This window comes from Podarcis filfolensis (genome assembly GCF_964270895.1).
Source record: "Podarcis filfolensis genome assembly, chromosome: 1".
NCBI classification, from domain to species: Eukaryota; Metazoa; Chordata; class Lepidosauria; order Squamata; family Lacertidae; genus Podarcis; species Podarcis filfolensis.
In genome coordinates this window covers 20,671,776-20,789,869 of record NC_139604.1, presented here as the reverse complement: position 1 = coordinate 20,789,869, position 118,094 = coordinate 20,671,776, and the positions used below count along the sequence as shown (strand labels likewise).

General features: G+C 41.8%; 2 protein-coding genes across 8 annotated transcripts; both read right to left on the bottom strand.

The window, feature by feature from the left end:
- Positions 1 to 9,122: 9,122 nt before the first annotated feature.
- Positions 9,123 to 24,388, bottom strand: LOC310742810 (mitogen-activated protein kinase kinase kinase 20-like). 2 transcript variants are annotated; one of them, XM_083572420.1, is made up of 5 exons: positions 24,271 to 24,388; positions 16,474 to 16,590; positions 14,068 to 14,142; positions 12,830 to 12,980; positions 9,123 to 10,691 (listed from the first exon to the last, which is right to left on the bottom strand). In XM_083572420.1, the coding sequence occupies exons 2-5, from the start codon at positions 16,573 to 16,575 to the stop codon at positions 10,009 to 10,011; spliced, it is 1,011 nt and encodes a 336-aa protein (XP_083428546.1). In that variant the 5' UTR covers positions 16,576 to 16,590; positions 24,271 to 24,388; the 3' UTR covers positions 9,123 to 10,008. The 2 variants fall into 2 exon arrangements, with proteins under 2 accessions (XP_083428546.1, XP_083428547.1); XM_083572421.1 differs by lacking the exon at positions 24,271 to 24,388 and adding an exon at positions 21,208 to 21,427.
- Positions 24,389 to 37,736: 13,348 nt separating this feature from the next.
- On the bottom strand, positions 37,737 to 117,813 carry MAP3K20 (mitogen-activated protein kinase kinase kinase 20). 6 transcript variants are annotated; one of them, XM_083631134.1, is made up of 14 exons: positions 117,433 to 117,813; positions 104,187 to 104,375; positions 86,075 to 86,162; positions 83,168 to 83,269; positions 81,071 to 81,136; positions 78,359 to 78,387; positions 78,099 to 78,236; positions 73,917 to 74,003; positions 65,914 to 65,988; positions 60,842 to 60,948; positions 51,978 to 52,113; positions 50,365 to 50,406; positions 41,418 to 43,121; positions 37,737 to 39,982 (listed from the first exon to the last, which is right to left on the bottom strand). In XM_083631134.1, exons 2-13 carry the CDS (start codon positions 104,343 to 104,345, stop codon positions 42,747 to 42,749), a joined length of 1,404 nt encoding a protein of 467 aa, XP_083487260.1. In that variant the 5' UTR covers positions 104,346 to 104,375; positions 117,433 to 117,813; the 3' UTR covers positions 37,737 to 39,982; positions 41,418 to 42,746. The 6 variants fall into 6 exon arrangements, with proteins under 6 accessions (XP_083487260.1, XP_083487257.1, XP_083487262.1 ...); XM_083631131.1 differs by lacking the exon at positions 117,433 to 117,813 and adding an exon at positions 104,517 to 104,863; XM_083631136.1 differs by lacking the exon at positions 50,365 to 50,406 and having other exon boundaries at positions 117,433 to 117,812.
- Between the last annotated feature and the right edge of the window lie 281 nt (positions 117,814 to 118,094).

Genomic DNA, 118,094 nt, shown 5'->3' with positions numbered 1-118,094 from the left:
TAGCCTTATTCCCCATGAAGTTCTCTAATCCTCTTAATGCCATCCAAGATTCTTGCATTGCAGGGGATTGGACTGAACGGCCCTCGTCGTCCCTTCCAAGTCAACATTTCTACAGTTCTAAGATGGCTGCCATCACTATACGTTGTGGGAGCGCTTTCTTTTGTCTGACCCAAATGCTCCAGTCTTCAGCTTCATTGGATGACACCAGTTCTCTCATACCTGTAAGAAAGGGAATCATAGAATTGTAGAGTTGGAAGGGACCACAGGGGTCATCTAAGTCCAATCTCCTGCAGTGCAGGAAACTTTTGCCCAGTGTGGGGCTCAAACCCACGACTCCGAGATCAAGAGTCTCATGCTCTTACCAACTGAGCTATCCCAGGATCTACTTTCTTCACACCACGTGTAACTTAATTTTGTACACCTCTGTCATGTTATCCCTTTACTCACTATTTTCTAAACTAAAACCCCCCAAATATTGTAGCCTTTCTAAAATTGGGAAGTTGTTCCAGCACCTTGATCACTTGGGTTGCCCTTTTGTGCAGCTTTTCCAGCTCTACAGTATCCTTTTTGAGGTGAGGCAATCAGAACTATACACAGTATAGTTTTGCCACAGATTTGTATAACTGCATTGTGTTATTGCATGGTGACAGCAGTCACGAAATTAAAAGACGCCTGCTTCTTGGGAGGAAAGCAATGACAAACCTAGACAGCATCTTAAAAAGCAGAAACATCACCTTGCCAACAAAGGTCCATATAGTTAAAGCTATGGTTTTCCCAGTAGTGATGTATAGAATTGAGAGCTGGACCATAAAGAAGGCTGATCGCTGAAGAATTGATGCTTTTGAATTATGGTGCTGGAGGAGACTCTTGAGAGTCCCATGGACTGCAAGAAGAACAAACCTATCCATTCTGAAGGAAATCAGCCCTGAGTGCTCACTGGAAGGACAGATCCTGAAGCTGAGGCTCCAATACTTTGGCCGCCTCATGAGAAGAGAAGACTCCCTGGAAAAGACCCTGATGTTGGGAAAGATGGAGGGCACAAGGAGAAGGGGACGACAGAGGACGAGATGGTTGGACAGTGTTCTCGAAGCTACAAACATGAGTTTGACCAGTGGAAGACAGGAGTGCCTGGCGTGCTCTGGTCCATGGGGTCACAAAGAGTCGGACACGACTAAACAACATTGTGTTATTGGCACTTTTGCTTTCTATCTGTTTCCTAATAACCCCAAGCATGGAGTTTACCTTTTGCACCGAGTCAGCATCTTGATAAAGCTATTCAATGTCTCATTCCTGGCCGGTCACCATCAAGTCAGACCACATGTGAAATTATATGTGAAATTAGGGTCCGTCCCCGCCATGTGCATCACTTTGTACTTTCTTACATGAAGCTGCATTGATGTTAAAGATGCACTAGTGGAACATGATTGTCATGAAATATATTATTAGCAATTTAAAATATATTTTAGTAGGATGTGGGCTAACATTTTTGGTGCACGAGAACAACACATTACAGTTCAGCACCTCTTGGGCTGCAGAAGACATTTACCCATTCCATTCTGTGCCTTTATGGATATGATATTCTGGGTTATTGTCATCCCCTGGTTAGTTACGCGAGTTATACACTAAGGTAAAGGTAAAGGACCTCTGAATGGTTAAGTCCAGTCAAAGGCGACTATGGGGTGCAGCATTCATCTCGCTTTTCAGGCCAAGGGAGCCAGCGTTTGTCCACAGACAGCTTTCCAGGTCATGTGGCCAGCATGACTAAACCGCTTCTGGAGCAACAGAACACCGGGACAGAAGCCAGAGCGCATGGAAACGCTGTTTACCTTCACGCCACAGTGGTACATATTTATCTACTTGCACTGGTATGCTTTCAAACTGCTAAGTTGGCAGAAGCTGGGACAGAGCAACGGGAGCTCACTCTGTCATGAGGATTTGAACCGCCAACCTTCTGATTTGCAATCTCAAGAGGCTCAGTGGTTTAGACCACAGCCACACACTTCCCTGCAGTTATATACTAGTCCATGCCCACAAGTAATTTCTTGAAATGCTGTGCCAAATAACCCACCCAGTTATGAGAATCTCCAGCTATATGTTATGTATTCCAGTCCCCTTGAATTAGAGAGGTTGTATGTCAGTTTTGAAATATTTTTTACTTTACTGTTCTTTATTTGTTTTCCTGCCATAAATAAGTCCTGCACCACTCTGGGGTGGCTTGACAAATTGTTTTGAGCCGTCCACTCAGAAAAAGGAAAGATGCAGACCTTAAACATACAAAACTATTTTAGATTTCTGGAGACATCTTCATTATGCTGCGTTTTACTTGTGAAAAATATCTAAAGACTTAGAGGTTTTTAAACCACTGCTCCCCCCCGGTGCAGGTAAAGAAGAAAAGGTTGCTTACTTACCTGGAAAAGTGTAACAATTAGGGTAAAGATAATCACAAGTAGACTTTTAAAAAGATATTAAAATGCCTGTCTTTTGAAGCCCAAACTCAATGTTCTTGAAAGCAGGGTGTTCGAAGGCTGAGGTTTCATTCTCTCAAGCATCAATGGAGTTAGAAAGGGGAATTGTTCTAAGCAGAGCAACATACAGAGGTCATTGTTTTGAGGGATTTCTCACAGGAGGAAAGGGAAGAACAAAGTATGTTTGAGCAACTTCACCTCATTAAATCAGCTCAGCAAGTTGCTGGATAATGGTCAGTGGATGGTGGTTTTGATGTCTGCCCACATTGAGTACCTACTAGCACTGCTGCCAGTGATTGTCATACATGGTGAGTTGTACTAGAGAGAGGCACTAGGAATGGGTCACGAGGAGATAAAATTAAAGCAATTCACTTTCCTGTGGGCAGGAAGGAGTGATGGACATAATATGCCGACTATGAATCACAGACAGACAGAATAGTGGGAGAGAATAGTGAGAAAAACTCAGGTCATAAATAGTTGGGGTTTTATAGTGACCAGGGCTGTTGCTCAGCTGAAGAAATCCATGTTCATTAATTATAGTAGCAGACTAATTGACCTGATTTGCATACAGTTGTATATAAGTAAAAGCAGTAGTTTGGAAACAGGAAAAAAAGAAAGAATAGTGAACACTTTAGGTTACTATTATTTAACTAAAGGGAAAGCATTAAAATTAAGGGCATGGTGGTTTTCTTTAGAAAATGTAAGGGCACCAGCATATCTAGTTAGTTTGTTAGAAACTAAAATGGTTTATATCTGTAGTATCTAAATTTCTGCCCCCTGACCACTTGAAAATTGGTGAGGGACCACTTAATGATTTTCCCCCCTGCCTGTTGCAGCGATTGTAATGTGCTGTGCTGCATGCTGTATGGCTTTTAATTGTGTTTTTATTGCTTCTTGGTAACCCCAGGTTTACAGGCGTTAGTTATTCTAATATTATTTCACCAAAACAAGAAGCAGCAGTGCATTGGCACTGAAATTCAGTAGTTTGTAGCATTTTTAAACAGACTGCTGTTATTTTTAATAGCACATCAGAGTTCAGTCATATTATTATATTGCGTGCGCCCCAATCTCCGAGCCGTAAGAGATTTCAAGGTTTGGTTTCCTTGGAATCTAGGTGACTGAAAACAATGGGGTCTTTGGGACATGCAGTTTTATTTACCCACATATGCACACAGGCCACACTTAAGATGGAAGCGTTCACAACACGAACACCCCAACAGATCTTGCTCCCCTGTTAGGTTTTGGGGTGAAGGGATCCATAGCTGTAGATTCAGCACAGAGAGAAAGGCAAGTTTCTGTGTGTCCCGGTGCCAACACCACATGAACCTAGACAAGACTGGTCCCTGACCTATTGTCCTACATTCAGGGTGACATCAGCTCAAGCCAGCTGAGGAGAAAGACCTGTTCCCTCATTCTGCAAGCATCACTAGTAGTTTCTACTAGTATGTTCCTATACACCTGTACTTGGCCATCTTTCTAGACAGAGATACAATGGCTAGGGCCATTAGCTTAATAAAGAGACTGACTGGATCACTTCAGCAGTTCCTCTTGCTTCAGAATTCTGTCTTAAAGATATAAATCCATATACTTGGAGGGGATCCAGACTATCCCACCAATCCTATAACAACACTTCAGCTTCTAGGATCAAGCTCTGCTTGTGCCTCCCATTGCCACCGACCTATTGAAGACAAGCCATTTTGCAACACGGTGGTACAGTGGAACCTTGGCTCTCGAACGTCTCTGTTGCCGAACGTTTCGGAACCCGAACGCCGGAAACCCAGAAGTAACTGCTTAGGTTTTCAAACGATTTTTGGAAGCCACACATGCTACGCAGCTTCCGTTTTACGTTTCCCTATTGAATTGAGGCTTCCACTTTCAGTTTTCGAACATTTCGGAAGTCGAACGGTCTTCTGGAATGGATTACATTCGAAAAACAAGGTTCCAGTGTACAGCTGTAAGAGCATCACACTAGCAGCAAAATCAGGTAACTGATCTCTCTGGTATCTCTTTCAAATTTCAATTGCTGACTGAGCCAAAGCAACAGAATATTACCTATGTATGTGTATGTTCACTAACTAGGAACACTACAAAACATTATTATTATTATTATTATTATTATTATTATTATTATTATTATTATACTGCCCTATACCCAGAGGTCTCAGGGCGGTCCACAGAACAAAATCGAAATATAAAACCACAAAATATATAATCAAAATAACAACAACAACCCAAAACCACAAAACATTCTCCCACCCAGTAAAACTGGAAGATTCGCATGGCAAGAAGGCACTGGCGCACCCACACCAAACGTTTAAAGTGCATGGCTTCCCCCCTAAAAATCATGGGAACTGTAGTTTAACCATACAGAGCTACACTTTCTAGCACCATTAACAAACTACATTTCCCATGATTCTTGGAGTAGAGTCATGTGCTTTAAATGCGTCTTAAATGGATAGGGTGCATGTGACCTGTGACACAGGTTTCCCACACTAGTGGGAACTAGATCATACCTACACACAGCTGGGGGTGACCAAAAGCGAAGGAGAACTGAGCTACTGTGCCTTAAATACAGTAAAGGGGATTTACTGCATGCAACATTTCTGACCTTTACAACGAATGGGGGGCCTTTGGTATTCCAGATGTTATTGAATGACAGCTCCTATCAACACTGAGCATTGGCCATGCTAAGTGGGAATGGTGGGAGATTATTGTTGTTGTTGTCCAAAAATGTCTGGAGAGTCACAGATTTCTCATCTTGTAAGCATGGGAAATGGCAGCTTCTGAATTTCCTCTTTTGCATAATGATTAGAGTCACAAGGCCCCATCCTTCTGTTTCTGGCCATCCTGCATTTAAAGCTTGCTAAATGTATTATAAATGTACTGCAATAACATATTTCCTTCATATGTTTTCATGGCCTCAAGGGCTTTCAAGCTACTTAATGTGAATCCACAAATTAAAACAAGTTCTTAACCGGGGTTTTATTAAAAATATTTTTTCAAAAAAATGTATTGTCTCATGAAAATATGATCACTTCCCACTTTATTATCTCTCCTTTTCCTATGCTGGAGTTGTTTTAAAGCATTTTTCCCCTCAGCCCTCACAATTTGTTTTTCTCCCTTTTTCTCAGTTTTCTTCTTGTTTTAACAGTGATTCCAACAGAGGATGGTGATTTCCAGCCAGTCACTGCTGTGCGATTGTTCAGTTTTAATAAGTGTGATCAATACCATCAGCTTTCGCCTTTAAATGCTAATGAATGCTTTAAGAGAGCAGATGTGGACACACAGTAGAGTGTAGATTAAAATTAGGCACAGAATTAAATTGCTTACAAACAGCAAAGGAATCCATTTGGACATTCTTAATAACCAACTGCAGCAAGCTGATGAAGCCTCAGGACCGCTGCTAAAAAAACCCAAACCCAGCAAACCCAACCCTCACACATTCAATATCAAAATATGCAAAACATTCATAATTATACATGTTTTGATGCAAATTTATATGGAACCCCTAGGAACCTGTTTTTCATGGCACCTGTTAACTTGGCTTGGCAGGTTCCAAGGTGAGAAAGGCCTGAGAGGAACAGCAGCGAACCCAGCAGAATTAAGTGTATTAGCCTAGCCTCTTCTAATGGGGTGACGAAGGACATGGACACCTCTGATATACAGCTGTTCCTTCCACCAGCCCTGCCCCAGCAAGTCCAGAGAGGACAACCCTGCTTTCAAGAATGTTTTAACAGTGGGAAATGAATTTCCAACCGCGACAGTAAAATGGGCTGGCAGATTTGTCTGTAGCGCTTCAGAATACATAAACGGCATTAATAATATGAAAAATTTGAAGCAAAAGAGCTGAGCTAGAACGTTTTGGGTCAACGTCCCCCGCACTAGGCCTTACAAATTTTTATTTTAAATGTGGGGAAAACATTCAAAACTTGTATCCCCTTAGGTGGTTTGAAATGGCATAGTTCAGCTATTTGTATGGTGGAAAAAAGTGGCTAGCTGGCAGAATGGTCTAACGACAAGTGAAGGATGCCAAGTGGACTCTAAATAAGAAATGATGAGGCTATGTGAGGAAATGAGGGTGACCGTATGCTTGGAACCAGAGCAGGAAACCTGATTTTAAGAAATTGAATTAAATTAAATTCGTTTGATTTGTAATAATTTGGAAAAATAATTTGAAATGGCATAGTTCACTCTACCAATCTGGGATTCTTCTCTTATTTTGCTTCATGTATAGGCTAGGGCTGGGTACACACAAGCTGATTTGTAGCACACAAAAATGTAGCTTTCCTCAATCCAGAAGCATTCGTTTTCATTCCCAACACACTGCTTCCAATCTAGATTGCTTTTAGATCCCATCACCCACAAGTGTAGGTATGGTTACTTGATACACATTTGAAAACTCTCCCCTTGGTTAGGTAATCCACACCTTTTCCTCCCTTCACCTGCCCCAGGTGAATTATGATCCTGGTATAAACCCGTCTGCATTGTCATTGGGCAGATGTAGGTACAGCCACTCCATTGGCTTTCAAATTGGCAGACTGTGAGCTAACACAGAATCCATCAGCAACGAGCTTATATTTTTGGAAAAACCAGTTCCTCAAGAAGCATTTTTCAGGGGCAAAAAAAGAAGCAATGTCTAGTCTAGAGCGTGGGGGCTACACTGGAAAAACAAGTACAGTGGTACCTCGGGTTACATATGCTTCAGGTTACATACGCTTCAGGTTACAGACTCCGCTAACCCAGAAATAGTGCTTCGGGTTAAGAACTTTGCTTCAGGATGAGAACAGAAATCGTGCTCTGGCGTCACGGCAGCAGCGGGAGGCCCCATTAGCTAAAGTGGTGCTTCAGGTTAAGAACAGTTTCAGGTTAAGTACGGACCTCCGGAACGAATTAAGTACTTAACCCGAGGTACCACTGTACAGTGGTATCTTGGTACTCAAACGGCTTGGCTCCCAAACAAATCGGCTCCGGAACACCACAAACCCGGAAGCATTCTGGTTTGTAAAAGTTTTTTAGAATCCGAACATCCGACGCGGCTCCCGCAACTTCTAACTGAGTGCAAGAAGCTCCTGCAGCCGATTGGAAGCCGCGCCTTGGTTTTCGAGCCGTTTCGGGAGTTGAACGGACTCCCGGAACGGATTTTAAGTTCAAGAACAAGGTGCCACTGTACAGTCGTACCTCGGGTTAAGTACTTAATTCGCTCCGGAGGTCCGTTCCTAACCTGAAACTGTTCTTAACCTGAAGCACCACTTTAGCTAATGGGGCCTCCCGCTGCTGCCGCACTGCCGGAGCACGATTTCTGTTCTCATGCGGAAGCAAAGTTCTTAACCCGAGGTACTATTTCTGGGTTAGCGGAGTCTGTAACCTGAAGCGTATGTAACCTGAAGCGTATGTAACCCGAGGTACCACTGTACTCGGCCTCCACTGAGGGTAGAACAAAATGCCGAGTGTACGCAGCCTAGGCCTCCATTTCCCTAAGTTTCAAATAAAAGTTTAGCTGCGTGATAAAGCTGCTTTCATGGGAAGCTGACCATGCGGAATCCTAAAGTCCTCCCCTGTCCTGTAACAATCCCAAAAGGTAGGTTTCGTGGCTTGAAGTGTTGGCTTAACCTTTGCTTTTCTCCTTGCCCTCTAAGTAGCAGCCATCTGTTACAGAAAGCAGCTATCTCTGGCAACCCCTGCAGAGTAAGTGTAACCCACTGGCGTACATTGCCTTAACAAGGCTGTACATGCTCAGTGGGAGAAGCAGGGAGCAGGCCCACTGCAGGCACCTAGCTCATTAGCTCAGAACAGTTTGGATGGCGCCTGTTGTCTCCTATTTGTAAAGCCCTAAACCCTTAAGGACAAGGTCAGGACTGAGGTTTCCCTTAAAGTTTTAAAGCAACTTACGGATTTCCACAGAGCTGCAAATTCCTTGTTCTGCTGACGTTTTCTATCTTATAAAGGGCTCCAAGTTTTTAGTTCCTTATTGCCAATCTGAGAGAACCGCTGTGGAGCTGAGGTGACCCAGAAATAGAGGCCGTTTCCCTTCCAGCCAAGAAGACAAAACCCTAGAGACAAAACTTTGGAAGGATGGAGCTCTGTTTTAGTAATCTGATGACACTTAATGTAAAATTACATCGTCTATGCAACCTTTATGGACTGCTGTTTGATGTGGGATAGTTTTATGTTATGAATCCTTTGCTGCGAGTCCCTTCAGAGACCTCTGCAGACTTAAGGATGTTAAGAATCATACAAAATAAATACTTAAAATAGTTATACACGTGTGAAGCTGTGCTGTGTGACTGAGAATTCTTGAATAAATGGAAGCAAGTCATTTGTCAAAACTTGGTCTCTGCGCTTTCTCCCCTTCTGTTATGGGTTGCATTTATGGCAGTAGGGCACACCATCTTACTGAGAGCTAGGAAGGTTTTATTTTCTTTTTAAAATCTTCCAGTGTATTGCAAGGAGGGGAAAACAGATTTGGGAAATATGGATTAACTGCTCCACATATACATACCACTTCAAAATCAAAAGATTTGAAAACAAACCCTCAAACCATTTCCTTTTCATAACGGACTGATGCGGTTGAATATGCTAAGCTTTGTTTTCTGTTTATACAGAGTTAAAAATTTCATTGCCAAAGCCAACAAGAAACATTGTCCAATCCAAAGCATGTTTACTCAGACAAAAGTAACATTTAATGCAGTGGGACTTACTTCCGTGTTCAGGACCACAGTCTTAGAAGACAAATCCCTCCCCAAAGGTACCTCAGTAGAATTATAGCATGTATTAACAGTAGTTTATAAGGCTGGGTACAATTAAAATGCAATTAATAAAAAACATTTGCCATATGTTAATAAATAGTCATACCAAAACAATAAAAAAATAAAACAAGAGCGATCAAGGCTATTTTTTTTCTATTTTGTTTGCTCTTCTCTGCAGAATATACAGTATTAAATTATTTCATGATCGTAAGAATTAGTCCAAAGGAAATATGTGGGGACTGCATCTTTAAATGGAGGACTGGGGTTCCCCCATCACCAGAGAGGAGGCTGGGTAGGGTGCAGTGAGCAGATCGGGAGAAACAAACTCAACAGGACAGGATATTGTAATGAGAGCTGCATAAGTAAGGAAAGGATAACCTTTCCAGTCACATTTTTTTTCAGCCATTGTGTTGCGGGTGGGAGGCAGTTGTGTTTTGTGGTCCTATCCCTACAGGATCAGACTGAAACTATGGTTATTTCCTAATTTAAGACTTGTGGAAGTATTAAGTTAAAATCATGAGCACCCAACTGGAAGCAAAGAGAACTTGCAGCATGTGACTATTCACAATGCAAACAATAGCATCCTATTCACCAGGCTGCAGTAAGTAGAAACCCCAACAACCCATGCTTGTCGTGGACTTGTGGGTTTGATCTCCATGAGAGGTAGTGTATTCATGTTCAATAGCGCTAGTCTCACATTCATTGTCAGGCGAATCTTTAAAAACACCCCCCACACCTTTCTCTGTAGAAACTAAATGTCCAAAAGAATAAAATAAAACCTATTTCTCAAAAAAACATCAATGGACTTTCTTCTGGCTGGCTCCAGTTCCTTTTGCCTTCTCTTCTCTTTGTTTGCCAACGATATGCCGATGAGACTTTTTTGAATAATCAACTTTGGTCCATCCGCCTTCACCAACTTTGCTTCCCTCTTCCTCTTCTATTTTGGGTTTGCTTTCAGTTTTCAAAGGCATCCCTGGTATCAACTTGGGCTGTTGGGGGTAATGAGGAGACTTCCTGTCATGTGACCTCGATGAGTGTTGACTGTACGTTGGCTGGGAATGCCTGCGGAATTTCTCTGGGTTCTTAGCAGCTGCCTGAGCACCTCCCGAACCCCTTGCAAAGCGCCTTCCGCTTCCTGACACACTACGAGAGTCGCCGCTGTGGTAGCTGTGCCTGCTTTTAGTTTTGGACCTGTCTCTTTCCGAAGGGCTATCTGAAGCTGCACTGGAGGTGCTGCTTCCCTTTGAGTTCAAATGCAGCGATGATAAATACGGTGTGGGAGACGATCCTCTCGACTGACTCAGAGAAGTGATCTGATAGGTTACAGGAACCTGGGTCCGTCTCACGGCGGCGGCGTAGGTGCCTTGGTCCTGAAGGTACGGCAAAAAACCGTTAGGGCTGTGAGGGCGGGAACGTTGGAGAGAAGGGCTGCTGGTCACTCGGCGCAGTTTCAGTGCATTCATCCATTGGGCATCAATACCTGAAAGAAAAACAGAGGGCATCAGTTTTGAATTCTTTCTGAGGAAGCACCAAAAGTAAGGGCTGTCCAAGACTTCGCATAGGTGCCGGTGTCTTGTTATCTGTGGGCTTCCTGGCCATGTCACAGTCTGACAGGCAGGGCAGTTGGTTCGCAGGTTGGAGAGAGAAAGAGAGAGAGGCTTAGCTCACTTGCAGTTAGTTTCTTTATGAAGGGAAGCAAAACAAAGAATTTACAGAGATTTCTAATGGGTAAGGGACGCGGGTGGCACTATGGGTTAAACCACAGAGCCTAGGACTTGCCGATCAGAAGGTCGGCGGTTCGAATCCCCGCGATGGGGTGAGCTCCCGTTGCTCGGTCCCTGCGCCTGCCAACCTAGCAGTTCGAAAGCATGTCAAAGTGCAAGTAGATAAATAGGTACCGCTCCGGCAGGAAGGTAAACGGCATTTCCATGTGCTGCTCTGGTTTGCCAGAAGCGGCTTAGTCATGCTGGCCACATGACCCGGAAGGTTTACGCCGGCTCCCTCGGCCAGTAAAGCGAGATGAGCGCCGCAACCCCAGAGTCGGCCACAACTGGACATAATGGTCAGGGTTCCCTTTACCTTTACTAATGGGTAAAATTGTCTAAACAAAGACGTTGTTTGGACTGGCTTGCAGCCCCTCCTTAGCATTCCCTAGCACTCGGTATCAGGCTTCTCTCTCTGTGATTGCTTGTTACGGCAACCTACATGGGACTCCCTTTGTGTCTGCCTGGCTTGCTGTTTGGCAACATGCAGCTACAGCCACCTCATTCTAGGAGTGGAAGGGGAAGGCAGGCTGTCAGTAGAGAAGCTGTCAGAGGGCAAGGTCTTTCTCCTCTCTATCATCGCTGCCTGTGCATCCATCCAAACTAGGAACCTCTTCCCCCTGTCCTGTGCTGGGGCATCTGTCTGCTCCCATCTCGCTGTCCCTCAAGCCCCCTGCTTCCAGCACTTCCCAGCTTGTCCTCGCCTGTGTGACTAGTGTCCCACCATCAATCGCCAGGTTCGAAATCCTCTTCCTCTGCATCTTCCCTGTGGTGCTCTTGGTTGGGCAGATTCCACCACTCTTCCTCATCCAGCTAGTCCCTGACAGGCCATCAATCAGCCCTTTTCTTATAGCGGGGCTGCCAATGTGCTTGGGGAGCTGTGCTGTTAGCCCTTTTCCTTCCAAGGAGATTGCAGTCACTAAATAATGTCGACGCATGTGTTGAGAACACACTTAGGAAAGTTGGTTCTTTCGGCAGGATTTCAAAGACATGACCTCCATTGCTCAAACAATTCTAATTGTTTATAACTGTGCAATGCCCGTCTATGCACCCCTCGAATTAGGCAGATCCTATATACAAATTAGTAGATACAACCGTACACTAAAATACACGACTAAACAGCACACACTTATTTTTAATGCTCTTCTGCCATTGTTCATTGACTTGACAGACTTCTAGCTGTTTGTACTATCTGCAGTTAAGGGACGCAGGTGGCGCTGTGGGTTAAACCACAGAGCCTAGAACTTGCCAATCAGAAGGTTGGCGGTTCAAATCCCTGCGACGGGGTGAGCTTCCATTGCTCGGTCCCTGCTCCTGCCAACCTAGCAGTTCGAAAGCACGTCAAAGTGCAAGCAGATAAATAGGTACTGCTCCAGCGGGAAGGTAAACGGCATTTCCGTGCGCTGCTCTGCTTTGCCAGAAGCGGCTTAGTCATGCTGGCCACATGACCCGGAAGCTGTACGCTGGCTCCCTCGGCCAATAAAGCGAGATGAGTGCTGCAACCCCAGAGTTGGTCACAACTGGACCTAATGGTCAGGGGTCCCTGTACCTGCAGTTATATCTGCAGTTAAGTTTTTGTCCATTGAAATAAGCTACAAAGTTTATATGTCAGGGAAGTTCTGATCCAATGGATGCTGGAAAACAACTGCAAAGTTCTTAGTAAGTGTGAATATTAGACACATTTCTCTGAGAAAAGGGAATTTTAGAGAGATGCCTTCGTTTCTTGTTGAGTGAATGGGATGAGCTAATTGGAGTGTGTTTTCTGAAACAGATATTAATGTCTTGTTTTGTTTTGTTTACTTATGTCCTTCCTTCAACACTCTGCATCATTAAACTTACTGGAATTTAAACTTACTGGAATTGGATCTGCTCCGAGGGTTGCCTTCTGAGTTTGGGAGCGATGTCTGTATTTTAAGCTGTATTGACTTCACCTCATCTTGAAGCTTCACTTTACTCCATTCCACTGGCTGGATATGTCTGGTGGATTTTGGAGTTCTGACAATGCTCTGTTCAACAAGATATTCAGAAGCAAAAAAATAAAGACCCTCATCGCAGTCATGCAGTGTTTGTCCAGACACTGAACTTCGGACTGTGACATTGATGATACCATAAATTCTCATGCTGAGTTTGTTTAATATCCTCTTTTAGTTTGGCCGCAAAGAATTTTTTTCAGTTGTGCAACCAATCTGGCGGCAAATTACGCTTTCTCTCCCCCCCCAGCCCAAAATAGTGTACTGAACAAGGGCAAGATTTTAATGGCTGCCTTTTAACAGAACCGTTTAGTAATTATGAGATCATGTAGTGCTTCAAGTAAATAATCTTTTCTGCCAGAAGAGGTAGGCACTAAGGAGGTATTGTTGCTGAGGTTCCCTTATGGTAGCTTGCCTATAGTGGCTAGCTCTTTAATCCTGCTGTCAGGCTCTGAGACCTGTGAGGAGCTACAGTCTGAAAGGAACCTAGGGTTATTCTTCCTGTTAATAGAAAGCTACTGTTCTTCACTTCTGAGGCAGGCGAGGTCCAGAATTTTCCTATATCGCTCTCTCACTGCTTGAATGCATGCCACAGGACAGAGCTGAAATTTCAATTATTAGCCTCAGTGTGAAATATCCCATTGGTCTTTAAACACTTTTTTTTTGTAAGTATCCAAAAATCTACTCATACAAAGGCTAATTTCCATCCTATTATACATAGCTAAATTGCTTCTAGGTTTTATTTTATGTTTTCCCTCTTGCCCTTTCCCTTCTCCTGTTGTTCCTCTGCTCTGCTAATTAGCGTTTTGCCAAAAAGGTAAGAAAGATTGTCTGTTCAACAAACACCACCTACACCGACCATTACTCAAAAGGAAGAAAAAAGAAAGGTATGTGTGTGTATATATATTTTACACTTAAGGGAGCAAGCTTTCCCAGCTAGGAGTCTGGGTGTGATTTCTGAAGATGGCATTCAAATTCGCATGAGAAGTTGGTAGTTTAAAATTAATTACAGTATTTGGCGTTGATTACAGTGGGCAAGAAAGTTAAGGCATGTCACCTCCTTATTCTGAAACCCTACAGGCAAAAGGAGCGGGTTGGCTCCCCACCCACCCACAACACTTACCTCATAAGTAACTAAACATTCCACAGTCTGATCGTCTTCTATTCCCACAATCCATTTCTCCATTACAAATGGTGGCTGCAAAATAAAAATAAATGAAAGAAACATTTTTGTTTTCTGCCTCATTGTGCAAATCAACTTCTATGCATCCATCCTCTGTCCTTCATAAAGAGTGAAAACAAGCAAACACAGAAACTGTGTCAAATGACTAAATAAATACAAAAGTACAAATCTTAGCACGTGATGTCTCGTTTGGCCTGCATGTCTTCCATGATTTATTTTCATCTTTAGGCATTTCATTTTTTGTCATGCTTTTATTGTTTTCTATGCAACCAACTGACCGATTCATTTCATACTGTATACTCATTGCTGGTTAGAAGTTTAGTCATAGGCATATGCCCTTAAAAATAAGCTTACAGTAATATCTCCGCGAATGTCTGCCTCATCTTGTGTCCATTCCGGCGAACGTCCGCAGCAAACCTGGAAGTACCGGAACGGGTTACTTCCGGGTTTGCCGCTCGCGCGTGCGCAGACAAAGAGCTTTGCCCTGTGTCCTTTTCGGCTAGCAGCTGGGGCTCTGGAACAGATCCCACTTGCAAAACAAGGTACGACTGTACCAGGCTGCAGAAAACCTGCTTGGACTACTGCAATGCGCTCTACGTGGGGCTACCTTTGAAGGTAACACTAAAATTAATCCAGATTGCAGCAGCTAGACTGGTGACTGGGAGCGGCCGCCGAGACCATATAACACCAGTCCTGAAAGACCTACATTGGCTCCCAGTACGTTTCCGAGCACAATTCAACATGTTGTTGCTGACCTTTAAAGCCCTAAACGGCCTCGGCCCAGTATACCTGAAGGAGCATCTCCACCCCCATCGTTCAACCTGGACACTGACGTCCAGTTCCAAGGGCCTTTTGGCGGTTCCCTCACTGTGAGAATTGAAGTTACAGGGAACCAGGCAGAGAGCCTTTTCGGTAGTGGCGCCCGCCCTGTGGAACGCCCTGCCATCAGATGTCAAGGAAATAAACAACTACATGACTTTTAGAAGACATCTGAAGGCAGCCCTGTTTAGGGAAGCTTTTAATGTTTGAGGTTTTATCATGTTTTTAATATTCTGTTGGGAGCAACCTAGAGTGGCTGGGGAAACCGAGCCAGATGGGTGGGGTATAAATAATAATAAATAATAATAATAGTATTATTATTAGTATTACTATTACGAATGAGCTCTATTACTAAGGCTTGGGGTCCAGACTTGCCCAAGCAGAAGGCCATTTGTGCAGCTGGGCTTTTCCCCACCCCTCCTCCTTACTGCAGACCCCTTCCCCTGACAGGCTACATCTTACACACTTTTCAGAAGACCCAACAGGATTTCAAACAATGAACACAACAACCTTTCTCAACCTGGTGCCTTCCAGAAGTTTTGGATTACAGCCCACATCAGCCCCAGCTAGCACAGCCAACAGTCAGGGATGATGGGAGTTGTGGTCAAAAATATCAAGAAGGCACAAGGCTGGAAGGAGGACACACTCAAATAGCAGGTTGAGTCTAGGGCTACTTCCACACCAGGCACTTAGGGTGGAATTGCCATTCTTCAATCACTCCCCGTTTTTATGGGACACCTATAGAATTCCATAAACCACTCTATTGTCACCCTGTATTTTCCTGCAGTTCTTCTGTCTTTGAACTAAACAAATAAAATTTAAAGATAACGGCCTTTCCTAATCATTTCCCCCCCGAAGAAGCATTTTAGCATTAGTTGAAAGACTGGGTTTAAATAACAAGCAGGCTGATAATATGAAATGAACATTCAGGAAAAACTGCAATTTTTTGAATTGTGTGGAAAACCAGTGGAAAAGCCATTATTATTAGTCCAGAAGCAGTTTTCATAGAATAGCACATTTCTACCATGAATCTGCTGTGGGTTTTTCCCTTCATAAAATGGAAGGAACCTGGCCAAACCTCATAAATCCTGGTGATTATAGGCCTGGTTCAAGACACCTTCCCACTAAATATACCTGTTTTATTTCCCCATTTTAATAACATAAATTGCTGCCAAAGGCCAACACTTTATTTTCTCAGCACACCTTGATGAACACTCTTCTCATTTAGAACTTGTCTGTACATTGTCTGATGTACGATATACCTTGTTACAGAACCAAGAAATCACACACTTTAATTGTAATATCTTAAGCGTGCCATCGCTTTCTTATTACCATGACTGAAAAGGTAATGTTAACAGGAAAAAAAAATCTATTGTGATACAAATGTGGGAAGGGGTGGGGGGTCTTTAAAAGCTGCCAGCAGAATGAGTTTCTATAGGCACAAAAGTATGCTGCTGTGGTATTTTAATACCTTTGTTCGAGATCTAGGCAATCATGAAAGCTTCAAGCCCGTAAACAGAACCTTACCTTTGTCATCTTTAAAATCTCTGTGTCAGGTAAGTTAGTGTTAAATGTCACGTCTTTTATGTAAGTTATTGCAATCTCATCCCCATCCATTTCCATGTACATCTTCCATTTACAGTCCTGGCACGGAAAAGAAAATACAGAATATCAAAACTGGACACTGGAGCAATTGTGACTTTTTGTTGTCTCCAAGCAAAAAAATAAAAATAGAAACCCCAATAAATTAATCGATTTTATATTATCTTAGGAACTGAAGGATCCAAACTCCATTTTAATGTGAAATAATCCTTACTTATCAGCAAGAGGGGTTCTTAAATGGGTTTGGGGACGCTCCTTATGCCCAAACAACATCGTAAGGTCAGGGGTTTGATCTGATATTCCTAAAAAAAAAAAGGTAAAGGTAAAGGACCCCTGACAGTTAAGTCCAGTCGCAGACGACTCTGGGGTTGCGGTGCTCATCTCGCTTTACAGGCCGAGGGAGCCGGCGTTTGTCCGCAGACAGTTTTTCCGGGTGATGTGGCCAGCATGACTAAGCTACTTCTAGCACAACGGAACAAACCGCAGCGCAACGGGAGCTGACCCCGTCGCGGGGATTCGAACCACCGACCTTCTGATCGGCAAGCCCAAGAGGCTCAGTGGTTTAGACCACAGCGCCACCCGCGTCCCCCTGAAATTCCTACCACAGGATAAAAAGACAACCCGCTTTTCAGTAATTTAAAACTTAAACAGGTTGCCTTTCCCGCAGCATTGCAAAGGGCCACAGTGAAATCTTTTAAATAAACTTCATCTTTCCGAATATGCTTCATCTCTATATGTACATATAGGTTTAGCTGGCTCACAGCCACAAAGCACAAATTTGGAAGCCTTTCAAGTATTCTGCATCAGCAAGCAGGAAAATGTGGATGGCATGCAGGAAACAAGCAAGTCTCAAGAGATCAAAACTTAAGGACTTCTGTTCCACATATATGACAGCCTTTCTCAGCCTGGTGCCCTCCAGCTGTTACTACAGCTCCCATCAGGCTCTGCCATAACAGGGATGCCAGTTGGAGCTGATGGTAGTTTTAGTCCAAGAGTAGCTGAAAGGAACCAGGTTGAGGAAGTCTGTTATCTGCAAATGTCACCCGAGTTATAATATTATTTACATCTGCACCTGGAGCATGTTTTCCTAAAAGGATCAGAGAAGCCATTTGAACTACGCACATTCAACAGGTGGTCTGTTATTTTGAGAGCAAGTGCTGGGGACTGTTTTAATAAGCGGTCTAGGAAAATTCATAGATTAACAGCAAATGGCCTTAAAACAAGGCATTTCAAATTATTTTCCATTTCTCATTAAGTCTTTATTTAATTCATGATTCCATTTCCCAGGAAGGCATCACAGAGTGATTAACAACAACAACAACAACAACAACAACAACAACAACAACAACTAAAAGAATTTCAAATCCAGCAAAGATAATAAAAAAACCGTCCCTTCCTTCCTCTCGGCTGTTCAGGGCAACATCACTGGCCGTTCCACATTTTATCCCTATCACACAAGGATGTGGTGACTGGCTCAGCCACCCAAGGTGTTTCACCCACAGCCCACCCTGTCTTCATCCACATTTTACAGAGAAGTCAGACAATGCTGGTGACAAGTAATTGCAGTCCACTGTTTTCTACATTGATACCTCGTGTTTTTAAAAAACGATTAATAAAGAAGAAAAAGAAGGGAACCAGAGAGTTGCCACACCAGCAATCTAATGTGGCCAAGGCTTTTGTGCCTTTAATTATATTGTGCATCATTCAGGCTTTGGGGTGCTTTTGTGCCTTTAATTACATTTTGTTGCCTGTTTTCTGCTGATGGTGGAAGTAGGTATTAATGATGACTCAGTTAGGACTGACATTGGACTGACATTAGTTTCTTCAGCATTACTCCTTCAGCTGTGATCAACAGGAAGCAATGAAATGAAAAGAAGAAGGAAAGAGGAACCTTTTAATTAACATTAGGAAGGACTTGTGAGAAAACATTACAGAGGGGCCTTGGCCACTGGGAAGGGCATTGATATTGCAGTGTATTAAAAGCTGTGGGTAACCAATGTTTTAAACTGGCTTCCAGCTAATTATAGAAAAGCAACCCCTTAGCATCACTAAAGAGTTCTGTGTGTGAAAACAACTTTAGTGATCTTCTAACATGGATTCAAACCAAAATGTCATTAGTCCAAGTCCTACAACCACCACACCAAACCTGCTCTTTTTGTGCACGGTACAGCAAAGAAAAACAGAACATTGAGAATAAATTTTTACTATATAATAATAATATTTTTTTATTTATACCCCGCCCTTCCCGGTTCAGAAAACCGGGCTCAGGGCGGCTAACAACAAATTTAAAACACATTGCAGAAGCAGCATAAAATACAGTATAAACATGAATAACAATAAAATTCAAAGTTCAAAAATCAATTTGGGGAAAATCCATCTAATAAGCATTAGATAGTCACCAGGGCTAGCTGGTAGAATTAGTCCTACTTGGGCCAGCGAGGAGGCCAGGGGAGAATTAGCTGTGAGGTCTCAGAGCGGGTAATCTTCATAAAAGGGGAGGGGGAGGGAAGAGAAGGGAAATAAAAGATCAGGCTGAATTCAAATTAAAGGCCAGGTGGAAGGAGGTTAAATCCTGAAGGGCCCTAGTCTCATGGGACAGAGCATTCCATCAGGTCAGAGCCATCACTGAAAAGGCCCTGGCCCTGGTGGAGGATAGTCTGACTTCCTTAGGGATATATATATCCTTAACAAACGCTAAAATGGCAATGAAAAGACATTCCACGTGATTTAACAGCAAAGACGATGTTTTGTATTGAATCCCTGTAAAATGTTCTTATTCCTAAGTCCATGCAGTTGACATAAATATAAAATATTTGGGCTCTTATTCATTATTATGTTTTCATATGTTTTTGATTTTTTTAAAATCAGTTTCAGCAAAACTTTAAGCAGATGGACCAGTCTTCTTTCTGTATGGGAATAACTCATATTAACTTGTATCACTGTAGTCATGATAATTAGGCATAGCTGCCAGAAAATGACCCCAGCTACTTCATGACTCTCCAGGGGCCTTGCTGCTGTATCTGCCGTCAAAAAAGGCTTTTGACTCTGGTTAGCATTGACCCGTTACTTCTTAAGCAGTCAGCCCAAGGACAAATATTTAGGGGAATCTAAAATAAAGCTATGTTGCTGCCATCATATGACAGAGCAGTACCATTTTGGAAGTTTAATATAAGATTACATAATTAACTATATTCAATTTAGAATTGGTTATATGTGTTCACTTTTTAGTCACCTTGCTTTCCATTTTATCTTACGCGCCCTGAAAACCTGCATGTGAGCTCAAATATATATATTTCCCCTTGTACGGTATCTCTACATCAACCCACAAGCTTCAATACATCTCAAAACGAAAAGGGCCAGGCTATGGCTACTTGACCCTCAATGGTTTCATGTCGCAGGATGGTCTACTTTACAGTGGCAAAAATACAGAAATTCAGATACATATAAAATACTGTAACTTGACCTTGCTCCGCAGGAGATGAATAACAGGCAATGGTACAGCGACCATAGTTAATTTTACTGTGCTGGGAAATGGCGCTATCGCTACAAAGAGCTTGGGGCAGAAAGAATGTAAATGTTTTGCAAAGATGTTGTTGAGAATTTGGAAAATGGAAAACAAGGCCTCAGCAGAGTCACTGAATATGTGGTAAGATTAAAAACAAAACAAAATCCAAGACCTGAAATAATTAGAGGTCCTCTGTTAAGTTGCAGTTATAGCCCCAGGCACAACCTGAAATATGGGAGTAGCGTAGCCTCAGTTGCCAGTGCCCGGGGTGGGCATGCATGCGCTGGGCGGGGAACTCCAGCCCAGTCCTCGCCACCGACGGAGCAACCCCACCACCACCAGAGCAAAGTGGGACCATGCTGAGCCACCTGCCCCCTGTTCAGGGGGGAGCCCAGCCGGCCGATACAGCCCTTGGTGCGCAAAGAGGAGCACTGGGCGCTGTGGGCGCATGGTTTACACACCCTCAAGAATTGTGCACCCAGGGGCCACGCCCCCTAGCACCGCCCATGCTATGCCCCTGAGCACAGTGCAATCTTAACCATGTTTACTGAGAAGACACTCTGGTTACAATGGGAACTTAACCCCATGTGTGTATAAGGATGGGCCACCTGTGGCCCTTGAGATGCTACATTGCAACTCTCCTCATCTTGGACCCTTGGTTTTACTGGCTAGGCATGACTGGAGTCCAGCAACGACTGGAGGACCACAGCTTCTCCGTTCTATGTTAACACAGACACACCTTCCACAAAAAGCATCATGCAGCATATCAGAAATTAAATCTGCCATCCTGTGGTTCCTGGGAAGGTGACCCAGAGGCCTCAGGATACAGCAGGACTCCCTCTCCATTGAATAGAAAGCTCCAACAAGAGAGAAGGAGATCCTGACTTCCCACTGTTGCAGAAGCTTACTACACCCTGGCTCTGTGGGATTGTTTAGGGATGCGGGGGAGGATATATTGTCTAAGATATCCTATCCCAACTTGTCTTTACAAGTTCAACAAAATCAGCAGAGTTAACATTCCCCCTTTTTAAACACACAGCAGATAGCCTGCTCAGACTCATTAGAGTCTCTGTAAATATTTCCTGGTATTTTCCCTGTTTAATCCCTCCTAAAATAAGATGCTACACAGTCTTCCATATAAAACGTTTACTCACAAGTAATCATCTGTTCACACAGAGGTTCCCAGAAGCCAGACTTAAAAGGTTAGAACATAGTTTAAATGTGGTGACTATCTCCTTATGGGAGAAAGCCCCCCTTTTCTTCTCTTGGCCTGGAGCCAAGGGTGCATCTTAGTAGTGCTGTTGTTAAGATGGCGTCGATAGAGACAAGAGGAGACAAGATGGTCGCCAGCCTGTGGTTCTGGTTCTTTCTACTCCATCTCAAGTTACACATAGGAAGTTTCGTCCCAAGCCTTCCTGATCACCTCACACCTACCCCACCTCTGAGCTAGAGAGAGGTTTAGAGAGAGGCTCAGAAGCTACCATAAATCTCTCCTGATTTCTCTCCCCATTGTTTCTATTGGGAGGGAAACAAGTTATTTTAAAGAATAAAATCATGAAAAAGGATGGAGGGGAGAAAGAGGACTTCTCTGCACTGCCGGCAAAAACCCAGAAGGACTTTGTGTAAGGTTGTTCAGTCATCTTCACAGGGCCTACCTCCTACATTAGGACTGCAACCTTAGTCTAAGAAACAACACCCACAAACAACAAAATCACATTGAAAAGGGTTTGCTAATTGAAGATCCCCATGGAGAATTTCACATGGAAGAATGGAAGCTATACAGTGGTACCTCGGGTTAAGTACTTAATTCGTTCCGGAGGTCCGTTCTTAACCTGAAACTGTTCTTAACCTGAAGCACCACTTTAGCTAATGGGGCCTCCTGCTGCTGCCGCGCCGCCGGAGCACAATTTCTGTTCTCATCCTGAAGCAAAGTTATTAACCCAAGGTACTATTTCTGGGTTAGCGGAGTCTGTAACCTGAAGCGTATGTAACCTGAAGCATATGTAACCTGAGGTACCACTGTAATGTTTTGTTTGTTTTATAGGTTTGCAAAGTTTCCCCATCATTTCTCACAATTCAGACTAAAAAACTACACTTGCTACTTAGCAAAAACTATATGTAAAGCCATGATGTAAAAACCATGGCATCTCTTACTCTGACAGTTTAAACAGATCTGATAGCTTCATACTATTAATAGTGGACCAGAAGCGGCGCTGTCCATTAGTTCTTTAGATCCAGAAGAAGGAGCTGTGGGTCGCCGACCCCCTTTGACCCCTGCTCTCCTGTGCCAAAGAACTATTGTGCATAATGATTTCACCCTTCATGAGCTATGAGAGAGAAGAGGTGCAGCAACAGAGATTGGTTGCATTTATTCGCAATGCTAAGCCATGGTTTAGGGCTATGTGGCTGAGCCAGAATTAGCTCAACTGGAAAAGAAGAAGGTTTTTTTTAAAAAAAAGAATCCCAGCTTAGCGTTCTGTTCAAAGCAGAGATCAGGTTTAAAACAAACTCTGGCCATTTTCAACACAAGCCAACTTCAAATCACGAGTCGTGAAGCGTGCATGTTTAATTAGGCAGAGTTGTTTTATCTCTGGTTCTAATGTAATGTGAAAGCCAAAATCCTCATACTTTGGAGCCAAACAACCCATAAGAGAAGCCCATGAGGAAATGTTGCTTTGCTCAACTTCATCCATGCAGTGGTAAACCGTGGTTTACCATGTTGTGTGAACGATTATTAGCCTCCCTCACATTATTGTATGTGTTACTAAGATAGGAAGCAGAATACTCCGCAAAGCAGTATTATTTTATTATTTCATATAGACATTTGTATTATATCATTATTTAATATTGAAAGAAGCTAGGGATGTATTATGTCATCTGAGCCCGGTCTTGGCTGGGGAGGGCGGGATATAAATAAAAAAATATTATTATTATTATTATTATTATTATTATTATTATTATTATTTATGAAATCCCATCCTAATTGCCAAAGGTCTCAAGACAGAAGCTTGTAGCAGCAAATTATACATTATGACATTCTTTAAAATCTGAGGAAGCAATTGTGAAAAGCAATAATAATAAGGCAAACACTAAAACCAACCAAAAATTCTGGAGATTTTGAAAGTGGCTGTGGAAGGAGAAAGCAATTATGAAACATTATCCCCTCCACAAATGATCAAATCTGTACTGGTGGTGAGGCTTTTAAAAACTCAAGGTGCTTCCTGAACATGGTGACTTTCCCTCACATACATTATCTGAACCCCAGTGTGAAGTCATAGAATTTGCACGATTTCTGTTCTCATCCTGAAGCAAAGTTCTTAACCCGAGGTAATATTTCTGGGTTAGAGGAGTCTGTAACCTGAAGCGTATGTAACCCGAGGTACCAATGTAATATTTTACGTTGCAGAAGATTCGTAACTATTTTTGAGGGGGGGGAGGGATAATCAGTTTTGAAGAAGGCCTATATTCAAAATATGAATTTTATAAATTAGAACGTATTATTATTATTTAATTCAAGAGTTACAGCAAACTAAAGGAGAAACAGAAAAGGAAGATAAATGAGAGGAAAAAATGGAAGTGCCATCATAGCAGGCAACTGGGTATTGAAAAATATAAGATGTAATGTAAGATAAAACAAACATGGGGGAAAGGAAAAGCCTGATCATGCTGGTATTAAAAGTCGTAGCATGTTGATAATTTAAGCTCCCAGTAGCTCCTTTACATTCTCTGCTATTATCTATCTCAGCTGCTGAAACCTGCTGTTTTAAAGGCAATAAGAGTTGGAACTTCTATAGTGTGAGCACCTGGGTTATTTATCATTAAGGCTAACTCTGCTACACTACATTTTATTATGCCCGATTTAAAGGGAGATAACACAAGTATGGTTAATTTGCTTCTCTTCTTTATATATAGTGTCATGACCCACCACTGCTTTGTCCCAGGAGAGAGAGAGAAAGAGAGAGAGAGAAGGAAAGGGAAATAGATAGAGAGATTTAATAATAATAATAATAAATAAATAAACGATAAAAACCCTAAAAAAAAAAGAAGAAATCTGCAAGAAACTCTCCCTCAAAATTCCATCAATAACCTCTTGTAGCGTGTTTAGGGTTGCAGGGTCTGGAACTAAGAATGTTTTAATCTCTTTCAGCAAAACAATGTCTCATAATGATGTACAGGACTATTGCTGTACTGATGAAGAATCATACATAATTCAGCACCTTTCACTTGGCACCACTGTGATATCCTCATTAGTAGTGGCTCACGGTGGCTGTCAGATGGTGTCCATGCGAACGCAGGCATTATATTGTCTTTGAGATCTGCAGCTGCTTCCATGACACTGCCAGTATATAAAAACATGACGCCAGTTTGTTTTATTTAGTGCTAAACCTTCCAGTTTGTAAAAACAAGGCTGACACAGAGCCTGACATGAGGCAGTGAAAATAATTAGCTCTCATTTTCTCAGCCTCCTATTTCCTTCTCCCGCTGTGTTCCCTTTCCACTAAACCACCACATGTCAGTCGAAATGGGAGGCAATTAGTGGGCTCATTTCAGTCCCCACAACTGTGCTGAAAAGAAAGTATTTATGATGGCACAATGAACAGCTGAAAGATTAAATAACATTTGCCTTTTGAAAAGAAAATGACTTCTAGCTAAATGGGCAATTTTTGATTATTCTCAAACAAGCTTAGAGTAGTTTGGTCTTTTTTTTTTTGGAAAAAAAAAATACAAGAAAGGAAAATGAGTCATTTTTAGGTGAAAGAATCAAATAAAACTTGACACAGTAATGCAAATAACTGATGTTTTATTGCAAAATATGTAAATGTGTTATAGCCTTAACAATGGCCCCAGCCTTGGGTCAAGGGAGTCACAGCCAAGTGGAAACCAGGGAAGAGAGGGGTTGCTAACACAGCAGGGTGTTGTTGTTTTTCATTGGGTTTTTTTTTGGGGGGGGGGGAGTGTTTGGGTTTTTTAAAACCCTGGTTTTATGGAAGAGGTGTTTATTAAAAACGGTAAACAAATGGAGCGAAACATCAGTGTACGTAACTTACGGCTTTTCACTACTACAAAGGCTCCAGCAAGGTTCAGGAAACCATCCCAAATCAGTTGCTATTTTGGCCAAGGAGAACTGAATCAACCCCTCAAATGTAATTAAAACAGGCAGCGTTTTATTATAGGGTGGGGGTTTTTTGGTTTGGTTTTTTATTAAGAAAGAAAGGAATTATGCTTTGCTTGCTGTTCTCTTTGTTTTCAAGTATTGTGAGGTAGAATTTATGCATAATAATGAATTGCTGAGGTACTAGAAATAGATGTTTGTCTCCAGCACTTTGCAAACAGCAGGTTTCAGTGGCTTAGACGGATGGAATTCTAAGACGGGAAATTATATTTCGAAAGGAGCTGCTGTGGCTTCAAGCTTGTCCGCTGCCGAAGTGATTGCAAGAGCGGTATTTTGAAAGTCTCTTGGGCTTAAGCTCAGATTTGCTGCACACCAATCCAGAAGAGCTTCAAGTGTGTGTGGCGCCAATGGAATAGCTGGGAAGCCAGTATTGTAGAACCATAGAATTTTAGAGTTGGACAGGACCATGAAGGCAATCTAGTCCAGGCTTCCTCCAGATGTTTTTGGCCTACAACTCCCATGATCCCTAGCTAGCAGGACCAGTGGTCAGGGGTGATGGGAATTGTAGTCTCAAAACATCTGGAGGGCCGAGGTTGAGGAAGCCTGATCTAGTCCAACCCCCCTATTTTTTAAAGGTTGGTAGAAAGTTGTTGCTGGGTACAAATGTTCAGATACGCTGGACTCTATGTTTCGAGTCAGGCTGCCTGTCATACGCAGTATCATAAACGCAAGAATGCCAATACAATACCCATCTTTTTTTAAAGAATACCAGTGGATTTTTCTTGTGAATTTGATATGTAGTTTTAAATCTTTAGATGTATTTGTTTGAGAATCCAAGCTTTTGTCACCATTCAATTAAACAACTCTATAGACATCTCTGTTTTTATACCAAAAGGTGTGTCAAATAGTGTGGTCTGGTGAGCCCTCAGTTACTTCCTTTATAAAGGCTAAATTTAATTGAAATCTTAGTATTATCTTCAGTCCTCCTAGAATCATATAGCTGGAAGAATGACAAGAGTCCACCCCTTTGCCAACAATAGGAACATACAGTGGTACAGTGGTACCTCGGGTTAAGTACTTACCGTAATTCATTCCGGAGGTCTGTTCTTAACCTGAAACTGTTCTTAACCTGAAGCACCACTTTAGCTAATGGGGCCTCCTGCTGCCGCCGCGCCGCCAGAGCACGATTTCTGTTCTCATCTTGAAGCAAAGTTCTTAACCTGAAGCACTATTTCTGGGTTAGTGGAGTCTGTAACCTGAAGCGTATGTAACCTGAGGTACTACTGTACCTTGGTTCTCAAAAGTCTTAGTTGTCGAACAAATTGGCTCCCGAACGCCACAAACCCGGAAGTAAGTGTTCCAGTTTATGAGTGTTTTTCAGAAGCTGAACATCCGACGCGACTTCCGCTTGAGTGCAGGAAGCTCCTGCAGCCAATCGGAAGCCGCGCCTTGGTTTTCGAATGGTTTTGGGAGTCAAACGGACTCCCGGAATGGATTTAGTTCGAGAACCAAGGTACCACTGTATATACTTAGAGCACCCACAACAAACGCCCCCTCACAACAGCTCCTCTTTTTTCCTGTTCGAGCTTCCAAGGAAGTTGATTTCATAATCTTTCAAAAGGTAGATTGAGCTCTTATTGAGCTGCTCTTACAGTTAGGATATATTATTCCCAATACTTAACCTTGGGGTACAACCCAAGGGTCTTCTAAATGCAAAGCAGTTGCAGCACAATTAAATATATTTAACGGAATGCAAAAAAAAAAAAGATTGAAACACAGAAGAACTTCTATATTTGCCTACATTGCTAAATGGATGTTCTGTTTGTGGTGGGTTAAGTGTCAACCTGCCACTTATATCTGTCTCAGGCCACTTAATTATGACTATTGGTAATTTCATCTTCTCACCGGATGGTATATAGTCCAATAGACGACAACATTTCGCTGCCTAAAGACAGTATTCGTGTTGCTTGCAACTCGGCATACACAGTGACATTTGCAAGCCAGTCAAAACACTTTCTGCAAACATAATTCATGATAGAGATTTTTTGCACTGAGGGAACGGATACATAAAGTTTTCAGTAGATCCGAGTGGTCCATGTTAAGCCTCAGTTGGCCTTCCATCTCAGAAAGAAAGTACCCAGTCACCTCACATTGAACTCTGAGTATGACATTGAACTCTGAGTATGACTTAGCTGGCTCTGACCATGTCAATTTACTAGAACAGTTTGAAGTTGGCTTAAGAACCTAGTTAGGAAACTAACGTGAAACCCTAGTACCCCAATTTTGGACAGAATGACTAACTGGTATAATTCGGGGGTCAGCAAACTTTTTCAGAGGGAGGCCAGTCCACTGTCCCTCAGACCTTGTGGGGACGTCAAACTATATTTTGGAAAAATAATAATAATGCAAGAATTCCTATGCCCCACAAATAACCCAGAGATGCGTTTTAAATAAAAGCACACATTCTACTCATGTAAAAACACCAGGCAGGCCCCACAAATAACCCAGAGATGCATTTTAAATAAAAGGACACAAATAAAAGGATGCATTTTAAATAAAAGGGCCTGAGAGAGGCGAGAGGGGTCTCACTGCTCATTCTTGGCTGCTAAACTCTTATTTAACAAGCAGGGAACGGAGCATCTGAATTGGGAGATATAGCCCACAGCTTCTAAACCAGATATTAGAAGAGAAGACCATCTTACAGGAAACCAGCTCACCACAGAGAAGGTTGGGCTAGAACCTTCCTAACTTGGCGCCCTAGTTTTCCAGAAACAGCAACTTACTGCGGTATGGGAAAGTGCTCAATGATGTGACCCACTCTTTCATTCTGAAGTATGGCAGCCCTAGGAATGCTGAGCCCTGTGCTCATTCTTAGTGAGTTGTTTGTTTCTTAGCATTCTGGCGTGCAGAACAAAACATCCTTGCCACACTACTGAAAAGCAGGATGAGTCGCACTCGGCACACTTCTGCCGATTTTGGGTTCCTCCAGATGCTGCTGCTGCTGATGATTTTATTGGGCGTCTTCCAGCATATACAAAATAATAATAATTAAACATTAAAAACTTTCCTACACAGCACTGCCTTCTTAAGGTTGCATAGTTGCTTCTTTCCTTGACGTCTAATGGGAGGGTATTCCACAGAGAGGGTGCCACTACCGAGAAGGCCCTCTGCCTGGTTCCCTATAACCTTGTGGTGAGGGAACCAGGGCTGTCTGTACCCAGGGGTGTGGGGCAGAATCAATGTATCTGGTGCCCCCCCTACTGGTGCCTTTCATTTTTGCAAAAACGGAAGACGGAGCTATCGCTGCCGCTTTTTAATTTTTCATATTAGCGGTTTTCGTTGCTCCCCTCCTTAAAAGCTGAACAACTTAGACCTTGTGCCCCTAAAAAAAAGCTGAACAACTTTGACCTGCCCCCCCCAAATTGGGGGCACTGGGCAGATCTTTGCACACCCCGGCGGCTATGCTAAAGATGGCCCTGGAGGGAACTGCCAGATAACGTGTCTATTGAGCATGCATCTTGATTTGCTGGCACGAAGCTTACACTGAGGTTGGACCGTATCTGGTCTGCATTGAGAATTCATTCTGATCTGTTTTCAGATAAGCGAACATAAGAAAATAAGAAGATCCTGCCAAAGGCTCATCTACTTCAGCATTCTACCCAGCAAGATCCCAAAGGGAATCCCAAAAGCGGAACAGAAGTACAATAGCACTCTCTCAGCAACTGGTATGCAGAGGCTACCTGCCTCCAGCAGTGGAGCTGGAAAACAGCCTTATCCTCCGTGAATTTGTCTAATCCTCTTTTAAAGCCATCCAAGCTGGTGGCCATCACCACCTCTTGTGGGAACGAACCCCGTAGTTTCACTGTGTGTCGTGTGCTTCCTTTTGTCTGTCGTCAACCTTCCAACCTTCAGTTTCATTCAATGTCCACAAGTTTTATATTATGAGACAGGGAGAAAATCTTTTCTCTATCCACTTTCCCCACACCAACAAGAATATTGTATGCCAATACCACGCCCTCCTTATTCGCCATTTTTCTAAATGGAACAGCTCCAAATATTATATGAGAATGAGCCTTCATCCTGAACTGCTTGTGGGGCGTTTTTACATCTTCCTGTTAATCATGCATTCACTCCACACTTTTTAATGCATTTCCTCTTCCTTTCCTAACAGCAAAAGCCATTTTCTTTTTTTAAGGTGGATTTGTATTGCTAGGGGGAAAGAGCACTTTGATCTACTTCAACTGCGCAAACTTATGTTTCCCTGTTATGAGATTAAATTCATCACCCCAAATATTAACCATCTGGAGGCACCTGGGGTGAATATATGCAGGGAAATTTTTATGTGAAGAAAACAAATAATGTTGTTGTTTTTGTTTAGTCATTTAGTCGTGTCCGACTCTTCGTGACCCCATTGACCAGAGCACACCAGGCACTTCTGTCTTCCACTGCCTTCCGCAGTTTGGTCAAACTCATGCTAGTAGCTTCGAGAACACTGTCCAACCATCTCGTCCTCTGTCGTCCCTTTCTCCTTGTGCCCTCCATCTTTCCCAACATCAGGGTCTTTTCCAGGGAGTCTTCTCTTCTCATGAGGTGGCCAAAGTACTGGAGCCTCAGCTTCACGATCTGTCCTTCCAGTGAGCACTCAGGGCTGATTTCCTTAAGAATGGATAGGTTTGAACTTCTTGCAGTCCATGAGACTCTCAAGAGTCTCCTCCAGCACCATAATTCAAAAGCATCAATTCTTCGGCGACCAGCCTTCTTTATGGTCCAGCTCTCACTTCCATACATCCCCTTCATGGATCACTGCCTTGCCATGGCGAAGGGGCTTGAATAACTCAGAGAAGCTATGAACTATGCCGAGCAGGGCACCCAAGATGGACAGGTCAGAGTGGAGAGTTTTGACCAAACATGATCCACCTGGAGCAGGAACCGGCAAGCCACTCCAGTATCCCTGCCAAGAAAACTCCATGGACAAAGACAACAGGCATATAAAACAAATAATAGCAGCTACGAATTATTCATTTACCTTAGGGCCACTTCCAGGCTTTAAATGATAGCCAAAAACGAGTTCAAGGTTCACGACTTTCTCTTCACTTGTCTCATTTTCACTTGCAGAATCCTACCACAGAAAGAAAGGATGAGTCATTTTTGTTTCAGATCTCAGTTTGTTTAAATTCAGGGTATTTGACAGTCTGGGTTAAATATTGTAACATTTTTAATATCTTTGTAAACAGTTCTGACCCTACTTAAACCTTCAGTGTGAAAACAACAAGTGTAATTTTGCATTGTACAATTTTGGGAAACAGTTTCCTTCAACTTGTAAACTACGGGCGAGTTTCCAGTCATCACTCAAGCAGAGATGATAGTGCAGAACAGGATGTGCAAAAGGAATTCCTCAAATAAGAGGTATTTCCTACAGGAGGAATTTAAGGTACCTGTGACTATTTCAGCATGAAGCAGTTGTGTTATTTGCACTGGCAGGGCTAGTCTGTGCAGACTAGCAGTGATTAGTACTGTGAACAAGTGGATTGCGGTAAACTGGTTCAGAGTGCCTCTTCAGACTACAGCCATGTGGTCCTAAATGCCCAAATATACCAGTAAATATACCTTACCGGTAAAAAAAACAGCACAGCAAACAAACAAAAATAGACAAGGGAACATGTGATAGCATCGTCTTCTCTGCCAGTGAAAGATTTTAACTTTGTCTTAAGGGTTTAACTGCCTTTTAGTTCTACAAAGTTTTGCTGGGTTATCCTTAGACGTCTGACCTCTGAAACCTTTGGAAGCTACATACAAATATTGAGTGAGTTCTCCAGTAACTACAGATGAAGACAATTTTTAAGACGGCAGTGCTAGAGGCATTGTTTTCTACTGAAATTTCCTTTTCTACAGAACTATTAGAAGTACATTAAGCCTGCCTTCTTTTACGCCTCAGTACTGTGAGTATCAATGAATCTACCACTTTCTGAAACTAAGCAAAGATCTGGCTCCGGAATATTTATTGTCTCATTTCTAAGGCCTAGTTCTCAATAAAATGGCAAACCTTTATCTTGGGCTGTACTTCATCCTAAAACACAATCCATGCACACAGGAAACTAACTTGTCTAGGATCGTTCTTTATGGCATCTAGTTTATAAATATATTATTATTATTATTATTATTATTATTATTATTATTATTATTATTAATGTATTTGTACCCCGCCCATCTGACTGGGTTGCCCCAGCCACTCTGGGCAGCTTCCAGCATATATAAAAGCATAATAAAACATTACACCTTAAAACACTTCCCTATACAGGGAATGTTAGCTCTGCTTACAGAGCCTGAAGTAGTACAGGCCCAACATGGGCTTAGCACCTCAAGAGAACTATATCTGAACCAAATATATATAATGCGAGATTATGGAGGTCAATAGCACCAAGATTTCTTTCCCAGGTGTCAACTCATTATATTTTACTTTCTAAATACAATCGTGGTTACCTTAATCAGAGGTGGAAAATGGAACATATTGATGTGGTCCTGACTCAATTTCTCAATGGCAGTCTAAGAGTAAAAAAAGAGGGGAAATAAGAATAAACCAGAGTCTACGTCACACAAAACTGCACAATTTAAAGACCTATGGATTCAATTTTTTCATTAAGAGACGTTGAACCAGGTGGAGCAGCATTCCATGAAAAATTATTCTGGTTTGCTTTCATTCTTGTTTCTAGGGGCAGAGCTCCCTTCGCCCTGAATTGTAGGGCCTTTATTTTTTCAATACATAAAATAGGCAATGAGTCTGTTAAATATTGTTAAGTTGTGGGTGAGCATATCAGACGACACAGCAATTCTCCAAACAGCTCTTGTTTATTCACAGGTCAGAACAGAACTGAACTGAAGGGTTCAGCCAGCCTGCTTATAGAGAGCTCCAGTACAACGTAACTGTAACAACTTTCTATAACTATCCAATCACTGAACGTCACTTCTGATCCCTTATTTGCATATGTGGACCTGAAATATCTACAGTATCCCTCTGCTGGCCCAGGGTGAGAACTTCAGTACATAACAAATATGTTGATCATTTCCCACAACCAGCAAGTCCCAAAGCAATTTTACAAAATGATATTTTGTACGATTTGTAACAAAATATCCATTCAAACAACACAGTAAAATGCAGGTCTCCTACATGGTTCATCCCCACAAAAGGATTTTAAAAAAGATCTCCACCACCACCCCACACAAGAATGGACTCCTTCCTCAACAGTCCCATTTTCATCCAAGGCATTTTTAAGTACCTTCAAATGAATCATATGGCCTTTAGAAACAATCCCCATGTCCTTCATGTCCTCTTCATCCAGAAGTAGCAGTCGTTTCCCAGTGATGTGATGCTCCTTAAATAAAGTAGCATAAATACTCATCTCACCTGAAGTGTCACCTTAAGAAAAGAGGAAACTGTTTAGAAAACGGATCAATAGAGACAAAGAAAAAGTCAACCAAATACAGGAGACTTACCTTTCGTAACAAGCTGCTGCATCCAAAAGTACTGTGAAGAAATAACACAGATTTATTATTTTAAGCCGTAGTCAATGACATAGTTGCACAACCGGAATGAGGTCCATTTGCGCAACGGGACTTCCTCCCCCTTCCTCCCCCCTGAACCTGTGTTTACCTAGTAACATGAGCTTGGAACCACACCTTACTTGAGCATGGGGAGGGAATTTCCAGGGGAAAGTGCCCAGCTTAAGCTCGACTTTGCCTGGTCAGTTCTCCACTACAATACAGTGGTACCTTGGTTCTCAAACGCCAAAAACCCGGAAGTAAGTGTTCCAGTTTTTGAACATTTTTCGGAAGCCGAATGTCCGATGCGGCTATCGGCTATTGTTTCCGGGGCACCTGCACCGACCAGAAGCTGAGCCTTGATTTTCGAACATTTCAGAAGTCAATTGGACTTCCAGAACGAATTAAGTTTGGCGCTTTTGTTTTTGCAATTCATTTTGCGTTTTTGTTTTTGAGGCTTTTCCGGTTAATTTGTTTTTGTGACTATGTAGAACCCAGTTCAGCTACTGATTAGTTGATTGTGTGACTGCAGAAATGGATAAAAGCCCCCATCCAAACAATGACTATCATCAATGCAGGTGAGAAAAAATAATAACTTTAATTTGTATCATCTATAATTCTTTCTTATTTATTTTATAGTGCAGTACATTGATTATTGCTTTCATTTTATGGATCAATGGTCTCATTATAGTAAAATTCATGTTAAATTGCTGTTTTAGGGGTTGTTTTTAAACGTCTGGAACGGATTAATTTATTTTGCATTACTTTCTATGGGAAAGCGCACCTTGGTTTTGGAACGCTTTGGTTTTGGAACAGACTTCCAGAACAGATTAAGTAACAGATTAAGTGGTACCAAGGTACCACTGTATTCTCCTCTTAAACTACAAGGGAGAAGCAGCCATTGGTTGCTATTTCACGCAGCTGCAGGTTTATTGCTTAGCCCTGAGTGCTCTACTTAAAGAAAGAATTCTTAGACAAACAAAAAAAGGATGTTTTAATTAATAAAAGGCTGCTTACCACATCTTCTTCAGTCCAAGCACAGATATCAAAGGAAGGCAGCAACTGTGTAAGAAATATGAATTTAATGGTGCACTCTTTCTTTTTTGTGACTCTTGACATCCATTTTCATTTAGAAGTTGATTATTTATTTAGCATTCAGATCCTTTTTTTTCCTCCGAGAAAATTAATACGGACAGTCTGCCTTACTTGCATATGACTGATATAAATACATTTCGATGTGAAGCTAAACTGTTCTCCATTCAGTCAAGTCATTTCCATTTCACCTCAGTTTTTGCTCGTTCCTGCTGGTTTATGGTAGCAGGGAAGTGTTTTTATTTTATTTTAAGTCAGAATTTCAGCCCTTGCTGCTCCCGGTGCATGAGGAAATAAAACTAGAGCTAAACCAACTTCGAATTAATTAAATGACGAATTATAATTCGAACTTGCTTTTAGGTTTGTAAGCTTAGCGTCAACTAGGCTGTTCGAGATTCATATTTCAATATTTGGGAGTTGCAAAAAATTGTAACAAATGTTTAATTGATTGCCAGTTGAGACAAACCACAGTGATGGAAGAATACCATTTCAAAATCAACAAACATCCAAATTGGATTCCCAGATTTGAAAAGCATTACCACACTTTTCCGTCTATAAGGCGCCCCCATGTATAAGATGCCCCCTATTGGGGGGAGGACTCAAATTTAAGAAAATGGGGGGAAGATGGCACAGAGTTGTTGACCTTTTTTAGGGGGGATTGTCGAAAATCACTAACCCACATGCGTCGCAAAATCCGCCTCCTGTCTGTCCCTTCAATGGCGGAAGCTGCCAATTGCCCGCCCAATTGCTGGAGCATCAGCCAATCAACACCACCCATTAACGCAGCAACCAATAGAAATAGAAATAGAAATATTTTATTGTCACTGTACCACTTGTTTGCAGTGAGATTAAACGAGCACAATAGCATGCACAATAGCCGCTGACAGACGCAGCAACCAATCAAACGTCCACCCTATGCACTACCCATGTATAAGACGACCCCCACTTTTTAGCATGATTTTTGAAGAAAAAACATTGTCTTTTACACTGGAAAGTACGGTATCTACTTTAGCAATTGAATGGATGAGACCAGGACGTCCTAGTGTAGTTTGATGCTTGGAAGGTGAAGTTGTAGGAAATCTAACTGGATCTCAGCAGGTTAAGGCTTTCTTATCTGATATCTGATATGAACTTCTTCTTAAGTTCCCTGGCAATAAACTAACTCATGCTAACCGAACTAAAGTTGCCAGCACCACCCATTATCCAAGTGTTTGTTTCTCCTATATATCAAACTCCAAGGGTGGAGTCTTTTGCAGCCACAATGAAATCGCCCCCACACAGGATGCAAAAAACAGCAGGCTTGGGAGAACTCTTAACTTTTGCAAAAGGGAGAAAAATGGTACTAAATAGGTACTGAAAATGCTTGGGCGAGGGATCTGGAATAGCCAAAGAGCACCGAGCATGCTCACTAGACACAAAAGGTTGATTGACAGTTGTAGGGTATGTGTGGAAAAACAATTGAAAATCAGAGGAATGGAATGGAGCACAAAGGATGGTTGGCTGGAACTCTGAACAGGAAAAGGGTTGTGTGGCAGGTTCACCTTCTATATATGTCATGGGTAGGCAAACTAAAGCCAGGGGGATGGATCTGGCCCAATCGCCTTCTAAATCCGGTCCACGGACGGTCTGGGAATCAGCGTGTTTTTACATGAGTAGAATGTGTCCTTTTATTTAAAATGCATCCCGGGGTTATTTGTGGGGCATAGGAATTTGTTCATTATTTCCCCCCCAAAATATAGTCCGCCCCCCCCCCCAAGGTCTGAGGGACAGTGGGCCGGCCCCCTGCTGAGAAAGTTTGCTGACTCCTGTAATAGCAAATGCTGAATGGCTGAGTGCCGATCCGTTCATTTTTCAACCAACCTTCTATCACAGCCAGTATCTGCATTGGAGTTTTAAAAACATTTGCGTTTGTTTTTAATTGACATTATATATGCATCTGCTTTATATATGCTCTTTACTATATTATGAAATCATATGCTTCATAGGAAGATATTCATAACAATATTTGGGTTGAACCACAGAGCCTAGGACTTGCCGATCAGGTCGGCAGTTCGAATCCCCACAACGGGGTGAGCTCAGTCCCTGCGCCTGCCAACCTAGCAGTTTGAAAGCACGTCAAAATGCAAGTAGATAAATAGGTACCGCTCCGGCAGGAAGGTAAACAGCGTTTCCGTGCGCTGCTCTGGTTCGCCAGAAGAGGCTTCGTCATGCTGACCACATGACCTGGAAGCTGTACGCCGTCTCCCTCGGCCAATAAAGCGAGATGAGCGCCACAACCCCAGAGTCGGTCACGACTGGACCTAATGGTCAGGGGTCCCTTTACCTTTACGGTTCTTTAAACTGGGGGGGGGTATTGCTTTCATTTGTTACTGTGTTGTATATTTTTGTGTTTTCATATCGTAAACCACCCTGCGATCCTCAGGTGGAGGGTGGCATAAAATTTAATAAATTAAATCAAATTAAATTAAATCAGTTTCGAAGCACAACTCCATTGATAAAAGGAGGAAGTTATTTCTAGATAATCGATGAACTCCCATGTAGGCCAAAGTATACAAGTTTGTAAATAGAGAGGAACCCCTTTCCCCCTAACCCAGTTCACTGGGCGCTAAATATGCTCAGCGAGTTATGGAATCTCGAGTTTGACTAGAAGAAGAAAAAGAAACAGGAGGAGGAGAACGGGATCACCTGCTTGAGCTCCTAGCAGCTTATATTATATTGGAGGACATGCCTGAAATCCTGAACAGGGGGATATGTTGCAACAGTTTGTGGAACTCCAACTTGCCATGTTCTACTAGTTGCGGTTTCATTCGGTCCAAGCGATAATCCACATGCAACTAATCAAACACTATCCCAAAGAGACCTTGTTGGGTGTGAGATTGTAGAGCAATGGTGCCATACCCAAGGGCAAAACCACAATTTTTTCACCCCATAAAAAATTATTTCCACATGAATTCACCACCAATCGACGCCCTGCATCCCAGTCTTCTATGTTTTACACTCTCCTTAGGACTTAGTTCCTAAGCGTGGAACCAACATTGCATGGGCCATCTTGGTTGTGAGTCCTGGAAGACCTGTTCTCCGACTTGCATGCCCTTTTCTACTTGGTCTTGTAACTTGACTCCAGCAACAAAAGCGAAGGCTGCTGAACAGACTTGGTCTGGGGTGTTGTTTAAGGGGGTTTGGTGTGGAGGGGGGGGTTGCTGCCACTATTGATATTATTTTTTGTATCTTTATCTTAGATCTTATTTATTTAGATCTTCTTTATGTGAACATTGTTCAAGTTAGTTGTGTACTTTTTGATGTTTTATTTATCTTTATGACTACTTTTGTCGTTTTTTTCCACGTTGCAAGCTACCTTGAGCATGGTTTGCACTACAGAAAGGAGGCATGCAAATAAAAGGATGTATATATGTATGTGCAGTCGTGGGAAAAATCAAGTACACCCTCTTTGAAATCTGTGGTTTTACATACCAGGACATAATAGCAATCACCTGTTCCTTAGCAGGTCTTAAAATTAGGTAAATACAACCTCAGATGAACAACAACGCATGACATATTACACTGTGCCGTGAGTTATTTAACAGAAACGAAGCCAAAATGGAGAAGCCATGTGTGAAATACCGTATTTTTTGCTCTATAAGACTACTTTTTCCCTCCTAAAAAGTAAGGGGAAATGTGTGTGCGTCTTATGGAGTGAATACAGCCTGCACAGCTATCCCAGAAGCCAGAACAGCAAGAGGGATTGCTGCTTTCACTGTGCAGCGATCCCTCTTGCTGTTCTGGCTTCTGAGATTCAGAATTTTTTTCTTTCTTGTTTTCCTCCTCTAAAAACTAGGTGCGTCTTGTGGTCTGGTGCATCTTATAGAGCAAAAAATACGGTAGCTGGCATATACACATCATGTCCCTCATCTAACCCCTAATATTTTTATACGGGACCACAGATTTTCTTCCTGTCAAAATGTTTATTGCAAAGTCAGAATGAAGACAAAGAGAAGGAAAACAATTCACAACAAAATAAGATTTATGACACCAAATTTTCCCTTCCCCCAAAATGCATTGTTAATAACTAGACAAGCAAATCCATTATGTGACTGGAGCAAGCCATCATATAGTAGTGTCTTGTGGGGGTGGGAGAGACTAATTACTAAAGGTCTCACCATGCAAGAGTGTAACATTTCACATTCCATAAAAATTAGATATTCTGTTTACACACTGCAGTACTTTTGGCACAGAGTTCACACAGCACAGCAGTTTTTAGGAGAAAACAAAAAAAACAACAACAAAAAACCCAAGGTTGAGCTTTCCTAAGTACTGAAAATACTTTCCATTTACATTTTCATACGTGCCTGGATTACAAATGATATCATTTCCTTATTAGTCAATATAAAACATTTCAACAGTGCAAAAGCAAATATATATATAAACATAGTGTGCTATATCAGACTTCAAAAAAGAGGCACTGCAGATTCTTATAGACACCATAACATGTTTATTGCCTGCATCATGTTGCTGAAATTATTCCTATCATCAAGAAAGCTCTCGCTGGCTTAGCTAGTGTTAAATTAGAGTCTTCTAATTTAGAGGAAGTGAAGATGGTTTCTTCAATTTCCAGGAATACAGTAGGTTTTAAGGTCTGGAAGCTACTTGTATCATATCCAACTCAACTGTTTTCTTGAAGGAAAAGTTGGAAGAGGGTACAGTACTTGATCTAGTCCTTTGATGTACTAAGTGTCCTTCAAGCGGAAGGTTCTATTAGGCTGTACATAAAGTTGGATTAATCTGTCCGTTTGTTTCTCTGCATCTCATTTTTCCAACCTTAAATTCAGCTAACTCCATTTCTGCACTCGTGGGTTGTTCTAAAAACATCTGCACAAAATTTTATATAGATATCCATGAGTATTTCTTCAGCTATACACATTTTGTATGAAATTTCACCTAATATCAACAGCTCTGCTAGTTATATTGCATGTTTTTTGCATTCTTTTCACTAATACACATACTGTGTATACTTTTCCTTCATATACCCACTTTTGAACTTTAGTATTTCGGAGGAGTGCAAATTTCAAAAGATAGCTACATTTCTGCTCACATATGGGTTTGGGAATGGCTTTATTAGATAGAATCACTATAAGCTATTGGGGGGTGAACCCTACAACTGCAGGGCTTGGGGAGAATTTATTTCAAAATGAGTCTATTCACTCATTATTTTCTACGGGACACCTCAAACTGACTTTTCTTGGTATTTTAAACATTCCTTATTTTCTCTTGGGGGAGAGGAGTTGGTCTGGTGGCCAGGGAGAATTCTCTTCACCTGCAGATACCTATACTGCACACCCAAGTCTAATACCACATTGAGAATGAACAGACAAAATTTATGAACAAGCCTATAGTTCCCAGCAGAATACATATTCATTATTTTTGTTTTGCTTGCTACATTTTTATGGCATCAAACGTGTTTCTTGTAGTGCGTCAGAACTTTGTAGCTTGACCACTTCAACAGGGAACGCACAAACACAAGAAGAAGAATAATCCTACATACAGTGATGACTACTGACCTAAAGTCTTTCAAAAACCATTGCCTGTATACCCAAGCCTAAGAAATCTTTGGTGCTCCATAACTGCAGAATGCAGTAGCAGTTATACATTGCATTGCAGTATCTGAAGTGAGCCCCCTCAACATTGTGCCTTTAGTAGTATATAAATATTTTACTCAAATATTCAGTTTTTAAAAAATCAAATAGTAAATAAATAGGTAGTGAATGTGTGCCGAAAGCTATTTCAATTCCAAAACAGTTCCAAAACAGACCCGGAGTTGTTTTTGTACAGCGCAAAGTCTTTGTGTGTTTGTAGCACAGATCCAACTATCAGTCAAGTATGCTAAAGCACTGTGTTTTGAGATTACCAGAAGGAAGGAATCACAGATAATTGGTTTTATAATCAAGGCTGCAATCCTGTGTATGTAATACCTGGAAGTTAAGTCCCACTGAACACAGGTTTGGGCTGCGTGAAAATTGTAGCTTCTGAAATCGTCTGTATTTGGCAAATACAGAATATCAGCCTGGCCCACATTACTTACACACACACACACACACACACACACACACGTACGTGTGTGTACGCTGTCTTGGTTACAAGACTCTAATACCAGATTTACTCAGGCACCCTTATTTAAAGATCCATAAGAATTGCTGTCCTAGCTGGATCTCTGTAAAATATATGAGTGTTATGTGCGAAAGAGGGACCACCACCAGATCAGTGAACAATTTCTGTGCATAGGCTGCCATCCTTGATCCCTCCACATTATACTGGAAATAAAATGCTGTGTTTTCTACACAAAGTATCTTTCATTGCATATGAGAAAAGTTATATTGACTGGAACGTGTGCAGAGAAGGGCAACCAAGATGCTCAATGATCTGGAAACAGCCTTACGAGGAGCGCTTGAAGGAGCTGGGTATGTTTAAGCCTGGAAAAGAGAAGACCAAGTGGAGATGCGATTGCCATCTTCAAATATCTTAAGGGCTGTCACTTGGAAGAGGGAGCATGCTTGTTTTCTCCTGCTCTGGAGGGTAGGACTCGAGGCAATGGCTTCAAGATACAAGAAAGGAGATTCCGACCAAACCTTCGGAAAAAACTTTCTGACAGTAAGAGCTGTTTGGCAGCGGAACAGATTCCCACGAGAGGTTGTGGACGCTCCTTCCTTGGAGATTTTTAAGCAGAGGTTGGATAGCCATCTGCTTTAGCTGAGGTTGCTGCATTGCAGGGGGTTGGACTGGATGACCCTTGAGTCCCTTCCAACTCTAAAAAGATAACAGATTCTATGATTTCTTTTTCCTGAATAACATGCTTACCTAAGTATTACCAATGCAACTGTCAATGCACACAGACCAAATCTCTTTGCTATGCCTACTTTCACATTTATCTCACTCCAGGGGACAAACTATTTTTTTTTATTGTGCAAAAGTATGCTGAAGTACTAGTGTAGTGTAATAAAAGACAGTTAGAATCCCTAGCAGGGTGTTTCAGGAAACACAGGATCGTTAAGATCTATCCTTCAAATGTCAGAGATACAGCTTTGATTTCAGAGAAGGCAATTCCATGTTGGAGGAGCTCTCTCCCCCAGCAACGCCTCTTCTGAGGCCCTGGCCAAACTGGCAACAGATTTCCAAATTTGGCAAGGCAAAATAGGGTCATGCTTGCCACAGCCGGTCCAGAGAGCGGTTGGGTCTGTACGACCCAAAGCTATGTAGTCTCCAAACCAGGGTAGCGGGGTAGGGGATTTAGACACTGACAAAATATCTCCATCCCTTCCTTCCCATTGTAGAAGAGGTGATAGTTTGTAAGTTCCTGTCTGCCACTCACAGTTTTCAATAAGCTCTTAAAAATATATGTTCTTAAATATATATAAAAAAGAGTTGTTTCAGTCTGCCCGAGTTGGAATTTTAATTGTTTAAATTAACCCAATTAATCCACTAAACGTTAAAGCCCTACTAATTATAATGGGTGGCAGCCAACGAATGCATTCTTACCAGTTCAAGGATTTAACATGTGCAACCAGATTTTCTCAACTCTCTGCTCCCCCAGTGTGTGCAACTTGCACTCTCCTCAGATCTGCTCTGGACGACTGTTTAGAGAGCATGTTTGAGGACATGGTGGAAAAGTTTACCAGTGTAAGCCCTTGCACTGATGTGATTCTTACTCAGCACTATATTGGATTCAACCACAAGTCCACAGCTATGTCTTTGGTTACTTCTATGCAGTTGAGCTTGTGGTGTAAATACATTGGAGGAAAAGGGATACCTCAATGAATTCTCATGTCCACATTCTCTTCTAGAAGCTGTGCTTAAATTCCATTTTGTTATACAGTCGTACCTTAGATTCCGAACGCCTTGGTACTTGGACCGTTTTGGATCCCGAAACCCGGAAGTGAGTGTTCCAGTTTGCGAACGTTCTTTGGAACCTGAACACCCGACATGGGCTTCCGCGGCTTCTGATTGGCTGCAGGAGCTTCCTGCAGCCAATCAGAAGCTGTGCTTTGGTTTCCGAACATTCTGGAAGCCGAACGGACTTCCAGAACGGATTCCGTTCGACTTCCAAGGTACGACTGTATTCGGTTTCTCATTTCTAGTTATGAATTGGTACTTGCCCAAAAAATATACAGGAATGGCAACAAGCAGAATTCAGTCCCGTTGATGTTCAGTGAGGCTTACTCCCAAGTATGTGGTTGCAGGATTGCAGCTTAAGTGCAGGTTAAATTGCACATCCTGTAAGGACAACCCAACACGTGTGCATAGCTCTTCTGGATTAGGTCCTTCGTTGTGCAAAAAGAGGAGGGGAAACCTGTATCAGGTGTCAGTTGAATGGAAGGGAGATCTGTATTAGAACTGACAACCTGTGTGAGGAGAGGTCACTGAAGCCAGAAAGCTTGGTGCTGCTTCTACTCCAAATAGATGATCAGCATTGTCAGAGACAATAATATTCAGTGGAGGGAAAGAGGATGAGATCCTAGTGCAAAGCCTGTACACAAGGTATTTTAAAGGAGGTTGTCAAATTTACATGAAAAATCCAGATGTTAACTTGCTCAAAAACCCGTCAAGAGTAATAGCAACATATTCATGATTTACCAACAATTATGTGAATTAAAAACACTCCTAGCAGTCTGCAGTTTCCTTATGGTGTTGAGAAGTAAACAAGAAACCAAATATTGTAGCATAATAGAATATTCCCCCTTTTAAAAAAAAAACACACATAAGGTGTTTTAAAGCAAATTTTAAAGCCAAATATGGGTATAAACATAACTTCTCACATACAAGAAATAAAATGGGCCTACGAAACTGAGCGGTGCTGGGTTTCAAAGTTGTTTTAATTCACACTTGTAGCTTCTTTTTCAGGAAAAAAAAAATCTTTTCCCTCCCCCTTTGTTTCACACGCCACATTACAGTTTTTTATTTCTTTCATTCACTGCTACTATCACTTCCATCATCAAAATCAATATCATCAGAATCATCATCATCAGATAAGTCGAATTCATGGAACCCCAGTGACATGTTGAGTTTCTTCCCTTTTTTCATAGAGGTGGTTTTGGAAGAATTCTTTTTGGCTTGCATATTTATCTGCATCCCAGAATGCAGGACGGGTCCTGCTTCGTTCATAGGGAAGATATCCCCAAAGCCCTTCATCATCAAGGCCTTCAGACTTGGGTTCACACCAGCTACCTCCCCGTTACTTGTTGCTGTGATCTGACATGACATCTCTGCACTGTTTGATTCCTCTGTTTTAGATTCAAAGTAAGACTCCTCAGACATTCTTGCAGCAAAAGGGAAGCAAAACTAGTGGGGAAAAAAGGAAAGGAAGGATAGAGGAGAAAAAAAGGAAAGTTAGGACCAATTTAAAAACCAGGCAAAAGACACCACCAGATTAGTGAGCAATAAACAGAAAGTAAAATTATTAGTGAGTCTAAATATAAACAGCCAATTAAGAATTTCTTTCTGAAAAGACTTGGCTATTATTTTTAGACCATGAAGATAGCATAACCACCACCAATGAGTATGCAAGGCACCATACGCAGATTGAGCTTTCACGTTGAAAATTAAAACTTTGCATGGCATGAGGTAAAATATTTTGTAGAAGTGTCTATCCTGAAAACAGTTTTATCAAAGCCAAAGGAAAAACCCAAACAAACCACAATTTTTGTTCCGTTTTTGAAAAACAAATAGCTAATTGATTTAAAATGTTTGTTTACTATTCCAAAGGCTGATGCTGGAATAAATATTCCTGAAGTTCCCAAAGTAAAGGTGCCTGTAGATTACAGTTCCTTTTGTGTCTATATTCACGCTAGAATAAAAAAAAGCTACTGCTATCAAAATACTCTTACCCTTCACTGCTAACAAACTGCTTCTGTAATGGTTTGGTGTTTGTTGGAAAATGGAAATCAATAAATGTACATTGGAGCCTTGCTATGGTGGAGCCTGCAATGTACACAAAGAGTTCCTGAGAGTGCACATTTCCCAGTTTCCCCCTGTGCCATAGTTATGACTCTGCTCCACATTACAATGGCCCTCTGGCAGCCAGGGCAAACACCCTCTGCATGGTAAGTGGTCCATGCCATGTGGCTATAACGTGGTTTGAACTGACAGTTTCCATGTCCCTATCAGCTGCCGCTAGGAATACCTGAAAGTGGCTTGCAGACTGTTTCTACACAATGGGAGCAATACACATGACTCTGTATGTTACATCTGTCTGAAGCATGGACCACTCATCAGAGGGAGCTATTTGAAGTGGCCTCCACAAGGCCAGACAAGATCTCACATTGGGAAGCGATTGGGAAAAGCTCACAAGAAATTTGCCCTGGAGACAAAGGGCTGAATTCTAATGTTATGCACGGACGTGTGGCAGGAAGACATCAATAAATCCTAGCTTCCTGGTAGCTTGCGAGCATGTTATCATATGTGCAGAGGAAAAATACGCAGTTGCTGCATGCGCTCACTATAGCTGCACCACGCATAAAAGGATGCTTGCATGCTGTGCTCAAGCCAACACAAATCTTGAGTTTCACACTAAACTATGTAAGATTTCATTACTTCCACTCCACCGGAATTTATTTTAACCTTTCTTTTGTGTGCGTGTGTATGTGTGTGTATAAAAATACAATCGGCAAGAGATCTTTGGATGAAAGAAAGAAACTCTGACATAATGCTGGTTTTAGGTAACATGGACATTCTCAAGTCACATTCCGTGGATGTGTTAGGTTCCCCACAATGTACCTGACATCCCAAAAACCATACTGACAAGAACGTAACTAATTCCCAGTAAATGGGCTGACCTGCTTCTTAATACAGCCAGCCGGCCTCCTATGTCTCAGCCGGACAATGCAAGCAATGCATTTTCAGAGGGCATGCTACCTAGTACAGTGGTTCCTTGGTTTACGAACTTAATCCATTCTGGAAGTCTGTTCTTAAACCAAAGCGTTCTTAAACCAAGGCGTGCTTTCCCATAGCAGCCGGGAACTCAATTTACAAATGGAACACACTCAACAGGAAGCGCGCAACATGTTCTTATTCCAAGGCAAAATTCACAAACCAAAACATCTACTTCCAGGTTTGCAGCATTCTTAATCCAAGTTGTTCATAAACTAAGCTGTTCTTAAACCAAGGTACCACTCTATCTGGTTTCATTCTGACAAGTGCTTAAAAAAATATGTTGTGGTTCTGAGGGCCAGTGTGATATAATGGTGTCAGGAATAGGACTAGAGAGTCCTGAATTCACTCAGCCACAATGGCCTTGAGTCAATCAACAACTCTCAATCTACCTGATCTCACAATCTTGTGGATTTAAACTGGCAGAAGACACAACACACACTACTCTGGACAACTTGGGAGGAATGGGATAAAAATATAATAAATAAGCAAAGGGGGAATTGAGTTAAACTTTGGATATTACCTGGAGAGTAGGGGGGGGCGGCGATAGATGAAGGGTAAATTTAATTGACAGTACACCAGAAACAAACAACACCAAAGTCAAAAGGTTAAATAAAGAATCTACTGTATTTTCCAGTAGATTTTTTTAATTTAAGCTTCTTTTTTTACCTTGACTTTTGTGTTGAGCAAACTAAGAGATTCTAACGAAATGCCCTAAATGGGGACAAGGAATGACATTAGATGTGTATATCTAATGTCCAGAAGTCTGCAAACAACTCCTTGGTCTTTAATCTGAAGGCTTAATAGGCCAGATATTCACCCTGCACTTCTAGCAGTTACTAGCCTTGAAATGTTTGTATTTATTTCAGTGCTCCCCCCCCCCACACACATACCAATGCCCTCAATCAACTCCTTTGGTTCGCTGTGAGTAGGCTTGAAATGTTACAGAATTTAGGAGCAAGGAGCTAACATGGGCTGGTCAGCAGGTCACGTTCCTATTCTCCTATCAGGGCTAGGCATCACTGTGCTTTCTCAAAGAGTAAATGCCAAGCTGGTCCCATGTCTCAGAATCAGTGGCGTAGCGTGGGTTGTCAGCACCCGGGGCAAGGCAAGTAATTTGCGCTCCCTAACCCGTGGATTTGCGCCCCCTAACCTGTGGATTTGCGCCCCCTAACCCTAACCCCCAGATGTTGCGCCCAGTGCGGCCGGCCCCCCCTGCACCCTCCACGCTACGCCACTGCTCAGAATGGTTAAGGTTGGGATCTGAAACAGACAGGAATTTGAACTTTGCTCATGCAGTTGTTGGAACCGTGGTCCTTTACCTAGACTTACAATGCTGAAATGAAGCATAGCAAGGGGAGGAACAGAGAATATGTTTCTCGTACATTGATTTTAGATTAGTCCTGACAACTTCACTGCAAATGTTCTTGAATAAGAGGTTTTCGGATCACAGGGAACCAGGCAGAGGGCCTTCTCGGTAGTAACACCCACCCTGCGGAACACCCTCCCGTTAGATGTCAAGGAAATAAACAACTGTCTGACTTTTAGAAGACATCTGAAGGCAACCCTGTTTAGGGAAGTTTTTTAATGTTTGATATTTTATCATGTTTTTAATATTCTGTTGTGAGTCACCCAGAGTGGCTGGGGAAACCCAGTTGGATGGGTGGGGTATTATTATTATTATTATTATTATTATTATTATTATTATTATTATTATTACAACCCGAAGCCTGATTCACGCTTACAAACAGCATCTTGGATTTGGTATACAATGCAACCAAGCACAGTCTGCTCCATGCGGCAATCAATTTGTCATTGCAAAATGGAAAATAAAAGGAAATGTGTGTATTTCCAGTGGCTTGGGGGGCGGGGAGTAGCAAGGAAAAAAAATATACACACACACACACACACACAATGCTTTACATGAATGACTTGGTGCACTGAGTATTCTGCAGTTGCATTATAAGTAGCCACTATTTGCATGTGTGAATCAGGCCTAAGAGGGAAGAGTTTCCATAATATAACCATAAAACTGTTCAATTTGTCCTCCTTTCAATTCCATGTCGATGTTCCCACAATGCTTGACAATGATACAGCAGGTGCTGTGCAGCTGCAGCTTAGCCCCCTTAAACTTGACAAGTCTCTGCTTAGCATGTGTCTCCATCTGCTTCCAATTCCTGACATAAGTTCTATGCACTAATTCTTGCATATTAATTAAGTATCCTTTTTTTCCACTCCCCCACCCCCACCCTCTTCAGATAGTTTCTTGCCCAAACTGACACAGAACTGAGTTCCGGAGCTAAAACTGCTGAACTACATTTGAAACAAAGCATGTTCCTGTTGAAGCGAATCTACTTATTTGACTTCAGTCTTTTCCCACATAGGGTTGTCCTTGCTTCTGCAATGAAAAGCCAAGCATTTCTTTCTTTAAGAAAAGCTCAGGGAGTTTTTCAGCCAGAGCTCAGTTCTGGCATCTCTCAGGTGAGCGCCGTTGCCATTCTAAGAGAACGAGGGAGGTGTTCATGGTGAGTTCTGGCACCTCTTTTTCTAGAAAAACAGCACTGGATAAGCTTATATCCTGCTCTTTCCCAAGGAGATCAGAACGGGGAACCCTAAAAAAACAATAAGATATGAGCAAATTCACAGCACCCAAATTAGGTTGAAGAGCTAAAATGTTTGAGGAGAAAGGTTCAACTGCTCCCTGAAATGCATACGGTGAAGGAATCATAGAGATCTCCAGAGATGGAGGGGCCACCACACAAAAGGATTTTTATGCGGTGTCACAGTAGGAATTCCTAAAGGGAAAGTGAAAAGGGCCTCTGGAAGGCATTAGTCCTCAGTCAGGACTATATGGAAGAAGGCGGTCCTTCAGATAACCTGATCTCAAGCTGTTTTTAGGGCTTTATGGGACAAAATGAGAAACATCTGGAAGCCAGTGCAGCTGTTTCAAAAGGGGAGTACCGTGAGTCCCCACATCACACCCCACAAGAAGCGTAGCTTCAGGAGCCTGAACCAACTGTAGTTTATGAACAGCCTTCCAAGGCAGCCCCCCCTGTATTACAGTAATCAAGAAGTGAGTAACACAGTACCCAGATTGTAATGCTATGGGTCACCCTTCGCAATCCTAGCACTTTTGAGTTTTATCGCGCTCTGTTAAATTCTAATTGTTCAGCACCCTGGACAATATATCCAATGCCACTCCCTTTGCCCCGGCAGCCCATGTCTCAAACACTTAAGAAGCATTCATGCCAGTAGTTGTGGTTACTCTTGTGGTGAGATAACTGGTGATGCCAGTTTTCAAAATTAGGTTCTATCCTAGAGGGTCCCAATTAAAGCCCGTGTTTTGGGGCCAAATTAGATGTGACATTAATTGTGTGAATGCAATCAAGCTGCACACCCCCTTGGGGCTGGGAGATTGGAAAGAGAAGTTTAACTATTTGTCTCCCTGCCATGGTACCAACAAAAACTGCCCCTCAGAACCTGCTATTTGCATTTCATATGGTGATGGGAGCTTTCCATGAATTGTAGAGTGGATTATGCTTTGTTGGGGCCACCAGAAAGAGAGAGAGAGTCTCATACCCTTGTTTCACATAGTGGTTTGTTGTCCCTGCTCACACTCAGGGGAGGAGCGAAGTCAGATCCATTGTGTGTTCAAGGCAAACCATGTGCTTCATGGTGACATGAGAATGGAGTCACTGTGTTAGAAATTAGTGGATCTAATTTCCTTGCCCCTCCAAGCCTCTCTATGGCGATGGGTTTCCAGTGAGCCATTTGTAGGACTGGACATGTTCCTTTTCAAAGGTGCCCTATCCTTTTGAAGACTCTATGGTCCTCACTTCCAGTCACTCTTTACTGCTCCAGACAATGGCCCTTCATCCATATAGAGGAGCCAGGAAAGGACTTTCAGTAAATGAAGAAAAGAAAACACCCTGCAAATCACTTCATAGGTTTATTTCTCCCTCATTGCAGTTTTACTATCCTAATACTTCTACTGCAGGCATAGGCAAACTCGGCCCTCCAGATGTTTTGTGACTACAACTCCCATCATCCCTGACCACTGGTCTTGTTAGCTAGGGATGATGGGAGTTGTAGTCCCAAAACATCTGGAGGGCCGAGTTTGCCTACGCCTGTTCTACTGTCATGAAGAAAGAATATAGACCTCTTGTCAACAACGGCAGCCATTTTCACAGGACAGCAGAGGACATTTGCGTCCTTTCTAATGTCAACATATCTAGGATTTGTTTTTGTGTATAGAAGAGTTCTGAAGTTAAAATTCTTAAGAAATAAAGCAAGATGGGGGGTGGAGACGGAGGCAAGTCAAGGAAACAGCAAGAGTTTTCATTATTCAAAAAATCTGACAGATGCTCTTTCAGCAGCATGACAAACCATTTAAGAAGTTTGAAAGGCACTCTACTTTCTGCATTATCTTAAGTCTTCTCTGCCGACAGAATTGTCCCTACTTGTAAAAAAAGGAGAGTTGTATTAATGTCCTACAAAAAGGAGTTTATGCTAAGCACAATGGGGCCTCGCCACAACACCTTCGCTCAGCAAAGCCAGCCGGTGAACAGTAGAAGCGATAAGCAAGTGCAGCATAAAAATCCTTGCTAGCCTTGCTTGCGGGAAGACTGGCTCATTAGGGCTATGTTTCATGCTGTGCACCATGTAGGTGATGGCCCATATCTTAGCTACTGGATCTTCGCAGACATTAAAGGGAGCCTACCGGCTGCCTACTGAGAACACAGAGAACCTTGCTTCTGGGGAAAAATCTCTGCTTCATCATTATATGCTACTACATGTTCACAGCTGGAATACACATGCAGCGTGATTCATATAGATGTCATTAAGCTGTGCCTCAGAAAGAAGGTGCAAAAACAGTGAACAGGCCAAAATAGGTACTAAAATTAAAGAGTGATTACAACCGGTGAGCTACAGGCAATCGTAGAAGGGCAACACATGGCAAAAGATGCAGAATCGATCAACGTTGGATCAAATGGATGTTGGGTGGGGTTTTTCCCCCTTTGGTGGTGGGGGAAGAAAGTCAATTAGCACCCACTGGGGTTTTTTTTGGGGGGGGGAGTAAAATGCAACACAATGGAATAATGCAAATAGGAAGGCCTGCAGCTTATTTACAAATGCCGCAAAATGCTACGGTAACACTGTTCAATCGTATACAGTATATATATACATTTCTATGGACAGTTGTCAGTCTTGCACTCTTTCCTTGGGTGTATGATTTTACTCCCTAATCAAGATGACGCAGAAAATGTTACTTGTGTTTTGCACTTTATTTATATATCGACTTTTATGGAATGTCTAATATGTCCCGCAGCAAAGATCCATTGCCCGTATGCAAGCCTTGATTTGGACTGTGCTTCCACCACTGGCATAGAGATTCCTCGACCTCCTTCCTGCACCAGACTGTTTTTAGGGCCCGGCTCTACTCTATGCAGCAAATCTTATAGTAACGTAATTGCTGATTTTGCAAACGGAACCCAATCACTTTTTTAAAAAATAAAAAAAAATGTATATATGCAATTTTGCAGGCTGTTCATTATTCATTTATTCTAAGAATATGTGACCCATAAAAACAGTCTGAAGGCAGTTATGCTAGCACACTACTAAAGCCAAGCAGATCGCAGCCTGGTCAGTGTCTTACGTGGACATCCCAGAAAGACTCCCAGTCAGATGCTCTGCGCCTCTTGGGAGGAAAAGTGGAACGTAAGTATAATAGAGAGTATTGGGAATCCTAAATATTGCTATGGTTGCCCATTTAAAATGGCAATTATTCCAAAATTTCGCTAGCAGGTGTATGAGCCCTGATGCCCACACAGGGCTACACTTTCTGGAGCAGCATCAGCATTCACTTCAATGGAGGAAAGTTGATCTGACCATGCGTTTCGTTGCATGCATGGGTATTCTCCTTCCTCCCACTGGGAGGAGAATATCTGTGCAAGAGCTCCATGTGCATATTAAAGCACACGCAGGGACTTGGAACCTTACATTGGAATTCGTAAGCATATATATCGGTGGCAGTGCAAATTGAAACAAAAATAGCAATAGTGGCCTGAAACTGAACGCTGTTTAAGGGCCCCCTGTACCAGGGCTTCCCACACACCGGTAGCATGATCTACATGCAGCTGTGGGTTCCTTCCCCCTCCATTATTAGCCAAGAGTTAACTAGAACAACCGCATTTACGGGCTTCATTTTTATAACGCACTAGATGGAATGTTTCAGGATGAACTTAACTATGCGGTCTAGGACCCACGTATCTATGGGACCGCCTCTCCTGGTATGCCCCACAGAGGACCTTAAGGTGCACAAATGACAACACTTTGGAGGTCCCAAGTCGCAAGGTGGTTAGATCGGTCTCAACTAGGGCCAGAGCCTTTTCAGTACTGGCCCCGACTTGGTGGAACATTCTGTCACAAGAATTGTCCCACAAGAGACTAGGGTCCTGTGGGACTTGGCATCTTTCCATAGGGCCTGCAAGACAGAGTTGTTCCGCCTGGCCTTTGGTTTGGACTCAGTCTGTTTTCCTTCCCATTACAGTTTTGATCTATGGGCAACTTTTAAAATGAGGGTGCATTTTAAATTGCATTCTAACCTGTATTTTAAATTGGTTCCCCCCAATTATGTTTTTATTGTAATTTTACTGGTGTTAGCCGCCCGGAGCCTGGCTCTGGCCAGGAAGGATGGGGTATAAATAAATTTATTATTATTATTATTATTATTATTATTATTATTATTATTATTATTATTAATGGAGGCAACGGGCTATAGCCACACTTGTTTAAAATATCTGATGCCCCACTCTTCAGCAGAAAGTTAAGACACACTTTTGCTGGAGTTCAAAGAACTACAACTAGAGCTGGTTCCAAGGGAGTTTTGATTCTCAAACGGCAACAACCCTTGCTGTAGGACAAACCACATTTGAAAGCGAGGGAGGTTTCAAAAGGCAACAGAACATGGCAGTCTGGTGCTCAGGGGCAGGGGCAGGTGCAACCCAGCTGCTGCACCAACCTTCCTGCCATCTTTCCATCCTGATAAACACATCAGTGCAGCTGTCAGAAGGCCAGGTGTGCAGCACCCAACCCACCTGCCGGTCACCCCTGCTGCTGTTCAAAGTGGAGGGCGGGAGAAGGAAGAGACCCCACAATCCCACTTTGGTGAGCGCAGCCCGTTGAGGTCTTTGGGTCCAGCTTTTGTTGGGCGTATCCAAATTCTACTGCGATGTACGATAAAAGATTCAAAGCCTTGTATGTACTCACAGGTGTGTTGGACTGTTCGGTTAGTTTTTGCTCCCACATCTTCAGCCGCCTCTCCCGTTCTTTTAACTCCTGCTCCTTAAAGCTCAGGTCACGTTCCAGTTTCTTTAGCCTCTCTAACGTTGCCTCTATTTCACATCTGCAGGGAGACAATTTGTTAGGTCACGTCTTTCTCCTGACAAATACAAATCGTTCATGAAAAGTTTTCCACGTGAATATTAATTAAACGTGAAAGGGTGAAAGGTGCAGTACTAACTCAAGCAGGACATTTAATTACCACCAAGAGAGAGTTTTCTGAACCATAAACACAACAGAAAATGTTCGCACTAGACAATAAAGCCCAGAAGGTATCAGGCTTTTTTTTTTTTTTTTTTAAAAAGGAAAGGTGTTTAAAAACCCTGGGTTTTGATGATGTTGTTTGTAAACTACATTTTACTTCAGCTGAATGAAATAAAGTTGTGCCTTCAAATGCAACAGAACTCCTTGGATTTGAGATGCACCATTTCAGACTGTGGATGAGTAGTTTCATGTTGGGGAAAACAATATGCAAACAGAAAGCTAGCATATCAAGGAGAAAGATTTGCATGCTATGTGGTGGTTTTCTACTTGCGATGAGCTTTTAACACAGGGGAACACTCAGAAACGTGATTCCACCCCCCACCCCACCTGTGTACAGTATGCAGTGCAGCGGTCCACTTTACCACTTCATACTGTTTCAATTTCCTGGCCCCCAGCCATTTCCCTCCACCCCATTGCAAATACCTACATTGCAAACACTTCTCCACTTTAAAAGAAAAAGAGCTTTAAAAAAAAACCCCACACATTTCCAAGTAAAATAATCTCACATCATAGATAGGCTTGGTTGCATCCCTGTTTTTTTCCAGTTTTATATTTTGAGTTTTTCCATGTGGTATGCAGGCTGAGACCCTATCTTGAAAGACCTACATTGGCTCCCAGTACGTTTCTGAGCACAATTCAACATGTTGGTGCTGACCTTTAAAGCCCTAAACGGCCTCGGCCCAGTATACCTGAAGGAGCGTCTCCACCCCCATCGTCCTACCCGGACACTGAGGTCCAGTGCCGAGGGCCTTCTGGCGCTTCCCTCACTGCGAGAAGCCAAGTTACAGAGAACCAGGCAGAGGGCCTTTTTGGTAGTGGCGCCTGCCCTGTTGAATGCCCTGCCATCAGATGTCAAGGAAATAAACAACTACCTGACTTTTAGAAGACCTCTGAAGGCAGCCCTGTTTAGGGAAGCTTTTAATGTTTGATGGACTACTGTATTTTAATATTTTGTTGGAAGCCGCCCAGAGTGGCTGGGGAAACCTAGCCAGATGGGCGGGGTATAAATAATAAAATTATTATTATTATTATTATTATTATTATTATTATTATTATTAACGAAGTGACGCTCACTTCTGGGTCCATGTGCTGGGGTAAAGTCCTGCTGAAACTATGGTAGTTGGACAAAACCCGTACAGATTTCAGATGGATTGGGGACACTGAATATTCAATATTTAAGCCCATATCAGTGTTTACTGAACATAAACACGCTGGTGTGCTGTGTGCTGTAGCCACAATCCAGGTATCTTTCATGCAGTGATCTCCCTACCTCTTCACATGAAAGAAGGTCTCCCATTACACCAAACAGGTGAAGGTGACAATACTGTACTAATTTGTATGCCTGGCACTTTCTCCATAATCCCACTGCACCAAGGGCAACAACCTGCCCTGTGCCCTTTTTGCACATAGGGATCTAATCTGTAAAGGGATCTGGGCACAGAAGGCTGTTCCAACGGATGACATCACCCTCACTGAGCCAGGGTGCTGCAGGTATCTGGAGCCAAACACTTTCCCTATTTAAACTGAACTGATATGGAAAGTTCCATCTGGTGCCATCTATTTAAAGCACACATGGTGAGCTGCTTCGACAGCCATAGTCAGCCCCAAATGGCAGAGTATACATTTGAAATAAATGAAAAATAAAAACCAATGATTAATTGTTAATCAGGTGTTGAGACCGAAAACAAAGGTATAGGAATCAAAAGGAATGACAGCTTAAGGATGGCTAGGCGAAGGGACTTTGTGGCTGAGTTTCTATGCATATTGACATAAGAATAAGTCCTGCTGTACTTACTTGCAAGTAAACATGCATAAAATTGTGCTGCAAAATAATTTTATGGAGGGGGGATCAAATAGCTCAAAAAGAAACTTTAACTTTCTTGAAAGAGAGTTTTTGTTTGTTAAGCAGCTTCACATAACGCCTTCAAAAAGAAAAGAAAATGTAAGCCTCCAGATTCATTATATCTAATCCTCATTTTCACTCTTTAGTATACCTGTCATGTACAACTAAGGCTATTCGTGGTTTCCCCCCATTAAATAACTTTGAGAAACTCCACTCATGAGTTTTTGAAACTCTGGAGATCCTTGTCTCTTCAGATGGCCATGCGAGCATCATTTTCCCCTGCGCCTTCCCCTACTTGTTTTTCAGATATCTTTCCTAACCAGCCATGACGCCCATTCACTGCCAAGCTCGTGTTGTGCCTGAATTATAAGCCCGGCACCGAAACGACCCATAACTGTCAACAGGAATAGCCTTGGCAAGAAAAGGCAAACGAGCATGACATGCAACCCCAGTGTCGCCAAGTAAAATACATCAATCCGTTTAGTAATCTGTTATACGTCCCTGATCCAAATGTAATTCTAAGAACTTAACGTGGCATTGTGAGAGACACAGGACTGCTGTCCCTCTGCATTTCTTTGTCCCATCTTTGTAGTATCATCTGGGAAACAGAAGTGTGACGTGTTGTTGACACCGTACATGCTCCCCATCCATGCAGCCTACGCCATAAGGTTGAGATGGGGCGATAGGTAGCGTAATGATGTCATCCTGCACGTCTTAATCGGTGCAAGACATTATGCAGAAGAGGAGGCCAAGAAGCACAACACCTAATTAAGTCCTAAATTGGCAGGTGCTGCACTGCAAGGCAACAGAATATAGATGGAAGGGTCAAACTTGATGGAAACTTGGGGCAGGTCATTGCGTACTAGAATATAACCTGAAGAAGTGTAAATGCATCTTGAATTAATGAAGACACTTCATTCTCTTCAGGAATATACTGTGCAGTATATATATATATACATGTACACACACATTAGCACTCAGTCATATAGGTAAAGGTAAAAGGTAAAGGACCCCTGGATGGTTAAGTCCAGTCAAAGGCGACTATGGGGTTGCGGCGCTCATCTGAGGGAGTCGAGGAAGCCTGTGTTTGTCCACAGTCAGCTTTCTGGGTCATGTGGCCAGCAGGACTAAACCGCTTCAGGCACAACAGAACACTGTGACGGAAACCAGAGCACATGGAAACGCCGTTTACCTTCCCACCGCAGTGGTACTGATTTATCTACTTGAACTGGCGTGCTTTCGAACTGCTAGGTTGGCAGGAGCTGGGACAGAGCAATGGGAGCTCACCCTGTCGCAGGGATTCGAATTGCTGACCTTCCGACTGGCAAGCCCAAGAGGCTCATTGGTTTAGACCACAGTGCCACCTGCGTCCTTTACCTTTACCTTCAGTCATATACTCATGGTGGTTTACAAAAAGAATAAAACAATTAATAAAACAAACTAATTCCTTTGCCATTTTACAACAACAACAACAACAACAACAACCCTGTAAAATAAACAATATAAACCCCATTATCAGTTGGAGAGTACAAAATAAAAACACAAGTTATCTTTATTTGTATCGCTTAAATGCATGCATCTATCCATTTTAAAACTTAATGAAGATGCTATCCAGTTTTAAGTAAATCACTGCCCTAGGAAAGTCTTGGAAACAACTGCTTTCCATATGTCAAAATCATACTGTGTATGTACTATAATTATCTCTCTTCATTAGGCAAAAACTTCTGTATAATAAAAGGTCAGACTCGGGGGGAAAACAGCTGCATTCTAAAAAAGAAAGAAAAAGCATAATAATAGAACAGTGTAATTAAATGGAAGGCTCCTGTACATTGCCCAGTTAATGAGTCTGTTACTCCACAAGCTTAGTGATCTGCATCTAACATTACTGAGAATGTGTATTCTGTTCATTTAGTGGTTCTTGGAGATTAATGTGGCTTGTTTCTCCACAACTCAGATCACTCCACTATTGCATTTTTATGTAGGCTAAAGGTGGAAATCTGTTTACTTGATACTGAACTTTTATATTGTGCTCTGGCAAATGTATCAGCAATATCTCAAATAAAAGCAAAAATCCTTAAAAATATTACGAGCTTTCTTTCTACTTTAACAGGCATCTGATAACCAGGGACACTGTGCTTTTATATACTTATAATTGGGAACTGTGCTTTTGTATATTTTTAAAATACATGAACTGTTTTTGTTGCTATTAACCTTTTGCATATTATTATTATTATTTAGTTGCTTTATTTATTAAAAAATGGCTCAAAGCAAACTTATAAATATTAAATATGTCCATGTATCTGGAAGCTGCCCCACATTTCTTAGTGAGAATTTGGATAAAAATTGAAATAAAAGTGAAAAACCACAAGAATATTCTTCTACACAATGCCATTTTGATATCATTTGCTCCCCCCCCATCAACAATAACAAGGGGGAAACTTTGCAAGTTGGTTCTGATTCCTGACATTTATACAGTATGCTTATAAAGATCATATTGCCTTTCAATATCCCTGAGACCCAATGGTTAGAAACCACAAACTTCCATTTCATAAGAACAGCTCCTTTTTTACATATCTAGAATTTTGTGTTGTCACTGTGGCATAAGCGGCTGTCTCTGTGACAGCATTAATTGTCATAGAAGACTAGAGCCTTGTTTGCTTGGGACATTAAGTGAAACCATGTCTTAGGCAGAAGAAACAAGAACATGGGAACCCACAGAAAAAAAACAACGCACGACTGCTTCACTTGCCTTCCAGTCTTCCTGCCGCTACACTTATAGCAAGTGAAGGCATGGCTTGGCTATGTGCAAAGCCAGGCACAAGGTTTGTCTCTGACAAACAAGCCACAAGAGGTTTGCTGCGCTATGGTTTGGCATGTATCACTATGCCAAAGGTAAAAGTAAAGGTGTTGCTGTGGTCTAAACAACCATGGTTGTTGTTGTTGTAAAATGGCAAATGAATTAGTTTGTTTTATTAATTGTTTTATTCTTTTTTTAAAACCACCATGAGTATATGATTGAAGGTAAAGGTAAAGGATGCAGGTGGCGCTGTCGTCTAAACCAATGAGCCTCTTGAGCTTGCCGACTGGAAGGTCGTGGTTCGAATCCCCATGACGGGGTGAGCTCCCGTTGCTCTGTCCCAGCTCCTGCCAACCTACCAGTTCGAAAGCACGCCAGTGCAAGTAGATAAATCGGTACCGCTGCAGTGGTAAGGTAAACGGCGTTTCCGTGCGCTCTGGTTTCCATCACGATGTTCTGTTGAGCCAGAAGCGGTTTAGTCCTGCTGACCACATGACCCGGAAAGCTGTCTGTGGACAAACACAGGCTTCCTCGGCCTGAAAGCGAGATGAGCGCCACAACCCCATGGTCGCCTTTGACTGGACTTAATCATCCAGATGTCCTTTACCTTTTTACCTTTTACTATGCCAAACCATAGTGAAACAGCAGCAGAATCAAGGGAGGAAATGAAGCAGCCTGCTTGCTGTCGCCAAGCTAGTTTGGGTTTAGTATTATATGTGAGCTGGGCCTAAGTAGAGCAGCAGCATCTACAAGCAATTCAGATACATCGTAAGGACACTTATACATCAGATACATCATAAGGACAACTATGGAACCTGGTACATTGGCTTGATCCTGCACATCTGACAGCAGAAAAACAGTAATTACGTGTAGCAAAACGAGACTAGCTTGCCTCACCTACCAAAACCTAAGATGCAATTTTTTTATTTTATTTTTTTCATCTCAACTAGTCATTTCTGCATATTCCAGAAGTCTGGCATGCAGTGAGAACTACGTACTGTCAACATTTTCCAATGCTTCAAATCAGTTCTGCTGCTTTAACAGCATTTGCTAATTTTTTGAAACCTATACGTGCTATTTGCATGCTTTTGCATTCAGATGTGTGCTGATAATGCACTTCTGGCTACTTGCAAATATTTCCCTGTTTATGCAACATGAAAGAGGAGCGCAGGATGCATTGCTTCATCTTGAAAAGCTAAATATGAATGGAACTCAAAAGGCTGCAAATGCAAAAAGTACATTTCTTAAGTAGTAAGTGCCACTGAAATCGGCGGGAATTGGTACTTCCAAGTGAGCATGTTTGGGTTTAGGCTGAAAAGTATGTTTCATAGGAAGCTTTGAGTGTGATCCAAAGTTCTGTGATGCAGTTTCCGTTTTTCAACAGAAGATGGCGCAAAGCATTCTAACTCTTCCCAAATGCTGGTTACTGCCGTGCTCTGCTGATTCAGTGGGAGAATAATGTCTGTTCTGAAAGAGGCTATTTATATTCTGACCATGTGACTTGGCTCAAACTTCCGATCTTGTGCTCACTTTTTCCACCCATGCAATAAAATTCTCTTGTTATCAGTCCACTTCTAAAGTTCTCTTGAGTTTAGGATGTTTTGTTTTGATACACCCTGTTTCTATAAATCTATTATTTTTTAAAAAAACCCTTTACATCTTTAAACCACTCTATAGAATTCCCGTGTAGTTTTCTCTGCTCTCTCTCTCTCTTTTAGAGAGAGGCGGGCCCATAACAATTTAGTACGTTATTAAATTGTGCTCCGCATTAATCTGGAGAACGGCCAAAGGTTCTTAATTTAGACTCCTGCAAAGATCCCTGGGTTACAATCCTTCTGCTTGCACAGCTCTCCGTTCAAAAGGCCTTCAAAGCACACTAAGCAGACCTGCTTTAATGTTTTATCTGTAAGACGGATTTAACGACGTTTTCAAAAGGTACACAGAGGCTGCCTTGTGCACACTGACTCCCATAAAAATACCACCGAACACAGCAGGGCTTCTGAGAAAACATGCTGAGAACCATGCAGCGAGGGAGACTTTTAGCACCTATGAATGCCGTTAACGCTGGACCCAAAGTGGAAAGTGTCAATGAGTTTGAGCTCAGCCGTCACTTGCACCGGGATCCATGGAACCACCGCAGAAACAAGAAGCATGCTGGGTTTACTGAGAGTCAAGTCAAGTCAAACATTATAGCCCATCGGGTGCTTGATAAACCAACAAATTCGTCTGCTTATTCTCAGTGGTGACCTTTCAAGAAGAACAGTGAAAAATGAAAGAGTGCTGGAAGAGAGTGCATGAAAAATGTCCAAATCCGAGATAAAAAAATGTTGCAATAAAATTCTGCTTCTGAACTTTAGAATTTAGTTTCAGTTCCATTGCATCAGAAGTTTAGGACTCTGCCGTTTGCTATTCCTAGCCCTCTTCCGGAGGCCTTTGTAACATGGCCATAAATTTTAATGTTTAGTGTTTAATTTTACACACCATCTCCTGCCCCACCAAAAAAAGTACAGCCTTCATTAATAAGTACAATGGACCTTAAAAGTGCTGAACTGTGAACCTGATGCACATTAACACGTTGCTTACTCTTCTGAATATAATTAGCCCACCCCCCAACCCTGATTATTTTGTAATTATTAAGTGGTAATGTCACAATCTGTATTGCGCAGAAAATAACAGGGATCACTTAAGTCTTGTACACTGCTTAGAGATGACTGAAGTTAAGCGCTATATAAATTGTTTAAATAAATAAAATAATAACTTTAAATAAGTTGTGTTTAAGGGGAAGGACCTTAGAATGTAAAAAACACTTTTTTGGGGGGCAGACCAAGTAGTATCACGACAATAAAGACAAGAGCAAGACCAAATCCAATATCAACGATGCAACAGTTTAGTGGTAGAATGTAGGTCTACTGACTTCCCCATTATAAACATTTATGTTGCCAGCAAGAGTGCCTACCATACTGTTGAGCTGCATTGCATTTGTGATGGTGTGCTGGCATCACTAACTTCTGTTAGGCCGCCCCACTTTCCCCGATCTTTAGCACTGAATCGGAACAAATGACAATTGGGTTTTCTATGGAGTGCCGTTTGTTTCAATTTAGCACTAAAGAGCGGGCTCTCTTGTGAGAAAGCGGTGGAACAAGCAGAAAACAGCTCAAACCCCAGCTTTTATGGCATGGGATGAACAGAAGTGTAGACGCATCCTTAGTTGTAGTTGGTCTCGTTGAGTGTTTTGTATTGGATGCACCAAGGCCACGTCCAACGCAGAGTTCATTAGCATGCCCATCTCTGTACAAAATTCTGACTCAACTCTTAGGTTTAGTAGACTAACAGTGCCACTGTGAAAAAAGCCCCCAGTTAGAAACAACTTATTGTTAAAAATAAAGAGAAACAACAACTTCTGGTGAATGCAAATCAAACAAGGTTTCTCAGCTTGAGCTCAAGCAACTGGAAGAACTTTTTGTCATTTAAACGCACCACATATGAAGTTTGTACTCAGGGGCTTTCAGACAAGTGTTTATTGTGGGATCTGTGCTCTTCATGCATGCATGCATGCATGCATGTTCACAGCATTCACACAATGCTGTGGAGATCAAAAAGCCAATCCATCCATTTAATCTGGTTTTACTGTTTTCTAAGGAAAATAACTTTGGAAAAACAAACTGTTGCCTGGAACCCATTTGTGATGGGTTTGCAAAATTAAGTCCTTGCCTCAGGAGGCAATTGTTCAGGAGTGAACGTTTGTGGAGTCAAACTCCTTTCATATTCGGCCAAGAAGCAATGAACTCAGGTCAGAAAAGCCATGAATTCAGACAACTGGGATCTCTAGCCTTCCATAAAACATTTTAATCCCACCCCCTGTCACAATCTCACATTCATTAGACTCACCGCCACTCTGCCTTGTTATGCAGGAATGAGTTGCATTGGTCTGGGAGGTTGCTATCATTTGACATAGAGTCCAAGATTGAAATGATCTGCTTAAAAGACGGTCTCTTCTGAGGGAGGAAAAGTACATATATTTTAGACATGACGAAAATACATTCTAGGACCACATTAACAATGGAATTCTCCCAGGAAAGCTGCAAGTGCAACACATATTGGTGACTAGATAATTATTATGTATATGCAATTCAAGGAGAAAAAAAAATCTATAAAATGTAACTGGTGGTGTTTGTTTGTTTTTACACATGCAAAAAGAAGTGTCTCAAAATTGTAGCAGAGCAAAAGTCCTGAATGTACCTTCTATTTTTAGATATAATTTTATTATTCATGTGCAATGCTATTGTAACTAATGACTCCTAAACCTATTTTTGAATTTTTTCTCAAGCACAGATAATAGGATGACAACTTTTCCAATGAAACTAATATGGAGACCAATGTTCCTTCCCTTCCCTCAGTGGCACCTCTGACAAGATTGAAATTTCTGCTTACAGCACACCATGTTTAATTCTAATTCTATTAATTCATATGAAAAGGCTGGTTCAAAGGGAGTCTGGCTTTGGTGAGGAGGAGGAAGAAGAATTTGCAGATTTTAAGGTCTCTTCCGCTTCTTGAAGGTTTGAAATCCTAACCATGGATACAGCACGTAAGTGCAAATAAATGTTGGAAGGCCATCAGAATTTGCCATTTCCCAGTCTTCAAAGATGTTCTTGTGGGTTGTTGCTTTTGGTTTGATTTTAAATGTTGTGGTCTTGTTGTGAACTGCCCTGAGACCTCCAGGTATAGGGTGGTGTATAAGAAAGATGATAGATGATAGATAGATAGATAGATAGATAGATAGATGATAGATGATAGATATTTGCCTTATGCTGCATTTGAAAAACCTTCCCATAATAGCCATGTGGCAATCAATGTATGTAAAATGATACTGCAGCCCTATAGGAAGGCTTCATACTACAGATTATACACTTGTATGGCAGGAACCCACGTTCTTGAGATAAAGTAAGGAAAATAAGTCCAGATTTTTTTTTAGAAAAAAGAAGACTTTAAATATCAGATTTACAAACACTAACCTTGTATGCCTCACAAGCATTGTATGCAAACACTGGCTTCCTATTCACTTCAAGACTCAGTTCAATAGTGCTGGTTCTAACCTTTAAAGCCCTAAATGGTTTAGGGACTGCTTCTTCCCATATAGGCCTACCCGGAGACGCACTTTTGGTCCAACTTGGGATATTCAGTGATTGAGCATGAGAGAGCCTTTAGAAAGACAGACTTGCAACTCTGAAATGCTCTTCTATTCAAAACCAATCAATATCTCCCTCTGTCAATTCTCTTTTGCCATACGTATTTGAAAACACTTATTTCAACAGGCTTTTTGCACGTAACTCCTAGTTTTATTGCTGCCAGTTTTATGTGTATGATTTTTACCCTTGCTTTTGTTTTGTTTAAGGTGTTATTTTGAGTTTGCTGTTACTGCTTTTAGTAAGTTGCACTTATATGTTTATGACGCTGTTGTATGGTTTTTATGAATATACTCTGGGCATGTTCAGTCAAAAAGTGGGACGTAAATATTGATTATATTTGTGGCCTAAAATCAAAAAATCATGTTTTACAAAGCTCATATATTTGCTTCAGCATGAGGCCATTCTGATTAATCAAAAGCAAGCACACTACTTGTAATTATGTCTTTATTTCAGGGCCTAGAACATGAATATGGATGGAAACTGAGGGAAAGTATCAAAAATAAGTACCAAAGTAGCACGCTACTTGTAATTACGTCTTTATTTCAGGGCCTAGAACAAGAATATGGATGAAAACTGAGGGAAACCATTGAAAATAAGTACCAAAAATGTTTAACACATCAAGAGATTGCTTGTTTGTTGAAGTGACATTTAAAATAGTAATGGGGATTTTTTATTTCAATTGAAGTTTTCACAATACAATTACAAGAACAAACTAATCTACAAGAAATAAAGAAAACCTTCCTAGCGTGTGAGAACACTGAGGCCCAGCACAATAAAGTAGCAGACAACACTTGGAAAAGTTTTGTGTGCCCTCATGAGGCATGACAGTGACATTTCATTGTGAAAGTTAGCCACACAAATGCAGAATACAGCCGTGTTTTTCTTTCTTGTGGTGTGAAGCCTTTGTCCTGTAAAAGCACATAGGATTCACTTTACGCAGAAGTTACCCCAAAAGACGTGGAGTTATTTATAATATTTCAGTTTCGCATAGGTAAACAGAACATTTGTTGTCCACATCTTCAAATCAGGTCCTTGAAAATCATAAAACAGTAGTACGCAAGAAGTTTTTTTTGGGTTGAGTGTGCAAATTTATACAACTTTTTAACATCCTTGCCTCCCTGTGCCAATTCTAGAACTGTGGTTACAAGGCAGACTGGGTCAGAATGCAGTCCAGAAACAGAGAAGGGGAAAATGTGCTCCACATAACCAAGGATGACCTGATTATTTCAAGTTTAAAAAGAAAAAAATACTGTCTCAGGCAAAGCAGTCATAAGTTCTTTGCATTTTCGTCTGCCTTCATTGCTTCCTTTGTTATGCTGAAAAAAAGTGGGGTAATTGTTGAAAACTGAAAAAGTCAGAGTTAAAATGTTTCTTGAGAGAGCATCGCCTCCGTTAGTCTGTCTGACAGACCCCAGACAAGGTTGAGACAAAAGGTTGAAACCAAAATGTGGATACATAATAAACGGATGATACACATTCTCTCTGCATCACGCCTGTAATTATACCATTTCTGCTAAAATTACAGATGCAGCAATTAAAACGTGCATTTTAATTCGAGTGCACAAAAACAATTAGGAACAATGCTGAGGTGTCTCTCCCAGGCAGATCCAAGTGATTTTCGCATTATAAAAGAGAGACAATTTCTTTATTTCAAATGTCAAACAACATTAAAAAAATGTCAAATGTATAACAAAAAGAGACAAGTGCTCTTCTATGTAAGAGCTGCCTATTCAACGTTTAGGTGAAGGGATCTCTTTGTCTGTCATTTCTGGTCCATCTTGCACACAATTGTAAGACAACTGCTTAGAGCTCAGCGGTTGCCGTTCCCCTCACCTCATCCCACGTCTATTCTGCATGTTCAGACACAGCTATTTCCCTCAACTACTCCCGTAAAACCCGCATTTTCAGGACCCTACTGTATAGTTTACAGTTAATCAGCTTGGAGCAGAAGGATAGCAATGGCAGCAGGTGCATTCTTGGCAGTATATGATTTCCACCTGTTGATATAATTCCATAATTGATTCCTAATGTAGAGTCCTAATGGCTTGCTTCAGTAGTTCGTGCCTCCCTGTGGTTCCCACATGGGTAATGAGTGGCTACAGCCTCACAGTAATAAATGTGAATGAGGGCATGGAGGAAAGCCTCAATTCCTTTGCACCAACCATGGCACCCGCTGGTTCAAAGTACATCAGTCAATCCCAGTTTAGATTTGGAACAATGTACATCAGGACGGACTATTTCTGTTCTGCGTTAGTGTCACATGCATTCAATGATAGGTCCCTTCGAGGTTTTGTTTTATGCATTCTTTTTTTTTAAGCAACACAAAAATTGGCAAGTAAAATTGTATGCGTTTCCCTTGCCCCACCCAAAAACGCATTTTTGTTCTATAATACTGTAGACATGTTTTTGGAAAGGAAACTGCTTTTGCAAAACTTGGAGAAGTGTGTGATCTAATGGATAGTTGAGTTGTGTCTAGAACGGTTGAATTAGGTTGGCTTGCTTTAAAATGTCTCCACCCTGAATGGTAAATCCACAAGGGTAAAAATAATTATCACGGGATAAGCTGGAAATCAAGTGGATATCTCTTTATTGATTACCAGAAATATATATGAATTAAGTGTAAAGTTAAGCATTTAAGCGAGATTTGAAATTACTCATCTACTAGGGAAATACCGTATCAAATTACTATTAGCAATATAAGGTAAATAAATTATGGGACCTTGATAACTGGAAAAGGAGTTGGTGGTTGTGGGCATGGTGAGGGGAGATGTAAAGTAGATCACTGTGCTCATTGTTGTTATGGTATTGTTGAAAAAAGCTTTGGGCCATATGAAGAAGGTCAGTCTGCTTCAGGGCCTGCCAACCTTTTTGGGCCAGTGGGAACATTTGGAATTTTGAGGAAGTTCAATGGGCACCAGTCACAAAATGGCTGCCATGGGGCGTGCAGCATAATACAGAATGGCTCTCTGTAGGATGTGGTGTAACAGAAAATGACTGCTGAACACAAACTGGCCGCCGCACCTAAATGAGCAAAAAAAGGGACAGGAACCCAAATTGTGTGGGCATGCTCCTTCCCCATTAGGCATCTTCAACAACGTGAAAAAGACACCTACATGAGGCAACACTATGATCGCTCGTAAAAATAAGCTCTTTCCTCTATTCAGAATGGAAGGGAGGGAGGGTGGGAGCTCAATCCTAACACCCAATGAAATGTGGGCAAGTTTAAGGGGTACAGGATATTCAATATAGGGGAAGATTTTTGAGCTAACATTTATCAAGACTTTTCAAGGGTGAAATTTAAAGAACTGGAGGGCATCCTGGCCTCTGCAGTGCCTGAATTCAACAGTTTATAAGCTAAAAGAAAATAGAACATCTGCTAACAAAATTTATAATATATGATTGATACAAAAAAGGAATTTGTTATAGTTTTATAATTACTATTGTGTTTATGAAGTTTTGTTCATTGCTTAAATCCGATGATAATATATGCTTACCTAGATAATTCACAAGGCAATCCATTACATGAGTTCAGTGAGACTTACTCCCAGGTAAGTGCATATAGGATTGCAGGCTCTGTACCTGAAATCCTGGCTCCCTTAAACTTATCCAGTGTCAGCAGAGAGGGTGGGTGGTACGTGGAAATGAAATAATACAAATGGAAAATTCTTATCTCACATTTAGTGTCCCATCTGCAACAGGAGGGTTTGGGGTTTGTTTTTGTTATTTAAAACGCAGTACAGTTAAAACACACAGTGGATAACAGTAAAGAAATACCTTTGGATCTGCTTCCCAACACTGGAGCATCAATTCTGCAAAGCTTCCAGGGCAGCTGCTGGGAATGGTCAGTCTCTGTAATAGAAGCAAGACAACAGTTGGACAACCAAGGGACTAGAAATTAACAGCAGAAGATAAACCCCAGCTCCCATATGAAAGCAGATCTCCCAATGCTCTCACAGTAAAAGGAAGGGAGGAAGGGAGGGAGGGAGGGAGGGAGGGAGGAAGGAAGGAAGGAAGGAAGGAAGGAAGGAAGGAAGGAAGGAACTATACCACAAAGTACAGGAATTAGCAAGCACGGGAATAGGCAAAAGGCCTGTAGAACACATTGATTGTGCTTGGAGACAAAAGAAGCTGTCTCTGTGCCATTTCTCAGAGAGATGATCTTCTAGCACCAAGAATGATGGATCCTTTACCACTGAATTTTACAATTCATGGTTTGAGATAGGTCCTCTATATGTGCCACCCAGACCAATTCTAACCATTCTAGATGTTTCCTCCTTGGATGCAACCACACTCTAAATGTAACTTAGAGAGTTTCTTACACTCACGCAGCAATAATTTGTTGTTTTATAAATAAATATGAAACTTCTGAATCTCTTCTCAATTCTGAGTGTGCGAGTATGAAGCAAACCTTATCGAGCATACTATCTCTGGAAAAGGAGAAAACCCCCAAGATCTAACAATAATTCCATTCCTCATTCTATAGTCTTCATTAATATACTATCCTCCTGCCTGGAAACCAGGCTCTTCAAAACTGTACTAGGGAAACTGTCCCATAATTTTATTCCTCTAATATTTTTAATTTCAAGCACAAGTCCACAAGTTCTTATTATGACTGTATATAGCTCTGTATATGTATTTCCCAAGGTTTTCCCATTTCTGCATCCCTGCATATATTTGAGATAGTATTTTTCCCATGCACAAGCTCAGTTTCTTTGAACTACAGACCATAAACATCAAATGCAGTAGATATTATTCATTGTTCCTCTTCCAATTAATCCTTCCTTGGGCAGTGCATGTTCAAGTATCTCACATTAGTTCTCATCAGCTGTTTTGTATGTGTACTAATATTTACTGGCGTCCATTAGCTATTTTGAACTAAAGTGCTAGATTGTGCTAAGCAGTCTTCTAACAAAGTTCCTACTTAACTGGAGCAATCCACTATCACTCCCAGTTAAGCATGAATAATCCGAGTTGCATAAGAATCTAACTTCTGAACAAACGTTCTAATAGATGAAAACTACCATGATCAAGAAAGGCAAGATGAACCAAACCCAGAGGAGTGAAATCAGAAGAGTTTTGGAACCTGTTTATTGAATTATTAGTATTGTTGGGCTTTGCAGAGGTACCATGTAGATATTGTAGAACTGTCATGATAACACACTTTCCTTAGCAGGGTATCCTACTATGGTCTCTGGCCAAAATAAGTGCTAAGATTCTCTTAAAAGTGAAGAAGGCCTGAACCCACATCTAGTCAACCTCATCATTAGTTCAACATTGGACTAAAGGAAGATGTTACAGAGACTTCCGGGTTGGCGCCTCCGGCAATGGCGGAGCTCCTACGATCGGGAGGGACTTGCTCCGTGAAAAGCAGGGTCTAACTGCCACGGCGAAGGCGGAGACCCATAGAAATCACAGGCGGGAGAAGCCTGTGAACTTGGGATTCGGCTGGCACCTTTTGCGCCTCCCCTACTCGCGGGGAAACCCTGTTTTGGGGATCCGGAGCGATGTGGGGTGAGTGGCGCGGTGCTTTGAATCGACCGCTTCTTTCACGGAGTGAAGCCGCATTGCTGCTGCCGGAGAGCGCTGACTTTTTCCTGTGGACATTTGGACCTTAAACAACTAGTAGACTGGAAAATTTGGATTTTCAAATATTTTAATTTGGCAACGAAGCGGGAAGGCTCTAAACAGGAAGTCCGCCTTCCGCTTTTGTAAACAGACTGAAGCAAAGACGTTACAAACTAAAGTCTCTGAAAGTTTTTGATAAAGGACTAAAATTCCATCGGCTAAAAATACAAAACCCCCTTGGAAGCAGGAGAAGAGGGGGGAAGTCATGAACCTAGGGAGAACCTGCAGGAGAGAGTGAAAAGCAAATTACCACTGCTCTGAACCTGGGAACGGTCTGCCTGATGACGTTTGGGGAAGATTCATTGACAGAACGGATTTGACAGTTACTTAAAATTGGAAAGATACTGTTTCCATTGATCTCTTCTGAGTTTATCAAAGGGAGGAAAAAAATAACTGAAAATCGAAACTGTTTCTGTGCTTGAAAGAATTGATACAAGTTGAGACTGTTTCCCTCTATAGGGAGCATGTGAAACTGTTACAGGAGTGTAACAGGGTAAGCTCCAGCTGCAAGATAAAGTTTCTGAGAATCAGAGATTGACCTTGGACTATTCAAAATGCTGATAGGAGAAGGTATTGTGACTGTATTATATAAGATAAATCATTCACTTGAACAGCTGCACAAAAAGGCAGATGACATGATTTCCAAAACTGACAGCCGGGAATAGAAAGTGACCAATTTGAATCAAAAGGCAAGCAACAATACAGAAATAATTCAGGACTTGGAACAGGAATATACTTTGGTAGGACAAATGGTGGAGGAAAAGGAGAAGGATGCCATTGCGAAATCTAAGGTAGTTCAAGCAGGATCCTCAGTTCTACAGAAGCAAATTGAGGATTATAAATTGAGGCCTTGCATGATTGATTCTAGCAAAAGCCAGATTTTGAGGATTGGACCCTGGCTTGGACTGAAGAACGAAAGTTGGAAAGATCCCTATATTCAGGGACCAACTGACTTTTGGGACATGGGTTTGGGCCTGGAGGAACTTGAAGCTTTGGGGGCCTATGGATTTGGAGGAATCCTGAAATACGTCCTGAAATACCTTATGGACTTTAGTTTCAATTATGGAAACTTGGCTGAGCTGTTCAGAAGGAAGAAAAGTTTTGTTTGGTTGGAGTTTACCCGAGATTTGCTCCTGAGTATTAAAGAATACGAAGAAGATCCGCAGAAGGGACTTGGAAAAGAATTAAGAGCCTCGGATATAAGATCTCCAGGTTGATGGACTACATGGATCTGACGGAAAGGACTGGCAGAATCCGAAACCAGGGAAAAGAGAGGGTGGAAGAAGACTGGGAAGTTAAAGTTCATATTTAGAAATTTTGTAAAATTAACGACTGTTAGAAAAACTGTGGAATGATATTATAGGGATTTAGTGAAATGTTAGAAGAAGTTAAGTATAGATAAGTAATTTAGTCTTAAAGGGAAATAAGGTTAAAATATGTTATTTACAAGATGATAAAAAACAGAGAAAGATGGAAGGGATTTGCTGAAACAATTAGAAGAACTGGAATACAAAAAGGGAGGTGTGAGGAAGTCGAGGAAACAAGGAAATGAAGGATAGAATATGGAAAAGGAGAGATGTATTTTAAACTCTTTTTGTTTTAAGTCATGTGTTTAATCTAATAGGTTTGGGGTGGGTTTTATAATATTTGTATACTGTATTGTATTGTGGTGTTTTTTCACTTTTTCCCCCTCTCTCTTTCTTTCTTGTCTTTATTTTTCTTTTTTCTTCTTTTTCTGTAATCTTCAAAAGTAATAAATATTATTTTTTTAAAAAAAGGAAGAAGTTACAGTTGCTTATTAGAAAACTGAAGCAAATATACTTAAGCACAATTTTCCTGTGTGTATATACTCCATTTTTTCTAGTAAATGGAACTTTTGAGTAGTTGAACTACTGCAGGGTTAATGCCATGGCAGAAGGAAGGGTTAAGTCATTTTTGATGCTTCAGAGAAGCAACTGTACATGGCCTTAGATTTAGTAGGGTAAGAATGCGAAAGTCACCCTTCATCATACATTTATTGACGAACTGATGAAGCCATACAAGAAGTCTAATTAAGTGTTGCAAGAATAACTAACATGTAAATACTCAAAGACCTTAAATAACAACATTATTCAAGAGTGGGAAGAAAACTCTCATATTGCAAATATTGACATAAGATTGAAATACTTACTGCCAACGTGAACAATTAGTAACCTAGCGACAGAAGGCAGACGCAGTGCCAAAAGCAGATTTGTGTACAAGCACAAAAACCTGATATCTTCATGCTGTGATCAACATATAAGAATGCGTCTACACACTTTCAGTAATGCAATTAACTATCTAAAAAAACCCAACCTTTTCATTGAGAAAGATTCTATTGATCAACACAATTGACCCAATTATACAAAGCAATCAAATCTGAACTTCTGTCCACTCACGTTGCTCCCTAAGGTTGCCATGACCTGCACACCACTTTGTCAAGTAAGCTAAACAAAACAGGTTATCTATATAAGTGTAATGGGACCTGCAAGAATTTATGAACGGCTGTGTTTTAAAAGTAAGAATGAAATGCAAACTCAGGAAAGAATGCTATGGGGGGGGATAAAAAACCCCCATAAAATATACATAGCAAGTGCTAATAAAATATGCAATCATTAAATAATGAGTACCATAAATGTGAAAAACTTTTATACCAAAAGTATGTTCAATAAGTCTACTTGGCATAAACAAAGTAGCAATGACACTTGATACTCAGTCAAGTCATTTGCCTAAAAATACAACTGATAGTCTAGCAATGGCATTTGTCTGTAACCCTCACTGTTCCAGGAGTTGGAAAATGAGTTACTAAAAGACATGTAATCATCACTTGCATCCATCTTACTTGAGTAGAATGTTATTTGTCAGGTAATATATAGGTAGCAGGTCCCAAAGAGTGTCATACTCTAATAAAAGTGACATTTCTAAGTAGTAATTTGATGTTAGATAATGACATCTCTAATATGAACTTTTATATTAGGATTGTGTTTTGGAGTTTAAAACATGTAAGTACCAAGAAAAACTCTAGTGGAATGAGGAAGAAGTCATTTAAAGAACTGATATTTCACTTAAGAGTCGGCATGGTTTAATGAACAGAGTACTGGACCTGGATTATGGAAATATGGGTTCAGATCCCCAGCTAGGAATCTCACTTGGTGGAACTGGGCAAATTGCCATTTCTCAGCCTAATCTATGTCACAGGGTTGTGAGGATAAAATGTATGCTGGTCTAAACACATTCTAAATTGAGGAAGGATGCAAATTCTTCAGAATTCTTTTTGTAACCTACAGGATAGATGAGTCTGAAAGTCTTAATTATTACTCATTAAAGGACCCCTGACAGTTAATAAACAGTGTACTTCCACAACCAACCATTCTAAGGGTTGTAATCTGCTCTAACTATAACAAGTGAGGAATTCTGCCTGGGACAAAACTGAGGTTTAGTTGTTCTCTCACCATAGCGAAAACTTTAGGTCACAAAGCACATCTAAAGCAATCTGCTTTCCACAAAGAACACTGGGAACTGTAGGTTAGTTAACTCCTCAGAGAGCTACAGTTCCCAGCACCCTTTAATTATAGTTCTCTGGAGGACGTAATGAACTTTTAAATTGTGTTAGATGTGCTTTAAAAGGGCAACAAACATAGTTTGCAGACTGACGGCTGAGAGGGAACTTGGAACTCAGGCCCCATCTAAATTATGCATTTACAGCAGTACCGTACCACTTTATAAACAGTCGTGGCTTTCCCCCAAGGAATCCTGGGAAATGTTAGTTGTTAGACTTCCGCGAGTTGTTAGGGGACACCTATTCCCTTCACAGAGCTACAATTCCCAGAGTTCCCTGGTAAGAAAGATTAACTGTTAACCATTCTGGGAAGTGTAGTTCTCGGAGAGCGACAGAGGTCTCCTAACAACTCACAGCATCCTTAACAAACTAACAGTGCCCAGGATTCTTTAGGGTACGATACTGATTTAAGTGTATAGTACAGATGGGACCTTCGAGACATACAGAGTTGATCCAGTTCTGTCCAGCAGGGACTTCCATCAGCAAATCTTTGCCTCTCCTATGCAGCCCCCCCCCACTACCTTCTCTGCTGTTCTGAGGGTCCCCCAACCCTCTGGAGCAGATCTAGAGGGCATAGAGTGAGGGTGGAAATTGGCAAAAAAACCACCTCTCTCCTCCTCCTTTCTCCCACCTTATGTCGACAGAAATCTCTACTGTCATGTGATTCTGTCTGCATAGAAACACCATACAGCACTTAACCAATTTATTAGGATTTTTAAAACGTTAGAAAGAAACACAAATATTTCACAGCTTTAATAAGCAGGCAACAATTTGACATCATATTTTTTTAAAAACAAACAGGAAAAAAAAAACAGAATCAGTACGGTAATCTTACCCAGTGACATTAGTTTCCAAACGTCACTGTAGTGTTCTATTCAAAAACATGGGCACCATAACTTTTGCTCTATTGTCCGGACACTAAAAATTACATAACGCCTCAATGACCATTAGAGGTTTTTATTCATCATTTCCAGTCCACTGAAGAAATTGGCAGGCCCTTGCTTTCCATTAAAATCAAAGTCAGCACTCATATATTTAACATTATTCCCTCACATTCCCTCTTCTACGCAAACTTCAGGCTGAATAGTCAATCTAGATAAAGTTCAATAGTTCTATGTTCCATTTATTTCAACAGAGAGAACGTTGAGCACTGGAACCAATGAGGTTTTTGAAGTGCCTAATTTTGGCTGGATCATGTCCATACTAAGCAGAGCAGCGATCTAAGTGGTCGACATGGTATACACTATACATCTTATATACCAGATTCCCGTATCCAACTATGAAACCAAAGCACTGGTGTATATGGAGGAAATTTGTGTCTCGATCGCCTCGTCCCCAAGGGAAGAAATATTGTGCTGAACCAATAAGCTTTTCTTCACGCTTAGAAATGGAACAGATACAGATTACACCTTATTATTCTAAACTTATACTGTAGGAAGTTACAAGCATAAGGTTGTTCTGAATTAAGGAAAGATTCCCAACTAAGTTGGATTCCCAGACAGGACAGCCAACCTAACATTCAATAAGAACTTTTAAAAGGCAGAAGGTCGTTTAAACATTAATTCACTCCCACCTGTATTTCTAGGAATATTTTTCCCCCTAATAACACTTTAAAGAGTCTAAAACCATTGGGGAAGCCAGCTATATATATAAAAGAATTCAAGAAGCCGAGCTGTCGCTTTTTAGCCAAGTAGCTTTTTATTAAGTAACGTACCCACAACCTTCCAGTCTGCCTAGATAGAGGATTTCCATACTTGGTGTGTGACACAGCCACAACTTTAATTTTTTTCCCCTTTAGTGGGGGGAAAGAAAGAAAATCCTGTACTTCCTGTCTTTGACATCAAGGAGCCATGCGTTCAAATAAACGCTCACATGTTCAACTACCTGAAAGCCTCAATTTGTAGGAAGAAGAAAAGCAACGCTGGGGACCCTGTACAAAGGGTGTTTACGCCACTGAAGTTCTTTTGAAATGGAAAGACACCACATGAGGAAGCTTGCAACTATGGCAGAGCCTTACCAGTACCAGTGAGGATCTCATCTTCAATGTAGCCGAGAACGTAGGTGGCAAAACTGTAATTTCCCTCTTTTTTAAACTATTTTTTCTTCTTTTATTTTTGAAATCCTCATCTAAGTGGCAGTTTCTTGTACTATAGTGACTCCTGCTGGGAGAGTTAAGTTGAAGTAGCTGAAGGTCTCTTACAGATATATCAACTCCCGGCCAGTATAAAGATGTCCTAAACGCAGGAGATGGAGTTAAACTGTTCCCCTACCTTGGACGCAATGGCTTCTTTCATCACTAAGAACAAACCCCTAGGTTTTACAATTGAGACTGAGAAACTAGTACAGTACTTGTACAATTTTTGATCTACAGCATCACGATGTGAAGCTGCAACAATTAGATGTAAAGGGTCCATTCATGAGGAATAACATCACTTTGACCCTTTGTGTTAGCTCCTACTGCTAATCTTTCCATACGCGTGAACTTACTTTCAATTTGAAGAAGATGAAAAAGTCTTTTGCAAAACCCAATACTGTTTTCTGATCTATGTACCTGAATGTAGAAACGTAGTCTTACCTCGTTTTTTTCCACTACAAGCCAAGCTACTTGTAATCCTTCCAAGCCTTTAAAGGGGACCTCCCTTGTTAGCATCTCCCAGAGAACCTGGAATAGAAAAAAAGGAAAGAATTTTTATTTCTGTACTTTGTATTTTAAATACATTATTAAGCCTTGATACAGCACTATCTGTATCCAATTACCAGGCAACCAGAGTCCATTTGCAGGAACATGGACATATATTTGTGTGCAAGATCCCCACACTAAATTAAATTTGAATATTTCTCAGTTTTTTATGATAAAGAGAAGTGTGGGGTTATATTTTGGTTGTAAAATACACAAGGCTGAAATCTTTCTTTGTTCCTCAGTTGCTCAAGTCTGGTGGTTGAGACTTGCTTCTGCCTCCGTCCATTTATTCTTCTACTAAAATGTCCAAACTGATGCCTGTGTACATACACACGGTTATTTCGTTAGTTGCTGTCTTCTTTTGTGCAGCCAAGCACATTATACAAATCTCGGTCTGGTTTATCCAGTCCTGGTGCATCATCTCTGAAAAGGACAGCTATGCAAATAGAGACGAAGAAGAACTTCCATGAAGAAAGGGTGAGGAAGTCACACAAATGAAGTTTGGGGAAAACCAGCCCTGTTGGGCATGGGATAATTCACTTTGCATGAAATGACTTCTGATTCAGAAGCAGTAAATAAAAATCAAACCATAAGGAAAAAACAACAGTGAATAGATATTCAAGGTCATTCAAGGCAACCAGCAAAAACACAAGTAGTGAGCCACAGTAAGCTGCTATGTATGCAAACCCTGCTTTTTCTTTTTTTTCTTTAATGCTACCACTCCAGAAGTTTGATGAACAAAGCTAACGGGAGTTTTAGTCTTTAACTCAGGAGCATATGCATGGCTCCCAAAATGTTACTGGCAATGGCAGCTGAGGCTTCCCAAGAAAACCTGTTCTCCATACATTGTGCTGGAGAAACATTACGAGCCCAGTGGATCGCTAGCTACCAATTCTAGTTAGGAAAGAAGTCTGGGTGTTTTGCATGGCTGAACAACTATCTTAAAAAGCTGGATTAAAAGAAGTGTCTCTCTCACTCACTCTATAAATAGGTTTTCATATCCAAGGCAACACATGCTCAGTGTAATGAAGACGAATCTTACTGGATCTACATTTCTAAAGGGAAATTTATTACACGAAACCCCTGCAATTAAATATATATACAAATTCACTGGTAAAAGGAATCCCGTTGAACTGATATTTAAATTGAATATGCTGTGACAATTTCAGAGTTATCATCATTATCCCATAAGCATCCCCCCTATCAGGTAGAAAGACTGCATATTATTTTCTGCCTCATGCAGAAGGATATGTCTACTCATGGGAGCACAGGCATTTTTAATGGCTAAGGGAACTATTGGACAGACCACAGGAATCCTTGGTATGGCATTTGGATAGGTAGACCAACTATATGTTAAACTCTGACTGCAAACTCATTTACTTACAAGTATATTTCATTCATTTAAGTGGAAGCCCCTTGCAGACAAGTTGCAGTACAATCCTAGGACCTGTTATCTCACAGATATAAGCCCCATTGTTTCCCACAGAACTTGCAGCCAAGTAAGGCTTCAAGGGATTTTTATCCTCAAGTGCCCCGATCTCATGAAATTGTTTGCCAAATCTCAAAAAGTTATGTGAATTATAGGGAAAACTAACTAATATATGCAATCCTTCCTAGTGTTCTTGTGATTTATTCAGAAGAGGCAACTTGAAGTTGACCAAGGAAAAAACTATGGACCTATGGATTGACAGCATTATATTGTACTATGGTGGGAAAATGCTCCCGCCCCCCCCCCACTTTAACATTGTAAATAGAAGATAGAAAACAATATAATAGTTCAATGAATACAACCCATTCTGGCAGGGGAAAACCCAGGGAAAAAAATAAATAAAAGAAAGGCCATGGATTCTGCCAGCAGAATGCCATTTCTCGACATCTTCACTCTTTTACATTTGAAAAGGATTCTGCTCTTTGTTATCAGAATTTCAGCTGCACTTCAACGGATGAAAAGCAGATGTCTGTCTAGCACAAAAGCCACTTGTAAGTGCTCTAAATTGTGATACCAGGCTGTTCAAAACTTGTATTTATGGATGAGATTGTTTAAAAAGAAAAATAGACACGATTTTCATGGATTAATTCTTTATCTTCAAAACACATTGTTGGCGTAAAGGGTTGTGGCTTGGAGAAGTTGAAGACCTATGAAGAGGAAAGCTTGGCTGAACCGATGGCTGGAGAATGTAAGCCAATGCACCACTAATGGTGCAAATCTACGCACTTGTAGACACAGTTCCACTGAGTTTAATGGGGCTTACGCGTACGTAAATGGGTTAAGAATTGCAGTCTAATCCCAACCCCACTTACTTGGAAATAATTTCTATGGAATTAAACAGACTTTACTTCTGAAGAGACATGGTTAGGACTGAACAGCAAAACTTCTATCTAGATCAGAAATTAAATGCATACAAGCATATCCTTGTGTAATCTATAAATATTTAACTAAGCGCCGTGCAAATTTTTCATGCAGAGGGTTAACAATGTAATCAAATGTGCAAGTAGTGAGCCAACATGAAGTGTCTTTGTGTGCTCTTTCAATGTTATACTTTTTCAAGTTATTTTCATTGTGGGGGAAATCCAAGCTGAAAAAAGAGAAACTCTCTGAACTGAACTTGCACACATCTGCCATTGTGATATAACAACTTGTCCTATTTCAACCAGTCTAAAGATGGGATAAAGATTAAGGCACTTATTCCTATACCTGAACTTCACCCCTCCAGTGACATGGATTTTCTCCAAAAACAATGCCTAAATTACAGATTAAGTTAACTGTTCAGTAAGAAATCACTGTAATCCAAGTTATTCATGGCGTCTAACTTTTCACATTGATTCCAATGGCACCTATATGCAATTAACTATATGAATTCAACCCTATGTCTTCAGATCTTATGATTTTGTGAGTGAGAATGAAAAACTGACCGGCATCGGTGGCTTTGAGCTTGGTGGCTACACGCGTGGATCAATGGGATTGGGTTAAGAGTTCTCCTCACCCTGGCATGTTGTAAGTGGTAATGGGCTTTGGGACCTAATATTTCTCCCTCATCCCTTCCCCAATCTCCTTACTTTATATTGAGGGGAATGTCTGCCCTAGGAGAGTCTTTCCTAACCCAGGACACAGTTTAGTCTTCTTAAGTGGGGAGTAATTTTCTTAAGATCTCTGCCATGGGTGGCAAAGACAACCACCCACAATAGGTATTTATTGTTGTTAGTCTCAGTTCTAACACTAATAATTACTAGCGTTGTTAGTGCTATGGTTTGTTACTGGTTAGGAGTGCTATGGTTTGTTCCTGGGTCCTTGGTGTTTGTCCTATCAGGATTGGAGAGTAATACCTGAACAGGACACATGACAAGAGAAACATAGACAAAACATGCCCCACAAGAATCATGTTGAAGAAAAGATGTCAACAAAGCGTGTCTGTGTGCAAGAAATACTGAGGCAGCTGTAAAGGAATGAGCACGCAAGTACACATTCAAGAGATTTGTGTGCCTTGTATGTCTGTCAGTGTGCTGATAGAGCTTCCTGCATCTGTCTTTTTGATGGGAGGGTATTTTATAGATTGTTACGAATTGCATGTGTTTTAGTATTAATGTGTTGATATCACAATGTATTTATGTTTAAGGTTTTTAAATACAGTCGTACCTTGGAAGTCGAACGGAATCCCTTCCAGAAGTCCGTTCGACTTCCAAAACATTCAGAAACCAAAGTGCGGCTTCCGATTGGCTGCAGGAAGCTCCTGCAGCCAATCGGAAGCCGCAGAAGCCCCGTCGGACGTTCAGGTTCCAAAGAACGTTCACAAACCGGGACACTCACTTCAGGTTTGCGGCGTTCAGGAGCCAAAACGTCCAAGTACCAAGGCGTTCGGAATCCAAGGTACAACTGTACACTGCAAGCCGCTCGAAGGACTCTGTGTGACACGTGACTACCAATTCTAAGAATAAAAATGTTTTTAAAAATATTACAACCAGCACTATCTTTTCCTGGCTTTGTGTTAGATGAGACTTGAGGGGCTAGCTGAATCTGGCCTCTCCAAAGATAATTTTTTTGAACATGTATGGTAGTGTACAAAGAAATAGGCTACTCACCACACCATACGAATAAGTGTCACATGTTTCAGATACTGGCAGACTCTGGATAACTTCTGGAGCCATCCAAGGAAAGGTACCAACTAGAGACATGTGTGTTGTATGGGAGTGGAATCTTGAAGCACCAAAATCGCATATCTAGAAAAAGCAGTATATAAACAAAAATGAGCGTCCACATTTTTTTGAGCCGGGGGGACAACTATGATGCAAAATAGGGTGCTACAACAAATAAACTTTATATGTGCTTTATATTTTCCTACCTTTAATACTCCATCACCAGCTATGACCACTGAAAATTTAAAAAGAAAGAAGGGTAAGAAGAAATTACATGACAACTATTTACATTATTTAATGATGATGGGCTTGTACATACTGGAAAGCACAGTTCATATCATTTCTCTAGCTGAATCGTCTGGCAATAAATCTAACTGACACTGAAATATCTCATACTGAATTGTCCATGGCCACCAAAGAAAGAAATATTGATATTAGGGTTGATAGCTTACTGAGAGTAAACTCAGCGCGTTATGACAGTGGAAAAGAAAATACTTAGTGTCAAAAAATTATTGAGGAGCGAGACTGAAGATAAAACTGTCGGATATTATAATGCCATGTCATATAAATCTATACTGTGGACATGACATCTGGCATATTCAGAGTACCACAGAGCAGGAGGTGTCAGATAAGGACAGCCAATATGATCTAGCAATTGGAGCACCTACTCTCAACAAAAAATCTAAAATATTCACAGTATTATAGTTTAGGGAGAAAAGAAGACGACTGAGTGAGAAAATGACGTGGGTTTATAAAATTATGTAAACTGTTGAAGAGAGTGAACAGAGGGATCTATCTATCTATCATCTATCTATCATCTATCTATCATCTATCTATATATCTATCATCTATCTATCAATCAATCAATCAATCAATCAATCTAATATCACTCGGAATATTAGGATTTGGGATCAATTTGCATGTAAAGGATAAATCTTAGGATAAATTTTACGTAGAGGTAACATTGGATTTCTCTGGTCAAAAACCAAGAAAAGAAAATGAGGCACAGCCCGTTTTAAAGTGATTGTAAGAGAATAACCCATTCAGGATAAAAGCAACAACTAATAGCAACATTGCAGTGAAATAAGGCCCCTTTCATTTTTTCCCCCTTTGCACGTTAGTTTTGGGTGTATCCCACAGTATTAATCCCATTTGGCACAAAGCAATTCTATCTTGCATAACAGCCACAGAGATTCATGAACTGCAGTTACTACCAAGCAGGAAGAGATCAATGGATGAAAAACTACAGATATTTTGTGTTGAACTTGGTTCAGCATCCTCTCACCTGGAGCATTAACAATAGCTTAAGTCATTTTCTTGACAAGGACATGGCTTTCAACTCATAGTGTGTTTTTTCATGGCTGGAGAACTCTTAACATATTTTAACTCACTGTGCAAATAGAGCAACAGATTAGGACCATGTGACCCTCCAGTTCACTCCAATTCCCATCAGCCCCACCCAATATGGCCAATAGAGATGCAAATTCCACAAGGCAGTGGGCTCAATCCAGATTAAGGGCCTCTCCACACTTACCATTTACAGAACAGTTGCTGTTCGATCCAGCATTTTAAAAAGTGAATACAGTCATACCTTGGAAGTCGAACGGAATCCAAAACGTCCGGACACCAAAGCGCGGCTTCTGATTGGCTGCAGGAGGCTCCTGCAGCCAATCGGAAGCCGCAGAAGCCCTGTCGGATGTTCAGGTTCCAAAGAAAGTTCACAAACCGGAACACTCACTTCCAGGTTTGTGGCGTTCAGGAGCCAAAATGTCCGAGTACCAAGCCCAAGTACCGAGTGCCAAGCCCAAGTACCGAGTTTGGGATCCAAGGTACGACTGTATGTAGCTAATTGCCTGCATCTTTGGCCACAGTCATTATTAGAGAGTGAGTGTGGAGTTTTCCTTTCCACGCTAATGGAGGGTTCTGCCCTAACTGAGAAAAGTTCCATGGCTGTAGTCACTCTCCTAGTGTAGCCTTACGTCCTTCCAGGCAATTATTGTTGGTGCTATGAGCCTGCACATGGGGATAGCACTTTTGCGATTTATTTATTTTTAAAATTATGCCTACTGTTCAAGAATACTGATCTTGTGGGGGGTAGAGGAGATTAGAAAAGGAACTACATGTTTGCCTGAACTATGGTGACTCTGGTTATTGTGATGAAATTTTGTATTTGGCTCATGACTACTGCCAAGGGCTCAGTCCCATCATTTCTATCTGTCATCTATCTCCTTTGAACTGAGCTCACAAACTTAACATCTTCCACTGGTTTGAGGGAAGGGCCAATAAAAACTGTCTGCCAAATCTAGGGCTCCCATACATCCGGAATTTCGCGGACATAGCTGGGATTCGGCCATTGTAACCAACACCTGGGCGGAAAATCTCTGAATGTAAAAGCAGGGTTTTGAGTACAATATCCAGGAATATTAGCTGAAGGATGCTGACATTGTGTGGCAACATGTCCCAAAATCCCCCAAACCCCAGCAACTATTCCACTATAAACTATTCCACTAGGTTACTTGCAGATGTCCCACTGAAAAGCGCTATGGAAAGTTAATCATGACTAACTTAGTGCCCTCTAAAATAAATGGGACAATTAACTTATCCTGGAATCCAACCTAATGTGTTCTCATTTTGCCATTGTCCAGAGGTGCACAAAAACTCTGCTTACCTAAATGCATCTTAGAATAATTGTACAGAATGGTAAAGTTCAAGGAAGCTAAAAAGAGACCAAGCTAAATACACTTTGTTGAAGACAAACAGGATTAGAGGCGAATCTCAACATGTTTTGAAGTGTTTTCCAGCAACGTTTAGTAAGCATTTTAACTGAAGGTAGAATTGCTTTCCTGTGTTCAGTAACTAGCACTGAAAAACCAGGATTTGCAAAAAAAACAAGAACATGTAAATTCATGCTGTTTTACCATTTCGGGATTTCAGATCTCGGTGAATTACTTTGACTGGAGCCTCCATATGCAAATAGTGCATTCCTAAAAGGAAATGATTTTTAAAAAGAAAGGAAGAAAATCTATGTTATAACATGATCACTTCTTATCAGCACTTGCAATGGCTTCTTCACAAGCCAAATGCAAATAAGGCAAAATCTTGGAGCAATTCATGTATTTCAATTCTGTGGTGAGGAAGACACACATTTAAAAAAAAAAATAATACTCAGTGAAGGAAAGGGTATGTGCATTTTTCACAAAAGGCTACATAGCACAAGTCTCTCCCCCTCCCCAAAGTAGCAAGTGAACAGGCCTTCCATTATTTATGTATAGCCTTTATACCATATTTTTCCGTGTATAACATGCCCCTGTGTATAAGACGCCCCCTATTTTTGGAGACTCCAAATTAAGAAAATGGGGGGAGCTTACCAAGAGTTGTTAAGCTTTTTTGGGGGGGAGGATTGCCCAGAGTTGTTGAGCATTTTTTTTTGGGGGGGTGCCAAAAATCACTCACCCACATGACCACACGCGTCGCCAGAGGCACCGATCATATGCCTGCTCACCGCCAGCAGGTGGAAATTGCCCAACCAATTGCCGCTGACAATCTCCTAATCACGGTGATTGGGTGAATCCCCCGTACCCCCAATGCACTACCCATGTATAAGAGAAGCCCAAAATTTTTAACTTTTTTTTTAAAGAAAAAACCTGTGTCTTATACATGGAAAAGTACGGTATGCCACATTTCTGTCAAAGCATCCTAGGTAGTATACAATTTTAAAATCCTAAAACATATGAATGGTTAACTATATGTTGTAAGCCACCCAGAGTGGCTGGAGAAACCCAGCCAGATGGGTGGGGGAAGGGAAAGGAGATTGTTAGCTGCTTTGAGACTCCTTAAAGGGAGTGAAAGGCGGGATATCAAATCCAAACTCTTCTTCTTCTATTATTATTATTATTAGAAATAGAGTCATCCTAGGCCAGGCATGGCCAAACTTGGCACTCCAGCTGTTTTGAGACTACAATTCCCATCATCCCTGACCACTGGTCCTGTTAGCTAGGGATGATGGGAGTTGTAGTCCCAAAACAGCTGGAGGGCCAAGTTTGGCCATGCCTGGCCTAGGCCAACTGTTGACACAATTTCCTAGTCCTGGGCTAGAGTCTTGAGCAGCCACTAAAGAAGGCGGGATGCAGTTGGTCCAACGGTTCTGTCAGGCCTTTGCTGGTTCTGTCAGAGTCTATATTACATTAGTAATATATTTGCATTTTATGATGCTCGATCAATCTTTAAAAAGCTTTTTTCTGCCCAGCTCAAATATTGATAATGACCCCTTTTCTCCCTACAGGGAAGTCATTCTCATGCAGCCTTTTGCCCTGCAAAGATGCCATATAAAGAAAATGGGAACATTACTTATGAACGGAAGCTGAGAACAGCAGAAATAAATAAATTCTGTAGGTATTTCCAGAGCTGTAGCTATTGGGGGGGCGCTAGCCGGGTTTTTTGCCCCAGGTAAAGCCTCCACAGGGGCACCATTGAGGCTCCCAGTCTCTGTGTGTATATGCATGCAAATGCACATGGGAGGTGTCAAACCAGGTCTTTGACCCGGGTGAAATAAACCATCTCCTTAAACTACATCCTGTGCCAAGCATCTGGTAAATCAAGATTCACTAGGAGGTCTTGGAAGAAGAAGAAGAAGAGTTTGCATTTGATATCCCGCTTTATCACTACCCTAAGGAGTCTCAAAGCGGCTAACATTCTCCTTTCCCTTCCTCCCCCACAACAAACACTCTGTGAGGTGAGTGGGGCTGAGAGACTTCAGAGAAGTGTGACTAGCCCAAGGTCACCCAGCAGCTGCATGTGGAGGAGCAGGGAATCGAACCCGGTTCCCCAGATTACGAGACTACCGCTCTTAACCACTACACCACACTGGCACCACACTGGAAGCTTTCGTGGAAGATAACCAAGTTGATAGCACTGGAGAATGTGAACAATTCAGACTAAGGATTAAAGATAATGTTGCTCCTTTTTTTCAAATTATTGCAATAAACCTCCCTTTGTTACCAATGAATCTCACTTACCTTTAGCTATATCAGTTGCCCAGGTCATTATATGATCCATATCCATCTCTTCGCTTCTGTTGCTATTTATGTAGTCATACAGTGATCCAGCAGAAGCATATTCTGTGAAGAAATAGTACACATCTTTAAAAAAGGCTTTGTCTAATGCTGGACAGGTGCACGGTGATGTTTGGCTTTCCTAATGAAAAGCATTTACATGAGGAGCACGCTTTGAACGCCTGCAAATGGGGAGTTGCCTGTACTGGAAAGTCACACAGGGCCTTTAAGGGTGTGCTCTCTGAAAACTTTCAGCAATAATCCACCAATTCTGGCAGGAGGGCCTTATCAGACTCCGTTCAGCCTTCTGGTGCTGATATAAAAGACAAATTTTGGATTCTGTGGTGTGTTCTGAAGTACATTTCCAGTTCATGCAGGACCTTTAAAGGTAAAGGTAAAGGGGCCCCTGACAATTAGGTCCAGTCGTGGCCAACTCTGGGGTTGCGGCGCTCATCTCGCTTTATTGGCTGAGGCAGCCGGCGTACAGCTTCCGGGTCATGTGGCCAGCATGACTAAGCCAATTCTGGCGAACCAGAGCAGCGCACGGAAATGCGGTTAACTTCCCGCCAGAGCGGTACCTATTTATCTACTTGCACTTCGACGTGCTTTCGAACTGCTAGGTTGGGAGGAGCAGGGACCGAGCAACGGGAGCTCACCCCGCCGCAGGGATTCGAACCGCCGATCTTCGAATCGGCAAGTCCTAGGCTCTGTGGTTTAACCTACAGCGCCACCCGCGTCCCTCGCAGGACATTTAGGTTCATAAAATTTCAAATAAACCAAGTGTCATCTCTGAAACTTCTTAAGATCTACCACTTCTTATTTCCCAGAATTTTTTTTGCACGCAGCACTCTAAACTGTTCCCTGGGTTCATGTTCTGACGAAATATTTTTAAAAATATACAAATCAGCAAAGACTCTCTAACACATAATGCTTCTTCGTTTCAGTTCATGCTGCTTTATAAGCTGCTTGTCCTGTTTTTGCAGTTCCATTGCTTTGCTCTTCCAAGCACATCCATGTGCCTTATTTTGTATACATCACATGCTTCAAATTACATACCCTTCAATCAAGGACTTGTGTAAACTGTTCATACAACAGTTTGGTCAATTAAGAGAGATAAAGATGTGTAAACAACACATAAAAGTAAGGATATTTGCATTGCAGTCTTTGACTGTCAAGCAAATTTATATTTAATTCAAAATATAATCATAGAATTGTAGAGTTGGAAGGGACCCAAGGGTCATCTCATCCAACCCCCTTTGATGCAGGAATATGCAGCTGTCCCACACAAAAATCAAACCTGAAACCACAGCATTATTAGCATCATGCTAACCGATGGAACTATCCATCTAGTTTACGTGTTGTAAAAAAGGAATGACTTTGATTTATTAAAAACAGTTAGCATGCCCTCCATGAATATGTCTAACACTCTTTTAAAAAGTCCTCCAAGTTGGTAGCCATTATTACATCTTGTGAGAGTTCATGCCATAGTTTAACTATGCATGAAGAACTAATTTTGCTCTGCTGCTCTGAATCTTCCAACACTCAGCTCCATTGTGCGGTCCTAGTTTTACAAGGGTGAGAGAAACACATGCACTCTCTATGTACTTTCTCATACCATGCATAATTGTATACATCACTAGTAAGTTCTCCCTCACCCTACTTTTTCACCTTTTTTCCTATCCTAAAAAGCCCCAATGTTCTAAGAGAACAAGGGAGAAGTTCACGGGTTTTTTTCTAGAAAAATAGCACCGGTTACAACCTTTCTTTTTTGGTGGCGGGGCATTCTTTCTGAGGTGTACACTCAATATTTCAAAGGCATTATCAATCTCTTATTTTCAATCTCTTTCCTAACAATCCTTTTTAAGTGGGAGATACAGCAATCAGCAGTCCAAGTGCAGGAACAGTTGTTAGATCTCACTCTGTGCAATGTGTGTTTTCAGAGACTGGAAGGATGGCAAAGGGCGCTAAACCCTAGGGCTCAATCTGAAGACTGGCCTGTAAACTCCTGGGAGTAGTCTGTAGCCGTTGTAGCACTGATGCCAGGGCAGGGCACAAAGTATAAAATATAACTACAGAAAGAACTATTTTTAGACAGAAGCACACTGGTGTTGTGAGCAGTGTTAAACAGAGAAAGGAGTTAAAATGGGAGCAAGGAGGGGGGTGGAACTCCACTGAGGAAACTATAACATCTTTAAAACTGTAGTAATACAGTGGTCACTGCAAATATAGATATAGTGGTACCTCGGGTTACAGACGCTTCAGGTTACAGACTCCACTAACCCAGAAATAGTACCTCAGGTTAAGAACTTTGCTTCAGGATGAGATCAGAAATTGTGCTGCGACGGTGCAGCAGCAGCAGGAGGCCTCATTAGCTAAAGTGGTACCTCAGGTTAAGAACAGTTTCAGGTTAAGGACGGACCTCCAGAACGAATTAAGTTCTTAGCACAAGATACCACTGTACCTAGCATCTCAGAAACAATAAGAGCTTCTTAAATGTAAAACACATACACCCAGGGCCGGATTTAGGTTTGACGAGGCCCTAAGCTACTGAAGGTAATGGGGCGCTTTATATGTCCAGCTATCCTTTGTCAACAACAAATTGTCGCTTTTTTTTGTGTTGAATATATGCTATATGGTAATTTATGGACCTAATAGGTATCTAAAGCCATTTGCACATAACAAAAGTATGTATTTTATCAAAATTGCTGAACAGAAATGCAGTTAAGAAGAAGTGTATTAATAGTGAAATACAATTAAGAAGAAGTATATTTTTGGGCAGCCCTCAAGAGAGTGGGGTCCTAAGCTATAGCTTGTTTAGCTTATGCATAAATCCAGCACTGCATTAACTACAAAGGAAGGCTTGTAACTTACCCGTAACTATGCCATAGTTGGGGGGTTCGAGAACAGCTCCATAAAACTGAATGATGTTTTTGTGGCTGAGCACGCTGAGGATTTCTGCCTGTTCAAAACACAGAAAATGTGAAGTTGTCAATGCAAAACTGCGTACGGTTCCAGAACGTAGCTATAGTAAACGTTTAAATCAAACTATCTCTGAATCCATCTCGTTCACAAACAAGATTTGAATATGCAAAGAATGCACACCGGGTTAAACGGTGAACACTCAGCAACACTTCTGAGAGTCAACCACCTTCACATCCTTGAGTAAGGCTTTGTAAGTATCATCAACCAACAGTTTCATAATTTGGAAGGATGAAAGCCATTATATTGCAAGTTCCATCTTCAGGTGGTTGAGCTGTGACTCTTAGAGGCCTTTTCCTGTCCGGATAAATACACAGATGCAACACCCTTCATTGGCTACACAGTAAGAGACAAGGGGGCTTATTTCTTACCAAAATATTGTAGAGACAGAGGTCAACAGTAAACAGGGGTGGCGCATACCATTTCACTGCCACCCTCTCACTGCCTCCCCTCTGGTGGCACCACACCTCTCTTACCGGTGAGATCTCGCCAGAAACCAGTGCCACTGCCAGTGGTGGTGAGGCGGGCACTGCCTCTTGGGCTTCTGCTACTCGAGTCAGGCAACTCACCTTGCCCCATCGGTGGGCTGGGACTGGAGGTCAATGCACTTGTAGACTGATTTTACCTTTTACAGATTAATTTTCTGTAAAAGGCTGTACACATGCCACCAGCATCCACCAAAAATCAGGAACATTACGTTTCACCCAGAAAAGATGAAAAAATGCTCTACAAGTTGAATGGCAAGAACCAGGAAAATTGCCATAACATACCGTATTTTTTGCACCATAACACTCACTTTTTTCCTCCTAGAAAGTAAGGGGAAATGTCTGTGCGTGTTATGGAGGGAATGCCTACAGGTGGCATGCCTACGGATTTTCCTCCTCTAAAAACTACGTGCGTGTTATGGTCGGGTGCGTGTTATAGAGCGAAAAAGACGGTAGAGTGAAAATACATTTTCCTTCTGGCTGAACGTATTTGTGAAGGCTCCATTTTGAAAATAAACTCCATTCGGGTACCAGATCAATGAACCAACATTGTGTTTAATATATCAGCTAAATTTCACAGCGTGAAGCACTCTCTCATGCCACAAAATTACAGGGTTGGACGTGTTTAACTATGCTAGCACTCTGATTAGCAGAACATCACTAAGTGCTTACTAATATTTATCACTGTTTCACGTGAGAGTTGATTAGTTATATGGTTTGGAAATATTTGCCACATTCATGTGAAGAACGCTAAAATGATTTAGAAAGGATTGAAGGCAGGTAAGGAAAGAAATGGAACCCAAACGTTCTCCAGAATTTTAAGGATTAGTAACAATTTAAACCTGGAAAAGTTTTAATCTGTTAACTGTTCCTCACAATGTTTTATGGAAGTTAATTCTTCTCTACCATCTGCTGCTCAATCCTGATGGTGTCGGGGGTTATAGCAGGATAATGCCAGCATATAAACACCCTTGCAAAGTTGTCACAATGCTATACCTTCCTAGTTGCATAACCAAAAGCAAAAACAAAAACAAACAACAACAGAACAGGAGAAACAAGAGATTGGCATACCATCACCAGCCACTTCTGCAAAAGCTCTGGCCGCACTGCGCCCCAATGACAACCCCACAGAACCCACGGCAGTAGCACACCAATCAACACATGACGATGGCAAGGCCACCATGATTACACATCACAGAACCCAGCCCACATCTTTTTCAACACAATGTGCTAATTCAGACCCAGAAAGAGGTCACAGAACCACATGTATCAGACAGAAACCTCCATGATTAGGAGAACAGAAATGAACACCTGCCACCACAAATTCCAAGACTCTTCTCAAATCCTGTGGAATCCCAAATATAGCTGGCCCTTTCAATACCAAACTGTTTCTAGACACTTATCTTAAGCACTGATATAGAGTAAAAGTAAGAGATCCAGACTAGCTGGAAGAGATCGGATTTTCATCAGAGATTTAACACTCGAACAACCGAGATCGCAAGCCTTCCTGTCTACCACAATGTAATATGTGAGCAAACCCTTAGCCCACAACCCCCAATGTGGAGAGGCTTTAGCTGAGCAGAAGGACATACCTTTCATCACATGCAGAAGGCCCAGGGTTCAATCTCAGCATCTCCAGGTAAGGCTGGGAAAGACTCATGACCGAGGCCTTGGAGACCTGGTGAGTCATTATAGAAGAGGGTTTCCCAAACTTGGGTTGCCAGCTGTTTGGACTACAACTCCCATCATCCCTAGCAAGCAGGACCAGTGGACAGGGATGATGGGAACTGCAGTCTAAAAACAGCAGCAAAACCAAGTTTGGGAAACCCTGCCTGGATAGACAATATACTGAGCTGGATGGACCAATCATAAAAGGCAGCTTCCTTTCTTCTGAAGTATTATTCCAACCACATTGGGAAGATGAAGCTATTCCTGTCTTGGTCAAAAGTAAGTGGTTTGGGGGATTATAAACTTTCACCCTAATCCCACAGATGTTCAGATCTTGTTGTTGTTTAGTTATTTAGTCGTGTCTGACTCTTCGTGACCCCATGGACCAGAGCACACCAGGCACTCCTGTCTTCCACTGCCTCCCGCAGTTTGGTCAAACTCATGCTAGTAGCTTCTCATCCATCTCATCCTCTGTCGTCCCCTTCGCCTTGTGCCCTCCATCTTTCCCAACATCAGGGTCTTTTCCAGGGAGTCTACTCTTCTCATGAGGTGGCCAAAGTATTGGAGCCTCAGCTTCAGGATCTGTCCTTCCACTGAGCACTCAGGGCTGATTTCCTTCAGAATGGATAGGTCTGATCTTCTTGCAGTCCATGGGACTCTCAAGAGTCTCCTCCAGCACCATAATTCAAAAGCATCAATTCTTCTGCGATCAGCCTTCTTTATGGTCCAGCTCTCACTGCCATACATCACTACTAGGAAAACCATAGCTTTAACCATACAGACCTTTGTTGGCAAGGTGATGTCTCTGCTCTGATGTCTCTGTTCAGACCTATGACAGCACAAACCACAGTATGTGCCATCAATCTCATCTTATGAAAGGCATTAGTGAAAGGGTTGTCTTATCATTATTATCTTAACCAACAGCTATCGTGATTCTTAGGATATATGAGATACGTCAGCTGTACTGATGCAGCTAATTCTGTTGCAGTTAAAAGGCTCACCCACCACTGTTCACAAGCCCCAGGCCGCTCTCTGGGCAAGCATATGCTACTTTGCAATGGTAGCTGCTGCCAGCACACATGTGGTTGTTTTGCCACAAGTTACCAGCACTGTGGTAAACTGGGACATTGTGCCAAAGCTGCAGTGCTTGCACCTCACTCCACACAGTGGTTATTTGCCATGGGGAAAGCTCAACTCCTTAGTCCACCAGACAGTTTCTCTCCTCTTCATGAATGGTCTTTACTATTCACTTGCCTCAAACCTTGGGGAGCAAGTTTTTCCAATTGCTGTCCAATTAAAAATATTATTCGTACAGCCACTATATAGACATATCTTCTTCTCATACTAGGCAAAGCAGAGGGGAAACTGCACGATGCACAGTTTGTGGCTATATTATACCCACAAAATCTGGTCTGCCATCTGTTTCATTGAGGCCGCTGCTCTTTCTCTCCAACTGCAAAATGAAACTGCCATATAAAAACCCAGACAGCATGTTTACTTAGATAGGCTCATTTCTTCTTGGAATCTTTTTTCTTTCTTTTCAGGAAATAAAACATTTAAACAAAAGCCAGTTGGTTACGTTTGCTGAAAAGTGAGCTAGGAACCACAAGTTCCAAAATACATAAATAAAATTAATGGAATATGTTACCTATAATCCATTCTGAGCCACAGTGGACCCTGCTTGGAACTCGGAACTGCCCATGTATTCCAGATGCCACTGCCAGAGTTTAAAGAACACAGGGGAAAAACAGCACACAGGAGACAGAGTTTGAAGCAAGAAACATAAGAACGCTCTTGTAGTGCCGTGGTCCCTGTCCAAATCAACTCCCCCACAGGGCATTAGTTCCCTAAATTTTGGGGACACTGTCCCCTTGATTTCTTAAATTCATCCCCAGTGCTGCCTACTCTACTCTACCCTACCCTATAAAAAGCATTATGCAAATAGCGGTTTGCATGGCCCACTAAGAAACCCAGCTTTTACTTATACCACAAAAAATCCAACGTTTGTAAAAGATCCAGAATGGATTCTCAATATTTTCAGTTGTGTGACATGTGTACAAGTATCATCCTGCATTTTCTGTCGGAGTTGTTGAGTTTTTGTCTTTTGGGGCGCCAGATTATGCTTTGAGCTATTTTTAAGGAAATTCACCAAAATCTACACTTTCGACATGGGTTGCCGTACGTCCAGATTTTCCCAGACATGTCAGCGATCTCCACCTGGACACTGTTTACGACAGCCGAATCCCAGTTAGGTCTGGGAAATTCTGAACATATGGCAACCTTAAACACCAGAGAATAGAGCTACTTGGCATGTGCAGAATTGTGGACAATTCCACTCATGTGTTGCTTTTTCTGCTAATTGTAATGGCTGCATATCATTTCTACACTGCGCACAAAGCCGTTGGGGGAGACCAGGATTTCTATCTAACAATGCCCTTAGGGCAAATGCACAAGCCCTGTGCAGATTTTCATATCTGAAAAGTAACATGTTATATTATATCAAATTATGTTCCACTAAAATGTCCTACTGGTCTTTGATAAAGCAAGTGCTGGCTAATTTTCTCAGCATTGGGGCCAAAGTGTGCGGTGCTGGGAAGCTAGGCATCTTGGACAGAATAATCCATTGTCTAACACAGATTCTCTTTCTCCACTTCATGAACAGCAACATCTCTTGAGAAATTGAGAATGCTCTCCTACAGCGATCATCAACAGGCTGCCCTCCAGATGTTGTCATCAGTGGCAATGAGATCCCCTATGCCTCACCCTAAGCACATCATAGTCTCAGTTAAGTTCTGATTTTTAATGCAACCCAAGTGAATGTAGTTGTATTTCACTTCCATAAACCACGAGAACCCTTCTTGCAATGCATTCCAATAAATAGTACATTTCTGGATACATAAGTATGAATATCTTGGGCACATCACTTTTAAGGCACCACTAATAAGCATCTTGAGACTTTATTTAGCCTCTGTGGATGCTCAATTAGATTGCAAAAGGAAAACAAAAAAAATATCAAAGACACCCATTTTAACATAAAGCTGCACAATACCTTAATTTATAGCTTAGTATTGAGTCACTGTGGCTTTGCCATAGTTGTTGTTGTTGTTTAGTCGTTTAGTCGTGTCCGACTCTTCGTGACCCCATGGACCAGAGCACGCCAGGCACTCCTGTCTTCCACTGCCTCCCGCAGTTTGGTCAAACTCATGTTTGTAGCTTCGAGAACACTGTCCAACCATCTCGTCCTCTGTCGTCCCCTTCTCCTTGTGCCCTCCATCTTTCCCAGCATCAGGGTCTTTTCCAGTGAGTCTTCTCTTCTCATGAGGTGGCCAAAGTATTGGAGCCTCAGCTTCAGGATCTGTCCTTCCATTGAGCACTCAGGGCTGATTTCCTTCAGAATGGATAGGTCTGATCTTCTTGCAGTCCATGGGACTCTCAAGAGTCTCCTCCAGCACCATAATTCAAAAGCATCAATTCTTCGGCGATCAGCCTTCTTTATGGTCCAGCTCTCACTTCCATACATCACTACTGGGAAAACCATGGCTTTAACTATGCGGACCTTTGTTGGTAGGGTGATGTCTCTGCTTTTTAAGATGCTGTCTAGGTTTGCCATCGCCTTTCTCCCAAGGAGCAGGCGTCTTTTAATTTCGTGACTGCTGTCACCATCTGCAGTGATCATGGAGCCCAAGAAAGTAAAATCTCTCACTGCCTCCATTTCTTCCCCTTCTATTTGCCAGGAGGTGATGGGACCAGTGGCCATGATCTTCGTTTTTTTGATGTTGAGCTTCAGACCATATTTTGCGCTCTCCTCTTTCACCCTCATTAAAAGGTTCTTTAATTCCTCCTCACTTTCTGCCATCAAGGTTGTGTCATAGTTGTACTATTGCCTAACTTGAAATCTAGCGCTTGGGCAACTTGTGAACAAAGTGAGAAAGAAATAATGAAAGGCAGACAAAGTACCTTCCTTTCTTCAGCAAAACCTTTAAAAACTTATCACTCCTGAAATTGAGAGAAATTCTACAGACTTTGTGTATCCTGAGGTAAACTTCTTAACCCGAGATACTACTTTCGGGTTAGCGGAGTTTGTAACCCGAAGTGTTTGTAACCCGAGGTGTTTGTAACCCGAGGTTCCACTGTATATTAAAAAGTAGATTGGTCTGCTGAAAAGACTCCATTTTGCTTCAGAGATTTGACTGAATTCAAACTTTACCACAGTCAGAATCACACTGAAGTTTCCATTTTTCAGATCTCACTTCTTCAGAAAAGAACATTTTCTTGAGAACATAGTCCCCCCCCCCACTTTTTTTAACATTAAAATTAAGATTTCATCCTTATTTCTTCTTTTAAGCACAGTGGAAAGGACTGGTGTTTCTCCTCTATATTCCAACCAAGCCGAAGGACAGAATCTTCACTCAAAGCTCACAATCAAAGAGACCTCTCCATCGCTTCTCAATTTATCTATTGCCACAATTCTCTTTTAAAAGGGGTATCTGGCAATAGAACCTGAACACAGGGATTTTAAAAAAGCATCGGGCAGAAATATACCTGTCAAAATCCGATTGTGGTCCAAATCCAACCAGCTGTTAAGCGGAGCAATAAGAACGTGCGCACACTTCTGCCTAATAAAATTTGAATCAAACACTTTGCATCTGATTCTCCATGTGAGCTTTTATGCAAACTTCTAAAGTGCAAGGAATCCTGGGGTGGAAAAGCTATTCTGAGAGCTTTCACATAGTTCATATAATTAGGGAAACCACTTCCTTTGATTGTAAGTGTTCAAAACAGCTGAATTTCTGCTATCAAAGGAACTCTATGATTTGGGTCATCTCTTTCACTTCCTCTTTCATGTTTCTCAGGATGAGAGGTGAGAGGCTGTGGAGCATATTATTGGGGGAAAAATTCACTTTTTGTTTTAAGGATTGAACTTGGACTATTCAAAAGGTTGTCATTTGGGAGCGATCTTTCTTCCCCTCCTTCTGTTTCCTTCTTTTTCTGTTGAGGTCCTTCAGTAGTGTTAGTGAACGCAGTCCAAAATGCCAATTTAAGACTCAGAGAAAACTGGTTTATATGGTTCATAAAGAAAGCAATTTTTTATATATTTTTTTATTTTGCTTTGTACGGTTTGGGATGAATGTGTAATTGGAAGGGGCAGAAACTGGCAAGGTCTTAGTCTCTCCATCTTCATTTCCTTTGGCAGTTCTAAACACTGGCTGAGCCAGAAGAAGAATAATAAAAAATATATGAAAAGCGTAAAGAAAACCTTGCCTTTCAGAACAGCTATCCGTAAGTATGCCTCTTTTTAAAAAAAACATACAAATCAAAAAGAAACCAGCTATCCTGTTTAAAGTGGGGGGAGGGTTACTAGTGTTTAAAAATCAATTATCAAAGCTGTGATGGTGTTAAGTGTCCAAAAGGCTTTCTCCTGCCAAACCACCATTCTTTGTGTGCAGAACAAATGCTCTTCCCACTCTCTCTCTTGCAATAAAAATAATTTTAAAAATGATTGCGTGGAGTATCCATGTGTTTCGTAAAATCACTTTTGTACGTTTTAAAGTAGGTTTTACAGTCCTCAGGTATGGAGGCTGACCTTAAGTTTGTTGGGGAGAGTAGTGTTTACTACTGTGTATAAATTACTATTGTTGATTGTTTTGAATATTTTTAGTACGTACTTTCTGCTGTGTATATTGTAATTTTGTGTTGTGAACCATACTGAGACCTTCAAGCATAGAGTGGTATACAAATTTAATTTAATTTAATTTAATAATAATAATAATAATAATAATAATTTTTTCTTGATTTTACTGTTTTATCTTTTGTAAACCACTTTGAATGTTGTTGTTTTTTTAACAAACAGGCAGTGTATACATTTTATTAAATAAATAATTTAAGCTATTTAAGCTACTGGGAATTTGTCGACTAAGGCCACAATCCAAGACAAACTTAAGCATGCTTAAACTGATTGACTTCAATGGACTTCACTGCAAGCCACTCCTTATTGTGCTTAAGGTACAGATAAGGAATTATTTCTGTGAATTATTTATTTCCTTGGCGGGCAACTTGCTTAGCCTTGGAAATATCAGGTGATTTCATTATCATACGTTCAGAATTATTTCTACAATTTTAAAGATATGAAGCTTCACTTTTTTTTAAATGGAAGCAGGAATTCTTAGGAATCAACCAGAAACTTGGGTCTCCAGCTGTTTGTGAACTACAACTCCCACCATCCCTAGCTAGCAGGAACAGTGGTGGGGATGATGAGATTTGTAGTCCAAAAGCAGCTGGAGACCCAAGTTTGGGAAATACTGAACTAGAGCCAGTAGATCAGATTGACGAGTCAGGCAGGAAGGTTACGGTTTACATTATATGATATGATCTCTTCTGTAAGACCATCTTCTAGGCATCATAATTTCCCACTCTCCTGGCTAATACATAGCACTGGTACCTGAAATCAAACACAGTGCTGGATTGGTGTCACCTAAACAGGGAAGACCTAGGAGTTAGGATGGTCTCAAAATACTGGTCCTATTCAGCTGCTACGTATGCCATGGGATAAAACTGGTCCAGGCCTTTAGTTCATGCGCTCCACTCACTATCCCTGTCCTCACACAAAAAGAAAATTGTAACAATACTAGGAGACCTTACTTTTATTTGTATGTGATATAGAGGCAGGTTCTCTTAGCTGCCATTAATTTCTTCTTGGGGGAGAAATGCAGAACAAGGGTACGTTTGTGTGCAGTAAATTCAAGGTCTCGTTCCGTTCTCATCCTAAGTAGAATTGAAATAGCCCTTAAGTAATGCAACCGAACAGTTGCATTGGAGGGAAAAGTGAAATGTACCTTCTCTCGATAAACATGAACGCTTCTGCAAAGGGCACCGCAAAAGCCATAATAAACCTTGCAGGATAAGGGAGATGCCCAGAATCACAAAAAAACAGACCTGGTTGGCTACCTTTTGCCCTTAACACAATTGCTGTGCCTGACCAGTTTTGTGGCAAGAACAGTAGTGCTCCTTGCAAACAGACTTGACCTTAAATAGTCAACACTGGGTCTTGAGTATTTTTATGGTTTAGTTGAAATACTTGATCACCACACTTCCCCCCCCCCCGCCCTCCCCACAAACTGCCAGGCAGCTTCCAAGGCCTATTAGGCTTCTACTCTTTCCCGTCCAGGAATGAGTACCCTAATTTGACATCTTAAGCCACTTGCTGCTTTTTAACTTGTTCATTAATTATCTCAAGTTAGGAGCAAGCGGCAAGGAGGTGACTCGATTGATGATACCTAATTATTTAAGGTGGTAAAAACAAAAAGGGATAGCAAAGAGTTCCAAAGGGCTTTCTCCAAATTGGGGGAATCTAAACACGTGTGAAGTGGTGGTTACAAAATCTCAACTTTACATACAAGCTGAGTGGGTCTAAGCTGACCATAGGTTTGTTGAGGATAAAGGTAAAGGTACCCCTGCCCATACGGGCCAGTCGTGTCCGACTCTAGAGTTGTGCGCCCATCTCACTTAAGAGGCCGGGGGCCAGCGCTGTCCGGAGACACTTCCGGGTCACGTGGCCAGCGTGACGAAGCTGCTCTGGCGAGCCAGCACCAGCGCAGCACACGGAAACGCCGTTTACCTTCCCGCTACAAAGTGGTACCTATTTATCTACTTGCACTTAAGGGTGCTTTCGAACTGCTAGGTGGGCAGGAGCTGGGACCAAAAGACGGGAGCTCACCCCGCCGCGGGGATTCGAACCGCCGACCATGCGATCGGCAAGCCCTAGGCACTGAGGTTTTACCCACAGCGCCACCCGCGTCCCTTGTTGAGGATAGCTCAATGAAAATGTAAACGAAGTGTGCAGCTGCCGGGGGCGGGGGGATAACTCCACGTTGAGATTGTTGGGAATGGAATAAAAAATAAAAACTGCCAATATCATAAGCTGCAGCCACACTTAGAATACTGTATACACTTCAGAAAAAGGGTAGTGTAGAGGTGGAAAAGGAAAACCAAAATGACCAAGGGGCTGGAGCAACTCCTCTATCAAGAAAAGTTACAGCATTGGGGCTTTTTTCAGTTTAGAAAAAAATACAAGGGGGTATCTTATAGCAGATAACCAGCTTTATCAGTTCTCTTGGTGAATGTAACTTCCCATGCCAGCCTTGGTTTGGTTCGGTTTAGTTTCTATGTACTTGTCTCATGAAGATCTATTTTGTTACATGGGTTTATATGGATAGAATTCGATCAAAATGCTTAAAAAAAATAAAAATAAAAAGGTAGTAAAGGAGTATAAAAACAGGCATAGTATAGAGAAAGAGTGGGGAGGCATTTCCTCCTCTCATAGTAATATAACTAGAGGTCATCCACTGCAGTTGGTGGAAAAATCACAACACACGAAGGTATTGCTTCACACACCACAAAGTTGGTTCCGCTTTTCAGTTTCTGTTGTGTTCTCTAACCGGCCAGCATTAAAGAAGCATGTTTGTCTGCATGTGGTAAAAGTTTGAATGTTTGATAACTGGGAGGAAGGCATCTAAACATGTTTGCTCCACCCAGCACACCAAGGCTGTGAGAGACTTCAGAAGCAGCCGTCCATTGAGGACATACTTGCCTACAGGATGTGGGACTAACATCTAGCTGTGTCGGCAGCCAGGAGATTCAGTTGTGGAATTGCATTAGTTGGAAGGGGAGAAGGGGATTTATAGACACCTGTAGTGACTATTATATCCAGTGCTATTTGCCTAGAAAAAGAGGTGCTGGAACTCACCACAAACACCTCCCTTCTTCTATTAGAATAGCAATGGCGCCCACCTGAGAGGTACCAGAACGAGACGTTCCGGCGAGTTCTGGCTGGGGAAAAAGAAGCCCTGATTGTATCACTGTTTTATTTTGTATCAAGAACTTTGATCAGGAGGCAGGGTATAAATACAGGCCACGACCATTTTGTACGGGAGTTCAGTTCCCAGCCCCCATGCGCCCCATCCCTGTTCCCCCCCACCCATTTTTCTCTCTTCCAGGTCCAAAAGGATCCACGTGTCGGCGACCGCACATCATCTGGATGTGCCTAAAATGGCCACCGGCTTTACTCTTAAATAAAAATGAATAAGCTAACTGTGGGAAATGCTATCACAGGATGGCTCCTAACTTGGGGGGGGGCTTTAAAGGGGGGGGATTGGACAAATTTACGGAGGATAAAGCTATTAGTGACTACCAGTCAGATGGCTGTACAGTGGTACCTCGGGTAACAAACACTTCGGGTTACAGACTCCGCTAACCCAGGAATAGTACCTCGGGTTAAGAACTTTACCTCAGGATGAGAACAGAGGAAGGCCCCATTAGCTAAAGTCATACCTCAGGTTAAGAATGGTTTCAGGTTAAGAACAGACCTCCAGAATGAATTAAGTTCGTAACCAGAGGTACCACTGTATACCATCTCCAGAAACAGAGGCAACAATGGCCCTGTATACCAGTCACCGAAGAACACAAATCTCATAAACCTGTTTGTGGGCTGCTCAAGAGTGAGCCACTGTATGAATCTGATCTATCAGGGATCTCTGGTTTGATCCAGCAGGGATTTTCTTATTCTTATATTATGGGACAACAGTTCTTGTGATCAGCCTGTCCGTGCGTTTATGTAAGCGAACCAAGTGGGAGCCTTTTCTGTTTCTGTGCAGTGCCCAGCTAAGATAAACAGGTGCTCAATGTTTCCTTATAACTGTTTATACTTGCCCTCTTAAAAAGGAAACTTTCTTCATGCACATCTTAAATGGCAGGGCGAGTAAGCGGAGAGGAACTTTATGATAGTCTGCAGCTGCACTGCACTAGGATTCGATTTATATTTATTTATTTCCTGTCCATATTGCTCGATGCACAAATATTTTGGTTTTGGGTCCCGTTCCCCCCCCCCCCCCCGTAAAAAAGCCACCTTCTAAATGAAAGGGAGGGAAGGTAATTGGAACATAAGACTGCATTGCGAAGTGTAGCTACTGTCAAGCACTATATTTTTTAAAAGGGGGGAAAGAGGGAAATTGCCTTGGAGAGCATCTAGGACAGGGGTCAGCAAACTTTTTCAGCAGGGGGCCTGTCCACTGTACCTCAGACCTTGTGGGGGGCCAGACTATATTTGGGGAGTGGGGGGTGAACGAATTCCTATGCCCCACAAATAACCCAGATATGTATTTTAAATAAAAGCACACATTCTCCTCATGTAAAAACACCAGGCAGGCCCCACAAATTGTCTTCTCTCTAACAATGCTAAACTTTTCTATATACAGAAAGGTTGGGTTTTTGTTTCGTTTTTTTAAAGATGGAGCATAATCCAAAAACATGATTCTTCATCTGCATTCTAAAGGGATAAGATCTTATATTAAATGTAAAAAAAAAAAATGACAGAGAGTGGCTGGGGAAGCAAGCCAGATGGGTGGAGTATAAATAATAGAAATATATTATTATTATTATTATTATTATTATTATTATTATTATTATGTCTTTTATGTCACTTTTAATGGCAGAAGTCTGCTCAAGGTGGTTTTCAAGGTAAAAATACAGTACAGTTAAAATAAGCAATGCAAATAATAAACAGGGAACAGTATAATTAATAAACTGCACCCCATTGTTGTATGTACAGGAAAAGACTAAGCCAACGGTTGTTCCTTGTATTTAAGTGTGCAAGTTAAGAAGCCGGAAACAAAATCCACTGATCAATGCTGCTAAGCTTCACTTCTGTCTCTCCTTATCACCACCCACTTCAACACCATGAAGGAATGTTGTGCTTCCCCACGCCTGACTTAAATTTGCGTTTGAATTGTATCCTAAGAATGCAGCCTATTTAGGTCAAGGAAAATGTTCTAAACGTAAAGCAAAACTGGAACGAAAATGTATATACTGCTGACTTGACAGGGCAGTGACAATCCCATTATTTTCAATGGAAGGTACTGCCAGGTGAGAGTAACACAGGATTTGCAGCCGTATTTGACTAAAGAACGCAACCACAGGAGGAAAGAACATGTACAACACGCTAATAGAACAATTAGTCACATCACTTTCCAAAGGATGGCACATCATGGTAAAGAGCTCCTTATAAACAGAGCCTGCTCCAAATTTTGGAAAGCTTGCCTGTTTGCTATGCCCTCGTGGCAACACGGAAATGGGTCTTTTCTGTGGTGGCTCCCTGTTTGTGGAATCCTCTCCTCAGGGAGGCTCACCTGGCGTCTTCATTACCTATCTTTAGGTGCAAGGCAAAAACCTTCTTCTTCTCCCTGGCCTTTGGCTAGTTAAACCATCTTTGGCTGATTCTGTTTCTTACTATATTTTGTTTCTTACTATCTTACTTTTTTAACAAAACTGTAAACCACCCTGCGATTCTCGGATGAAGGGTGGTATAGAATTATTATTATTATTATTATTATTATTATTATTATTATTATTAATTTGAACACCTCTTAAGCGATTGTAACAAAATTGCTCAGATCAAGGAGCAGGTTTTCATCTATATTTGCACGTAACTGGACACCGTTTTGAATCAAAATGGCTGTCTTTCAGGGCACAAGGATGACAGAGGTCAGAGTCACCCTTAAAGGATTGTCTAGAGAGCAAGTTAAAGTCACAATCCAAGGTCAAAGGGGATCAATGAGAGACACAGAGTCCAGTCAACAGAGCACGGTCATACACACAGGGAAGTCAGGTTTTCAGAAAGGCAGTGCCAAAGGTAAAAAAAACCCAACAACCTGGAATATGAAAGTTGTATTCCAACAACTTTCCAAGGGACTGAAGGCTTTTCCCCTAGAGCCTGCTAAACCCCATCCTAGGCACAGCTCCTACCTGAGGAAGCAGCTCCTGAACAGCTGCTATTGCTTGCAATGGTTTCCGTAACTGATTTATAGTTTTAGGGGTATTTTATCTTTCGTGTTTTTGAATAACCTGCTTTATACTTTGGGGAAACCAATCTATAATACTTTGGTAATAAAAAGGTGGTCTGACAGTTTTGTTAATATAAATAATCACAGTGTTTAATTCTGTGAAAGCAAAGTTTCATTATCCGTTTGTTTAATTCTGTAAATTTTTATCTTGCTATTGGTATAGACTAGCATATGAATACATAAAACACAGTTGTGTGCGGAGGAAGGAATGCATTTATATAAGCAGGTCAGAAGAATATGTGCAAGAAGCATTCCAGTTCTTAAAGGAAACAGTGAAACACCTCTGGGGCTTTGAATCATTTGCTAAGATAATATTGAAGTTTATATTGAGGAGGAGGCGGCGTGTGGTCCGTTTGGGGCAGTGGGGAGCCTGTGTGCGCCCAAGCCACCATGTCTCTCCCAGGAGAGATGCGTGGCTTGGGCGTGCTGCAGGTCCCGAAGTGAATGCCGCCCGCCATTTTGTCAGTGGTGACACCTGGGCCGGACCGCCCCCACCGCACCCCCCTTCCTCCACCCCTGCGTTGTCCACAACGACACCTGAGGGCAGCAGGTCATCTCAGGGTAAGGTGAGTGGTGCAGGCAAAAGAAAAACTCTTTCTTTCCTCAAAGAAAGAGCCAATAACGCTTGAATAAAAATTCCCACTTCTTGGAGAACGTGTTTTTCCCTTTGCTGCACAGGCTTCCAAAACTCACCAGCTCATATTATTACATCTTTTCCTACCACACCCAATTCTTCATTCTGCCACCTATAAGAACAATTCAATACCCACTCGCCTAACCTGAGGTAGCCTCAGGGATGTTGGCCTGAGCTCCCTGAGGGAAAGGTGGGGAACAAATGTGAAAAATAATATGCATCAAGTACTTAACTGAACCCATTACGAGAGCTGTGCTTTCTTAGTGCAAGGAAGTGTGGATGCTTAGTGTGGATATGTGCTATCAAGAAATAATGCGAACATCTGCTATAAATTAAGTACAAGACCCAGAAACACATTTATTAAAAGATTCCATAGTAACCCAAAAGGCGAATCCTGCTTCTCGCCCTCTCCCTCAGATCTCCAGAGTTGTTAAATTTGCATGCAAATATGTTATAGGTGCAAATGTGCTAAATAAATGTGATTAATGTTAGTAGCTGAAGAAGTCAAATCCCCATGACTAGAATAGGTTTTTTATTTACTGGTTGAAACAACAGCAAACAAAGGATTTTAATTACATATCTCCAAGACTGAAACTGCTCGGTATTCCCAATTGTCTGCCAAAAATATATTTATGGAAATGAACTGTTGAGGCATCTCAGTGATCTTAATTTTTATTTTTTAAAGAACATATCTGATAATGCATGCTGTTACTTTTTCTTAAAGCAAGCTTTATAGCAACCATAAGTTACAGCCAATAAAAAAGGAACCAGATCATATAAGGAGGCTGCATACATATCATACATTTAAACCATGTGGCTTCCCCCAGAGAATCCTGGGAACTGTAGCTTATCTCTCAGAGAGCTGCAATTCCCAGTACCCTTAACCAACTACAGTTCCTTGGATTATTTGGGGAAAGCAGCGCTGTGGTCTAAACCACAGAGCCTAGGGCTTGCCGATCAGAAGGTCGGTGGTTCGAATCCCTGTGATGGGGTGAGCTCCCGTTGCTGGGTCCCTGCTCCTGCCAACCTAGCAGTTCAAAAGCACGTCAAAGTGCAAGTAGATAAATAGGTACTGCTCTGGCAGGAAGGTAAACGGCGTTTCTGCGCTTCTCTGGTTCGCCAGAAGCGGCTTAGTCATGCTGGCTACATGACCCGGAAGCTGTCTGCGGACAAATGCCAGCTCCCTCGGCCTATAAAGTGAGATCCCCAGAGTCGTCCGTGACTGGACCTAATGGTCAGGGGTACCTTTACCTTTTATGTGCATTAAATGAATTGAGAAAATGAGAGGTTTCTGAATGGCTGTCCTAGTCATAGGTACTCTGAAGATCACACTGATTACATTTAAAATTATTTTAAAGCAAACATGCATGGGGCACTTCAGAGTAGACATAAGCAGAACTGTGCTGCTAACCTATTTTGACAACAAACAGAACATCAGATTGGCAGGTCATTTGTTCCTGACGAATAAAAACAATCAACATTAAAAAAAAACCTTCCTTCAATACAGACTAGGCAACATAGATGTCTAACGGAATTTCTTTTAAACACATTTCATATTTCAAACACTGATTCGATAAACGTTATTTCTGTCAATCAAGACCGCGACTATGCTGGCTTTTAATGGCTAAAGCTAGGCAGACCTGAATAATTCAAATGTTCTATATTATGAAATAATGTGTCTGATTTGAAGGTTGTTGCAAACATGACTTTATATAGAGAGAATATATATATAGAGAGAGAGAGATTACATGTGTGATCATGTTTACTGTTTTTAATATATTTCTTCTTTCTAATGCTGTTGTGAAAAACCCAGACTATCAATGAGGCTGGCCTCAGGACAAAAATATATAATTTTATTTGGATTACTGTTTAATAGCAGATATGCAGCACAGGCCACTGCCTGTTTAGTCAAAGTAAACCACAGTATTATTTGTATGTCGCCCATCTGACTGGGATTCCCTAGCCACTCTGGGCAGCTCCCAACAGAATATTAAAAACATTAAACATTAAAAACTTCCCTAAATAGGGCTGCCTTCAGATGTCTTCTAAAAGTCAAATAGTTGTTTATTTCCTAGACATCTGATGGGAGGGCGTTCCACAGGGCGGGCGCAACTCCCAAGAAGGCCCTCTGCCTGGTTCCCTGTAACCTCACTTCTCACAGAGAGGGAACCGCCAGACGGTCCTCGGAGCTGGACCTCAGTGTCTGGGCTGAACGATGGGGGTGGAGATGCTCCTTCAGGTATACTGGGCCGAGGCCGTTTAAGGCTCTAAAGGTCAGCACCAACACTTTAAACTGTACTTGGAAACATACTGGGAGTCAATGTAGATCATTTAAGACCTTTAATATTATTATTATTATTATTATTATTATTATTATTATTATTATTATTATTATTATTATCCTGCCCATCTGGCTGGGATGGCGCATCCACTCTAGGCTGCTTCCAACAGATTAAACCTTCCTTAGAAAGCATACATAGGATTGTGGCTTTCACCTGTTCGTAAAAACTCACATCAGGTGTGCTCTTATGGTTTTCATACTCATAAACTACTCAGAATGCAGAACGAAGACTACAAAGCAAATGCTCGATTGTATGAATCCTTATTTTGGAGCAAGTGTTACAGGTCTTAGTAGGACTTACTTCTTAGTGAATCTGCACATGAATGAGCTCCAAGTATTGTCAACATATCCGTACAAATGAAACATTACCCATGTCATTGTGATACCTTGCTACCTGTGTATAAACCATGGGGCTTTGAGGAGTTGTGCGGCCGTATAATGGAGGGACATGTTCATACTGAGAATGCCTACTAGTATGACAACATGTTTCCGTAAATACAGATCGGATTGAAATATGATGTTGCACATCTAGGCTGCAATCCTGCCCTGAACTGTGAGCACGCAGTTCCCAGGAAAAACAGCATGACATGCACTTATAACATTTGGGTGCAAAAACCATTGGGCTGGCATTATTTTTAGCAAGGGAGAGACCACCTATTTGGCTCTTGTCATATGCCTGTTTCAAAAGGAGGAAATCAACTTGATTTTGATTCTACTGCATCCAGTGACGTTCTCATTTTTTAAAGTTTACTTTTAAGTATATTCTCACTATGCAAAAAGTTTGCTAAATTGAAGCTATTCCATCAAAAGGAAGCGATAGGAAACGGCCTACTGATTTGTTTGAAAGTAGTGAGGCTTGCCAGTATTAAATGCTTGCACACGGGGGTTTTTTTATTTAAAAAAGATGGAATAAAAGCTTCTGCCAATTTAACTTAAATCTCAGCAATTTTTCTGATAAGAACTGGATAGGTTGCATGCTTACCTCTTTCTCTATTTTAAGCAACTTCTTCACAGCCACCTCCTTGTCCTGGGATACCCATCGGGCTCGATACACACTCCCGAAACTCCCTCCGCCGCAGTTTTCAAAGAACTGCAAGTCATCAAATTTAATTTGCACAAATGAAGCACCGAGAGACAACATCTCATAATGACAAAATAACCACGGCAAAACCTGCAAGAAAAAAAAGGGAGGGGGACAAAAAAAAACATCTCCAGTTATGCTTTCGTTGCCATGGTTCACCTATTCTGAACTTTCCCTTTAGTACGATAATGCAAACAAGATACGAATGGTATAAAAAGCGGTGGCACTCACACTGTATATTCCGTCCAGACCCTTGAAGCTATTATCTGTGGATAAACGGCTAAAAAATCCACCGCATTCTCTGCTATTTTCAGATGCTGGGACCACAGGAAAAGGCTCTGCGTATGTGTGCTCAGTTCCCTTATAGTGACGTACACTGTCAAAAGGAAAGCTCACTTGCAACTGTTAGCTTGCCTAGGAGTTCTGGAATCTGGGGTATGCCATGTATCCATGTCGTGATCACTTCTCGAGAAATATACATAACCTAAGCTCCTGAATATTCTGGCACAACAACAACTTTAGACCTCTCCAGACCAAGAGCTCTGTCTGCAAATGTTCACTAAGGTAGAAGCATTTGTTATATGCGGCGGAGGGAAAAGTTGGCCAAAACACAAGTCTGTTCCAGAAGTGGCTTAGTTATCCCTTCAACAGCAAGTGCAGAATAATTTATCTTGCTTGCAATACACAAAAACCCTATGAGTACGTGAAGGCACACTTCTTCTTATTCTTTTTTTAAAAAGAAGACGAGATATCATATTTCTTGCCAGAGGAACAAGAACATTCTTGTTCTAAGTCACGGGGTCTCTTCAAATAATCTTTAATATTATTATCCAGCCTATTGCTGGATCACTTAAGAAGACTGACCCCTGACCAAAAGAAGTTATCAAGCTCAAAAATCCATATATGTCAGGTTCATGTTGAAAGCAAAGTCTAGAAGTAAGCTTTCAGGGGAAACCCAGTGTAACTTAAAAAGCTGGCACAAGCTCACAGCGACTACATTTCTCTGTACATCCAACTTAAGAGATTTTTTTATAGTACAAAACAGTGCAAAAATTAGTACAAAAGTAGCACAGCCACATGGGCTCCTGTAGAAATTATTGCATGATTTTGCACAGAATAAGATGCTCTTGTGAATGCACAACTAACCTTTCAGCCTGAATTGGCCTCATCATTTTCTAGACCCCAGGAAATCTCCACCAATTCCACACCTGCTCACACACCACTTAACATTAACCTGTGCGGTGCTGCTTAAAATAAATAAAGTTAACAGTCTGGAGAATTAAGTGATACAGTCCTGCCGCAACCTGTTTCTTGACAAAGATATATGTGTGCAAAAGCATTGTATTTTGAATTCAGCGCTTAGCTCTCTAGGGGGGAAAGAAGTCAGATTGAGAAGCTACTAGTTCTAGATTCAAAATGCTCTTGAGTTTCCATGCCTGCTGCTGGCCAACAAAGTGGACTAGTACCATTATTTCCCTATTACAAAATGGGGAAGGGGACCAGTCACAGAGGCTTGCAAGAGCTGCAGACAGGAGTTTGCAACTCAAGTGAAGTTTCCAACTAGCGCCTTGCAATGCAATTGACTACTTACCATGTTTGGTGCTTTGTATTAGCAAATAAAATGCTACCCTATCCTATGTAAGGATCTGTGAAACCTTATTGCACATGTCTTAGTTTAGTTAGTCTTAGGCACATGTCTAAGTTTAGTTATAAGAGTATCAAAGACAATGGATATTAGAGACAATTGAATTTCCCTTATATATGTACACTCACATTACGGTTGCGTAAGTGCGCACGACGTTCAATTTCAGTTGACTCATCTTCAGCTGAACCCAATCCCAACCCCAGCAATAAGCTCAGAGATCAGATGAAAAGAAGAAATAAGAGCAAAATGTAATCAGCATATTGATGGCATATGCAAAACACATGATTGTGCAAGCTCCATGGCTCCATATATAGACTGGAATAAGGGTAAGGATAAAATGGACCCAGCCAGGAAGTAGTGCAATCACTAAAATGGGAATGCCACAATATTGCCTACTAAGTCTCGCAGTGGCAACAAGGGAAGAGCCACAGCTCAGTGATAGAGGATCTGCTTTGCGTGCAGAATATCTGAGGCTCAGGTCCGAGAATCTGCAGGTAAGACTCTCTCTGATAGTAGAGGTTGAACAAAGCCATCATGGCTACTAGCTGTTGATAGCATTATCTTCCATACATTTTTGTCTGACTCTTGTTTAAACTCATCCAAGTTGGTAGCCATCACTTCCTCAGTCACTCCCATCCTACAAAACCTAGGTCATGCACTGAGATCTGCCCTGTTTTCTGCTGATGCAAAGAATTCACGAAGCTTCACTGCAGTCTCTTTATCCACATTTGAACTCCCTCGTCATCCCGGATCAGCACCAAAACTGGTCTAATTAATTATGGGCTGAAAACCCTCAACTATGCATTTGCAAGGGGGTCAGAACTAGATGACCCACAGGGTCCCTTCCAACTTTATGATCCTGTGATTTATTGTTCAGTGACAAATCTGAAAATGCAGACATTATAGGTGGGGCCAGACTCCCATCTCCATTTCTAAGCTCATTTGGAATTAATGTTTTGCTGGAATCAAGGAAAGCTGCTTCCAAGATTAAAGTGTTTAGAATAAACACTTCCATCTCTTCAAATGCAAATATTTCACTTATCTATTCCAAGAGCTAGTTACTTCCATCTTATATCTCTCTAAGCTACATCTTCTGTGGCAATTTTCACGAGGAAGAAGGAGACAACATCCTGAACCTCTCCAGTGTTCCATGGTCCTGTCATTTGCCGAAATACAATTGGGAACTCCTAGCTACTATTGTATGAGAACCATGGGGAAGGTTATGGAGATTGGCTTTGTTGCCTGCAGCAGATTAGTAACACATGATGTGCATTTGAAGGAATGGTTCTGTCATTATCCATCATATAAAGACATTTCTAAAGTATCCATCACCTTATGAAAAGGACGTGCTTTGTTTTGGCAAGGTGACAGCTGCTTTATAAGTGTCTCTATAGGATGGATTGAACTTCAATTTTGATCTAAATAAGTTAATGTGGCCCGAGACTTTTTATTTAAAAATACCCCCAAACACTGCAAGATGTGAGCTTATGTTCTGTGGATTTGTTGAGAGTGATAGGTGAGTTTTTCACTTCCTGACAATTATTATTTTTATAGCTTAGAAAATATTGTCTTCCGCACCATGGAGAAAAGAATCCGAGACCTTTTGTTGCATTTTGTATTTCAATTTTAATGCCCAGCAGTCTATTGTCATGTGCGCTTTGTATATCCAACTCTTTTAACAACAGCACGTCCAGTTCAATATAGTTAAATAGATGCTCAGTGGGTTCCTGTTATCTGATAGCTTGCCTTTATACCTACTCTAACTATAGGTTTCACTTGCTCTAAAGTAAGAATAAGCCAGCATAGGAAAGAGGAAACCCTGTGCACATTATAGTATAGCACCAGGCTAAAGAGTTCCTTTTCTCCCTTTGGAAAGCTAAAGTTTGGCTCCTGGCTTCCTTAAAATATTATTTGCAGGGGGAGAAATACTGTTTTAAGATCTTAACCTTCAACAGAGATAGGAACCAAACTCCAGGTTTGTAGAGAGTGACTCATTTAGTTGTTGGTATATGGTTAATAAAAATTGTCACCTGGTAATTATGCAGTGAAGCTTTATTAAATCTGTTCTTTTTTTCAATCTTGCACACAAAAGGGATTCGCTTTGCTACATTCTATGGGCTGGCTGGGCTTGGGGAAAAGCTGATTGCCTTTAAAAAGTAATGACTTCCTCTAGGTAATAAAGGAGGCAAGTTTTTATTACTTAAAAAAAGGCATTTTCTCTCCGCATAAGACCTACCGTATCTATGTGTCACAACTGATGTTTGTTCATTAAAAAAAAAACTATTGCCAGGTGGTAAATTTTGTGGGCTTCTTTGCAAAGCTGAACTTGAACCCTGGAGATGTGTGCCATTTTCCCCCTTCCAATGAAATCTATTGTTCAGTGTCAGGCATGGTTCAGGAAATCCTGTATGCTGTGGTTGCCACTCTATTGGGACTCCAGATCCCATCATCCCAAGCCAGCATGGCCAAGGGGCAGGGATGATGGGAGCTGTTGTTAGGCCACTTCTGGAAGGCCAAAGTTCCCCCACCCCTGCCCTAAAAGGATCCCAATGCTTCCTTAAGAGGTTTATCTGAAATGGAAGGGAAAATTGCAACGGCAGCCAAAAATCCAATGGAACGAGAATTCACATTTTATGCATGCTTATGATTTCATAACACAATTATGTTATAACTGTATTGTCGCAGATTATTGCAGTTGAATATATTATGCTTGCCACTGAGGCTCACAGAAGTCTCTTTCTGCACCCTTAATACTCTTGGTGAATGTGAGCAGAAGGTGCTGTTTTCCCTGGCAATAGTAAATCTACATTCAGAAGGGCGTTATGAACATTGATCATGGTCTATGCTACTATCCTGATCCATCTTCTATTTAGAGGGATGACGAACTGTGCACATAAATGCCTAACCCAGCAAATGGTCAAGTTAATGAAGCAGATTGTGCATAGCCCCAGTCAGAAAATAAGCAGAACCTCCCTCTTCTGCTGATTTTCTGACTAGGTCTAGTCACAAATTGCAGTTTGGATCAGAGTTTAAGGCCTTTAGGCTGAAATTCTAAGCAAAGAGTAAATCCCACTGAACTCAATGGGGTCATTTTTGAGCAGGCGTGTATTGGATTGTCCTTTTGGGCAGGGACGGAGGAAGGGGGTGCGGTGGGGACAGGCCGCCCCAGGTGTCACCACTGAGGGGGTGACAAAATGGCGGGCAGCACTCAACGCGGGGCCTGCAGCGAGCCCGAGCCACGCGTCTCTCCTGGGAGAGACACGGTGGTTGGGCGCCCACAGGCTCTGCGCTGCACCAAACGGTCCTCCCGCTGCCTCCCCCTCAGTTGTAGGGTGGCTGAGTGGGAGGAGGTAGGCAGACTCCTCGGAGGCCCCACGGAGCAGCCTGCCCCAGCTGGCTCCACCCCACGGCGCAAGGCACATGCGCCGCTCCAGGCACCCAATCAGCTTGCTCCGCCGCTGCTTTCAGGTTGTTTACTTTCTTATGTTCCTGGCATTTTTTGATTAACTATTTACTTTTTTAACTGGGCTTATTAACACTGTAGGGATGCGGGTGGCGCTGTGGGTTAAACCACAGAACCTAGGACTTGCCGGCGGTTCAAATCCCCGCAATGGGGTGAGCTCCCGTTCCTCGGTCCCTGCTTCTGCCAACCTAGCAGTTCGAAAGCATGTCAAAGTGCAAGTAGATAAATAGGTACCGCTCCAGCGGGAAGGTAAATGGCGTTTCCGTGCGCTGCTCTGGTTCGCCAGAAGCAGCTTAGTCATGCTGGCCACATGACCCAGAAGCTGTACGCCGGCTCCCTCAGCCAATAAAGCGAGATGAGCACTGCAACCACAGAGTAAGTCATGATTGGACCCAATGGTCAGGGGTCCCTTTACCTTTATTATCACTGTATTTTACTGATTGACACACCTTAAGTGTAACTGAGATGGGCAAATGGGTTAAAATGTTGTTGTTGTTTTTTAATACAGCAGCCACAGCTGGTATGGAAAAATCCAGTCTCCTTCTTTGCCAAAGCTTTCAGGCCTATGAAACCCTACATGGCTTGGAGCCATCCGATATTGAGTAAAGGGGCCAGTCCCCCACCCCACCCCCAAGCAGTTATTCCAAAGGAGAAAGGTCTTCTTCAGCTGGAACTCACCAGAACTCAGTTCTGGCACCTCTCAGGTGTGTGCCATTGCCATTGTAAGAGAACAAGGGAGGTGTTCCTGGTGAGTTCTGGCACCTCTTTTTCTAGAAAAATAGTGTAGAAATCATTTCCCATAAAGGCCCACCGAAGCCTGTTGTTGTTGCCAGTAAGGGGAAAGCTCAACATTTGGATAGCTGCCTTTTGAGGTGGTTTCAAGGTGGGTGCAATCGTCAGTGTTCTTTAAGGCGCTGTTCTGAAATGAACACAGGGAGGAGGCTCAGGTTGCTATGCCCCCCCAAAATATGTGTCAGCCATACTTCGAATTCGGTAACTACAGTAAGCTATCACATGATGATCACCGCTCATCCCAATTTCAGTTCAAACTCATTTTGTCATAAACTGACATTGATTTTTTACACCCATGCCTTGAAACATATTGAAGTTCTGACTTTTGTAAACAGACACAAGATATTGTATTTCCAATTTCATTTTCTTCCTTACTTTAGAGTTGCGCCTTTTGGTTTAGCACCCCTTACTTTTAACTAAATCCAAGCCAAGTTGTAGGCAGTGCAAGCCTAAGCAAGCTTACTCAGAAGTAAGCCCCTCTAAGTTCAGTGGGACTTACTCTCTAGTAAATAAGTTGCAGTGTGGCATCTTTAATTTACCATTTCACAGTCAATTTGGTGACTGTAAATGACAAGCTCGCTAAATGTAAGACATCATATCCCAATATATCACTGTGTGTCTGCAAACTGTACAAATCATGTATTTTAACAGAGTGCCACATCCATGGCATTACATGCACACACAACTGACTATCATAATAATATTAACTCATTTGGAATTGGAACATTCAGTCACCCAGTTCTCCAGGTATCCAAGAATTAAATTCTCCTATTTCTAGCTTAGATCTTTAAAATAAAAAGTGATTAAGCCAAGACACTTCACAGCTTTCAGTGACTCCTTTGGAAAGGCATTGTGCCAATGTATTGCCAATAAAGTAGTAACTACATTTGTGCTAGCTTAAAACATACAGCAGAATGTGCCAAGTTTCCTTATTTGGGAAAGAAAACACAGTTCCATCGCTTTCGAGGACTTTGGCCATCCATTTTTAGATTCACGATTTCGTATCCCTATACTGCAATTCATCTCTTGGGATTTGAAATGCGGCCCCATTCCAAGCACCCTGAAACAAAATGAACTCACTATTCCTCTAAGTGGTGGAAAGGAATCTATGCAGTATAATGGTGCTAATATGCTACAAAAGGCACAATAAAGCATGGCTTTCTTAGCAAACACAGCTCTGTTTCAGCCTAAGCAAATCTGAGAACATATATTAGGACTGGCCATCTTTTCCTTCCTCTCCTGCTCATTTCCCCACCCTCAACCTCAGGCATGGATCCTGCTACCTTCAGCACCTGCTCAACAGCAGAGATAGGTAGATGAATCCTGTCCTGCTAATGACTCTACAAGCAAAAAAACAAAAGTTTAACCAGCCAATTCTCATGTTGTTAAGCAACCTGCTGCAGGAACAAGCGCCTTGCCAGAAAGGAAAAAAGAAAACAACGTGCTACAAATTTTCTCTCCGGTTTTCCCGAAAGCTGCAGTTACCAAAAAACCCAAAATGAGGCTGATCAGCTAAGAACTACAGAACCAGCACTAAGGCTGCAATCTGGGAGCAAGCCTCCTTCAAATCAGTAGCAATTAGTTCTGAGTAGGGGTGTATAGGAGTGTACAGTAACACATGAAATGAGGACTGATAATGTTTTGTTTGGGTGTGCAAGGATGCAAGGCATAGCTGTCAACTTTTCCCTTTTCTTGCGAGGAATCCTATTCGGAATAAGGGAATTTCCCTTTAAAAAAGGTAAACGTTGACAGCTATGATGCAAAGGGGGGGAGGTTACTCTTTCGTTGCCAGGTTTTAAGCAGAAGGGGTGTGCCGGTAACAACAGCAGTTATGGTGGTTAAGAGAGCATGGTATGGGTGCCTCCAGATGTCAGTATTTTGCAGGAGGGAGCACTGTTCGAAATTAACCAGGGGCCAGGCGCATTTTGCACCTGGCTTTCGACCACTTGCGACCAAGTGAAGATGTCTGGGTGTCAGGATGGCATCTGGCATCTCCACCAGCTGGAGGTGCATGCCTGGGGATCCTTGGATCTTGACTGTCTTCACACACTAATACCCCATCCTGCTGAATTCTACCAGTCATATTTTACCTGCACAATTGGAATGAATTTCTGCGCAGCTGGAGTCGGAGCAGTCACCATTAAGAAAAGAGGTTGGAATAGGCCAATATATATGTGGACTGCCCCTGGATCAAGTGACTTTTCTTCTTTAAGTTCTCAAAGCTCTTAACCTAGTTCAAGGTTGTCATCTGAACTAGCCACATGTTTAGCTGATAATCAACCACAGTCAGTCCATCATTTGAAAAATGAAACTTTAGAACTGTCTTGCCCCAAAATGGCAACTTTAACCTTGGTTTAAGGTAGGGTAGACAACCTAAGGCCTGTGGGCCGGATGAGGTCCAATCGCCTTCTCAATCCGGCCCGCGGATGGTCCGGGAATCAGTGTGTTTTTACATGAGTAGAATGTGTCCTTTTATTTAAAATGCATCTCTGGGTTATTTGTGGAGCATAGGAATTCATTCTTTCTTTTTTCAAAATATAGTCTGTCTGAGGGACTGTGGACCGGCCCACGGCTGAAAAAGGTTACTGACCACTGGTTAAGGAGCCATTTGACACTTAGCTTATATATCCAAGTTTCTAACACGGGGAGGGAGTCAAGTGCCTACCGGAACTTTAGGATTTGCCCTAGTGCAACAAATCCAGGTGTTTTGGGGTTTTTTTTAAATGGACTTTCTGCAGTTTGGAAAGCAACAGGGAAACCCAATGGAAAGTGTGATGTGAACAAATGATTAACAGGAAGCTGTGAAAACGCTCTACAAGCAACTTGGGATGAATGCTTGTTATCGTATAACCATCTTGTAAACGAATCAGAACAAACGCTCAATAAGCATAGGATAACATCTAACCTCTGCAGCACACACATTCTGCCCGCAAATCAGAATGCTCACAAAATGGGTTGCCTGCAGCAGCCCCGATGACCTGCAAATGCTGTACCCCTTCCACACTGTCTCAGTCCCTCGCCTATAATAGGGGGAATGGATCTTTGCAATTCATAGAAGAGTCTCACTGACACTCTCATCAAGCTTTAGGAATTATATATCAAACAATTTTGGGAAACAATATACAATGAAATGAAAAAAATGTTCAGATATTCATTTAGGAAAACATCAGAAGGTTTTCTATTGGGAATAGTACCAGGAAGTCTAAAGGAAGAAGACAAGACATTATATTTATATGCAACAGTAGCCACAAGGCTATTGATTGCGAAAAATTGGAAAAGTGGTATTATACCGACAAAAACAGAGTGGCTTGCCAAATTATTGGAATATTACAATATATCCAAAACAATGGGAGAAATTGGAAGGATCTCAAAAGAGAAGACAGACAAGGACTGGAAGGTGTTTAAAGGATACTTGCAAAATTATATTGAAAAATCAGAACTCCTATTAGAATAAACAACTTCCGTTATAAATACTGAAATACTAAATAAGATGGATAACAATGTGTAACAGAAAAAGAAGCAGAAAATTGGTTTAAAAGTATGTGAAAGAAAGTAATAGAAGTGGAAAGAAACTGCAATTGAGTAGACTGGAAGTTTATCACAAGGGTGGGGTGAGGGGTGAGGGTTGAGGGATGGTGGTGGGAAAATGAAGTATTTGTGGGATTGAGTGTGGGTATGTATGAATATTCTTAAGGACTGTATGAAATGTATGTTTGCATATTCGTAACATGTATGTATTAATGTTGAATTACTTTAATAAGAAAAATTAATTTAAATATAAAAAAGAAGCTTTAGGAATCACATGAAGGCCCAGACATTTTAACAAGAACAGGGACTATATATGATTTTTATAATGAATAGTGTTTTTTTAAAAGAATGAACGCAATTTTAAAATGCCATTTTAGCTGTGCTGCATGCTGCTATTACAATTTTACAGTTTTTGAGTAGGCAACTTTAAAATGTTTGAGGTTTGTTTATTATTTTCATATTTCTGCTCTAATCAAATTGAAAAGCAGGCTATAAATACTCAGCACCATATCTATTCATGTTTATTCTGAGCATAAGGATTACCGAATTATCTGAAACATTTAAACCCTTGGGGGAAAACACTACATGAATATTAAAAGTATATAGTCCATATGTACATGTCTCAAAGCATATAGATAAGTCCAATAAATGTGTGAGGTATCAGTGATTCAAAGTTATTTTAGCTGTTCCAAGTTTTAGCTTAAAGCAAGTATGAGTAGCTTCCTTATTCTTGGAAAATACTATAATCTCTGACCAGTAGTCCATAGATCCGAACAGGCACAGGTAAGTGCTAGGCCAAAAAAGTATTCTGCATTTTTTCCAACCATTGTTCAGCAATTGAGGAGAACAGAAATTGCATCCAAAAATGACCAAAGGGCACAAAAAAATTGGGTGAAATCCTGATGTGAACGTCCTTATATTCTACAAGTCATTTTTCCAGTGGTCTGCTATGTGCAGCCTCTTTGGGTGCATGTTTCCTCTTAAAAAACAAAACCATGACATCCTCAGCTAAGCTTTCTTGCAAAAAGGTGGGGAGACTGCCTACTATGTACCTGGCAGCTGTACCTCTAAAAGACCTTAACTTTCTTTTTTTTTTAAGGAAACTACTTTTAAATCAACAAGGTGGAAGTAGTTCTTTAAAAAGAAAGCTAACAGGAAGGGCTTCCCTTAAACACAAAATCAACAAGTACACCAATCCCGGGTTTCTATCCAACATAGCACTGTGTAACGGTCATGAATGTTGCCAAATTAACACATATTTAGTGGGAATGCGCCAAGTCAGACGCTTGTTTGGTCATATAAATTACAAACAGCCCCAAAGCAGAAGCACAATTGAAGGGGTCCGCATTACACACACCCCGTCATTTTGTTGGAAATGGCAATGAACAAGACTTTTTAAAACCATAGATCTGTATAACAACAAGTTGTGTCCTTTCATCCCAGAGAGATCATTAGACAAGCAGCAACCAGCAGACACGGAATTAATTCTTGACAAGATTAGCATTGGTGCTATCAAAAATAGATAAGAGTCATGACACACTGTCCAAGGAGACCTGTTTGCCAGCGATAATGCCAATTTCCGCTACAACTGGCTTCCAGAACTTGTGTACATAGTTACATCCCCATCACATATGGCAGTATGTTCCTAGTCGTACTTTACAACCCTGCCGGCACAAGAGGGAACCAGATCTTACAATATGAGCTAGTCGGACCAGGGTTAAAAAACCGGTGGTTGACCACCTTCAAAGAATTATCCCTAAAGTCAGCAGACATGAACCTAAAGGGACGAATTTCGGAGGTTTAAGATCTGGTCCACGCATGTGGATTTTTCAGGTCAGTAGTGCAAGCAAGTAGGGGAGGCTGCAGAGAAACGCTTTGTGAAGAGAACACACACCAGCAACAGCCCCTTCACAATTATTAGGTCAAGTGCACCCAGTGGCGTAGCGTGGGGGGTGCAGGGGGGGCCAGCTGCACCGGGCGCAACATCTGAGGGGGGGAGCGCTAATCTAGTGGAAGAGTCTCGAGTGCTAAAATCCACGGGTTAGGGGGCGCAAATTACTTGCCTTGCCCCGGGTGCTGACAACCCACGCTACGCCACTGAGTGCACCCAGTAAAATTCTCAGGAGCCTTAAGGGAGAGACAGATAAACTGTGTGTGTGTGTGTTTAAAAAGGTCTGGGCCCACCCACCAGCACTCTCTGGCAGCTGCAAAGGGCCTGAACCCCAGTAACCAGGCCCGCTGGTACTGATGCAGGCCCTGAAGCACGGGGCCTGGTGGTGGAAGCAGCAGTAGAAAGCAGCCATTTTAATTTCCCACTAGTGCCCTGACATGCCATGGCTCCCTTTGTGGCTATAACCAACGCCCTCTTACTTAGACCACTTGCGTTTCCATGTTAACAGCTCTTCCGTGTTTTGTTTACCTAGTGATTCCACCTAGGACCAAGTCCACGAGGGTACCATCAGCTAAAACCCGGTAGGCTTTACTTCCAAATAAACCTGCCAAGTATCAGGCTGTCAAAATTTCAGGATCTATTATCAGGGCTTTTCCCCCCAGATGGAACTTGCAGGAACTCAGGTCTGGCATCTCTCAGGTGGGCAGCATTGCCATTCTAAGAGAACAGGTGAGTTCCGGCACCTCTTTTTCTAGAAAAACAGTACTGCATACTTCGTTAATTTGGGGGCATTCTAATTGTTACTTAAAAGGCCAGAATGCATTCTTTATACTTACTGTCAAAAGTAGTGGTGGTGGGAAATATTGCTTAGCAAACTTTGGGGAATACACAAGGCAAGGGGGTGTCCCCAAACCAGAGCTAAATACCCAAGTTTATCCTTGCTCGCTTGCCTTTTTTGTTTCTCAACTGGTGCCACTCCAGCTGCTGCTGCTGCAAACTTTTCGACATCCCTACGGGACTAGAAACCCAAAACGAGTCTAACGATTTCCTGCGAGATTAGCCGCCAGGATGAGGAATGCCCGAAACCCAGAAGATGACAGGTGGCTTGAATCACCCCTGCGCCCATTCCCAGGGCGGCGCTGCACAGGTATGCGCAATCCTGAAACCCGGGCGGCAGCGGCGGAAGGGCCTGCGGAAGCTGCCCTTCTCCAAACTTCCCAGCAAGTTGCAAGTTACTTTTTTTAAGAGAGAGGAAAGGCGTGTGTGTCACCAAAGCGGGAACAGGAGAGGGTGTGTGTGTGTCCGAGCTAAACGCAGAGAGGCTCTTCCAAAGAGCAGGAAATGATCCTTTCAACTTGCTGAGAAACTTACATAAATCCTCTTGGCAGGCAAAGGGGGCTGCGCAAGCCAGGCTGCAGCGATCCCTCCAAGCGCCTGAGGCCGGCTTCAGGGGGGGGAAAGAGGACTCTCTTTTCTTTCCCCCCTCCCCCGGCCGCCCAGACCCCATATTGCGCAAAGTGGTTTCTTCTCCTGTTCCAAAAGCGCAAACTCTCGGCGGGGTCGCTCGCCTTTTGGCGCTCAACTGTGCCAAGTGCGCGCCGCCTCCTAACCCCCGAGGCAAACCTCGCTCGCTCGCGCCCGCCATGTCAGCTCCAGACATTCTTGGGGGGACGCGCGTTCATCTCCTCGCAACCCGCCCCCGCCGCCCCCCCACCTCCTTTCCCACCCAGTCAGGAGAAACACCCGAGCTTCTCCTCCTCCAGCGAAATCTCCACCCACCACAACGCCGAGCCCGCCAGGCTTTGCAGCGGAGCGCGCTTTCCCTTACCTTCCCGGAGGGACCCGCCGAAGAGGGAAGCGGCCAACTTGTCCCGAGCGACTCCGCTTTCACCCCGCGGGACCTCGGCTTGCTCCCCTGGGCGCGCGCGTGAGCGTGTGAGTGCGAGCGTGCGTGCCCCGGCTCTCCCACGCTTCCGGTTAATGTCACAAGGAGTCACACCACAACCCAGCCTTCCCAAGTACCTTCCGAGCTTGCAGGAACAGCACCACCCCGCGCCCGGCCAGGCTAGGAGCCGAGGGGCAAAGCACGGCCCGCCCACTTGGCGGCTGGCTCCCAGGCAGCTGCGGAGTTTCCCCACATCACTGGGGAGTCGAGGGCGACGTTAATCCCTCGCGCTCTTTCCCGTCCCCAGCACACCGACCGGGGGGGGTGGGGGTGGATAAAAGATACTCGAGAGAGCCAACTTTATATTTAGCCCAACTAAGCCCCTGTCAAATTCGAAGGCAAGAGCCCAACAGAATAGAATAAACTGCATTTCTCCACAGAAAGGTTTAAATGCCCTGTTCCGGCCTCGTTTGCAAATCAATGCAAGCCTAACTTACTGTTTTATAAGTACTGCTGAGGCGAGGTCATTTGTGTTTAGAAAAAACGCTTTCCCAAGATTTCCTGGCAAATGGCACCAGCTTTGTTTCTCATTCAAGCATCAACAG

Bases quoted from the DNA above. Each gene is read 5' to 3' on its own strand.
- LOC310742810 (XM_083572420.1), bottom strand. From the start codon at position 16,575: ATGTACATGGAAATGGATGGGGATGAGATTGCAATAACTTACATAAAA. The intron at 14,143-16,473 runs GTAAGGTTCTGT...TTTATTTTGCAG, and splicing joins AGATTTTAAAGATGACAAAG to CCACCATTTGTAATGGAGAA. The intron at 10,692-12,829 runs GTAAGTTTAAAT...TTTTTCTTTCAG, and splicing joins TCGGAGCAGATCCAATTCCA to GTATTGATGCCCAATGGATG.
- MAP3K20 (XM_083631134.1), bottom strand. From the start codon at position 104,345: ATGTTGTCTCTCGGTGCTTCATTTGTGCAAATTAAATTTGATGACTTG. The intron at 86,163-104,186 runs GTAAGCATGCAA...TGTTTTGAACAG, and splicing joins TGCTTAAAATAGAGAAAGAG to GCAGAAATCCTCAGCGTGCT. The intron at 78,237-78,358 runs GTAGGAAAATAT...TGCTTTTTCTAG, and splicing joins CTGGTGATGGAGTATTAAAG to ATATGCGATTTTGGTGCTTC.